At 40.0% G+C, this 113,695-nt stretch overlaps 2 protein-coding genes across 5 annotated transcripts; both read right to left on the bottom strand.

The window, feature by feature from the left end:
* Positions 1 to 12,077: 12,077 nt before the first annotated feature.
* On the bottom strand, positions 12,078 to 53,695 carry ZNF148 (zinc finger protein 148). Of its 3 annotated transcripts, none has more exons than XM_005153790.3 (7): positions 53,500 to 53,695; positions 30,440 to 30,785; positions 29,079 to 29,204; positions 25,951 to 26,074; positions 25,204 to 25,287; positions 19,121 to 19,239; positions 12,078 to 18,778 (listed from the first exon to the last, which is right to left on the bottom strand). In XM_005153790.3, the coding sequence occupies exons 2-7, from the start codon at positions 30,767 to 30,769 to the stop codon at positions 17,186 to 17,188; spliced, it is 2,376 nt and encodes a 791-aa protein (XP_005153847.1). In that variant the 5' UTR covers positions 30,770 to 30,785; positions 53,500 to 53,695; the 3' UTR covers positions 12,078 to 17,185. The 3 variants fall into 3 exon arrangements, with proteins under 3 accessions (XP_005153847.1, XP_030909002.1, XP_030909003.1); XM_031053142.2 differs by lacking the exon at positions 53,500 to 53,695 and adding an exon at positions 52,916 to 52,974; XM_031053143.2 differs by lacking the exon at positions 29,079 to 29,204.
* Positions 53,696 to 77,096: 23,401 nt separating this feature from the next.
* Positions 77,097 to 112,719, bottom strand: SNX4 (sorting nexin 4). 2 transcript variants are annotated; one of them, XM_031053025.2, is made up of 14 exons: positions 112,542 to 112,719; positions 111,405 to 111,520; positions 100,951 to 101,089; positions 100,725 to 100,874; positions 99,585 to 99,632; positions 95,433 to 95,488; positions 90,746 to 90,818; positions 89,163 to 89,224; positions 87,586 to 87,651; positions 83,368 to 83,457; positions 81,854 to 81,953; positions 80,897 to 81,042; positions 79,403 to 79,517; positions 77,097 to 79,004 (listed from the first exon to the last, which is right to left on the bottom strand). In XM_031053025.2, the coding sequence occupies exons 1-14, from the start codon at positions 112,644 to 112,646 to the stop codon at positions 78,957 to 78,959; spliced, it is 1,314 nt and encodes a 437-aa protein (XP_030908885.1). In that variant the 5' UTR covers positions 112,647 to 112,719; the 3' UTR covers positions 77,097 to 78,956. The 2 variants fall into 2 exon arrangements, with proteins under 2 accessions (XP_030908885.1, XP_005153846.1); XM_005153789.4 differs by having other exon boundaries at positions 78,838 to 79,004; positions 112,548 to 112,719.
* Positions 112,720 to 113,695: the final 976 nt, after the last annotated feature.

Below are 113,695 nucleotides of genomic sequence, written 5' to 3'. Positions count from 1 at the left end.
GGGTCCTGAAGACTTCTGCATCAGCTCCCAGATCAGCACTTTCATCATCCCACTTCTATAAATCTACTTTGAAACACTCAATAATAAACAACCAGTGCTGCCACAGTGGTGTTTCAGCTACAGAAGGTCTCCTGCAGCTGGGGTACAATGGACAGCACAGGAGGTCTTTCTTCACCCTGTCCACATGGCTGGCTAGGTAGCATCAAAGCCCTTAGAGTTCATTGATTCCCCACTGCTCCCTCCCCCTTCTCTGAAGCAAATAACCCTTCACAATATCATAAATGGCTGCTGTTACAGGGACTCTGCGGCTTCAAGCAGGGCAGAAACAGCAGGAGTGGATAAACTCTAAAGAAATGAAGCTCATGTTTTAATGCAAATAGCCATAATAATAAAATGAGGGAGAAAATACACACGAAACAAGATTACAGTTGAACAGCCATATTTTCCTACTACTTTCTAATGCAGCCCTTCCTTGCGAGAGATGCCACTCAGTAAAGGATCCACTGTGACCATTTAAACTCCTGTCATGCACACCAGTTCCACCTGGATGTAGAAAGAACACGGAGGCTGGAGCCCTTGTGGCCCTGGCTCTCCTAAACCACACCACCATGGAAGCCCAAGAGATGGCCCTGACCCTTTGCAGCAGCTGAAGCTGCTCGTTCAATGTGCCTGGTGTGCAACCACAGGTAGGTTGAAACTTGGAAGATACAGAAAGAAGGGCTCCAAGCATGGATTTCAGACCTGGCACTCCCCTTGCAGGAAACGTCACCCTCATGGACGTTTAAACCCCCTTATCTCAAAACTTCCTTCCTTTTCCTCAGGGCTAAACCCCTTCTCTTGCCCTTTCCACTCAGCTCTGCTCCGGCTCACCCTGGTGTAAGAGCTTTCTCCTCCACAAATGCACGAAATTGCCTCTCCACTATTGCTCCTCTGTGGTGTTTCCAACAGCCTAAAATCTTACTGCCCAGTTCCGCCACTGTTTACATCCCTCCTTGACGTATGGATCTATTCAGGCCTACAAGGCAACCGCAGCAAACACAGGAGAGGGTGTAAAGCACAGAAGCCGGAGCTGAGCAAACATGCCAGGACAGCTGCTGTACATGCAGCCACATCCCAATCCATGTGACGTGTGTGGATTTTTCCTACTTCAGGTCTGAAAGTGGCGAGTCCTTGGGGCCAGAGCCTTCCTCTTGTCCCATGCCACATGCTACCAGTGCAGTGTGGTTTCAAACTTGCTGCCCAGCATGGAGATGCTTTCAGGCAGTATTACCTATCCAGGTCCCCAACCCAGCGGAAGCTTTTAATGCTCTACACACTCGTCTGCCAAGGAAAACCAAAGAGGCACAATTTTCCTCTAATATAAGTGAGCCTCTAACTCGGAAGTTAATTGGTATCACTTTTCCTAAAGTTCTTGCCAAAGACACTAAGCAGTCTATAAATTAAAGAATGTCTGTTTTAATTTTTCCAGACCATTTAGCGCTCAAGGGAGCAGAAGAGCATTAGCAAATCTCCTCGCAGAAACATTACAAAGGCTTGCCCCCTTTTCCTGCAACACTTCTATATTTAATTACAAAACCAGATTCCTATGGATGAAATATCTATGCCCTCTGCATCCTTCCAAAACAGTAACATTCTATTAATTGTCAGGTTAAAGCCATTCCTGAGCTAAGTGTCACTGGTCCGAGCTGCTCACCAGCTGCCTGATTTTAAAGAGGAAAGGTTAACACCTTCCTGAGCACAACTGTGTGTGGTCCCACGACCTCTGAAGCCTCCGTCCCTGCCAGAGGAGGTAATTCCAAGCCTCTCTCCCTCAGGGGACACAGCAGCCAACAGCACTTTAGTTTTAATAAATCCCCTCAACTCCTCTCCAGCTCAAGTTCTTTAAAAACACCTAATTTAGGGGACTCTGAGGAAGGCAGGAATCAAAGGGGAACAAGGCAGCCCTCAGTGCAACAAAACTAACTCCAGGCATAGGAGCACTTGGTTCTCTCCAGCTACTCCCGGTTACTCATTCACTCCAACAGCCAGGACAATTACCCGGCTCTTCGGGGTTTTACGTACCCCTGCGGCGTAACTAACGCTGTGGAACACGAGAGGCGGGATACACGCCCGGGCTCACCCCGCAGCTTTAACTTCGCGGTGCTCCGGGGCAGCTTCAGTTTTGCAGAGGCCACGGCAGGGCCAGCACCGCTCCCAGGCACCGCTCAGCCCCTCGCCGCACGGGGGCTGTGGCCACCCCGGCCCGGGAAGGGCCGCCGGCACCTGCTCGTGCCTCCTTCCTGCCCTTGCTGCTGCTTTCCTTATCTTTTGGCTTTTTTCCCCTTTTTTACCTTTTGGGTTTTTTGTACTTTTTTGCCTTTTTTAATTTTTAATTTTCCCGATGGCTTTTTCCCGTCTCTTTTTTCTCTGCCTTTTCTTTTCCCCCCTATTTTTTGCCCCCCTCCCCCCCCTTTTTTGCCTTCCTGTGGTTGTTTCCCCCTTTTTCTGTTTGTTTTCCTTTTTTTTTATTTTGCCTTTTTTCTTGCCTTTTTATTTGCCTTCTTTTGTTTTTTATTGCGTTATTACCTTCTTTTTGTCTTTGTTTTTTCTCTTCGTTTCTTTTTTGCCCTCCCTTTTCTTTTTCTCCTTATTTCTTTTGCCCTTTTTTTTCCCTTTTTATATGCCTTTCTTTTTCCATTTGCCTCCCCCTTCCACCTCCCCGTTATTTATCTTTTAGCTCTTATTTCCCCAGTTTCGCCCCCCGCCCCCCACGGAGCTCCTTCAACGCTGCAGCGGCAGCAGCCGCGGGCACAGCCACGCAGAGCCGAGCCGAGGCACCTCCACCTGCGCTGCCCCAGCCGCTGCTGCCCGCCCCGGCGCTGCTCAGCACCGCGGTGGGGTCGCGGCTGCTGCCGCCGCCCCTGCCCCACTCACCTGGCGGCGCCCGGGCCGGCCCGCTCCGCCACCGCCTCCGCCCGCTGCCACGTCTGCCCGGGCAGCGCTGCCCCCTCGGCCCGCCCAGCTGCGCCCCGCCCCGGGGAGCCAATGCCCCCCCCACTCGGGTCCGGCGGACAAGGGGGTGCCAAAGCGACCGGTGCTGAGTGTGGGAAACCGGACAGTGCCGGGTTAGGGGCGGACTGCGTCCGGCACATCCAACCTCCGGGCGCAGGGCTACACACACACACACACACACCTTGTGCAAGTCGCGGCTGCCGGGTTTCAGCGGCAGGGCAGGCTGCCAACCGCGGCGAAACGGCGCTCCGGTTCCGCACAGGAGCGGCTGCAACCTGGTTTCAATACGAACTCAGTTCAGCGTAACTTCCCTGTGCAGGGCTGCCAAGAAACCCCGTGAGCAGGTGTGGACAAAGCTCCAGCTGAGTTGAAGGCACGAATCTTGGATAGTCTCAGTGTAAACAGGATCAAATCTAAAGCTAGACAACCATCCTTAGGGCTGAAAAGCATTCACTGACTTCATGTACTTCCAAAATGAAGTAAGCCAAAATGCTTTCGGGCTGTTTTAATTTTCAGTAAGGTACCCGTACAAGACATCCATGTAACTCAGTGAACCTGCTTTCTAGAGTGTCCTGCCGAGTATAAACAAGCCTTTACTCCTGGACATAAACAGTGAGGATTAATGAGAGGCAAAAAGAAAAAGCAAGAGCTCAGAGAAGACAGGCAGGCAGAAAAAAAGCAAGGGTTCAGAGAAGACAGAGGACTACTCAAAGGGGATGATGTCTGAGGAGATCAGCAGATACCTCCCCATAAGATACCCCATTCCCGGAATATTTCAGAAGTTCTCCTTCAGCTCCCTCCTCTTTACACACTTTACAGCTACCAGGGAGCAGGTTCAGCCAGATTCCCTCATCTTGAGGGCATGTGCAGTCTGTAAGTACTGAAGTAACCATCTTCGATTTGCTGCAGAACTGGTGAAGAGACACTAATTCTTAAAAGACAGAGTCCTGCAGGCACCTCTGCCCCCACAGACACATCTAAGCAACAGCAGTTTCCTGGGACAGTTGTCACAGCCCCCCAAACAGTGCTGAATGAGACCCTGCCTCCCCACAGGAAAGAACCACCCTGTAAAAGGTGTTTTCACAGGGACCACACTGATACATTAAGATCACTGAGCGCTGCTGTTGAAAATGCACTTTGAGGAGTGCTCAGTGTAGGTCCCTGTCTGCTCCGATTTCAGTCATGGCAATTTTCAACATCTTCCTTCTTGGCAAGAGAATCCAGTCAGCAGCGCATCTCCAACAGGGCTGCATGCATTTCTGAGGAGCGCACTGCTTTTCCATACTGCACATGAGCAACACCATGGACTGACATATACGATCACATCTCCAAGAGCAATCAACAAGCAGCAAAGCGGTTTGCTTCCTTTAAAGCACAGGCTTTGAACATGAAGAGGTAACCCAAATGCAAGAGCAGCAGCTCTCACACGTATCAAATCTGGGATGATGCGGAATTTTGTATGTTCCCCCAGGGCACACTGGCTGTGTGGCTCACAGCATGTCTTCACATGACATATCTTCTGCACCAGAGATCTGCACCACCTTCCAGGAAAACCATTGCAAATCATTTGAGTCCTAATTAAAAGTGCTCTCCTCACACTGAGCACCTTAGCTCTACTGTGGAAAAAGCAGAGGGAGGACACAGCTGGAAGCTAAAATTGTTTTACCAAAGTCCAGTCCCTTGGTGGCTACAGGGCTAGGAATGAACGCTGTGAGTTCCACAGACCAGCAGGAATCCTTTCCCTCTGGTTATACAAGTCCTGGCACTAATAGATGGAACATCCAAAACCTGGCAGACCCAAGCATCAAACATCCTGGACTGTGATCTGAGAACACATTTGATAGTCTATGGTATTCAGTGGAAAATGGTCCAGGGGGGCAGATTTAAGAGTGAAGGAGGCGAAAAATGTTACATGGGATAAAACAAGTAAGGGACAATACACAGGTGTCAAATATACAAATATGGAGCCAAGAAATGGAAAATACCAGCTCAGAGGTCAGTCAGCAGAAGTGAACTTGAAACATCCACAGCTCTGAATCATCCTGTGAAATGTGGAGAGGACTGATTCTTAGGAGAACGGATGTTAATTATCACATACCTCATCACCATTGTCTTCAGTTCCCAGAGATAGAATCATAGAATGGTTTGGATGGGAAGGGACTTTAAAGACCATCCAGTTCCAATCCGCTGCCACAGGCAGGGACATCTTTCACTAGACCAGGTTGCTCAAAGCCCCATCTACTTCCAGGAATGGGGCATCTGAAAGTTCCCTGGGCAACCTGTGACTGTCTCACCACCTTCACAATAAAGAACTTCTTCCTAACGTCTAATCTAAATTGCCCCTTAGTTTAAAGCCATTCCCTCTTGTCCTGTCACTACATGCCTTTGTAAAATGTCCCTTCCAGGTTTCTAGTAGCACCCCTTTAGGGAAGGGTGCTGTAAGGTCTCCTCAAAGCTTTCTGTTCTCCAGGCTAAACAAGCCAAATTCTCTCAGCCTATCTCCACAGGAGAGGTGCTCAAGCCCTTTGAGCATCTTCGTGGCCCTCCTCTGAACTCACTCTTGTGTTGGGGGCCCCAGCACTGAACACAGTGCTCCAAGTGGGCTCTCACGAACAGAGCAACGTGCAAACTTATTTCCATGTCCACACGCAGCATGAACTGTGAACAAACTACACCATTTAGCTAATCACATCACTTAATAATCAACAGATGAACCCTAGATCAACAGTAAAATAGGCTATTACACATAAGCAGTATATTCCTAGATGAAGAGCCAGACTTTTTCTATCCATGTTTGCTCATAGTTGTAAACTGTAAAGTGCTCTGCTTTTAAAATGCATTTTTACCTGATTTTGTTCAGTGCATGGGAATATTAGTTACTGATACAGTACCTGAGCATCACCACAAACAACAGCCTTGCTTCAATGCCTTAAAATGGACTTACAGGCAACAAGAACACCCTGTTCAGGAGTCAAAGCTGCCAAAGCACATTCCCATACAAGACATGGGTAAATCTTATACTATAAGGTTTGACACAGGATCTTATACTATCCTTGTGGTGCATTTCCAAGTAGGTGGAACACCCACCACTCTAGCTACATGTTCAGCTACGGGACCAGTCATCCCATTCACTTGGATTTGATGCTTTCCTTTAAGCTAACAAATGCTGTCTTAAAGAAAATCCTCCTTTCTGAGTTCCAGTTTGGAGGAAAAGATCTCTGTGGCACACTGGTATCCTTGCACTTGCCTGTCCATCCTTACAAGCTGCAACTTTCTTCAGCTGTTCTGAGCTGTCTGTAATTAACTTTATAACAAAGATGATTTCAGGAACTGGCAAGATAAACTGAAGTAAACACAAGATGAGAGAAAACAAGTCATCCTTTTAGCTTTTGATTACATCCTCTGCTTTTTTCTTACAGATCACTTCACGGTCAAGATTACCTTGCAACTGCCCTGAGCATACTCCCAGCGTACTCATTGCTTTATCATCTCTTGTGACTTACTTTATCTTGTGACAAGACAGGCTGATTAAGGAAGGGCTGCTCCTCAACAGCGTTCAAAGTATAAAAAATATACATTCTGAAAGGCATTATTCATATTAAAACACAGATTTTTTTTTCATACATTACACTGCTAAAATAATGGTATCCCCTTGGTTTCACTTAGGCCAGGCTAGTGCTTTATGTTTAACAGCAGTTATAAGAGCTCTGTTACTTCTGCCTCTCTGAAATGGCACTAATGATCACATCTGACCACGAGACTGTTGTACGTAAGTAAAAGTGAAAACTAATATGTTCAGTGACAAAGCTTACATTTCCATAGCTAAGCCAGCTCAGCTATATTACCCCTCTAGGCAGCTATGTACAAGCTACTGCCAATGCACTGACCTATGTCAAAAGATACCGGCACAAAGTTTGATTTGAGACTAGGCACCCACATTCCTAGCTGAGAGGCTTGATAGGTGCTGCCACTGGCCAAAGAAAAGCCAAGCCACTTTGCCGCCAGCAGGCAGCAGCATACAGTGATCATGCAGCGGTATGGCTCTCCTGTGTAAGACAGGTAGAGCTGCCCAGGGAGACGGACTCAAAGTTGAAAAACCACGAGTTACTTGTACACCCAACAAACATCCAGAAGAAAGCACAAATAAGGAGGAACTGGATCCCACGCTTCCTGCATGATGTGCATAGCTGCTGACTCTGCAAAAAGTGATATAGTTGACTGGACTGCAAGATGCACACACACACATTTTACCGTGGAACCTCACCAAATCCAGTGACTTGTACATACATGCTTTTGACTTCCTCTGAAATTCAAAAGCTAGAGCAGATGCTGGAACAGGGATGTTACAAACCTGAAGACCAGCCCTGATGTAAAAGAGGAAGAATGCTGCGGTGGAGACAACTTACCTGAATGACCAGGGCAGGGCTGCTGGCTTCTGAGAGGATACATGGACTCCATTTTAACCCCCTGTTCCATTGGTAAGGGTCTCTTCTTTAAACGCCGTATCTTGAAAACTAAAGCAGACAAAAAAGCAAATAATATTCGATAGGAAACTCTCTTACATTGATTTGGCAAGTACTATGCAGAAGAAAAACAACAAATTGGACACTCTTCCAGACTACCTTCCTAAACCAACCCACCTCCAAATCTCTCCCTACTTCCATACATTGCTGCCTGTCCTGGAACTACAAAATAGTTTCTCCTGTGCAGTGTAAGAAAAATACTGATTTCAGAGAGAAAGAGCAGGAAGAGAGAGAGGATTTTTTTTTTTGGCCCTCTAAATAATAAGCCATTTTTACAGGAACTGTTTCCTTCTCCTAGCACAGAAATAAAGCTAAGCTCATGGACTGTTTTTCTCACTCAACACAAAATGTAGCTTCTGGCAATTCTTTTTAACATCAAAATATTGAATTATTTTCAGTATCACTTTACTATTTGACAATCTTAATCATGAAGGTCAATAAGCAGAAACTGTCAGTTTTTATTTCCTATTTCTACTGCATAATTAAAACAAATAAGAATCAGTATAACTAACATAAATGGATGTAATGAAATTAAAGACAGACACGGTGGCCAAATACACAGACACTGCTTACTTAGGCATATCGCAGAATGCTCCCACAATTTAAAACTATTAAACACGAAACCATTAAAAGTAGTTACTACCAGCTCTATGTTAACATACCATCCCACATTCCTGCCACTCTGTATTAAAATTTTTAACAATCCCAAAACATGCACACTGGAGTAATATTGAAACAAAGTCATACCAAGTCATATTACTGTGTTCACACTTCAGAAGTATGTGAAAGCCTTATGAAATGGCAACACCTGTGGCCTCACACAGCTGAGAGGGACTGGGTAAGGACAGCATTCCTAAGGCAAATTTCAGACCGGCTATGCTGATTTAATCAGTTGTGACCATCCCAGCTAATGCTGCTGCCCCTGGGCAAGGCACTAGAGCAAATTTCTTGAATGTCCTTTAACCTGCTACCATGCAACTCTAATCAAGTGGGTTAAACAGCCTCAGGAGGGGTTAGGCTGAGGCCAGATGTAAACCTCCTCTCATGTAGCCACCAAAAACCTTCTCTCATGCATCCACTACTGCCCAGAGGAGGGCTGGCAAAGAATGCATAGCTAGTGACTCTGTGGGCTCCAGGACTGTGGCTGTACCCACCAGGTGGGCAGCCACTGGCATCTAGACCCACACTGCTCTTTCTACAGTGCTCATGTGATTACGGCTCAAGTCTTAACACAGACATCACTAGATTTCTCTTTAAAAGCTATTGTGCAACTTTTAACATTTTCATAGGATCACAGAATGGTTTGGGTTGGAAGGGACCTTAAAGATCATCCAGCTCCAATCCCCCTGCCATGAGCAGGGACACCTTCCTCTAGACCAGGTTGCACAAAGCCCTTTCCCGCCTGGCCTTGAACACTGCCAGGGATGCGGCAGCCACACTTACTCTGGGCAACGTCTTCCAGTGTCTCACCACCCTCACAGTGAACAGCTTCTTCTTTATATCTAAATTTACCCTCTCTCAGTTTAAAGCCATTGCTCTTACACGAAGTAAAATCAACAGAGCCACGCATTTCACAAAAGTCAAGTCTTCCTCAGTAGGGACTCTACCCAAAGATACAAGGAAAATGCCTTTAACACATGAGTGAAGGCGAGAAAACTAAATTATCAGTAATTAATGCACATTTCTGGTTTTGTAAGTGCATACATGCTGTGATCTTCATTATCTTTTAAATATTTGCTGCAGTGACAGAAAAATCTAAGTAACAAATACTCTGTATACAACACACACTACAAAATTATGTAGTACACACATGGCATATTGCTACCCAACAGTCTTGAACTTGAATAATCAAGCTCACCTTTCTCACAACTGTGATTAAAACAAAGTCCTGATTCTCATTTACATGAAGAATTGCTGGCACTGAATAAATTCTCTCTAGTGCAAACAATCACAAGAAGAAAGCTGGTCTAATACTAGGTATTTCTATTAAAGTGATTCCAGCGCAATCTTCTAAAATGATCCAGATTAAAATGAAAGTCTTCCATTAGGAAAGGAGCCAGAAGATCCAAAAGGGCAAGAAAATCCAGTCAGTTTTGTATGTCTCGAATCAAGTATTTAAATATTTCATTTAATCAGTTCTTGCACAATGATACGTATCTTTACATGCCTTCGTCTTTCTCCTTGAGAAAGCAAATTTGAAATGATCTAACATGAAAAATACTGCTAAGTCTATTCATAAAACAGTATTCTATATTTTTATTTTTCGAACAGCAAGTGACCACATTTAAAATGCATCATTTGCAAATATAAATTATCAAACTATTAGTTTAATTAAAAATAAAGCAAAAACATAACTTCCCTTATTATCACAATACAGAGAAAGGTATTATAAACCCCAAAAAACTAAGTTAACCATAAGAAAACAATAATGTCAAAAGTGATGAAACTCATTAAGACACTTAATGAATAAATCAATCCTAAGAATACAATACCATTCACCATGATTATGTTAAAAAAATAAAAAGAAAAGAAAAAAGCAATCTTTCATTGCATTATACAGATAAAACAATCCAATCCTTCATGCCGCATTTTGTAAACCATTATATAAATTACACTCACAGTCAAATGAACAGGAAGAGTAACTCCCAAAATATTTTAAGTTGCTTTTAGGGCAGAAATAAAATCATTTAAAATATATCAAGTTTAACCAAAATTCATTTGGTCAAGCCTGCTATCCAAATAGTTTTGTTTCCTGCAAAACTATTTTTGTCTTTTTTGAATTATGAAATTTAAATGTTTCTTTTACATATTAAATGCAAGTCACATTGAGCTACATTAAATCCTTTTATACTTGGATCATTTTTGCCTTGAGACCCAAAAGTCTTTCATGTATCTACACACACACACACACAAACACTCTCTCTCTCAATATCAGGAAATTCCTCATTTCACAGGAATAAAGAAACACTCACACACTGATTTCTGTCAGGAACATAAGAAATGTACAAATTCATAATTTTCAGGTTCCTACAAAACCATCTCTCACCTATATACAGACTTTTACTGATGGAATTGAGGTTACGGTCTTTGATAATAAAAGGACGGAAAAGATGTTGTAAGATAAAGAAATACTGTATAATCATTGAAATAAACCTATTATCCTAATTTTATCTATATGCATTTTTTTTATTAATTGAAATACAAAGAAGGCATATGGACTTCTGGAAAATAACACTATATAGGAAATGCACTGTAATAGTGTTCCACTATATATATCATCAGGTTTTCATAATACAATTTCTTCTGTACACTAGATTTTGTACTAATTTCTGTCCTCAAATTCATCAATTTCCAGATCCAATTCAGCACTACATAGTATGCCTTCAAAATAAAACGAGGTCACTTGCTTTACTGAATACCGATTTCCTTGCCAGACAGCATTAAAAAAAAGACAAGACTACACAGACAAAGTCCAGTATAATTCATTTCTGACAATGAAAATTTCAACCCCTCATACTGTTGTAAAATTCCTCCTACTGAAATGCTTTACTACAATAATAATAATAATAATAATAATAAAAAGCATACATTACATATAAAAGATACCAGTGTACTAAAAGTGACAGAAGTGGACTAGCAAATCCTTCAAAGCACATAGTATATAAATGACTAGCATTTAAAAACATTTCTTTTTTCTATAAAATGTAGGTCATATACATTTATAAATTGGGGGTAGGGGGTTCTAAAGCAGTGATGACTGCTCAGATAGTTATGCTGCTCTGTACATTCTGTTATCTATTCAATTCAAACTATAAGTTTGACATAAAGGTTATTTATTGGAATATACCCATCTCATAGCTCGTAATTTGAAAAATACGCAACTCAAATGAAGAGGTGACTTGTAAGTTGACTGTTTATCTGCATATCAAATAAGAAGAGAACTACTCCTTTCTACTGGAGGCCAAAGTCTCATCAGTTCAGTATTGGGACTTAAAGCTCCAGATTTAAGCAGAGGAATTATCAGGAATCGGCACAGAAGCAGAATAGTATCTCTGATCCTTTAGAGACACAGCTATTCAACTTTTGCAGTCTTCCTCAACTTGGAGAAGTGCAGACAAGCCATTCATTTCTTACTCAAAGTGTGTACGGATGAAGCCACAGATCTAAAGACTGTCCCCTGTGTGACTGAAATTGTGCTGTGTAAACAATGTTATATACTCCAGCAGGAGGACATCTGAATTTATTTATAAAAAAATTATTAAGAATATTCATTAATTCAAACAAGGCTATTAACTCCCAAAGGTATTTTTGGAACTTATCCTTATGCTACTTCTAAAGTTAGCACTGTTGTGTATTATTGCTTACAACCAGTACATCATCATATGCCTTCTAACAGAGCGGTACTGTGATCAGTTCGTATGTATTTACAGGCTTTTTTGTTTTGTTTTTAAACAAGCTATAAAAACATTACATACTTTACAGACAATACAAATACTCAAGTCAAACAAATGGAATGCATAACAATAAGAAACGTCAAAAAGGAAGACTGACATAAGTCCTTGATTGTCAAGACACATTTATATTTATATATAAACTCTAGCTGTGCAGAATCAAAGATTCAATCATAGGTACATCCTTATTTGATAAATCATATTTACAGCATGATATTGCATAAAAAAATAAAATAATGTTGTTTACACAATATTACCTTTCCATCCATTGGATTAAGGAAGGCAAGAAACAACTCTTAGAAATGTTTTCTTGCCTCAGTTTGTGTTTCCTACCAGAAGATGTAATTTTATAAAGGAAACAAGGTTTTATATGTCAAGTAGAGCAAAAGCGACTATAAATTTATTTCCCTGACACACAGCAAATTAAAACTGGACAAAACCTTAAATTTTAATTTAAAGACATCTTTCCATTAGCAGTAATACTTTCTCAGTACTTGTCCTTTGCAAAGTGAGTTATAGCTAAATGCATTACATGCCTAACATAAACATGCATTACCGTAAGTTGAATGAACTTTCAAAGTTACAAGGCTTCATTTTAGTAAAAAAAAAAATAACACTAGGAAACTGTAACGTTACTTGTTTGCTTCAGTACCGACCATGTAATTTGAAAGTTCACATGTGGACTGGTACCGACTTGCATAAACATATTTCTGCCCGTTAAAACTTTCAAACGGATTCCCAGGAGTATTAGTTTTTTCCCTCTGAGTTGTAATGATATTAAAACAAGCAACCAGAGAATAAAAAAAAAAAATCAAAGCTCTCAAAGCCAAGAAAATTTAGTTAGCAAATATACATACATAAAGTAGTCCAATGCTGCAAAATTCAGAGTGAATTCATCCAAATATTCTGGTCAATTTCAAATAGTTACTACATATGATACAAATACTATAAAAATATTCTGAACAAGCATGGTATATAATGTATCTGTCCAGGTGGAAATTTTTCATAGGAGAACATGTATACTTTAGAATAAACTCCAAAAGTTATAGTAGAACCCCAATAATTTGCAGCAATGGCTTAGAAACCCTTTACAAATGATAATTCTGAAAATAGTGAAGAAGCAGGCAATGAAAGCAAGGATGTCACATCATAAAATGTACTTTGTTCATTTATTTTGACAACTGTAATTTAGTTTTCAATACTTCTTCTACCTCCCAGTATACTTGTATAAATTCTGTAGTATACTTGGGTGAAGTCATACAGTATTTCTAATATCAGACCTCGCTACAGTACTTTTTAGACTATTGCAGAGAGGTGGGGAAGAGACCATAGGGGATGTATAAACCTGTTGGATGCTCTGATTAGTGGTCAGCGAATTAGCAAGATTTTACTGTACTTCTCAATTAACAATGGCAAGCTCCCATCATCCAAAAAATTGACAAGTATAATCTAAAATTAATGCAAGTGTCATTTCACATGAATACTTTCTCGCCCTATTTTCTTCTCGAAACACCATTTTCCTAAAGACAACACTAGGAGACATAAGATCATAAACATAGTTCTTTTATCATCCGATTTAAATTGTTTAGGTTGATATTCGTAAACCAACATACAGTAACACATGATTAATCCTTCTCCCCAAACCTTGTAATTTATGATTAATTCATTCTCAAATCAAATGAAGAAAATGTAAATGCCTATTAGTATACCATTATGATTCCTTCATTGGCTGTTATATTAATGGTAAAACATATCAAAGGGTTCATGCTAAAAAGGGACACTGTCAAGTAATTTAGGACCAAAATATGGTCTATTAATATGTGTGTGTATATATATATATGTACTGCACACATAGTTTGGTAATAAATGTAATCAATTTCCTCCTTTTAAAAATCATCATTGCTCTATCACTAGGAGATATCCCCCAAAAATTCCACCTTACACACAAACACACACACACACACTCTCACTGCTTGCATGACCTTTAAGGAAGAGCAATTCTTGTTAGATCTGTGGAATATAAATGCTCACCCCAGCTTTATGTGGACTGACTGAACAGTATCAGCCTATGAAAAGAACAGAAAAACAAAGTTGCTTTTTCACAGATACACACAGAAAACTAACAAAAATGAGTACAGACCAGATCAAAATGAAGAGTGTGACTCTGTACCAGATTAAAAGCAGCAAAACATCAGCAGTGGAAAATGTTACTAAATAATGTAATTATTAACAAGCAAAAACTTCCTACATAGTTAAACCTCCCAGAACTACATACACACTTATTTCATAAGAGGGCATACACTTGGGAAATCATTGCTGTACAGTTGGTTATCTCCTGCAGTACAGAAAGCTTCAAGTATCAGTGGATTAACTACTCACACCACCACTTTAATTGTACACATGGAAGAATCCTATAAGACAGTCTCTGGGCTAGACAGGGACTTCAACACCTATCCTAAGGCACGGAGTAGAGCTGTAATGGCTCAGCAGCAGGCTAGAGAATAAGCTGCAACATAAAGAATAACAGTTCCCCAGGTGAGTGCCACTTTGTTCTGAGCAAGTTCTTTCACTCTTGGAAGCCAAGAGCACTTGTTCCCTCACACACCCCAGAAGTAATTCCCAAGTGTGAAGATGGCAGGGAGTGAGAACTACTCCTTCCTACTCCTCAGTCACTTCCTCACAGCATACTATCAATGTAGTAACTTGAAAATAAAGCTGAGTCAAGCTCCTCAGGGAGGAGGTTTTGTTCCTCTGACCTTCCTATGGGGCCAGAGAAGTGCAGTAATCATCCAGCTATTTTTATTTTCTTTTTAGCTTTTGCTGCTTGTTGTATTTAACAAATACTATTATTAATGGCCATCTACTTGCAGCAACAGGCCATTAGAACAATGATGCCAACACAGTATTATTCAGGCAGCAACAAGCTAAGATGTCATGTAAATGAAACACTGAAAACGAAACATGCATTACAAGAGGTGGCTTCCAGGGATATTGGGGCCAGATGTGTTGTGTCTGTGCAACACATAATGTAAAGTCAAAAATCCAAACTGACCATAAAGGAAGAAAAACAGAGAGACATGAACCAGTTTTAAAATATCCTTTAAAGAAATTTCTTTACACATATCATTAATAATCCATAAGAAATTTACTTTTCTCCCTTGATGCTCATTCTTCATAACTCAGGGCCAAATACTCAGACAAAATTACTGGCAAGTCATAGCATGCTGAAACACCTTCCTATATTATACACAGGATCAATGAATCAAAACAGAAGCTGTTTTGTTATACAAAAGTATTAAGAAGTTTACATAAATGGTCTTTCTTGTCAGTATAAGAAGCAAGCTATGGATAATAAACATACTTTCTCCCTCAATGGCACCAGGTGAAGGAAGCGCTGAAATAGTGCTACCATTAGGGAAAAGAGACGGATGAGTTTCCTAGTAATGAAGAAAAATATTGCTACTGCTTTGCAAAGAGGTGGGAACTGCTGTGTGATCTTCTAAAGTCCTTTCTTAAAAGAAGGATGTATTTTAGCCCCTTGAGACGCAGTCTTTTCTCCTAGCTGATGGTTTCCTCTGAGAGATACTACCGAGCAATAGTGCTATAAAAGGATGTATGCAAACTGATTTAAAAAAGAAACACAACCACCATATACATACACACCTATATATACATGTGTGTGTGTGTTTTTCCCTGGTTAATCAGCCTAAATTAGGCTTAAACTGCCTTAAACTACCAGACAGTGTCCCTTTAGGGAAGGTGCAAAAAAAATGAACATACAGTTCAAAATCTGTAACTTGTTAACTTAAACTATACAATAGTTATGCTACTCAAATATTACCACCTTAAAAATGCACACATAACTACTTATCGTACCATACTGTATACTTCAAGACAAAGTACTATTCAAAAAAACATATTCATGGTACAGGGATAAACTTGGTAGTTTATTTATACGGTGAAATGCAATGAAAACTTCTGATCACTTCCCTATGCTGGAAAAAGAAATCCTGTTTACTAGCATTATTCAACGGTTCTGGTTGGTAAAATTGTAGTGACTTTCACTAAGCAAACACTAAAAAGGCAGGGAATTTGAATGCCCACTTCTTCAGCTTTCAGGGGTACTTCAATAAATTTAATTATCTGAATTGTCAAAATTCTAGAAAGAGAATTAAAATGTTTTTTATGGAAGCTAAGAGTACCCAATCTCAGGTATACTGAAAAGAATTAATGTATGAGATGAAAATGATGCAACCATATCAGACCTAAAAATGGTTTTATTTTTTTGAGAAATCAAAACTATGAAGTTAACTAAGTGCTCTATGTTAATCATTATGAGTATGTAGGGTAAGGTACAATTAAGCTTTTAAATCCTGGAATACACAATTTGTGTAGGCATTATGCAGTTGGGAATGTCAGCTACAAAGTATTTTAACTAAAACCAGAATCTTGATATCTGTGAATGAGAAGTAATTTAAAAGTTATATCTAGATTCAGCTGTACAAAGAAACACACATTACTTCGGGAACGAAGTAAAGGCTTTAGCAGTTAGGCATTTTGCTTTAAAAAAACTGTTTAAAATATTTTAAATTAATCAGACTTTTAAATAGTAGTCTACCAGAAATCAATTTTTCCTCCAAACACAAGGTAATGCAAAGCATAAATAAAAGGGCACATGGTCTACAATTAGTTTTGAGAGAGATGGGCAAACGATTCTTTCTTTAGAAAATGACATCTTTTAAAGCCGTATTTGCCTGACTTTGAACCTTATTGTTTATTCTGTGTGTTCAGTACATGTTGATTCCCTGCTGAAGAGTAATGACTATGCTGACAAGCTTAGAAATGACAATATGAATAGTGTCAGACAACAAACTGTCCTCCCAAAGAATAGAAGAAAACCAGTGAGGAAACAATCATGGGGGAAAGTCTTACCTGGGGATTTTGTTTATTTAAAATTTTATAGAAGGTAAAATATTTTCTGGATTCAAACAAGTGAATAATAAACTGCTTTTGATAAGGGCACCAACATCAGGCAGTTCAACAACTGCTGACTAACAAAATAAAGAAAAAAAAATGGAAGCAGTTATTGGTCTTGCTAGTATCAGCTTAGTTTTGTTTTAACATAGCGGTCTTAAAAGCTGTACAGAACTCCATCTTATACAGAGCAACCCCCATTTGACAAATGTGTTCTAAAGTGCCAGTATTATTTACAAAGTTTTCTCAGCCAAAAGTCTGGCCTGTTGTGGCATCAGGTGAAGAAGTCATCCCAGCTCTGCTATCATTTACATTCACCAAGGGAAATTCTGGGAAATCAGCACTTGTCCCTGGTCCCCGAAGGTTCACCTGTCCATTGGCAGTGCTAAACTGAGATGATATTCCAGCTCTTGCCCCATGGTACTGAGCTCTAAAGGGCTGCTCAAAGGAGCTAATTTGATATGCTTGATGAACAGGCTGTGCCTCTGCTTTCTTCTGAGAAGTTACTTGATCCAAGAAGTCCTGTGTAGAGGAGGAAGAAGAATGATTTGCCTCATCACCTGAAAAGGGAAAAGGGTGCTGTGAATCACCAACAATTAGTCCAAAATGAGACTTGTCTGGAGTTGTTCTTAATGGAGAGTTCATTCCCGATCGAAAGCTATTGACGGGTATAGACGTGTAGACCTTCTCCATGGAAGGAAATGCTGGCTGGGTTGTAAGAGTCTGGTTATCAGTCACGAAATTAAGGCTTGGGTTGTTCAAATAGGCATCATTTTGGCTAGTTCTGTCCAAAGCTTGTTGTAAAAACTTTGAATATTCTTGTAACATACTAGCTTTATCTGATGAGGAAGCTTGAGAGCTTGTTCCAACAGTCTCAGATTGGGTGACCTCAGATACTTCAGAAGAATTGATTGATATACTGGAAGTCACCTCAGTGTCAGCCACACTGAAAGATATCTCATGCTGTCCATTAGCCTTGTGTGAATAATGATCTAGCAGAGTCTGCAGTACCTCGTCTGGAATGACATTTTTGTCATGGTTACCTTTAATTTCAACATTCAGTGCCTGTGTGTCTAATATTGAGGCTGTAGCCGTTTCATCAATGACGCTGGCTACAGCCGCCTGTGTTACTGAAGGTTGAGATGCTATGGTACTTACATTCAAGGCATATTCTCTACTGTTATTACTAGCTGCTTGTAGATACCTCTTTTTCTTTAAGAACTGCATTGCATCATCATAATTAGTGCTGCTGTGTACAGGCTTACTGGGTCCTTCCTGTAATGTGTCAACTTGATCAATGTCAGCATTACCTTCAGAGTCCAGTAAACTTTGCTTATCCACAAGATCAAAGGCATACTTTGAAACCTTGCTGTCTTCATATGTAGATAAGGGTGAAATGGTTTGACTTTGCTCAAGTGGCTGTTTCAGACTCCTCTTGCTGTTAACCTTTTTGAGAACAAGTTTAGGTGGGTGTATTTCTCCAGAGTTTGCTTCTTCTAAGTGCGTTCCATGGACCGAAGAATGTGGCATCTCAACAGCATATTCCGCGACCATATATTCATCTTTTACTTTAGTACTAGAAGAGTACAACGGCAAATAGTCATTTTTGTCCTTCTTCTGTTCCAATTTATCTGCACTTTCCTTATCCCCAGATTTTGTTTTCTCTGTTTTCTGCCTTTTCTTCTTTGGCAAGGAGCTGTCTTTCATAGGCGTAGAGAAACCAGAATCTTCCTCTGATGGCAAGAAGCCAACTTTGGTGGCACTTCTGGTCGGTTTCTTGTCTCGGTTTTCATGGCACATACGTTTATGTTTCAGCACACGATCAGTCCTGGAGAAATACTGCAAAAGATTATTTTATTATTTATAATTATTATAATTTTTGGAAAATATACTGGTGAAAAGAAACCTTTCATTCTAACTAATTTACTTGATAATTCACCCACTTTCCTGATTTCTAAGAAAGTGTCAAAAAATGGTACATAATCAATAAAACTAAGCAGACAGTTGTGGCTCTGCTCCACCTGTGCATGAAGACCACATACCTCAACAGAAAAAACATTTGTTATACGTTTATTTGCATGCACTTGACTACAAGACCTGGTGAAAATCCTATCTGTACTGCTTGGGAATTGGCTGGTGTTTTGTTTTGCAATTGTGAAAGATTTCACTAAGTCGTCTTACCTGCAAACAATATTCACACTGGTAAGGCTTCTCTCCACTGTGCGTTCTTTTGTGCCTTTCCATGTGATACTTCTGAATAAACCTCATACCACATTCATCACAACGAAATGGCTTTTCACCTAATAATAAACACATAGCAATGTTAATCTAAAAAAAAGAAATAAATCTACCTTCTTCCATACAATTACCAGCTCAAATATTACATTCTCTATCAGAAATAATAGAGGATTTAGCCTGTTGCTATGAAAAACAAAAGGCTTGCTCACATCACTATTTTTCCATCACTCTATAGTCAATGCCTCTAACTTACTTTAAGCTTTTAAACTGAAAAAAAACACCAAGCCAGCCACCACCTTCAGATCTAAATTCTTGTGCCCTCTTTCTAATGTAGGTGCAGATATCTGTCTTAAACCTAACAAATGAAGAACTGCAAGGGCAGCTTTCCTGAACTGCTGCTGCTGCATAATGTTTTTCTTTTTTAGGGCAGCCGATTGTATAAAAATACCTCAATTCTCTCACCAACTCATTACCTCAAACCCACCCATTTTAGAAGAGAACTATGCATTTTCAAGCTCTTAATTTAACATTTCTGTATGGTGCTCTGTACTTTCCATGTTTTTCCTTTACCTGTATGTAATATTGACATAACTGCTCTAATAATAGCTATTTTGGTTGGAAACCAAATTTATTTATTTATTATGAATTAAAATATTTTAAAATTAAGCTGAAAACAAGGTACCTCTGTACCTGAGCAGGCATTTGCATACTTACAGGCTTTTCTGTTTGGTTGGGATGTTTTGATTTTTTTATTTTTATGAAATATTTGTTCAGACATTATTCATTGCCCTGAATTCATCTTCAGTTTCCCCCTTATTTTTCCTCTCAAAGAAGCTCTGCAGTGATCCTTAATGACCCTTTCAGAACCTGGAGTAACTCTTTTTTTAAAAAAACAACCTTTGGTCTTACATCTTCCCTCCAGTATCTTTATTTTCTAAGTTTCTCTAAATTAAAGACCAAGTGCATTGAAAAGCTAGGTTTGCTTTTACAAAAGTTCACTATTATTTAATAGAGCTCATCCTGAAAAACATTAATATTTACTATGAAATAGTTTTGAAGTGGATTGTCTTGGCAGCATCTATCAACATCCTCTTTGTTCTGATACTGTACAGCACTGGGTTTGGGGATATACATAATCTATCTTTTGTCTCCAGAAATATGCTATTTCTATTTTTCTGAGGTAGTTTTATTATTAAAAATATTTTAAGAGATGATTTATTACTTTTTAATAATACAAAATGTTAATAAATTTTATTATTTACAATGTTATTAGAGTGCATCTTTTCAATTTAGAAAAGAGATATTTAGCCACCCTTCTGCAAAAGGAAATATGGTACCTTAAAATAAGGCATTTATAGAAACTAGGATGGAAAATATCTGTATCACTCACACATTTGCTTCTAGTCAGATCATTAATGCCCAGTTTCAAACTTCTTAATTCCAAACTATTTCTATATCTCTGCCTTTTAAGCCTATGCCCTATTTCCAATTATTAATTCTTAGCTCTCCATGTGGCTTCTCAGCAAGTCTCTTTCTTGGATTAAATTATTCCAATTTATTCTCTCCTAAATCAAATTATCTCCTCTCCTAAGATCTCTCAGCTTCTATCAGTTTTTTTCTATAGACTCACAACCTCAGCATCCTAAGTCCTCTTTCACATTTAGTCAGCAACTAATTTTTACCATTTCTTACTTATTAATAATTACTATAAAACTCCAGTTTTTTTCAGCACCCTTCATTAATTATAGGGCCTACCATATAATCCTCTCATGTACTGTCTATAAACACATTTTCCTCTCTGGCCTATTTCTTAACATTCAAACTCCAGTTTCATTCTTCATGTTCTCTTTATTTGCTATGCACCTTTACTGCTTCAGTGCTTTACTTCCACCAGCCCTGTTGAGACTTTCTCAGTTTTTTTTCAAAGTCCAATCCTTGTCTTCATTTTTAAAGAAGATGAGCCAAGCCATTTAGTTCTCACTGTTCTTGTTTAATACACAGGAACCCTTCCATTCTCAAAGATGACTACTTAATCCTTGTTACTTACTGTTTTCTTTCCCTTTGCTCCACTATTCTACTTTGTGTTTCTTTTAAATTGCCCCTGCAAGTCCCTACAAACAACCCTCCTTACACTGCCTGGAAGTCTGTTTTTACGCTAAAATCTTAGATTTTAGGTTGGGGTTTTTTGTGGTTTGTTGTTGTTGTCGGGGGTTTTTTTTGTTTGTTTTCTTTTCTTTTCTTTTTTAGAGAAAGGATCAGTTGTTTGGGATGAAAACTCTCCTGAGCCTTAGGGAAGCCAAGCCACAACAGAGAAGCAAGACAGCTCAGCTTTGTTCTAGCTTTGAACTGCCCCCTAAGGAATTATTCTGTTATCCAAGAAAACGCAGAGCACTTCATTAATGCACTTACCTTCAGCCTTATACATATTTCTGTAAATGAATAGTCACAGAGGTCCTTAACATTTGTCTGCTCAAGCTGGCTATTTGTTGGCAGAAGACTCTCCCACCTATCTATTCCCATTTCAAGGCTTAAATAGAGCCAAGCAGGGGTTCTGAGTTTTTTCCTTGTAGTATATTACCAACAACTATTTTAGAGTCTTTGCGAGTACATGGTGGTACCACTGATGGCCACGCCTTAACAGGAAGAAAAGTCGGGGGACACTGTCCTTGAATTTCAGCCCTCGAATTTCAGCACAACACAGAAAATAGTATTTTTCAGTAGAATTCCAGAAAGCTCTGGAAGTAAGATTAAGAAAACTTTGTGAAACTGATACCATACTTAATTTTTGCTTTAATCTTCACAAGGAAGATAATGTTAGGAAAAGATTAAAAATTAATATGCAGATATGCTGCCTATAATAATGTATCTCTAGCAGAAGCCAGAAGCTTAAGATGCCTTCTGCAACTTTGCTGTACTTTTCAAACAGGATCTACTGCAAATGGAAAAGATCATTAATAACAACCTTTTTCTAATGTAGGGAGAACCTAGGAGATATATTTCTGAAATGTGTTGGTGAGTGAGAAAGAATCAGGTGCAGAAAAAAGGTCAAAATTTAAAAATACAAACAAATAATTATATGCATTATTCTCAAAACCAGCCTATGTTTTGTGTCTTCATTGGAAATCTATTAAAACCGAGCAACAGAACTACTTATAAACTTTAGTACAAATACCGTCTGTATGAAGGCTATAACAATTATAAACCCCCAGGCATTTTATGTATCTAAACAGAGAACATACAAATTATAAAATACCAAAGAAGGCAATGAAAAAGCAGCAGGACTGAATAACAAGGCACTTGAATCGTTAACCCTGGTGTTGCTTTATTCTTTTTTAAATGTAATCTCATTTTTTCTGTTTAAAGTGGGAAGTAGGGTGGGTTACAGAATTAGGACACATGAATGCATGAGTGGGTAAGGTGTATAGACACATCCCCAAGCAAAAACAAAGCAGACATCTTTGAAGAAAAAAAAAAAAACAAAACCAAAAATATTCAGCATCTGTGAGCCTAACAAACTCAAAATATGAAAATATTTGTGTACCAGCAACTCTCCCCTCCCTTACAATGGAGATGGCAATTTTCTGTATCATTAGCGACAAGTTTAGCAGCAGGGTTCTAGCACTGCTGCCCTCCTCAACAGACAATTATTTCTAGTAAGTGAATTTTGTCTTAATGCAATGTCTGCTTTTAGATGCAACTATTTAATTATTTACACAGAATAAGGCTGTTCATTGATTGCTTCCTAAATCCCTCATAACATTTGCTTTGAAGGAGCAGTTCAGAGAACCGAATTCAAATTACACTGGAACTAGCTGGAGCACCTGTAAATTCAGGGCTTGTAACAGGAATAAAATGGGGCTCCTAAGCATTACCACTGTCTTCAGTGGGGTGAAAACACACTGGAAAAATTGATAAATATCTTCAAAAGAGTAAGAATCATCCTGTTCTTTATCAGGGTTTTAAAGACTCTGCAAAAGTTGGTATTAAAAGTGGTTACAAAGAGAGATAAAAATGCTAAAGAAAAAAAAAACAGTACTGAATTTATAAGGAATATTTCTTTAAAAGTACAAATAATACAACGAGAGCTTCATTTTATTTCCATCAAAGCAGACCCACTGCTCACCCTCTAGTGAGAGAAATAAGCTGAAAAATCAGCTGTTCTGGATGGGTTAAATTATGCAGTCCTAAACAACAGAGTAATGCTACAGAAACAGCTAAGGCCCAATAGTGAATATTGTCACACAGAAGTGAAAGCACAGATAGGTATGTAGAATGCAAATGAGCTACACTGTAACTAGGCAAACCCAAAAATTAAGCAGTAGTTAAATACTTGCTAGCTAAATGGACTTCAAAAATGTTTTATCCACTTGTGGAAGCTGGGTCTTACATTTTCTCCTAACCACCTACTAGTTGTCACCTAAGAAAACACCTGTAATTCAACAATTTAAAACACAAGCACAATCTTCAATTTCCTGAGAAACAACCGAATATATCTCAGGATGCTGAGGAAAGGAGGAAAACATAGTTATCTAATAAAGTCAGATAACAATATAGTTCATTTGTTAAATGGCACCTTTTTCCCGGCTAAACAGAGACTAGTATATATGTAAGAGCTGGGAAAAAACCCTGCAATCCCACCACCCCTCCCTCCAAAGCTTACAATCAACACAAAATTCTCATTAGAGCTAGAAGTTGAATGAAAAAAAAAGTAATTAAATCTGTTTATAAAATATTTGCAGTCAAGTGTTAATTAACTGAATCACCCAGACTCTCATTTTCAAAGCCACGTACAGGGAATAATCCTCATTAAAAAAAAAATCATCTGAAAAGCATGGAGACTGTACTTAAATTTTTGCCTTTTTTGGAGGGTAAAGGGGAGAGGCCTGGCCAGATAGATGGAAGAGAGTGAATGGGCATTCTTTTCAAGAATAGTATCTACACAAAGTGGAGGCAGCATGGTTCACCAATTCAGAGCCAGAGGAAAGACTAGGAGCAGAACAAAGACACTGGACAGAAGAATGGAGGACTCTTCTGTGGCTGACTGGCTGAAGGAAACCTACTTAGTCTGGACTCATGGCAACCTAGGATACAAAAATCCCATAAACAACAGGGCATTTGTGCATGTAACTCCCTGTACACTGCTCTGAAAATTCATCTCGCAGAGTTTTTCTCCCTCTCAACTCTTACACATGCACACACTGCACTGCGTGTTAGTAGCTTTCATATCCATTTAAATTAATGCTACAGCCAAGAAACACTGTGCACATTCACCAGCTCTGCTTTTCTGAAAAAGAGGCTGAGAAACCGGCATCTAGTCCAAAGGGACCATATTACAAAATATTTAAAGAGGAATTGAAAGGCCATGCACCAAAATGCCAAAAACCCAATGAAGACAAACCTGTTAAAGAATGTGGTTTTGTGCAGTGCAAGAAGATAAAAAACTAAACATGTATAAACTTTAACTCTTTCTGGCTTAAAACTTTGGGCCTTATTTGACCTATACTGCCTATTTTTAAACTAAGGCTCTTATTTTTAGAACAGTTCTGAATTAAAAACTTTCAAAAAAAAAAAAGAAGGCAAGAAGTAAATCTGATACTAACACCTCTGGGGTTAGGCATTTTGGCCATTTTAGTCCTGGCACTTTTCCATCAAATTCCAAAATACAGAAATAAATCTACTGAAACACAATTTGGAAGTCCCCGTTATCTGAATTAACTTGATACAACAAAGATAGGACTGCTTAACAAACTTTGACTTCTGTGAACATACAAACTTCATGGTTTGTTACTCCGTGATTCTTTATAGAATACTACTTTCATATTTGCTTACTGGAGTTTACAGCCAAAGAAAAGTGGAGCAAGTTGAAAGCACAACACTAATTTATTTTTTTAAGTTTTATAACATCTGTTAAGTTAAAACAAACTACAACAGGGTTTTAGGCTGCATACTTATTACCAGAAACCTTGCCTGAGTGGGGAAACAGTTTTTAAGCACGCCAGTAAAGATACTCAAGGCACTATACTCACCAGTATGAATCTTCTCATGCCTCTGTAGCAGGTACTTCTGTATGAAACGCATGTCGCACTGACTGCACTGAAATGGTTTTTCACCTTGAACAATATAATGCCACATCCATAAGTTAATAACTACACACTGTTGTTTCTGATAACTACTTTTGAGGAATATTAAAAAGTCTGTTAAAAAAACAGCATCTGAGCAAATTCCAAAAATACTCTAGTATCAAAAAACATTAGTTTTACTAAGCATAAGAACTGCAGAATTCCTTCCATGATCCTAAGAGTCACATTAAGACTAGCACGGAAGTGTGATCTGAAATGGCTGTAATTTCCTTATGAACAAGATCAATTAGGATGCTGGCATAAGACTATATTCAGGATACTGGCAAGCTGTTATAATGGTAAGTACCTTTTTCACTTCTCCAAACCAGAGAGATACCTCATCAGGCAAATAAGCAGCCGGAACACATTTTACAAAGGGGTCAATTTTGGCACTTAGGCTACAAGTCAACCCTTTACTTTCTGATAAAGAAAGAAAAGAAACCTTGTAAACAGTTAGGTCTTTGGTTTATTAAACATATGTTGATTTTTTGTTTCTGGTATTCTTTTGACACTTTGGTGCATGGAATCTCTAAGCTTTGATGCCAAGTTAGCTACACTCTTAAAACTGAAAATCGCATAGAGCTGAAAACATTGTTAACATAAGTAAACAACTCTTTACATAGTAGAAAAGACAAATTTGAAGTCAAGCAGTACCTGTATGAATGAAGACATGTCTCTGTAAATGGTAGTTGGTTCTAAAGGCAGCATTGCAATGCTCACAAACATGAGATTTGTGGGTTTTCAGACCAAGTGATCCATCCTCATTTATTGTAAGGATCTATTTTAAAAAGAGTAAAATTTGTTCTCACACTACCCTCTAAAGATGTCTTATTAACTACAAAAAAAAAAAACACATTAATTTTTTCGATGCAGAAAATTAAAGTATTTCAGGTAAAACAATTCTAATTTCTACAAAGCTATGTGTTAGGATTTTAGTATACATTTCCAATTGCAGTCCAATCCAACTTGTACCTCACTTTGTATTAAAGAGATATCTCAACAGGACGGAGACAAAAGCAGCTCATGGAAAATTAGCTTAGAGCTCCCCTATTCACAGCTGGGTTACTTTATATGCTACTGTTTACTTTGTCCGTCTGTTGGAAAGGACATAAAGTAACCAAACCACCTCTGGGCACTGACCCACAGATGGTCATATTTTAAAGGAAAAGTAAAACATTATATTCTTTTTTTCAAATTACAACTGTAAATGTTTGCAATAAGGCATTAAAACTTATCCAGGAGAGTCACCCAAATTATCTACATCTACGTAATACCAGCAGTCCCAGAGGCAAAACTGTATTTTAAAAAGCAAAACCCCAAAGCCAAACAACCGAGACAATAGAATTATTCTTCTCCCCTTTCAGGTTTTTCACTCAATAAGTGAAAAAGTATTGCTCACTCAATATACATATTGAAGCATCTCCTTGACAAATTCAACTTGCCACCCCCCACTGCTCTGCTGTCAGACAGAGCTTCCATTTTTATATATAATTAAAAACTTAAACAAAAAATTTGCACCATATCTACCTTATTCAATAAAGCTCATCATAAAATTTCTCTAATTTGTCAAAAAAATCCAAGCCCCAAACTCTCTACTAACTCTGGCAAGAGAATAAGAAAACCAACAAACAAATTACAGTTCAAAAAGTCTTACTTAACTGGAAACAAAACTATAAAGAGCTTAAGTAATCTTAAATAACACAGTTTAGTCCCTTGTTATTAACAAAAAAAAATAAAGTCTGCAGGGGAAACATTTTCAATTTGATTAGCTATGAGGGTTTAGGTTTTATGATAATGGCAGTGATGAGGAGAGTCAATAACTGAAACAGTATTTCTGCAATAGTATCAAATACTATAGGATCTACTTAAAATTTTAATTCTACTGCATCAAAATGTAGCAAGAGCAAAAGTCTCAAGCTAACAAATTCTTGTGCATTCACTCTGAAGGACAAGCACATTCATACGTTTGTAAGATCGGTATGTTACAGCTCCAATAAGTCACAGATACAGACAATTACAAAAACTCTGTTCTGTAACAATCTACAGCTTAGGAAACACTGACTGGTTATGTAAAATTAATTTAAATACATGTTATGAAATGCTTCTTGTATATTGAAATTTTAAAATAATTGTGCAGAAAATATACTTAATTTCACAGTTATCCTAACCCTGGGCTCTTCTACTGCATCCATTCATTGTACCACCTCTTAAATGAAGGAAGATAACTTTGTCAGTGCAGTTTTCCTAGTAAAAGCAACAAAAAAGCTTTTATGTATGTATGTGGTGTGCATGTGTGTGCGCATGCATGTGTGTATGTGTGTGAGCTTGTGTTTGGGTGCATGGAAAAGTACATAGGATAAAAGCTGATGAGTTTTTGATATGATGACTACATTAATATAAAATTTAAGATGTTTCAGCATGTTAATTGACTTCCATTTGTAAAAGTCCCAGCTGCTCTTTGGACGGAAAACCAAATGCTAGCTTAAACTGCAGTAGGGTCTCACCTACGTCAGCCCTTCAGTTTCCTTCTGCCTTTTTACTCCACTGATTTCAAAAAAAGGGGAAGAGAGCCTGAAAAAGAACCTGTTTAATGATTCGCCTGATTATTTTTCAATCTTTTGTCATCTCAAAAGACTAACACTGACAGATTGGGAGGTAAAAAGGAAGCATGCAAGTACACATCTGTAGAAAGAGAGACACATGCCTCTCCTACCTTGCCATGTTTCCATGGAAGTGATCTGTGGACGTACTCAACCTAGATCTCCTTCTTCTACCAAAGCGATGCACAGGATTTGGAACTTGCTTCCACACCCAATCTGAAACAATGTCTCAACTTTCCAAGAATACTACAGATGCAACCTCATTTGACAATGCTTTGAGGAGGACTGAGGGGTCCCACTCCTAGGCCAACAAAAAGGAGGTTGGGGTGTTTTTCTTGGCGTACAGGTGAGTTTGCCTTCAATGTATACACAGTCTGGATTGATTTCAGAGTAAGTTTCTTTTAATGCTGCTGCATGATAATATATAACTGATTTTTGCCTATCAGAGCAGCCTGTATATGCTCTATCTTAAGCCTGAAGATTAATACTGATTTGGGGAATTACTAGAAGATATAACACTGCTACCTCATGAGGTGAAAAGATTCTGGGTTTATCTGAAGTGCATCTCAATAGAAGAAAATTGTTTTCAGACATACTGGGATACATACTCTTCATGAATGGATCTACAAAAGAAATTTTGAAGTAACAAACCAGCAGCTATGGTAAGAATCTTTTGATATAAAGAAATACATATATGAAGATGATTATGACCACAGGAATAATCCCTACTGGGAAATTATTTTTTTATATATTAGTAAACTTTTTAGAATTGTCAAAACTACCATTTTAGATTTCTTTTTAAAAATCTTTTCAGTACTATGCATGAAGCATGTAAAATTATCAGGCTCACAGAAAAGCACAACTATTATTAAGATAGATATAGAGTAATGATTTACAAACTGTATACAAAGCTACTCATAATTTAAAAAAAAAATTATTTGGAGAGAGAACTGCCTGGAGAGACAGATGTTAAATATGGCAAGGGTTCACGTTGCTAAAAAGAGTTCAAAGAAAAACACTGTTATATCAGGTTTTGGTTTGGGTCTCTGGTGAACTTCAGAGCTGCATCTTTACTGAGCAAACAAACAATTTCCAGCCTAACTACTTCAGTAATGAAATTAGTCATAGTCAACCAAATCTTCAGGTTCTTTTAATCTTGGTTTTGCCAAATCAATGTCTTACTTTTGCTGGTGAACGCTGTTTTCTTTTCTTCTTTTTCTGCAAATCTACTGGCTCTCGTATTTGTTTTTTGTCTCGTTTCTGTTGTTCAGATGCATCAGTAAAGGTAATTTCTTGCTTTACACTGATCTGTTAAGATACCAAGTGCCAGTTTCAGGTAAGGTTCTCACTACAGAAAAGCAATTTTTCAATTTTAGAAGATGACAAACTGCTGAAACAGAAAACCTTTTTCTAAGGGAATTAATCTCGTGGCTTCATTCTTTCAGAAATTTAAGTGAAAGGAATAAGAAGTGCCTTAAATAAAAAAAGGGCATAGTTAATTTCTACAGTGACATTTTGATGTATCCCTTCATTCATCTCCCAAGGTCTTTTTTCCTCTTGACCTGTGGTGATTTTGAGATCAGTTCTCATATTAAAATCACTTCCATCTGTAAAACCATCCAGGTTTTCATACCTATTTTACTTTAGTGAGTGTTGTTGTCAATGCAAGATTTAAAGGAATAGTTTATTATATATTTAAGACAGAAGTTGGTTTCTTTTAAGGAAAAAAAAAAAACAAAAAAAAACCCCAAACAGTACTAATGAAGTTTTTGGGGAAAAAAAAATCTTGACCTAATGTAAACTTTAATAAAGAGCATGATACTCTTACATTTTTTTTTCTAACGCCTTAACCACCTGATCTAAGAGAGTAGTGTTTTAACAATGCTACCTTTCTGAAGATTATTCTTCATGTATATGGCTATCTAATTTTAAAGTCCTGGTAACTCTCCTTTATGTTTGAAGGGTAACAGTGATGATGTGCTGCATTACACCAGACGCTGTTTTCAGAAGGAAGTCATCTACATTCTCTCTGGGAAAGCTGAGGTACACCTTCTATCAGGTATCGAGGAAGGGCATATTTATGGTCATGTATGAAGTGTCACAGTCCAACCTGCAGTGTGAATGCAATTGCTAAGCGTCCACATACTTTGAAAACATGCAAGATGCTTCCTAAAGCAAAAGAAACTAAATAGTACTATGAACAGCATAAACAGTATGCACCTTTTAATAATGCTATTTATTCTGGTTTGTAGTTACCCTTGAACATTAAATATATTTAAAGAAGCACATTTTAATGCATTAATTCTATGGTTAATAGCCTGCTCATAAAATATTTATAAAACAGATACTGAAAGATTATGCTTAATTGGCAAATTTATCCATGGCCAGAAGCAAATGACATTTTCATAAATAGCATTCATTCATAAATACTTTGATAATCAAAATCTGAACAAGCAATTAACAGATTCTTGCCAGAGTAGAATTAGACTACCAGATCAAGCTTCCTAGTAATTTCTCCAATATTTCACAAAGAAATTGCTTACAGGGACATTAACAGCATACTGCAGCCCTTGAGGAAGTCTATCTTGTGCATCGATGTCATCATCATTTTTTACCGTCTCCTCATGGACCATGAGTTCATCATGTGAAATCATCTCTTGCTGCCGAAGTTCACTCTCCTGTAACACTTCATCTGCTGCAAGAATTTCTTGGTGCGCCATAGTCCGATCTTGAAGCACTGCCTCTTGCCGCTCTCCCGACACTCCAGACTGGTCAGATACTGCACCCATCCCTACCATAGCCCTGGATGACTGCATTTGGTCTATGCCACCACATTTAAGAAATAATCCTCCCAGCTTGTCTTCAATGTTCATTCTTAAGTGCAATAACCTACAAAGAAAGTTTTAATAGTAAACATCTACAATTGGTGCTCTTGCTTTAAATTTTTTACTTTAAAACATTTTGTAAGAACGCAGCATTCAACATACACACATGCACTCCTAAAACTGACAGCTGACTAAAAGCAAAAAGTTGGACATCTTGGTTCAACATGAAAAGATTCTCCCTTCACACACATACATGTGTACACAATTGAACACTTTCAAATCAAAAGTTCAAAATCAAAGTGCCTTTTGATTACTGGCAAAATTCTGGTACTTAGGCAACAGATAATTCTTCCTTCTCATTTCTCAAAAATTTGTTGGGTTTTTTTTCCTGTGTGCCCTTTTTACTCTGTTCCCTTTTTCCATTTTGACTGTCTTTTACAAATGCTTCTTTCATATTGGTCATGTTCTTCCTACTTACTTGTCCTTTAAGTGCCCTTTCACTGCTGCTACCCCAGGGCATACTGTAGCTGCTGGAACATCTTTATATCCACTACAAGTGAGGGAAAACTGGGCTGCATCAAAAGAAGCATGGCGAGCAGGTCAAGGCAGAGCACTCTCCCCCTCTACTCCATTCTGGTGAATGCCCACCTGCAGCGCCTAATTCAGCCCTGGGGTGCCCAGCATAGGAAAGACATGGACATGTTGGAGCAAGTGCAGAGGATGGCCATTAAAATGACTGGAGAGTTGAAGCACCTCTTCAACTCAAGACAGGCTGAGAGGGTTGGGGTTGTTCAGCCTGAAGAAGAGAAGGTTCTGGGGAAAACTTAGAGCAGCCTTTCAATATCTGAAGGGGGCTTACAGGAAAGATGGGGACAAACTTTTTAGTCGGGTGAGGGGACAAGGAGTAACGGTTTTAGACTAAAGGAGCTACAGTAGATTCAGACTAGAGATAAGGAAGAAATTCTCAACTGTGAGGTGGTGAGGCACTGAAACATGTTGTCCAGAGAGGTGGTAGATGCCCCATCCACAGAAACAACCAAGGTCAGGATGGAGAGGGCTCTGAGCCACCTGATCCAGTTGAAGAGCCATTCCTGATCTTTTTTTTTTTGGGGGGGGACATGACACAACTCTAGATGACCATGAAAGGTCCCTTCCAAACCAAACTATTCTATGATTCCACAAAAATACAGCTTTCTGGCTTAATGTATATGACAAATAAAGATTACAGAGAGTTCAAGTGTGTTATGCGTGTTTATAAAAAAGGCATTCACTTTCACACCCTCTAAGCAGGAGCATGAGTCAGGAAATATGAATTCCAGTCACGAATAGCAATACCATTGCATTGGCTTCTGCCATACACATATAAGATCATAGTATTTCAACAAACATCATGACATTAATTGTTTTTAAGACACAGTGGCAGGCTTTTGTGAAGCTGGAATTGGCAGCATCTTCTTATTCTACTTATATATACAAGACAGTCTTAGGCTCTCCTCCTTGGCAGGAGGCTGTCCTACTGGCTCCTACTGGCTGTCCAGTCACAGCAGTCAGCCTTCTTCACCCTATTCCCCAGGTCAGTAACTCCTACCCATTCCACAGTGCTCTGGTCTACTCCTTCTGACAGACAGACATTCTCCCTCCATCCCTCTATCTTCCCACAGCTGGAGAGCAAAAACTACACAAAGGCTGCAACAGACACAGGGATGAGAGCAGAGGTACAGTGGAGTTGGACAACACATAGCGGGGCTAGCCAAAGTATTAGATGGGTCTAGTTGAGAGTGTAAAGATTTTGATGCACTGAGAATTATGACAGTGATGTTGGTATGCTGTTATTCGTCAGCTTCAAATTCTGTCCTGCTCAAAAGTGCAGCACAGTGGAAGACTCCATCCATTCAAGTTTTAAGCCAGAGTCTATGCTGCTTTTCCTGCAGCTCTTGATGATGACCAGAGAAATCAAGTCTCTCTGCCTACAACTGGTAGAGCCATCACCATGCAGAACTGCAACACCATAGCTCCCTGCCAGCTGCAAAAAGCAACATGCAAAAAGACTGGATCAAACAAATGGGTAAATTTCAATTTTCAGATTAATCCATTTCATCACTTTCCAAGAAATATTCTTCACCACGAAAATCTTTTGAAACTTCTCAATGATCTTCAACATCTGTGAAGACTTTTATATACATATGTGTGTGTATATATATATATATACAAAACTATACTAAGTTTAGAAAATAAACAGCAGTCTTTTGTCAGGTGAGGTCCTTGAGTACTTGGTAGGAATGCAAGCCACCAGCACAAACGGCTGAAAGGTCTTGAAGTTCTCCTTAATTATACTTTCGTTTCAAATAGTACTATTAGTTCTTAACCTTCTGAAAGTAAAATTCACTCGATTTCTTAAAAACAACAAAGAGAGGAACAAACCAACCCACCACACACCCCAACAAATAATCAAAAAACCCCACCATTAACACCTTCCAGTAGCAACTCCTGTCCTACAACTTGAAAGTGCGAGAACATTTGTCCCTGTTCTCTATTGTGACTGGGTCTAAATTTCTGAATATATCATAGAACAGCTGACAGACAGGGTGTTCTGACCTCTCAGAGTTTCAAATACTTAAGAGGCCCACTGAAGAAAAGCTTTTCAGACAATTTAGTATCTTTTCAGTAAGCCTTCCTCAGCTGGAAGTTAGGAGGTCGGAGTCACCAGGCTAAATCTCTTTATATATGACACTGTCGTAGAAAACTTTAATATTCATTTCTATGTAAAAAGCACATTCTAGGGACCAAAAATGCCTGCGGCATGAGAACAATATGGGGAAAATTCCTGTTCAGAGCATCTATGCTTGCAATTTGTCCTTTTCTGTTCTTCTGCAGTTCTAATGTAAAGAAGTTTGAAATCTTGCTCTTGCTTTTCACAGCATCTGACTTCAAATACAGATAACAATTCCTTAATGCCTTGAATGAACTCAGGTAGTGCTAGGTAACAATCCACTTCATAGTAAGAGAACGAGGCTTCACGTGCGTTCAAGGGAAAATGCATGTCCGGTATGCCACACAGCCACATGCAGACACTATATAATCCATGAAGTATTTTTTGGACGTAACTGGGAAACCATACTGATAGTTTCTCAGCAATATCACAAACAAACAAACAAAAGAAAAACCCTGGCACAGCGCTAAGGCTATATTTTTTCCACCAATGCAGATCTCCCAGGGAGACCTTGCAACAACATCCTAAAAGAAGAAAATGAGGATGAATTTATCGTCTTATCAGTGTGGAATATCCTGTGCCAAGTAAGAAATGTGAGAAGGAACTGAAGCTCTTAATCTGTCTCCCATGGAGCCATTATTTGATGAGAGATGGTGCAAAATATCTAAGGTTGAGAGTGGTTTCTTAGGTAGGGAATTTTAAACATGTAGCTTGAAAGATAAACTCCAAGGGAAACATGCAGATACATTTACTTATATCAGCCTTTATTCCAAATTAGTCCACAGTCAGGACACACCTGAGATTGTCATCACTATGCTTTTGTTCCACACTACAGAAATATGACAGCATAAGCTCACAGCGGATTCTTTAGAGGAATGACGTAGACAAGTACTAGAATACAAGAACTCAAGATGCTGAAACACATTCAAGGGAGAACAAACAGTATCAAGTGTGAGAACATGGTGGCCCTAATCTGTCTGCTCAAACCACAGCACAGAAGGTTGTTCCACATGGAGGACACCAACATATCTCTCTGAAATTAGGTATGGATTGTGGGAATCCTGGACTTCAAGCTAGGCAGGCAAAAGCAAATAGAGAAACCGAGTGTTTAACAGTGCTACTCTCACCAACATAGGCAGGAAGACTCGCAACATGCAAGATACAGCAGCTGCCCAGAAGACAGGCTAGCAACATACTAGTATTTACTGGTCTTGCTAGTGTTCTCAGTTGCAAGGGATATGGAAACTTTTGTACTCATTCTGACTAGTTAGCTTAGCAGAGTCATCCAACCGAAAGCATTCAAGTTGTTTTCCAGTTATGATCTTGAGTCATATCAGAAGCTGGTACAGTAAGTGTACTGCTTATTAAATCAGGCTTTTCGTAGAAAAATAATGAGAATTCACAGCATTAGGCTGCATATTCTAAGTGATGAAACACAATGTAAGCTATGTGACATGCAGGTACTGTTTTAAAATGAAAAAACACCAACAAAAGTAAGCTATTAATCCAACAAGAAGCATCCCAATTGCAATCAATCCACTAAAACACATGTAATTTGTCAAGTGACACCTTCTGGCTCACATAAAAGGATTGCTATCATTTAAACTGAATATGAGGAGAAGTGTTCTTGGAAGAATGACAGTGTGATAAAGAAAATGTAAGTTAAAAGCATTCAAACAAGCTCACTTTACCAAGCCTGCAAAGATTAGACAAATACTTTAAGTGCAAGATGAATCTGTGAAATAAAGATCAACTTATTTTGATATTATCTTGAAGGAAGCTACAATAATGCAAACCATGTACACATAAGCACATTTCTTGGCATAAGACATTGCAATCCTTATTGCAGAGATGTTTTCCATGGAATTTCAGAACTTCTATTAAGCTTCACAAAATAGTATTTCTTTGAATATCTAGTTCCCCTATATACTGACAGAAAAAGAGCTGTCAACAAAACTTTTAAAGTATCCTTTTTGCTTGGCAGAGGTTCTCCAAGCCTTTACTTCTATATAAAACATTTCACATGAGACATCTACAGAGCCTCCTGTGCAGGGGCACAGTTTGGGGGAGAAAAGGAGAAACTGGAGACACTGCATAGAAAAGGTCTCCTGGGATTACCCCAGCACCTTCTCTCTTCACGCAGTGCTCCGCAGCTGCTTGCAAAACATCCACAACCAATGAACCATGCTGCTTCATTTAAAAAAACTGCTGCTAAGCCAAACCCTATGGCAGTACTTCAGAACTATTCATTTCAGTAACCCTGACATCAGTTTTTCCAAAGATTTCTGGTGCAGTAAATTGAGTGCTAAAGACAATATTCCTAATTAAAGAAATAGCCATTTAAACAAGAACATACTAAATGAATAGCATGATGTCCTTCCCAAGTCAGAATTAAAAATTAAAATACAATCAAAAGAAGACATTAATGGATTTTAAAACATCTGCTGGGACGGTGGATACTATGAAGTAAACCCTGAAGGGAGGTGGCAAAAGTTGTTAGCCACTGGAGTACAAAACATGGTCCATCTCTTTTCCTTCACTTCAGCTGATAGTGGGTAACAGCTTTTTGTCTTCTCCTTTCTTTTCTTAAACAAATAGTAAACGGTTATTTGATTTAATGAGCAAGTACCCAGAGATACCAACTGGGCTCAAAATAAAATTCACATATACAGCACTAAGTTTCTGTAGTTTGGATTTAAAAGATTATTTCTGGAGAATTGAAAAAAGAAAATATGCTTAAGGATTAGTAAGAAAGAAACAAAACATGAAAATTATCTGCATTTTAATATCTATTTATAGAACAGAATTCATTTCATGTTTTTTCTTGGTTTTGGTTTAGTTTTTGTTGTTTTTTTTTAAGATGGGCTTTTTCTGCTTGTAAACAATTCCCTGAAAGTGTTCATTAGCTCAATACTTCAGCTTTTAAGTGTTAAAAAGCAGCATTTGCTACTTTCTGTGCCTGTATCCCACTGCTTTTCTTTCCTGTATTAACTTCTCACTGGTTTTCCAAAGCAAAGCAGATTAAAGGAAGGTTGAATGAAATAGGAAATGAAAGTTTTTTAAAATTTGATTCTTTTTCTGGCTTAAATCTGAAGGAGTTAAGAAAACTTCTGAAGAATTCTAACACAGACTTGAGATAGAAATATTGCTTCCATACATAACCATAACTCCCTTTGACTGTATTTTCTAAGATTTAACAATCTGAACACAAGAGCCAGGATGCAGAACAGCAATTCTAACATGCATTTAGCAATTCAATACTGTCCTGAGGAAAACATCTACTTCCAAGATTCCCATCACAAAAGCCAACACAGAGCTCAACTGAAGCTGTTAAATGGCTTCAGGGTAACCTCACATTGGAAGTAACCCAATCAACATTATTTTAGTTCCACATTTTGGGAAGTATGTTTTCATTTAAGGTAAGACAAGACAAACTTCCTCATGAAAAATACCTGAAGGTACAGAATATGTACCTGAGCATGTTCCTACCACATCCTTGCTTCCACAACAGCCTTTAAAAGAACAAGTGCATGCAGAGCCTAAACAACAAACTGTATAAAGGCTACTAGTACAAAATTAAGGTATAATAACTTTTTAAAAAGGCAATCTATGGAAACCTCTAAGCATATTTTGCTTCTTAAGGTTCATCTCTATGGTCATACTGCAACAATTTGTGCTCAACTGTAAACTTAAATGCATATAGCATATATTAATCTACAAGACTCGCCATGTGAACATTCTTATTCTAGTGCAAAATAGATTCTTCCTCCCCTCCTCCCGCCCCCCCCCCCATTTAGTGTAATGCACTCTTGAAAGGTTTATTCAAAATTTTAAAAAGCCAATCACTACACAATCAGATCAGTTTTACAAGCGTGACTACTAAAACCTTTCTAAGTAGACAAACTTCCATAAAATCAACTACAAATAATAGCAACCAAGCCAAGAGAGGTCCACATTCTTCTATCAAAAAGTGAAGATTCAAATAAACGGCCAAAAGGCCTTTGCACTGGGACATTTCTTGTGTTTTCTTATTTAGAAAGAGGCAACCTAACTCTCTACAGTACAGCTGCAACAAACAATCCGACACATGGTCTACCTGCCCAAAGGTGTAATACCCTGCACCGCTCCCGCAGTTAAGCCTTCTTCTTGCCTTCACTGGGTCGAGCAGAGCATTGTGCAACTAAGGGAGTGGGACAAAAACGTACCCACCAGAAAAGCCATTAGTCTTCCTCTGGATGAGTAGGTCTGTGCAAGCAGGGTCTACAGGACATGGACAAGTGAAGAAGCAGGAAGAAGGGAAAAGGATCACTTGCTTTCAGAAGCGGTCAGTTGTTACATTAAAGTATATCAGGAAACCGCTCCACAAACACAGTGTACACACACAAATAAACAAGTTACAGCTGTCACGCAGACACACCTAACAGCTATGCCAAATTTAGATCAGGAGAAAAATGTGTATCGAAATTCTCAAATGCTTTTTTTCCTAAAACAAAGTATAAAAGTCACAAATAATTCTGCAATTCCTAGTGCTAATGAAGAAAGAGGTGGCAACACGGCTTAATAGCATCTTTAAAACTACTTATGTTTCATCATTATCATGAATAAAAGTGCCATCAACGCAATCCTCTCCAGAAGAAACACTAACATCCACTTAAAAACCCTATCAGACCATGAAACATATTGAGTATTTTCACATCAGAAGACATATTTATTTGCACTATTAAAACATGGATATAGTCCAATATCAAAGGAAACACAACTAGCTTTCACAATGTCAAAAGTTCAATTCTTAACATACTGCTAAAGCCTGGGAAGCAAAAAAATAACACCCTACTAGTGGTTCTTAATAAAGAACATCAAATAACATTACCTGTTCTCCCTACTCAGAAAAATAAGACACAGCTAAAAGAAAGATTTTGAAATTAACCCAAAAGTAATTGTAAAAATTATTTAAATGTGTTGACTTGCAAAAAGAAAGCAATCAAACAGAAATCACTGTGAAAAGGTTCACAGATCATACAATTAACACATTCTAAAATGTAACATATGATACAAACACTCTTAAGGCTCGCTGCACAGTTACTGCTATACGCTCCATGTTGCTGAACGCATGCCAGTACAGGACCTGATCCCACAAAGATTTACACTCAGACTGAGCTGCGAATAGTCCTATTACAATCAACAGGATTACTCAACAGAAAATCTACTTATCTTGCATAAAATTACCCATTAGTGAAAAACTTGCCATCTTGTTTATCCTAAAATCAGTCTTCCTAAAAGAAAGTATAAAAGTCACAAATTAGTCTGCAATTCCTAATGCTAATGAAGAAAGATAACAACATGGCTTAAATATGGTATGCAGTAAAATCAGTCCTAGACCATCACCAGCATAACCATAATATAGTATCAAACATGGGTATTGGAAAGCTTTCAATAACAAAACCATAGTTACATGCCAAACTCCACACTGGTGTCACCTGTGCAGCAAAAACACTTTAATATTCTAAAAATCATAGACAATGTTACTTAAACAACACTGATTTTGTGGCACTACATTATAAACTACTAGATAATAGTTAACTTTGAGAATTTATACAGGAATATCTACCACTGTACAGTCAACCTGAGAAGAACAATGCAGATTTTCTGCCCTTACACTATGGAATTGAGGTACTTGGAAGTGCTAACTCTGGAGCACATCATAAACATCGTATGTTTATGATGAAATTTATATGCAGGAAAGCAAGCACTGCACATAACTAAGGCTACCCAGGATTGAAATCTTTGTGAGAATATTTCAGATAATATATCAACTTTTTTAATTCGTTTTTTGTAACAGTGCAGTTATATGACAAAGCTGAGCCAATCTAACACCTAACTGCCATTGAAAAGGACAATCTTGCTCCCTCCTCCTAACTGTGAGAGTCCACCCTACATTTTGTGCCTCCTTTGATGCTTATATAAAGACATACTGGTTTATACACTCCACCAGCCTGGCAATTCCCCCTCACCCACCAGTTATTAATGTTCTGCCAGGTTAACTCACTGACTGGATTTACCATAAAGACAGTGTGTACAAAGCAGCTCAAAACAGGGTACATGGGTGGGCCCTTTGCTGTTCAGCATTCACAGCCCATCTAATATACTTACCCCTTGAAAATAAATGGAAAAGAAAAATATGCTTCTTTTTAAGAACTGTGATTTTTTTTTATTTTTGTTTTAAACAAGCCCTTCAATTCCTTGGGTCTCAGAACTCCTCTACCATCTGCAAGTATCTGAAGCATCTTCTCATCACTAACAGTACACTAGTGTTATTCCACAGATGATGTCAACCTGCTGCTCCTATCAGTTACGCTACTGTCCCAAATGACAAAGGTGTGTATATATGTATATATAACAGAATTTCTGGTGTTCCTTTCCAGACTGCTTTTAAGAAAAATCCTTAAAATAATATATGCTAAAACCCCTGGGAGAACACAAGAAGTTGCTTGCAAACACACTGAAGTTTGCAAGCATACTGAAGGGACTACCACAGCTAAGGTACTTTGGTTCATAATTCACCTTTCTAGCTTGCTGACACTGATATTACCTCATTTTATTTTTATAAAAGGATCATAGATATACATGATCACAGATATATATGAGATCTGTATGTGTATCTTTTTTTACAAAGTGTCTTTTCCTCCAGCACACTCGATGGAATGCTCCATAGAAATAGATGAAACTAGTGAAACAGTTTATGACATTCATGCTCCATTTAATGCACACACTAAAACATGTGTAAATGGGACACAGGGAGCAGGAAAAGAAAGTCAAGACCATTTAAGCAGCTGAATGCTATCTTGCAAAATAGGATCCTATCCTTGGTCCTGTCAGAGATCTTGCACAGGTGTACACAAGCCATTTCTACCAATCTTTTTTATTTATTTATTTATTTATAAATATGTGATCAATAATTATACTTTACTAATTTTCTGAGTGCTTACCCTGACGCATTTGGGTCTTATTTACCATAAATGCTGAGTACTTAAGGCTGCAATTAAATCAATGACAGCAATACTCTGAAAATACAAATATGAATGCAATGCTGTATGTTTGGTTAGTTTGCTGGTTTGGTCTTTTGGTTTTTAATAAGAAAAGCTCTTAAAGACCTCAGACCCACACCAAACATAAACTTTCACCCTACTCCCAGGCATCAATTTTCCAGCCACAAAATAAGAAATATCCATCTCTTTTCCATGAGGCATAGTGAAATACTCGTAATAACAAGGAACATTCAATATAGGTCACAAGGGTGAACTAATCAGTCAACAGTACTCTTGTTTCTGCAGCCAGCACAGCTCCTGAGAGGAGAAGGCAACACACCTAAGATGGAAAAGGAAACCCCAGATCAGATACTTAGGTAACTTGTGTGAGAAGGTGGATGAGAGGGGTCTGGCCTCTCCTGGGACCTACCCACTGATCAGAAAGTGCAATCAAGTAGTAGGTTTCCAGCTAACATAGAGTAGCCACTTCAGCAGAAAATGACTAGAGGAATGGGGGCACACATATAGGACTGTCATCAAGAAAAGGTAAGCAAGACAATAAGACTGAAGAGAAACACTGGTTACCACCACGATTTTTTAACAGAACTGTAAGAGATTTGGCTTGTTTCTCAGCAAATCTGTTATCTTGGCAAGTCATTCCCCACCCTGTATTTCCACTTCCTTGCCTCAAAATCAGGGGCAATAACCCACCCAGGATTTAGGTGCAAAGAGAGCAGTAGGAACTATCTATGAGGGCCTCACAAGCCTACTCATTACTGTTACAGAATTTCACAAAGAAATACATTCATTCTGCCTTTAGAGGAGGATTAAGCAGAGCACAGTAAAGAGAACACGTTATGCAATGAGAAGAAAAATTACAGAGCAGCTGCTTATTCAGTGAGCAGCATGTATCCTGTACATTCAGGTAGCAGCTTCCGGGGATGGAGGAAGGGAGAATACTTTGTTCAAGTATCACAAAAGACTACAATGTAATATTAAGGTGCTTTATATCAGTAATATTGTGAGGATGGTAAAACGAAAGTGGCATAGATAAAGCTCAAGGCTGTAATTTTAATGTTTGTGTGCTTGACTTACACCTAAAGCTGTTCTTTTAAGAACATTCTCTTCTTGCCTGAAATATCTTTATTTCAGCTTTATTGTTTTCTAAAAGGCCATCTACATTCATTAATGAAAAATAGCAGTTACTGAAAATTCAAGCCAATACTTAATACAACTATGCAGACTGACATTGGACAATAAGTTAAAAAGTGTAATCAAGAAGGCTTTGATCAAAAAATCTTGAAGTGAGCAGTGAAAGCAGTCACAGATTCTGGAAGGCATCCCTCATTTAGATATATGACAGAATAATAACTTTCAGGAAAATACCAACACTAATTTAAACAATAGGTGAGGAGGAAATGAATCACTATACAAAACAGATGTTACAAAGCACAGGCAATATTTCTTATTTCAGTATTTGAAAGCATTATTTCAACACAGACCCTTGGGTTGCAAGAGATACACAAGTGGTTTAGAAGACAGAAACCATTCTCCTAAATTGCAACTTTGATTTTAGGACACCACCATGCACTAGGTACAGGCTTTTTCCCTAACTTCATTACAATAAACTTATTCAGGGTAAGATTCCATTCTGCGCAACACCTAGAAAAAAAAAATCTGCAAAATATTGTTAGCTCTCCATAGACTAACTTTTCACATGGTGATACCGGCAAGGAACATTTCCTCATTTAAATCTCCTGAGGAAGCAGTGTCATACCGCAGCATAACTTCATTTTTTATGGATATTTATTTCATTTCACCTGTGTTTCAAATATTGCAAATGTGGAACAATAACCTAAAAAAATCCAATTAGCCTGAAACATGACTGAATGAATACCTCTTTAACAAAAGATGCACTGCAGACACAACAAGGAAATTCTATGTTTTCTATATTGTTTTTGAAACATCACAGTGTTACCTTCAGTGGCCATCTTTCAGATCCACCAGTGATCTGGGCCAGATATGCATGAGCCCTTCCTAAAACTTAAAGACTTAGATCTCCGTTGACTGCTCCACTCCTCATATGCCACAGGTCTACCTTACCCACAAAAAAAATAATGGCCTTTCAGGGACCAATTCCACAAGATTAACATACCTAGCAACTGAAAATTACAAAACTAAACATGAAACATAGAAAATAAACTACTTCACATAAATATCTGCTTCACTTCTGTGAACATAAACACAAGGCAACACACACATGACCATCAATGGAAAAAAATAAACCCATATAATAATCCCCTGAGGCAAGAAAAAGAATCACAGGTGACAGTTATTAATCATAATGCACAAGACATTTCCATAAGGTGTTTGGAACATTTAGAGATGACAGCTGCATAACAATATATAAAAATAAGTGAAGTAACAATGATTTAGGTGTCATTAGAAGCAGCTTCTCGGGCAGTATGTTCTGGTGGTGGCCCTTTCAAGGAGCAGAGGATCTTGTGATTCTCTATCAGGGAGACCACTGACCAGCAATAAAAAAACAAAAACAAACAAACAATCAAAAAAAAAAAAACAGTGTAAAAAATCTATCACTGTTCTTCAAAGTATTCAAGCAGTTATGAACTGGGCCCAATGGAGCAATTTGAATAAGCAGAATCAGGGATTGTTGTGGCCTAAACAGCATTCTGTTACAACAGAAATATTCATGTTGTCAGCCGATACCCTTTCCAAACCAGTCCTGAGTTCTGTGAGCTGCACATGGGGACACAAAGATGATGATGATCTCTGTCCTCTTCTGTAATAATAGAATCACACTAGAAATGAGAGGAAATGCAGGCTTTCTCTAGAACATTGTTTCATTTTTTTAATAAGCTACAGAGCTTTAACACCACACACCAGCAGAGATATATTGGTCCATGGCAAATAATAATGTGACTTCTTTCTCATCATCCCTGGAGGTACTTAAAAGGTATGTAGATGTGGCACTTAGGGACATGGTTTAGTGGTGGAACTGGCAATGTTACATCTACAGTTGGACTCAATCATCTTAAAGGTCTTTTCAATGGTTCTATAGTATTAAACATCTTCATCAAGAATAAGCCAGCACATAATAGACACATGTTAGTATTTAAGGACAGTATGAAATCAGCCAAAGGGGGAAGGGGTAGAAATAAACTCTAAATTCAAAGAAGTGAGCAACAAGGTCACTTTCTCAAAACCCCCTCTTGGAACACAAACATGTTATAGGCCACATAAATTTGCCAAGACAACAAATAAGTTTTTTAAGAGAAATCTGCTGTAAAGTTAGGATTTTTTTTCCCACACTGTTGCAACAAATATCCACCACCTCCCTAATGATAACCAACATTTGTGGTCAGATTAAATCAACAAGAACTTCTCCTATCCCGCTTACATAAATTCCAGACCTGTAAATCAGCCCTTTTTAATCTAGCTAATCCTCACTCCAAAGGAAAAAAAGTCAAATCAAGTAGCTACTAAATCCAGTGTGCTTCTGCAGTGTATCATCTTCAAAAGACTACCTACAACCCCAACAAGAACTTCCGGGTTACTCTTCACCTTGATACACTGAGAACCGCATAAACAAGGAATCCTGGTGACTTCTATTACATACCCCAAGGTGATTATTCCTCATTAAAGTTTTACATTTCTCAAACAATTTTAAACTACTTAAGCCCATTTTCAGATCAAGGCAAGCCAACACATGAGATGTCTAGAAACCATTTTATAAGAGCAATAATAACACAGATATCCTGGTCCATTAACTAACATGGAAAATAATCCAAAAAAAGAAAGCACAAAAAAACCTCAGACTTCTCAGGATTATACCCTTTTGAATAAAACAGTTGTGGCAATTGGATTTTACCTCAATGACTTCTGTACCCGGCAGCTAATCCTCACTAATTAACTGCTAAAATACACTAAAACAGAAATTTTGATAGATCAAAAGATATTATTCATGTTTATAATAACTCTTATAACCATTAGGAACGAAAATCTTTAAGGTTTTTGATGCCATTAACTCATAGGCCAACAATATTTGAAGGGGGCCTACAGGGATGCTGGGGAGGGACTATTCATTAGGGACTATTAGTGATAGGACAAGGGGTAACGGGTTGAAACTTAAACAGCAGAGGTTTAGATTGGATATAAGGAAGAAATTCTTTACTGTGAGGGTGGTGAGGTACTGGAATGGGTTGCCCAGGGAGGTGGTGAATGCTCCATCCCTGGCAGTGTTCAAGACCAGGTTGGATGAAGCCTTGGGTGATATGGTTTAGTGTGAGGTGTCCCTGCCCATGGCAGGGGGGTTGGAACTAGATGATCTTGAGGTCCTTTCCAATCCTAACTATTCTATGATTCTGTGAATTAAGAGCTACCATACCAAACAGATTTGAAATTCCTGAGAACCCACAGTGACATACCTTTATGACAAAGCTTAGTCTTAATGAAATACTTTTAATACAACCTCTATTAGTAAGCAAGCAGGAAACCAATCCATCAAGTAAGAAAATCTTCTTACTTTACGATTCTGGTAGAAGAAAACCCCAGCATGTCCTGTGTTTATGGACTGCTTTCCAGATACTATTTTCTCATCCAGCTGTGTTCAGAGTTTCAAATCCTCAAGCACCCAACCTGCTGATTCAGCTGAATTCACCCAGGTTCCCGCAATGTACGAATGCGTCCCATAGGTAACATGGCAACTACCTCAGGCACCCAGGATACAAGCACCAGAGCTGAGACCACTTTGCTGAGCTTGTATCCAACCAAAGATGGGAAATGAAGAGTTGCCCAATGTTCCAGCAAATTTTAGGTCTGTAACACCTAGCTACAACAAATCCCATGCCTTCTGGGTAGGCAGCCATACTGTCATCACCACAACTGTGGAAAGCCTCACACCTGTCCTGTGACCTATACAGAATGTAAACTAGGAACAACACAAAGACTCATTAGACAGGATACTGCAAGGTCATGCAAAGAATTGAGAGACAAGGACTTCTGTCAGTTTGTCGATTTACCTTGCTGTTCCTTGAAAAGTGACAGTAAACTCATACTTAAAGCCCCCTTATATACAGTGTATATAACACTGGATACAGGTTCCTGATAGGGACCAGAAAAGCCTGAACTTGCCTGGTTTGCATGATCTACTTCTAACAGCAACAAGCCCACTGGTGTTGTCTACAAATTGCCACCTATTCCACATGTTCAAGCAATTTACTCTGACAGCTGGATGATCATCCTCTGTATACTCCCTTTCTGTAAATTCTATTTTATTATTCCCCTTCCCAACCCCTTAATTTCATGTCAGATATAAGTATTTGGCGACCACAAAAACCACATTTTAAATACATAAAAATTCTTTTCTATGAGTCACTTAAAAAGAAAACTTCGTCATTTGTACCAGAAAAAAGCAACATTAAAGCCAAGTAGTTTTTCCTTACTTCCTTATACCCCTTAACAATACAAGCTTTTCCTATCCCCAGAAGACAATCACTTAACTTTCACATCTCTTTCTTTGCTGATTTGGATGAAAATTCATCACAAAGCATAACTGTCAGGTTCACTAGTGATAGAGAAAGCTCCTGAGAACAGCAGCCTAATAAAGCTTTCCTCCTTGAGGTATGACGGCAGTCTTTTTAATGTACGAAACAATTTATTTTTGTTTGATATGTTAAAGCAATATTCATGCAGGGCATCTTCACACTAGATTTTACCCCCAAAACCAGTCAAAAGGTCAAAACTAAGTTGAAAGGCAATATTCCATGGACATGTCTAGAAAATCTGCAAGTGTTCAACACTGTCTCACCCAACATCCTTGTCTCTAAATGCAAGAGACATCCATCAATTTGATAGGTGGACCACTCAGTGAATAAAGAACTGGCTGGATGGCCACACACGGAGTTGTGGTCAATGGCTCAATGTCCGGCTGGAGACCAGTAATGAGTGGTGTCCCTCAGGGATCGGTGTTGGGACCGGTCTTGTTCAACATCTTTGTCGGTGACATGGACAGTGGGATTGAGCGCACCCTCAGCAAGTTTGTTGATGACACCAAGCTGTGTGGTTTGGTTGATACGCTGGAGGGAAGGAATGCCATCCAGAGGGAAGGAATGCCATCCAGAGGGACCTTGACACGCTTCTGAGGTGGGCTGATGCCAACCTTATGAAGTTTAACCATGACAAGTGCAAGGTCCTACACCTGGGTTGGAGCAATCCCAGGCACAGCTACAGGTTGGGCACAGAAGAGATTCAGAGCAGCCCTGTGGAGAAGGACTTGGGGGTGTTGGTCAATGAGAAAATGAACATGAGTCGGCTTCAGTGTGTGCTTGCAGCCCAGAAAGCCAACCGTATCCTGGGCTGCATCAAAAGAAGAGTGACCAGCAGGTCGAAGGAGGTGATCCTGCCCCTCTACTCTGCTCTTGTGTGACCTCACCTGGAGCATTGTGTGCAGTTCTGGTGTCCTCAACATAAAAAGAAACATGGAACTGTTACAACAAGTCCAGAGGAGGGCCACGAGGATGATCAGGGGACTGGAGCACCTCCCGTATGAAGACAGGCTGAGAAAGTTGGGGCTGTTCAGCCTGGAGAAGAGAAGGCTGCATGGAAATCTCATAGCAGCCTTCCAGCATCTGAAGGGGGGCTATAGGGATGCTGGGGAGAGACTCTTCATTAGGGACTGCAGTGATAGGACAAGGGGCAATGGGTTCAAACTTCAACAGGGGAAGTTTAGATTGGATATAAGGAGGAAGTTATTTACTGTAAGGATGGTGAGACACTGGAATAGGTTACCCAAGGAAGCTGTGAACACTCCATATCTGGCAGTGTTCAAGGCCAGGTTGGATAAAGCCTTGGGTGACATGGTTTAGTGTGAGGTGTCCCTGCCCATGGTAGAGGGGTTGGAACTTAAGGTCCTTTCCAAACCTAACTATTCTCTGATTCTGCGATTAGTGACCGTGGTCTAAAATAACTGTATCACATCTTGGTACCTCAAGGACTGACCACCTCTCTCTGCAGTTGATTACTGTGGTCATTACAAAAATTTCCTTCAATGTAAGGTGTGTATGATTACTCTAGCAAAAAGGGAGTTGTCAGTTCATGAATCTTTCATCAAGAACTTACTTGTTTAAAGAAACTTTAAGGACACAAAATGAGAAGAATTCTTACATTTATTTATATAGTTACTGTTCTATCTAGAGATGCTCAGTGCTATAAATGACCCAACTTAAAAGCCTGACAATTTTCATTCATCTCACATGTGAGTCTCTGTCAGACTAAATATATGTAACAGTGACCTATGTTAAGAACCACAGTTTCTGTGGTCACTAACAGAGGAGAATCATACTTCAGGAGGTCAGCAACAGAGATGATAATTTGCTTCAGAGTACTTTTATCTAAGAAACTCTGAAATCATCTACTGCATCTGGAAATACTGACTGTTACACTGTGCACAGACTAAAAAATCATCTATGAATCCCGTGAAATGTACTCATTTCTTGGCTTTAATACCCATTTTGCTCCCTCTCCCCTCCCTTTACAAACCTGAAGAATGCTTGCAATGCAATAGTAGATTCACTTGTCGAAAGCAAGACTAAATGGTTTTCACTACCAAAGGAAGCCTGCAGAAAGCCAGTGAATTTCGAAGTTGCTTACTTGCTTTGCCCCTTCCCAGTAAACTAAAGATCCCAGCTACATTCCAGGCAGCTAACCCAAATAATATGATGCTTATTGTTTGTTAAAATAAACCTTGCTTTATGCAGAACATTTCTCATACTCGGTGACTAGAACTTTAGGCCAGGCATCACCATGAATACATGCTACAAGTGGTTTACATATACACAGATGTATATCCACACATTTTAGGAACATATCACCATTTTCTTATTTCAAATCTAATCCCAACAACAGAAAAGCAATCCAGCAAATTTTCAGGACAATCATATAGCAGTTAAAATTCAGAGAGTGTAAAAAGACATTTGCTTCCCCTTTCTTAACCACTGCTTGTGAACACGTGACTACGTTAAGTTTGCCCAGCATCAATATTTCTCACTTCAACTGTTGCACTAAGGTAACATGACCTGGTCATGATGTTACTGGCATTGTAAACCTTTCTAATGATGTCTTTTAGATCCATGTTGGGGTACATAAGTAGCAAAATTTAACTTTATGGGAAGTTATTACAAAGACATTAAGATATGTCTTTTTACCTTACAGACGTAGCTGGCATTTGAAACCGTTTTAGAGAAGGAGGCTCAGCATCATATCCAAGCTCACTTACACACCTATTCCAGCAGCCTTATGCATTAGTAATATCAGGTGTTATATCAAGAAATTATCTTGGTTTACAGACATTTTATAGGCACCTTGATTTTTAGTTTGTTTTTTTTGGTGGTGGCTTTTTTTTTTTCCAGTGCTAGAAATCTCAACAGTTCATACTTGATAGGCTGTTCATAAATTATACCCTACTGCTGTTTGCAGGTTGGAACTTCTTCCCACACAAATTTCATTTTATCATCAGACTGTTTAATTCTGCACTTATAAAAATGTCATCCTAGTCATAAGTGAAGAATTAGTATTGTTTTAAGGCTTTCTGCGCAAACTGCGACAAGATGCGAATACTGTGATACTAATATGCCAGTAGAGTACATGAATTGAAGGATCAGGCCAACACATATACTCCACAAAGAGCTACGTCTTGCTGTTTTCCAAATGCAATAAAATCATGAAGTGATATAAATTAGTAATACATTAACTATATTACAGTATTCACACTGTTACCTCTTGCTATCATAGCCTTGAATATATTAACATATTGATAATATGAGTATACTAAAATTATTTCTGAGCAAAAGCAGTATTAGTCTCTATATCATCTCCTAGAATAAAATTCTGACAGTATGGAAGAAGTTATCAGGAGATTGTAACCGCTCTGCATGTTGTGCTTTCCACAGTCTTTCTAAAAGATGCTGAATTTCCCCCTAGGACACTCTTATAATCAAGTTCTCTGAGAAGCTCTTACAGATATTCCCAGATATTTTATCCCACATGATGAATGAGACACGAAAAATATCTCTATAAGGAATCAGAGGAAGACAATTTAATCACAGACAACACTGGAATACTCATATTGGTTATTGTATCTTAATTTGTACAATAATTTGCAAGTTAAATAAGCTAAGCCTATGTCACTTGTGTAGTTCACGGCGTTAGTACTGATGTATAAAATATTCCGTTCTATGTAGATGATAAAAAATGTGTATTTAAAATGCATATAGAGTACTAACGAGCTAAACAGATGGAGTTGTGTTTTTAACTTCTCTAGAAAGTACAGAAATACAGTAACTAACAGCGTTTGTGTAAATGAAAATAAATCTCATGAAAATCTGAATGGATTTTCTTTTGTTAGACAGAAGTTTGTCCTTGGCATATAGCCATATATTATAGCCAATGGCTGTGTTTTGCTGACATAGCCTGTCAATAGCTAAGTCTCAGCTGCTAAAAAACAGTAAGTCAAATGTATAAACTCAATACTAGTTCAAGCATTTCTGTATAGATTCCAATAAAAAGGAGTGACAAAAAGAAAAGAAACTGATTGAATATCAGTACTCCAAGAAATACTATTTCCCAAAAAGTATTTCTGTAAAAAAACAAACAAATTAAAGTGCAAGTTAACTGTAGTACTGATCCTTCACATAAGGCCTGCAACCTGATAGAAGCAGACACCCATGGCTGCTTATGTCCACAAAGACTCTGTGGGACTTCATTTGTCTTTAAACACTCAGCTGTGTAGATTAGACTGCAAACTGGAGGCGTGAATCTGTTTCACCATAAATGATGCTGGTCTGAAAGGCACCTCTCATTAAAGTGCCAGGCAAAGGCAAAAAAAAGTACTTATTTTAAATAAAACACATTTGTTTCTGTTAGACCCACTTAAGAGTCTTCAAAATAAAATATATTCCCAATAGCATCTACTTTTTATTCCTTGTCCCATTCATTGAATGTACAACACATTATTAAGTTTGGACAAGAAAGTTTGACACCTTGGTTTCATGTTTAGGGTAACAGCAGTATGTTTATTTATCAAAGACATTACACTAAGATCACTATTTCTTACTTAACTTTTGTTACTTCACAAATCTATCTTAAATTAGAGCCAAAATTAAATAAAACTTAATCCTAAATTATGCTAAACCCTTAAAGAGGTTTGGATAGATTAAGGCCCACTCTATCAAGCTGCTCCATACAGACAGGTCTCCATTTGTACTATTTACAACAGGACACATAGTGGTCCTCACAAGAGAACGACTCTACAAAGATCCTAGTCACAAAAAGCATCACAGATCTCTAGCAGCAGATATGGAAGACAATCCCACTCTGCTTTTCCCCTAAACGCTAGAATACAACAAACCCTTCCTCCCCATGAGTAGATCTGAAAATATTTTACCTCAATCCATACACAAACAACCCATATCCTAAATGTCACTACTTGCAAATTTACATTATCAAGCCTGTGGTGCAAAGAACCCATCTAGAAGTGAGATATATCCTTTCAGATCTACCATCACCATTATTTCACTGTAGTAATATATTCTTAGTATTCTCATAGTTCAACTCTAGCATTACTTCCAACCTCAATGGTTTTACAATGCCAAATGTCTTCAGGACATGCTCCACAGAGCTTTAAGTCCTCATACAAATAAACTTGCATAAACCGAACTGAGACAGAAAACAATCTTTTGAGAATCTACATAATATTACAGAAGTATGTGCTCCTTCAGATGAACAAATTAGCCTGCAATATAACTTTTTGAATTTTGAGTAATTTTTCTTCCATTTTTTTTACCATTGTGGTTCTTCAAGTAGCTACTTAACTACTTATGCTTTGAATTCTTAATCTATTTTATTAGGGGTTCTCCATAAATAGAGTGTTTGCAATACAGTAGAAATTAAACACATTTGAACAAGAAGGACAGTAACAGAAACACAGATTACATATATATCTGTTCTCTCCGGCCTTACCCTGAGGAGTAAAGACAGAAAAAGTACATGTGCATATGACAGCCTAAATGAAAGAGGTCAGCCTCATCCTTTTTAGCTTTATTCGTTACATGAGCCCACTTACTACGTATTTGGGGAAGAGGGATATGCAGATATCCAGAAACAACTACAAAGAAAATACTTTTGGAAACTGAGTAAACACGTACGTTCAGCTGACTATTCATCAAGAAAGGCCATGACAAAAGTTTTCAGGAAACTGTGCAGTTGAAAAATTAATTCTGTGGAGTTTTCCTTAATTACTGCAACAAAATCAGGATTTGATTGCCTCTCCTATGAATCTGTCTGTACCCTGTACCAGGAGCTGCAGATCCCATGAGATCCACAGGAAAGCAGGCCTCATGAGCTCTAGAGTTCCCAGCACAACCAAAGCTTCTACAGATGACAGCTGTCACTGGACACATGCACAAATCCCAAACACTGTAAGTGGAATACTGAAAAGCTGCCTGAAGGTACGCAAACTTTTTACATAGTAGAATGCATTTTAAGTCCTGATCAGACCATTGGTTTATCTAGTCCGATGCTTACACAGTAAGAACCCCATCAAAAATTGATTAGCACTCTTTTTCCACCTCTTTCCTTTAGAAGGCATGTTTCATCAAACTCAAGGGGAATGACTGCAGTCGTACCACTTACAAAGACAAAATCTGATACAGACCCTCCAAAGTGTTTAAATATGACAGGCCCAAGTACGTATTTTTAGCAAGCTCATAAAGCATTACCGATAATCTGTGAATAAGTACAGCAAATAAACAAAGCAACTGAGATCCTATCAAAAGGAAAAACATAGTCCTCATAGTCATTTGTCTTGTACCAATGGCAAAGATGCTGCTCATCAGGAATAAGCCATTTCTCTCATCTGAAACTTCTTGGACCAGAATGCCACATGGATGCAAACAGAGAGATAGGTCATGCTCCAAAAAGCCTTTCAAAGCAAAACTAAAGCTGTGATTACTGGATTCCACATATTTACTTCTTTTATGATTGTGCAGAAGCCCTTACAGCTGTTCTGTACAGTTTATGAAAGCAAAGTAATCAGAGAGATTATTTACATTTGCAACACAAATGTCTTTCTTTTTTATGAGCCAGCTTAATACACACATCGCTACACTCATCCCAACTGAGGCTTGGCAGGACTTAGGAGAGGAAAGATGATGAAGAGTGAAAGTGTTTAAAACCCAACTAATTTCTCCTCAACTCCTACTGGTTCCCCCTGCCCTCCCAGACACTTCCAGCCCGGCACTTGTTCGCATCTCCCGACACTGCAGAGAGCTCCCTTGCAAAAGCTTCCTCAGAAGAGCTGAGAGGAGATTCGGAAAAGGTTATTCAAAAAAACAAAAAATTAAGCTAAATGAACGTTCACAAGTCGACACACTTCACCCAGCTTACACCAGGAACAATGGAGACGCGGGCAGCGGGAGGATACGGCCGCCTGGGAAGACGGGGCCGACAGGACACGGTGCCAACCTGCCTGTCCGTCAGTCTGCAGCTCCCCGGTTCTTTGTCTGTCCGTCTGTCAGACGGCCCCATTGGCAGCGAAGGCCCCATACCGACCTTCCCGGCGAGGCCTGCTTGGCCCCGCCGCGGCCCCGCGGCTCCCTGCCCGCCGCGCTGGGGGCCGGCTCCGCCAGGGAAGCCCCGTCACCGGCCGGGGGGAGAGGAAAGGAGCTCTCGGCGCCCACCCCGCTGCGAGGAGCGGGCCGGGAGTGCTCCCGCTGCCTCTCTTCTCATTCCCCACTCCCCGGCCTCTCCGCCAGCGGGGCCAAGCGCGGCCCATGCGGGCGGGCCGCGGCGGGCCGCTCCGAGCTGAGCCGCGGCTCCCCCTTCTTTTCCTCCCCTCTCTTCTCCTCCTCCCTCCTTCCCTCCCTCTCTCTCTCTCGCTCGCTCTCCGTGCACCTCCCGCCGCCGCAGCGGGCAGGCAGGCAGGCCCAGCCGAACCCGGCCAGCTCCCGCTCCCGCCCGCCGGCACTTACCGGCCGCACAGCTGCGAAGAGAAGGCGGGCCGGGCCGGGGCGCGGCGGCGGCGGCTCAGAGTGCCCGTGCCGCGGCCCCGGGCATGGCGGGGCGGCGGCAGGGCGCGGGGGGGAGGAAGCGGCGGCAGCGGGGGAGGGGAGGCCGAGGGGAAGTTGGCGACTGTGGCTCCTTCCTGCTCCAGCGGGGCGAGCGGCGCCTTCCCTCAGCCTCCTCCTGGCGGTGACAGCGACAGCCTGGCCAGAGCGCCGCCGCGCCGCGGTGCACCATGGGAAACACGCCCGGAGGACCGGCGGGTGCTCGGGCGCAGCGGGCCGGCGGTGCGGCGAGGAGGAGGAGAGGGGAGGGAAGACAAGACAAGAAGGGGAGTCGGGCAGCGCCGCTCCAGGCCGAGCCTCCCGCGGGGCCGGGACCGACGGGCCGGGTTATGCGTGGGTCAGGAGGCTGGCGCGGCCGTGGGAAGCCCCGCCGGGCGCGCCCTAAAGGGAGGTGGGGCGGGAAAGGCCTGCGGGCCGTGCAGAGTGGGTGGGCAGGCCTCGGGGAGGGGATGGAGCTGCCCTAGAGGCTGGGGATGCGCCCCCCAACTCCCGGTATCGTTCCAGCGGCTTCATTTCTGAGAGCAGAGGGAGACAGAACGGTCCGATGGTGCCAGGGAGGAGGCTGAAGTAACCCCTGTGCCCTCGCACCCCGCTGCTTTCGGGTGAGGCCGGGGCGTTCTGGGGAGAGGGGCACGAGCCTGCTGGGGGAGGCACTGGGCCACGGGTGTGCTTATGGAGTGGGTGGCTGTGGATCTCTTGGGGCTTCCAGAGCTATCGGGAAGTCCTGAGATGAGTTTTCTGAGCTGTATTCTCCATAATCGTGATGTTCTCCGTGACCCCACACAGTAAACTCGAGAGAATTGCCAGAGGCTGGTCGTGAAGCCCGTGCATTCCGTGGAGTAGCTGTCCACCTAAACTGTGTGTGTCTTTACAGCTCTTGACTGTGCATTGGTCTCTCTTGCATCTCTCAACTTCATCGCTTCTAAGGGTTACCAACTCTTCCACGTTTCTCTAAATAAAGTCTTTAGGCCAGCAATGCATTTAAACACATTCTTAGCTAAATTGCTTTATGTCACTTGCTTATAATTAAGCATGTGCTTAAGCTCTCTGCTGGATTAAAGCCAAAATCTGCATAAGCTCTATTGGGTAAAATTTACCAGCTTCATCAGGCTTAGCTTTGTGAGTCATTCAGTCAGCAGCAGCCCAAAGCTTTTTGCTACAAGCTTTGTTATTCCCAGGTTGTCCTACAGGATCACCCTGTCTCCATGACAAAGTTTATGCCCTTCACTCAGGTCCTGTTAGAAGTAAGATGCATCTGCCTGGTGATTCAGCTTATGTAGGGTTTCCATACCCATTAATAAGGTGCATTAATAAGATTGTGTATCCTTATGCAAGCCATAGGTTGTGCCATCCAGTTACAGTGTAATAAGCTGCATTAAGAAGAAAATAGTAACGACGTCAGGGCCCAGTTTGAAGGTCTGCCCTGACTTTATGCAGTATGTATATTTCAAAATGATTGCGTCAAGTATTCATTCTGCATAAGCAGAGGAAGGAGTTAATAAAATGTGGCTACATTTCATACAGTCATCTACAGTTTTACATAAATACAAGAAATGCTATCAACCAACCTGCATATCGAATAAAATGGAAAACTATTCAATTTCCAAAAATAGAGTTTTAGAAACTGAGCGAAGATGTACATTTGTGCAGCTTTTTCTTTTTTTTTTTTCTTCAAAGACACTTAATTTGGTGACTCTATTCATTTTTACTTGTCAAAAAAAATCTTTTGCATTTCATTAAGTCTGAGTCAGGAAGCTCAGCACTAAGGCCTTATATTTTAAGGTACACTGAGGAATTAAAGCTTTCTGCAGGGTGAGCACAAGTCTTTCTCCAAGGACACATCAATTGGAACCTGCTTTTCGGAAAAATTTGTTTGGCACTTAACAGTAATATGGAGAAGAAAGAGTGTCTTGTATTTAATGTGGAAAAGTAAGACAGCATATTTGCATCCTCTTATTACTCTCCTACCATTCTTTTATGACCTTCATCAAGACATGCTCCAATTTTCAAATGTCAGTTTGGGTTAGGGTGGAGTTCTCTGTTGTTGTTTCAAGAGGAACTGAGCACCTACAAATTGTGGTGTTGAACGAGAAGCCTACAGTGCTTTGTTCATCTCGAAGTCCCCCCAGCGAGGCAGAGGATAGTGAAGGGACACATCAGACCTTGGACCTTTGCCTCTTTGCCACCCGGAATTTCAAATCATGACAGTTGCTCACCAAGCCACACAGCTGTGGCACTGACATTTGTATTGGTGTTTTGACACACCTTAAGTACTGTGGTGTTTATTAATGGTTTGACATAACAAAATAGAAAAGGAATATATAAAGCTTGAAGAGCTTAAAAGAGCACTTGCATTTTGACCATTTTGTTTTATTTCCTTTGTATTTCCTCTGGGAATAGCAGGCAAACTCCACTTTTCCCTAGGGAAAATTTTAATAAGAGTCTTTAATATTGTCTTCCCTCTTCCTGCTGAATTCTGGAAGTTGCCCATCCACATGAGAAGCCCTCTAAAAGGCAGCATGTGTGCGGCATGGAGAACAATATGGTTCCGTTTACCTTTTTTTTTCCTCCTAGGAGGGCTAAATAACAGAAAGTGAAAGGCATTTCTCCCTCCTCCCCCCCTTTTGTTAATTCCTTTTTCTGTATAAATCAAAACCCCAAGAAAAACAGGAAGCTCAAGTAAGCTATATATTAAAAAGTGTGGCTTTTGGGAAGTGTTGGGGAATATATGTGTGTTTTAAAAGGTCTTAAATAGGAAGTGGCTTCAGAAGTCACTGTAGAATAAGCAGAACCATCTTCATTTGACCTCCTGCATGACAAACTGATGGGTTTAATTCATTCACTTTGTGCATCAAGCCAGTAACTTCTAATGAAGCAGCAGCTGATCTGGAAAGATCCAGTCTGGGAATTTGAGCAAGAAAGCCACTGGTTAGGTAGGTTATTGAGATGGCCACTTAGCCCAGCTCTTAAAATTATGCCTTCGTACTTACCCAAATTCATCTAGCCTGAGCTTCTAGTCATCAGTTTAACCCCAACAGCTAAAAGACTTTGTGTCAGAATTTTTAAATCAATTTTCCAGGTCTTGCTTTATGCTTTTAAACTCCTTTTAAATCCTCTTCCAGCTTTTCAAAAAGTATTTTGTGCTTCCTTGAAAATAGTATTAGTGTGGCCCAGAATGAATCCAAGAGGAAGCATAGGGCTTGGGGTGTGGAAATACACAGTTCATCTTCCCCAACCACCCTAAACCAGCCTTTTCTGTGCTTGTGGAATTACCAAACAAGTGAAGTTAGTAACGTTGGTGGAGGATGAGAGTAACTTGACTTTGAGAGTTAACAGATGTTTTCTCACCCACTTGAATTATGCTTGTAGTGGGAAAGTTGGTTTAAGCTTGAGTGTCAGCATGTCTCACCAGCCTACAAGCTGGGCATGACCTGAAATATGGCCTGGAAACCCTTTGGGAGAAATCGTAACTGCATAAAGGAACAGTAATTGTCATTAAGACTAAATCCAGGATGGAGATCCAGAAGTAAATATAAATGGCTTGTTGCCACAGAAATTGAGTTAAATACTACTTAGTCCTCATCACAGATTTAGGTCTTGTTCCCTGTTTGGCAACACAGCCAAACACACGTCTAACTTCAAAAATGCAAATATCCCATTGAATTAAATGGAGCTACCAGATACTGAATCAGAAGGAAAACTAAATGCCTTCTCCCAGTTTCTCTCCTTCCCTCCATCCTTGGCCCACTAAGGTCACTGTAGCCCTGGTTAATACTAGTACGTGCCAGTGATAAAATGAATGGTTCTTCAGAAATGCCTTGATGAATGCCCGACATTTCAACAGTGGATGCAGTTAGAGAATGATTGCTATTGGAAGCTACAAAAAAATCCTTCAATCTATTTTTTTTTTAAATCAAGTATTTCACCAAGGCTTTAACTAGCACAAATATTCAGTGCAGAAAATTAAATTAGTCCATTGTCTGAGCATCTAATCACTTTGTCTGTAAATTGTTCCTCTTCATTTCAGCATCCCTGATTGAATTTTTATTTTGATTGTATTTTTTATAGCAGACTTTCAATTCATGATCCCACATAAGCCTGACTCAATTGAATCTGTGTTGCCCTATGTTGCTAGCAGATCAGGAATCAATAGTAATGTTGTCAGTCACGTAGTTGTATGCTATGCATGTCCTGACATTAACTAATGCAGAGAAATGTGAAGGTACTGTGTGTTGCAAAATACCTGTACATGTGATGCTTGTAAATAAAAATAATTATGGAGAATATTGGTCAGAAGGAGAGGGGGCATGCACCTGGTTCTTTAACTTGTTCTTGAAATCTTTCTGTTTCCAGATCTGTTTAGAGAAAAAATCTGTTCCACTTCCACCTGAGCCCTGAAGAGGTCTTCACATCAGTTTCTAATGCCACCTGACTTGACTCACTCATTTATTTGACAAAATACAGCAGCTTAAAGTGCATTAAAACTTGAGCTGAAGACATCACAGAAATAACAGAGAAAATGAAAAGTAATGGTTTGATGAGAGATACTCCTGTCTGAAAAAAAAAGAAAGATAGCAAGGCAGCATCAGTCAAGATGGTATTGTGTAGGCACAAGACATTCAGATATCTCTAATATGTTTGACTTGGCCACACATGGCATTCCTGTAAAATTAGCATTATAAATCTCAAGATTAAAAGAAAAGAGGATGTTTAATATTCCATGCTGAGATGCTTAATAGGCACAAAAAGCAACAAAAATGATGATAATGTAGTATTTTGCCTAACATAAATTGTCAAATGTCACAATGAGGTAGAATTTAGAGAACCAATTTCTCTGCTTTAAAACACAGGTTATAAACAGAGCAGAAAACTGTCTACTCTTAACTTATATTAGCTGTCTACATAAGACATTTAAGTCAAATTAACTGTAGATGGGAAAGTAAGAGGGCCTTTAACTCCAGTATGAGCATTTTAAGATTAAACCTTTCAGAATTAACTGTAAAGGAAACTGGGGGTATTTTATCTGTAAAAGAGGAAGCATCCACACAGAGATTTGGTGGACTTTAACACAATTTAATGTCACACCTTTACTTAATTTATCTTAATCCTTCCTAAATGTCCCACTGCAGCCAAGTTCTTTAGTTTGAAGTATTATGGTGGATCTAATTTGGAAGACAGCATTAGCTGAAGTATTAGCTAGAAGCTTGCCCATATAGGAAGGTTAGTCAGTGCAGAGGAACCAGCTACTTGATATCTGCTTTGTGTCAATAGCCTTTAGTTTACATTAAAGTGCTGTAGGCTGCATCACACCACCTGACATGAAATGAGACTTTATGCAGAGCAACTTACTCTATCTTAAATTCAGGTTCACACCTCTTCAGGAGCCTAAGATTTACACAATTAAAGCAAGACTCAAGATTCAGAGAGCACATAGGAGACCAGATTGTGATAATGATGGGAGATTGATGATTATTAACCAAAAGTTCAAAGTTGAAACAGGAGAACAAAACAAATAAATAAATAAGCCAAGCTTGTTGGAGATAACATGAAAACTCCTGAAAACAATGAAACCCAAGAGGTTCTACCTTCCCAGGGTGACAAGGATGAAGCCATTATTCTAAAAGGCGTGTTTCCATGCACTATTTGAGCCAGTAGGAAAGTCAACAGAGTATAGAAATCTGAATCTATGAAAACCAGTAAAAAGGAAAATCTCAAATTTCAGTTGGCAGTGATGAACGGGAAAATGAGAAGGGCACAAACGGACCTTAAATATGAAAATGGGAATGATTCTCTAAGTGAAGAAATAAAGAAGCCATAAAAGGTTAGAATTAGAACTTAACAATTTGCTTAACACAGCAAAAAATGAAGGGTATAGGGTTTTGCAATCTCATAATAAAAAAACACCATATATTTGCCCTCCCTTTACTGGTCTCCTCTGGTAGTACTCTCAAAAATAGCATCAGAACAATAAGAAAACGCTGGAACAAGGAAGCTATTAACCATTCTCCAAATCACATAGAGCATCAACATGACTGTCAGAAGCTGGAACAATAGGGCTGCCAGCAAAGCTATGGAGCCACACATCTTGACCTGAAAATCAGTCAGAATGGTCTTTCAATGCATTTGAAAGATTGTGTTACAGCAAGGTTTTGTAAATGAGAATCAGATCTCGCTAATCTCTTAGAATTATTGATTGTATCAGTGAGGTAAAAATATAGAAGAAAAAAAAAGCAGCTTATTTTGTCTTCCAGAATATATTTGACAATTTACAGTGTCAGAATTTGTCAAGGAGACAGAAGGCAGAGAGGAGAGTTAGGTAGTCACTTTTCATCAGGGCATCGGGTTAACAACAAAGGCCTCAGCCTTCCCTCATAAGCCCATTTGTTGTTACAGTACAGATTGGGAAAAGACAAATGCTGATCTGGGATATGATAGATATAAAACATAGGTATGAATTTATGAAATTAACCAGGCCCCAGAAGGGACAAAAGGAAACTTCAGAGACCTTTAAAACTAGATGAATGGACAATGTAATTGCCAAGGAAGTTCATTATATCTGCATTAAATTATGCATTTAGGAGAAAAGGCAAACTGCTAAGATACCCTACAAGTGAAAAATGGCTAAGGAACAGCTTCAGGTGGGAAGTTCTTGTCAGGGAAAAGCAAAAAGGTAGAGCTGCTGATAAGTAATTTTCTCAGGTGCCTTTCTCATAAAATGAGAAATGGACTAGAAGAAATTTCACTAAGGCCAATGCCAGCTAATTATTAAAACCTTGGAAATAGTTATGACTGACTTTTCTTTCAGAATGTAAGGACACACTGAATGGAATTGCTTAGGACTTGCACCAGGCTATTCAATGGTTCAGCTGGAGAATGAAGACTGCTAAAGTTTCAGATTGCACTAATCTGGAGATGGCTGCAAGAACGGCCAGGGTCCAGGTTTAGGTTCAGCCTCCTGATAGTTTAGGAGTAAGCTGAAGAAGTTGGAGGTCAGCTCCGTAAGGACGGAGAAAAGGACCTGCACTGAATCTAGAGTGGAGCTACAGGACAGCGGTATTTCAGAAGATGGTTTAGTAGGGGAGTATGGCTGTTCATGAGCTATACATGAACTTATCTGTACACCATCCTGTTTACATATGAGCTGGCTTATACCTCTTAAGACACAAAGGGATCATTTCCATTCAGTCTATACGGTGTTGTTTCCAGCTAGAAGTCTTATGTCTGGTTTGGGGCATGAAACTCAGGAAAGCCATGGCCCAGTCAGAAAGGACAGTAAGAATGATAAGAGATCTAGAACACATGACCAAAACACGTAGGTGAACTGCAGTTGTTCCGAAGGAGAATGCTAAAGGGGAAACATGATAAGAGTCTTCAAATATGTAACAGGCCATTGCACAGACAAGTGGAAAAAGCTTCCCCTGTCCATGTGAGGTACACATAAATTGTAAATTGCAGCAAGGAAGCTTCAGGTTAGGTATTTTTCTGTCTTTCTAAGTGCAAAGGTCACAAAACACTGGAAAGGCCTATAGGGGTGTGGAGTCACCAGAGATCTTTAGGAACAGATTGGACAAATATATAGGGAATGCTTTAGGAAGTAACCAAGATCATTGCCTTTGCCCCCAGGTGCTACCCAGCCTTGTTTGCTGTTGTGCAACAGAAAGCTTAACAACTCCATCCTTTCAGTGTGCAGATGACATAGAATGAAGAAAACAAAAAGGCAGACTATCTTGACACAGATCTGTGGTACAACCTCAAGCAGACTGCTGTGGTACAGCCGTCTACAGCCATCTCAAAGAGACTGGGAACTTCAGAGGATTCAAAGAAAAGCAACAAGTAGGATCAAGAGCATGGCAATTCACAAAAGATTGAAAAGATCTGGATTATTATCTTCAGAGAAAAACAGTGGAGAGAGAATAAAAGTACATGAAGTAATGTCTGGTACAGACTGATCAGGAGGTTCTCTCTTTCCTGTCTCATACTGTAGAATAAAGGGACCTTCTGTGAACTATTAAACTAAAGGTAGGATATTTAAAACTGAAAAATAAAAATTAAAAATAATAAATTAAAAAGCCAAACCAACCAAACAACAAAAAAAACCCACTGAAGGAAGTACACAACAAGAGACTGAAGTGGAAAACTTCTCTGCTATGGTACATTCAAAGCATTGATACTAAACCCAGAAGGATTCAGAAAGAAAATGTCTTACCAACATAAGTATATGAAACACCATGAACTCTGAAAAAAGTCTGGGTCAACTTTTGTGACATCAGCCCTTTGCACCACCCTGTGCTGACCCCCATGGGCCCTTCTTGGTTTCTTCATGGTCCCTCTATAGCTGTTCCAGAGAGAAGCAACATGAGTCCCTGAAGGAGGATACTCAGCCTTCTGTCACCACTTGCAGGCTCCTGCCAGTGTGAAGACCAAGGCAAGAGCCATAAAACCCATTCCAGCCAGGAGCCTTCTAAACTACAGAGAAGTCCCTCCGGAAACCCAGGTTAGCTGCTTGCTGTCGCAGAACAGGCATGCAATAGGGGGAAGCAGCCAAAAAGCCAAAGCTTCAGATATTGCTGTTTTAAAAGAAAGCAAAGGAGACAAAAAGAAGGACTGCTTGTTTTTAAGAGGCCACTGTGCATCCAAGAAGGCTGGGGACTGGCTAGCTGTACTTGCACATCACTGAAAGAACAGAGGATAGGTCTGATCCAGGTCCTTTCTGTCTTGGATATCTGACAGGATCCTGAGCCAAAAACACTGCTTTGCCCCAGACAGGCTTCATAAAATCATGGCCTTGTTGTCATCCTACAAAAACTGATCTGCTGTATCAGGGAGGCACATCAAGCTGTTTCTGTATGTCTGGTTTATCCAGTAACAAACAGTGACAAACGTACCTATAAGTAGAACAGCAAAGGTCTTCATTGCAAAGTCTTACCCAAAGTTAACTTAACAAATATATTTAGTACTGAATAACTCCAACCATTAAATTTTCAATTATTTATGCATTTCAGCTAGGGCATCTTGAAGGGTAATCAGTTTAAGGATGCATGTCAGACACATGCCACAGATTTGGCCAGAAATGTCTTTAAAACACAAAGCAAACATCAAGAGACCATTTTCTGGGAAGGAATGTGGTGCTGTGTGCAGGGATTAAGAAAAATATGACCTTTGTAATGCTGATACTTCACAGTATTTGGCATGAGGAGAAGCATCCTTCCTCAGCTTCTCTCCATGGGTCCGGTTTGGTAAGGAAGAGATGCTTCACGTGGTATGATCTCTCCATAGATGACCTGATTATCAGCAGCAGCTGTTTTCTTAACATGAGAGCTAGTCATGTAACAACACCAGGCTACTTTCAGCTAACAGCACTGATGTGATTTTCAAACTGTACATGACTTCCAAGTAGCTTGATGGAAGAGCACCATCTCTCCTGGTCTAGAGCTTACAGGCTGTAGATCATCACAGCTGGCATGGCATTTATGAAGTCCTTTTCACACTGACATAACCCTCCAGAAGGCTTCATTGAGGAATAAGGAGAACTATCCGTGTCATGCAGGTGAGACTCTGAAGGAGAACAGCAGGCCCTCACATTTTGTGCCCTGGCAGATTCAGGAATCCTGGGAGGTCAGTCAGGAAGCAGACCCATACAGTGCCAGCTCAGAAGGCCTTCAGAACAGCAATTACTGCCTGCTTGGGAAATCCAGGGAGCTTGGCTGAGCTGTAAGGACAACCTAAAATGAAAGTGGTCAGAAGAACATCAAAACAGTTGACTGTGGGCTGGGGATATCCCAGGCAATAAAGGCTGTTTGGCAGTTGCTGCTTTCCATCTGCAAAGCAGATGAGACTTCAATGCTAAGGATAATTTAAAAGTCAAATAAATGATTTAAAATGGCTTGTAATAAATAAAACCATATTTCTTTTAAAGTAAACTGCCCTTGTTTGCTGGCTAGATGCTTACACATCAAGCCAGACAAGCAGATGAAGAAAAACTGGTCCCTGGGAGCAAGGGGAGGCTCTTTCTTACCCAGCCTGAGAGGAGCTGCAGTAAATGATGGAAGAAACATCCCATCAGTGCTTCAAAGGACAAGTGGGAAAGGAGCTGGTAAGGGAATGAAAGCACTTAACTGGAGAGGACTGGATCTCTCTCTGGGTCAAAGCAGTGGGGGAAAGCCTTGTCCAAGACCAGAAGCAGCTTTCATTTCCTGCAGCCCCTCCAATGAGCTGATGAGCATTGCAGAGCTGCAGGTGGTTGTGCAGTTGTGCTGGACAAAATTAACTCTCAGTTTTCAGAAGCCAGAGGCACAGAGGAAGTCAACCCATATAAAATACCTAGCAGATAACCTTGTCAAAAATAAATAAATAGGGGCAGGAGATTCTGGGTCACTCATTGACTACAAAAGGGAAAACCCAACAAGATGACCCAAAATCCATACATCTTCAGGGGAAAAAAAAATAGCTTTTTTTTTTTAGGAAAGAATAAAATCAACATATTATCAAAGACTCCTTACCAACACCAGTAGATGCAAGCTGACAGGGTGAAATCAATACCAGCTATTGGAATATTTAGGCATAAAAAAAAGCTATGGCTTCCTTTTAAAAATGTGTATTTGGATGTTGATCAAGGATACTTTCATTTTGTCAGCTTGGCCATGTTTGATCACCTCACTTAGCATATTGAAGTAAAGATATGACAGTCAATCTCATTCCTAATTGCATGTGAAGTGGCAATATTTTGCAGATTGGTTCCTGCTTGGGAAATGTGTCTGTTTGTAGTACAGCCCACTTACGTGCTAAAATGGCTGCTTTTTCCTCACAGTTTACAGAGACGTTTACAAAGCTGGAGCTGTCAAAAAAGAAAACATCTTGTGCTATAGCTGTGCATACTGATGAGTAGTCTTAATGGTGGTGAATTTTTCATGTAAAAATCAGTGATTCAGTGTCCTTAAGAAGGAAGAAAACCAGGTCGTATTTAGTGCCAAAGTAGAGAATTTAAACCATTTGGGAGAGATGGTGAGAAGAAAACCCAAAACAGATTAAAAACAACCCCAACAAACCACAAAGCAAGTTCAAATGATCATTTTTCTCTTCAGTAGAATGTGTTATTGATGTAAGTTATGTTGGTAATACAAGTTATCTGAATCACAAGTAAAGAACTAGAAGAGTAGGGTGTAGCACTGAGTGAGATAGCATGAAAATATTAAATGTTAAAATAGCAAATGGGATGGGTCAAACCAGAAAGAGGATGTCACTGTGTCATCACCCCAGAAACGTTGATCATAGACATATAAAATGGTCAATATTGCAGCTTCAAATTTTAGTCCAGAGAAAGATGATTTTCATAACAACTTGAAGCTATGTGTCCTTTGAAGCTAAAATAGAAGGCAGAAAAGGTACAATAATTGCACTTGACCCTGCAGGAGCTGTATCCTGAAGCCAGTGATGAACACCAGCCACCCACAGTTACATCAGCTCAAAATTCCTGCAAGGTAGCAGCTCAGGACGATACAGCCCTTTAAAACACAGCAGAGAGCAAAAAAACCCAACATAGAGTTGTCTGTCCATCCTCAAGGCTTGTTAGATGTAACAACACAACCACCAACAGGAATATGATGTTCCTGATCTCCTGATGCTGAATTTGCACATCCTCTTACCATTCCTTGTAAGTTGTCTGGTATTTTGGATACAGCTAAATTGACAAATAAAGGAATGCTAACCTGAAATCATCCACTGCAGCCAGGGAACCTGGGGGTGAGAGAGGGAGAGCAGGGAGCTGCTGTGATCCTTCCCTGTGGTGTGCCTGACCCCGACCAGGAGCTGCTAGTAAAAGCACCACTTTGCACGGTCAGGCTGTCCCTTTGTGTTTGCATAGTCTCCAGTGAGGATTGTGGTTTCAGTGTCCAGAAAAAGAAACAAACTTCTTTGCACGGTGCAAGTTTTTTCACAGGTAGAATAAAGCCTGTAGAAGCAAAACATCTGCAACACAGAGCACACACCTAAATGAATTAGCAAGTTTTTGTGATTTGTCGTAAATGAATTGTTCCTTTTCCTCTTAGCAGGTCTTAAGTTTAAAGAAATTTGCATTAGAGTATGAAAAAGAAATCTGTCACCTGCTAGATAATGAGATGCTGGTCATTAGACGTTACACTTAATTTAATTGTCATCATGTTGGGGTAAGAGCAGTGATGCTGGCACAAATTGCAGTTGAATTGTTCACAGAATACCCAAACTACACAAAATGTCCCCATCTGATCCCAGAGCCGCTGATGCAGCAGCCAAGCCTTGAAACCTGCTCACAAGCCTTGTTTGAGGAGCAGCAATCCTGGTGCCAAGTTCAGAACACCACAGCGGCTGCTGGCTGCTGTGTGCTGCTGACTGTGCTGTGCCCTGCAACCCTCTGTGTCATATGCTGTCTCCCCACCTCCGCGGGTCTCCAGCAGTCCCACCAAGGTCCACTACAAGGCATCACTTCCTATAGCCTCTCCTGCGCTCCCTTGTGCTGATAAGCTGCGAGTCCTGGCTGCCCCCAGCCTCTACCCAATACCCTAAGGCCCTTAAATCACTCTTTAAACTGCTTCCTCCCACTGGCCACCTCACAGCCCAGCAGAAGCTACCAGCAACCCAGGTTTATTCCCCAGGGACCTTTTCTGACTTGGGAAAGGTGGGATAAAACACTGCCCACGTCACATCACTAAGCACACTAAATTGTATCTGGGTTTTATTCTAGGTCCTGTATAATATTCCCTATGTTTGCAATTAACAAAAAATACAAATAGCCAGGATACAGCAAACCTGGCACCAGGAAAACAGGATCATGCTGGCTGCAGCACCCCCTTTATGGTATGAAAGAAAGGGTTACTGAGTGTGAGGATGAAGCTGCAGCCAGGAGCTGGAGGAGTAAAGTACACATCTTCTGGCAAGTAATAAGAAGAGGCAGTAAGAAAAGCAGAGGAAGTGAGGGAGAGCAAAGTGGGAGCCAGCTCACAGGCACCTTTTGGAGATGTTGCACCTCCATCAAGCAGCTGCCCTCCAGCCCCTGGTGGGCACAGTGTTCTCCCAGCCAGGGACAGTGGCGGTCCCTGTTCCCCAGTAGCTCCAGAGGGAAGGAGAAGCCGCTGGGGCCGTGGGCTGTCCTGGACCGTGCTCACAGAGAGTAGGCTCCCGTGGCAGCTGGCATGTTTTCTGAACCAGTTGTACACCCCGGGAGTTACCATATATGTGGTTGGAGAGCACTGGTTAAACTGCCAGAGGAAGGGATTATGAGTAGCTGCCATCTGCAGCAAGGCAGTCACAGAGTAGGGCAATCCAGACAAGGAATAAAACACGGGTGATTTCAGCCCAGAAGAGCCTTACCTGCCATCTCATTAATTACAGGATACTCACGTGCTTCATTGCACAACCTAAAGTAGCATCTCACAGCAGGTTTTCTCCTCCAGATGCACGGCACCAGGCACTAAGCTGGTACGAAATGCAAGGTTAGAGAACCATGGTATGAAGAGAGAACTTGCCTTCAGTTTATTTCCTAAAGTGGTGAGGCTGTGGCAGCCACAGCACTGGGCAGTTTGTCCCTCCATTTCCCCTTCCTCCCCTCATAACTTCTGCAGCTGCCAGGCAAAGGCAGGTTTGCACCTCCCTGGCCCTGGGGGATGCTCCAGTGCATTCCATTCCACATGGAAAGATGCTTAAGGAGCGGGCACCACAACCTCTGGGGACAGTCCTTAACCTGTGGAGAAGGACTCTCCTCAAGGGGTGGAAAAAGTCAATTCTGTTTGCAGCACAGTGAGATACAAGTCTGAGTCCCTCCTATTTAAGGATGCCAGCCAGTCCCTGTGCATCTCATAATGGCACAAACCTGCAAGCAGAAATAACTCAGACATGACAAAAAGACTGTGGACATTGCCAGTGTCCCACCCAGGCAGTGAGAAGAGGAGACACAGTCCTGGGTGCACACAGGGAAAACATGCAGCATATGGAGTTCCACAGGCAGCACAGCCCAGATCGGTACTGTTCGCCTCCATCTCCTCCTCGGTGAGCACAGAGTCATCCAGGAACCAAGGACAGCCTCTGCTGCAGCCCCACCAGTGTTGCACTAAATGAACTACTAGCAACTGAATCCATTCCTCTCCTTTTCCTGCTTTATGCTGTAGACACCCAAAGTGGAGGATGGAGGTGGCTAACTAGCACATCCTTGTCCTTCTGCAGTTATTTCTGATTCACCTGCCCTTAACCTGCAATTTAGCAGCCCAGCCAAAAGACACATTACAGATTATTTGCATTGAGCAGACCCATGAGTACGTGGCGGTCACTGGATGAGCTCCTGCTGAATCTCAGGATTTATGGTCATTTCCACAACACCAGTGCCATGATCAGGATGGCATGGACTAACCTGCGGCTTAGCTCCTTCAGGTGATCTGAAAAATGGCAGAAATAGCAAGGATGAGGCGAAGAGCATGTCACAGACAGATATATTATCAAACAATCGGAGGGGAAAAAAATGCAAACCCAAAGAAAAATGAGGGCTTGACTGTGCCTGGGATTATGCAAGAGGAGAAGAGGCATCTCCTGCTCGGCTGGCAGAAGTCAGCACAGCAGAGGGCTGCAGGAGAGGTGAGTACCTTGGCTGCACACTCTCTGCCCTGGGGCATTTTGTTTTTTTCTAAGCAGAAGGTACAAGTCCAGGCTCTGCTCCCGAAGTTCCTGTTGGAGATGGTCCCCAGCCAAGCAGGAGATCCAAAAAGCCTCTCAGAGCAGCTGGAACAAAGCTTTGCGTCTGGAGCCACGTTTGACTGAAAAGCTCAAATCTGTCCACTCCAAACGCTGAGGAAGTTTGGATGAGAGTGGAAATGCAATGGCCAACATCTGCCTCTCCTCTGACAGGTTAGTCATAAGCAGAGAAGTTATTTTACTCATTTTAACTCTCTAGGCCCACAAATGGAAACAGTTTCTCTCACAGACACTGTCCAGTAGGAAAAACTTGAGCTGAAGGATTTCTTGGTGGCTGTAGCAAAAACAATACATCAGCCTGCAAGGCAAGGCCAATAGTGAGTGTGTGTTAGATGGCTTTTCTTGGGGTTTAGATGACTTTTGTTTTAGATGACTTTTGGGTATGCTGTTGTTGGTTTACATTTTTTTCACAAATGAACTTGCCTTGCAAGCATCACTTCCCTGTGAGTGCTAGCAAGTGGCAGAGGTGGCTTCTCCTCCCCTGTGGTACCCAGCACACCAAATGCAACGAAACAACTGCCATTTACAAATGCTTATCCCATAACAGCAACTGCTGCAGAAAAGGGTTCCAGATTTATTTCAATTCCTCAAATTCATGGCAAGCAGTCTTATTTTCAGAGAAAAGCTAAAGCCTAGCTAAAAAAGCCAAAGGAGAAGAAACCCAGAAACAACCTTGTGAAAAGCACACCTTAAATCCTTCTCTTTTTCTGTTTAGCTTTGTTTAGTCTAGTTTTGGGTTTCTCTGCTGAGGCCTGCTGGATCAAAAGGCACTTGCTCAAACAGGTTTTGCTTCACGGTCTGGCATGCATGGTCACCGAAGCCATTCCAGGGGCTCAGCCACCATGGGAGCAGCATGGATGTGTGACAGTGATATCCATCAGCACTTGTGCTGAAATGCTGGCATTTGAGACAATTCATAAGTATGATTGCAATCACCTGGGAAACAACAAACAGCATGTGTGTAAGGAGAGCTGGAGAGCCATGATGAGCAAACAGCACTGTGGATGGGATGGGGCAGGTAAGCACAGGGGCAGAGAGCAATCACACTGCAAACCCACATATGGGATGTCGCTGTGTCCTGCTGCCTTCGCATGCACATACTGACTCCCCCACTGCTCTCCACTTGCACAAGATCCTCCGACCCAATGATGTTGACTTGGAGCCAGGCGAGAAGTGTGGCTGGTGGTACCAGAGCCCACGAGCCGGCCCCGGGCCAGGCTGACAGGCAGTGCTGCAATTTGGCTCCAGCAAGAGCAAACAAGCACAGGTACAGACAAGATTTATTCTTCCTGTTGGAACACATTCATCTGCAGATTAGCGGTTGCTCTGCGCACGCAGAGCCTAGATACCACCAGTTAACTCTTCTCTGCCAGCCTGCAGCCACCCTGCTATACAGCAACAGCACCTGGCACCTGGCTCCTCTGGGATTAGTGTCCAGAGCATCAACCACATAAACTCAGATGCCAGAGGCACGCGGACCTGCATTTATCTATTTATTTCAAATTTTGAGGAAAAGAGAAAGAAAATTCTATAAGACAGGGGTGCCCTTTCCTAGAGAACAGCAAAGCTGCTATTTCTGGACCAAATCCAAGGAGGCTCTGTAAAATTCAGAATTTCTAGTTTTTACAGACAAAAAGAGGCTAAAATCTTCAAAAGCAAAAGCACAGCAATCCACTAAACTTCTGTTCCTTATTTAGGGTAGACTACATCTGAAATCTAATTATCTCTCTGCAACTCCCTGTGCAGTTGAGGAGACAGAGAGGGATCTCCAGGGAGCAATTCCTTCAATCTCCTTTAAACACCTACCTTGGGATGCAACTGACTCCCTCTCACACCCAGTGCCCAAGGATGCTACACAGAAATAACTCCAGAGCCTGTCTTCTGGGATATGCAAGTCAAAATGCACTTTTACCCTTGGCAGAGCAGCTTGTCCTTCCAAATAGTAGCCTCTTCAAACACTTGGAGGTGAAGGAAAATATCTGGTGTGTGTTGACCCAAGGGACTAGCAGCAATAGTAAGATCAGTCAGCAAGAGGATGCAATTTTACAGTTTCTGCTTTGTTTCCCTTTCTTTCCTCAGATTACGGCAATCTAATAACTGGATTCAGAGTTTCCATACAGCCGTGCAACAGTCTGCTATTCCATTCCCTGGATCCAGAAATGTCTCCAGTTCAGGGGCAGCTGCTGAGACATGAACAGAATATGACACACTCTCATGGCCAGTTGGGGAAGCATGCTTCTTGCCTGCTGCAGCGTGCCACATCTCTGACCTGCAGCAGGAGACATTCCAGAGGAGTGAGCACTGGTCACTGTGCTACAAGAACATCAGTGGTTTGGAAGACAAGTTTTGACACAGCAGTTGAAGAACTCTTGGATAACTGACCCGGACAAGGCTTGCCCCCTGCTCTGTAAGGAAAATGAGTCAAAAAGAAGTGTCTCCTAGGGACATGGTTCATATCAAAGCTAAGCAGGAATCTCTGCAGTTTTTAAACATGACACAAAAGGACAAAGTACTGTTGGCAGGACACAGAGAAGGAAAGGGCAAAAAGACAAAAGGCAAGAGGAGAAGCACTGCTGAATATGATTGCCCAGGCAAACCTGAAAGGCACTCAATGCTGCATTGAGAGCTCTTCAATCACTGCAAAGCCTCTTCTCACTAGGTAACAGAACATCATTCTTCAAGGGACTCAGTTCCTACTTTAGAACCCACACATAAAATGTAATTCAGCCACCTCGGCTCCTGAGCAGGGCCATCTCCTAACCACTGCAGTTTCATGTGAAAGGCAGTCCTGAAGCCAAATAAACAAACTGTTCCACCAGCTGAGTCTGTGTTTGGCAAATCCAAACCTCCAACTGGGTTTGCAGAGCTCTGTGGTTTCTTTCTCTATGCTTATCTCCAAACCAGCTCCTATTAGCAGCTAATTTCCCTCTATATCCTTACCTGCCTACTGAAAGTGGGATTTTGCAATGCAGAGGTTATCAGCTGCCAAAGGCAGGCCCCCAGGGCAGCTTACTACTCTCCATTCAGGTGAGACCAGACAAATCCTGCCAAAACCCCCAAATCAGGAGCCTGCTGCCCTGTGACCCTCCGAAGGCACCTTGGTTAGACCCAGCTCCCTGATTCCTGCATGTTTGCAGGTGATCTCCAGTACTGCAGTGTAAAAGACATCCCACTCCAGGAATGGGTTGTAGGGAGGAAGAAGAAACTTCATCTGAATGAAGTCGAGAATTCTTCAGGACCAGCTGCTGAGGACTCTGTCCTGCTGCTCACATGCTGCCTGGCATTACAGCACCACTCCTTTGGCTTACCATCTCGTTCATTGAACTCCAGCCCAGGAAGCTCCACAGTGGACATCAACATGAGAGAGAAAAAGGAAATATTTTCCAATTTAAAAGTCACACGAAACTGAGCAACCCCTAAATTGCCTTGTAATCACAATCATTATATCTGTTGGAAGGAAGCAGAAAAAGACCCAGCTAAGCACTATGTATTTAGCATTTTAAAGCTAAAAATAGCAGTAACTGCACCGGCAGGAAGGAGTCTGAACAGAAAGTGAATGATCACCAGCAATTATTTCTGAATATTTTAAGTAAGTGCCCCAAAATTGGAGAAGGCAACACATGTTCAAATCCCTGTCCTGGCTTGGAGGAGAAATAGAAACAGGTGAAGTATTATGGAGAGCGGAGGAATGGTAAAGTCAACCATAAAGACAAGTTAGAGGTTAGGAAAGGTCAATTATCTATATGGGCTAGATGTACTTGGTAAGATTTAACACTGAGAAGGCTTTTAGATTTTGAAGGGAGGATTTATCTTGTCCTCTTACAGTTTGGCTTTACAGACCAAGTAGTGAGTTCTTGTCCACAAATGAACCCCCTCCACCACTGCATATTGCTGACACTTCACATGCTTCAAAGGTTAATTCATCACTTCAGTTGAGATTCAGAGTCTGGTTACAATGTAATAACACGTTAAACACTTCTCACTTCATTTAGGAGGATGCTAAAACCAAGTTATGATTTCTCCCAAGTCCCAGCCAAGGTGCAGTGCTAGACATTCGCTTCTTAAATTAACACTTTTATCTGCAGATCCATAGATGTTCTTCTCAAGCTTACAGAAGTCCCAGCACAAGGGATCTCTGAACCATGGGTGCTGATTTTCAGCAAGACTTGAATTCCAAGAGAAATTCCACAAGGCGGGAAAAAGGACAATATTTTGTATGTAAAAATGTACAGTTATACAGACCAGATTATTATAGGCCTGTCAGTCTGAAAGTAATCACAAAGAAAGCAATACTTGATATCAGATTAAAAGAGATTAATGCCAATCAACACGTTCATGGACAACAGATCTTATAAAATTGACTCTCATTTTAATATATTACAGTTTCCTTGACAGAGCAATAGTATTAATGCAGCAATCCACCATACCACAGCTTTCCTCACTCAGGTTGGGCCAGTCCTGCTCTGAATAAAAAAGTAAAGCCAGTCTGGCATTACTTAAATTAATATCTGGCTAAAGACTTAGGATGTAACTGGAAACAGGAACCCTCTGGGGTAGCAGAGTCCTGCTGGGATCTGGCAGTGACTCTGTGCTGGTTTACCACCTTACTAATAGCCTGGGAAGCAAAAGCATTACTGAGATCATGGGGGATGGAGATGAAAAGATTAAGGAGACACTAGAAGAAGAGGAAGCTGAGCTGCTGAGAAATGGTGACAAGCATCACCTGATAGAAGCAAAGAAGCAGCAGCTTGGTGCCAGACCTGGCACAGACCCATGCAACCCCAGCACGCTCAGGCTGTGTGGAGAGCTGCTCTGAAAGTGGGAGCAGCAGACATGGCTTGAGTAGTGATGGCCTCAGGGGCTGACACGCTCCATAGAGGAGAGCAGGGAACATCACACAGGAGTGCAAATGCTTCTGTGACTGTTGCAATGCCCGCTCCAGTCTGACAAATGCAGGATGAGAGGGATGTTTGGCTCTGCCGCATTGCCCAGGAGGGATCTTCCTGCAGCACAAGGAGCCCTCAGCTGTTCCCTCCTGTGCCCTGAGTATCCAGTGCCAGTAGGGCCGTTAGAGGCAAGCTGACAGGATCCTACCAACACTTCCTTTAGAAGATAAAGCAAACGAGACTGTATTTCCAAGTCTATGCTCTCAGCCCCTGAAACAGCCACCATGAGATTTGGCCCCTCTCTTTCCGGAGAAGTTAAAAGCTGCAATCAGACAGCACATGCTTCAGAAAAACCTAACTCAAAGCAGCAATGGGCAAGAGTGACTTTGCCATCTCTTGTATGGAACCAAAGTCTCAGGCCATTCTTTCCGACTATGGGCACCACTTCCAAACAGTTATTAAATATATATATATATATATATATGTATATAAATCCTGCTATCTCATGAGCCTTTGCTTTAAGCCCAACTCATGGCAGAGTTTACCCACTGCAAAAGGCACCTAAGGAACCTATACACAGGCTACAAATCACAGCATAATACATGGTATTATCAATAGCAATTTACAGCAAGACATGAATTCATTACTAAATCCTGCATGGAAATCTCTGCCAGTATAACCATCCCTTTGTATTCAGGCAACCATTATGCTATGGCTGTTGTGATGGCCCTCTTACCTCAGAGCAACAGGAGGGAAGTAGGTAGCATTTGCCTCCCTCCAGATGGAGTTTTATTCCAGCTCGTGCTGGAGACCCACAAGAGGGCGGTCGGGGTTGTGTTTTCCCTTTGACTACATCATTTTCCACCTCAGTATCCTGGGGAGGCTCCGCACAGAGTCACTTTTCACCTTCTGTGGTCACTTACAGCTACTTTCTGAAGAGAATGTAATTGGTGTTATCATATGCCATGATAAGTACAGGTAACAGAAAATGCTTACTGCAGATGAAGAAGCTATTTATTCATTACAGTCCCTGTGATGTTTGTGGTATGTGTTTCGGCCTGTTTTAGAGCTGCATGAGCCAGCAGGCACCCAGATTACATAATTGATCATGACGGTGTTTGTAGGATCAGGGTGTCCACAAGGTTTATGCTGAGTTTTCAAAGAGGGAAGCTTCTTCTCCTGTTTCTTCAGAAAATTCAAAGCAGTCATACTAAAAATAGATACAAAATATTAGACAAAATTAAATCCCTCCTTCTGAGTTCAAGAGAAATGTTACATCATTACCAGTATTGAACTCAGCTTTAAAACTATGGTCGGCACCACAAATTTCACTCAGATGTAGACGGTATTGTTATACTGTCATTAGTATTATATAGGTGTGCCTTTGACAGCTCCTGATATTTCCTTACCCCTGGATTCCACCTCCCTTACTTTATTTTACTCCTCCAAAACAAGGGCTACACAGTGCTGCTTTCCCCTCCTGCCCAGCCCAGCACACAGGTATAGCAGCTTGCCATCTGCTCTCCTCTCCAGTGCTTCCACCCATCCCACCTCAGCTCTTCATCCTGTCTCTTCACTTTGTCTCCTCCTTACCTTTTGTGCATCTCTCCTCAAAACCATATCTGCCCTCAGACACAGCTTAACCCCCTCCTTGCCTCACCCAGCATGGTGCCCTCTCCCCTTACCTCCAAATACTTTGCACTTCTGGAATGGTTTTCCTCCAAATCCACCCAAGATCCTTTCCAGTTCAGCTTTGATTTGTGTTTTAGATACCTTCTGTAACCAGTCAAAGCAAAAACATATTAAAAAATAAAATAAAAAATTCAGCACTGGGAAGGCCAGTCAATGTAAGCCATTCAAAAGCAACTGAAAGGCAGAAAGACAGACGTTTCTCCTCTGCATTTGACCCTACAGAAGTCACAATTGCAAAATCCTTTTGATAACACTGCATTGTACCAAGAAGCTTCAGAAAATAGCAGCCAGAGAGTCACAATCCTTTGCTTATGCAGGAACTTAAGGCTCTCCAGACTGCCCAAGGCAGAAGGAGATGCTCGCTGCAATTGCGCTGCAGAGGACGTAGGAAAAGCTTCTCTGGTTCAGCTTGCATGACAATGTAGCCTCTGCCATTTAAAGAGACATTTCTGTGCCCACCGTCTCTGTCCTCCCCGGTGGCCACCCACTAGAGGGAAGCAGCTCACCCAAGTTACTCTCTCACAGTGCCAAGAAGCCGGATCAAAAGGTCGCATCCTTGGTGAGATGCCGCTGCCTCTAGGAATCCGAGCTCCGCTGTGGCAGCAGAAGGGAACCCGCCAGGCAGGAGTGCCCAAACCACAAGGCTTAGAGCAGACCTTGACTTAGCGGCAGCAGCAAAGTGACTGCTTACACAGGCGACCACTTTCATTGGTGATATGCAGGTTTTCTGTACCACCAAACAGGCACCAAAGCCTGTGCTCAGATTTCACTAGCTCTCATTTCATCTCTTTGCATTATTTCTGCTGCAGCCCTGTATGAGGGTTTTCATTACCCAGATTGTGCTCCCCCAGAGAGCTCTAGGAGCAAAGACAAGACATAGGCACCACAGATATGCAGAGCAGGGGGGCATAAGGAAACATGCCCTGCCATGCCATTTTGTGACAAGCGTGGGGAATTAAGACGAATTCCCTCCCTGTAACCCTTTAGGGGATATTAGAAAACTTTTCCAATTTCTTCAACTAAAATGCACATGAGAATTTCAGTGGTAGGGAGAATCATGCACAAAAATAGAGGGTCTCATCCCAGGATAGTGCTTACAGCACAACCAGGTGTTCCAGGACTTCAGCCTTGCTCCACTGCTCTGCCATGCTTTTGGCTGCAGCTGCCACTTCCCTCTGGCTCACCTGCATGAGGCAAGCTCCTCAGGGCAGCACTCCAGCTCCGAGATTTGAGCTGTGCTTGCCAAGGCATTCCCTGCACACCACTGCTGGGTTATCTCTGCTTTGGCTGAGATGCCAGATACTGAAATAATGTAACATTTAAAAAAGAGTTCATAAAAATACTTTATCATTCCATTTCAGCTGGCTCCCCTACTCTAGCTACATTTTAGGAGCAAACAGTAGCAACTAAAATACACTGATACGTCAAGATCCTGTGAGTAATGGGAAGGTCAGGGAATACCATGAGCAGTGATACACAACAAAGCTTCCTGGGACAGAAGCAACAGCTCCACCTGCAAATCACATCATCCATGTAGGTGAACTCTTACATATAATCACAGAGACTAAAGTTAAAATGTCTACCTACCTGCTATTATTCTCAAGGCCTTCCACCAGTTTTTGATGTTTACTGGAGAACTGAAGGAAGCTTGTTGAGGCAAAATGTACTGAGTTACAGAAGTTAAATTCACACTGTAGCTGGGAAAATGCACACTTCACAAGTGTGCATGTGTCATGTGGACTCTATTAACCACATGGAAATAGCCATTAATTAGATTATTTCCCCTTAAGAAGTTAGAAAGCTAAAAGAGGGAGAGAAACCGTAATTGTTTGCCAACATTCACAAGTACACAGACCACACACAATGCTTTTCTGGAAACAGCAGAAATGAAAGAAGTTATTGGACATTATCCTTAAACCACCTTTTACCCAATTTCTGTCAAACAATGCAAACCCTGTTCAAATATATCTTCTCCTACCTAGATGAAGACACATGAAATTCAGAAAGGTAGCTCTGTCTGGGAAAAACAGAGGGATCAAACCTGGCTTGTAAAAAGCATCTAATTTTGGCCTTAGCACTATGTTCTTCACCTAAAAGGCAAATCGGCCAGCTGAATGCCAAGATGGACAGGAATTTACTCTGAGAAACTGGAGAGCAATTGTGAGACTGGGAAGACAACATGTTGTAAAAAAAAAACCAACATAACAAAAATATCAAAGAGCAATTTTATTTAGCTTATTTGGCACAAAACTTACAAGAACCGTTTTGTTCCCTTTTTAGATTTAGTACAACTAGCGAGGAAAAAAAGGCATACTAATACATTGAATAAGCTGTACAGCAAGTGAAATGTGGAAAGAGGCACCAGAAAGTTCTACCAAAAATCAAAGTGCATGAAAAATACCTACTCTGAGCGCCTCATGGTATTGTATTAAGGCACCACTCCTTTTGAAGGTTTACTGAACACATCAAGTGTGCAACTTCTTGGTTTGGAATGTAAGAGTCCTTCAGCCTGTATCAGAACTGGATATGCAACCTTTGAATGAAACAATGCTTCTCCTTGTAAGTGTTAAACAGCAAGACTTCTTTCTGCCCAACATCATCTCCCAGCCAGAAGTGTCACTGTCACATGCTTTGAAAAAGCCAACAGAGGTTACCAGGGTGACCAGCATTTTACTTCAGAGTTTTAAGCTGTAGTGTACACACACCAGGCCTATTAGTTCTTTACAATGATTTTATAGGAAAGAAATGCTGCAGAGTAACATGGGACATACCAGTAACTACATAACCACATTTAGATAACTTATTAAAAGAACATTTAAGGACTTCCTGGAGTATCTCTTTAAAAAAAAAAAGTGTCATAATCCAGAATTACATAGACTTTTCAACAGAATTTTACAAAGCTTCCTTCAGTACTAGCAATCAAGTCAGACAAATTCCACAAGACCTCAGAAACTTTCAGTAAGTACACAGAAAAAGACCAATATCAGACAGTGATAGGTGTTTTTCATAATTGGAAACATTTAACAGAAGTACCTATAACTGCAAAGCATATTATACTGGTGTATATATATATACACACATACACACTGAAACATCATTATAAGCGCCAGACACCTTATCTCACTCTGGATTCTGCACATCACTGCTCCCAAGTACTACAGAAGTTGTACCAGGATTTTTATTTCAGCATCTTTATTATAACTATTTCTTTAAGAACCGAACCACTTCAGTTACAAGAAGAGGTACTGCAGGCCAGATTCACATTTAGTGTAAACAGGTCCCAAACAACCAAACAGAAGTTGCATCCACTACTTACCAGCTTTGACTTTGGTTTTGCTGCTCAGCTGGAATATCAGTCTCCTTTACTTGCAGGAAGAAGTTTGATAAGAAATCAATGCCCATATCAAAACTTAAGTGGGAATGAAAAAATGCAGAATATTGTATCAAACCGTTGTACAACACCTCTACTGTAGAGAGTTTCAAACATCTCAGGAGTTTGAGACTGCTTAAACTGAACTCTGGAAAAGCACATTTCTCTATGGACATGCAAAGGCATTTGAATATGCACCCTAGGCATTATAGAATTCCACTTTTTGTCCTCTTTATGGTGTAGACCTGAAGAACACAACTGTGTGTCCCATTATAAAACCAAAGCACCCTTGAGCATTAAAAATTCTAAACAGCAAGGGCTACAAAAAGGTCATCTGGAAGTGATCTACACATTAGAGAGCATGGTGTTTCACAAGTCTCAGAACAGTTCAGTTCATACTTTCTGGGATAACTTTCCCTATACCTCTGCCTCGGTACAGAGCTGTAGTTTTCAGTAACTCTCTAGCCCCTGAATTATTTGCTACCGCACATAAAACATGCCACAGAAGTGGCAGTCAGGGCTAAACATTTAATGACATGTCCTTTTTGTCCTTGAGTAGCAATTACAATCAGCAGAAAGAAAAACTATTCACTCAACTCATTTATTTCATGATTTGTAAGTCACGTAGCAACTTAACATTGGTGTTATACATTTGTGCTTCTGTTCTCTGGCACTTGGAGGAAGAATTCATTTCCAGATAATTACATCTTGCTGAAGCATTCCTTTGCATTTGTCCAAACTTGAATTCCCTTAAAAAGAAAATAAAAAAAAATAAAAATCTATAGGTGGAAATACACTTTGTTTGCAAAAATCATCAACAGACTTCCTTCTACAGAAGACTCTACAAAAAAGTTGCAAAAAATTTCATGCAAGAATAAGGCAGAGACCACACTGGAACTGGACCACACTGCTAACAGATACATATGTATGTCTCTTCGTGTGTGTATACATATCTACATCTATATATGTGTGTATATACACATATATCAACATTAACATGTTACTGAATTAGAGTAAGATGGGAGGTTTTATGCTAGTGACTTCCAACCTTCTGTGACTGCAATGTTCCTAGTTACTGAAAGTTTTCATCTGATCCCCTGCTCATATGACAAATACACCAGCCTGGCCTTTCACAAACTAAACATACCTTTTTGCACATGCTGATCTGCATAACAGCATAGCTTATAAGCGCCTCCTTCAAATCATGATTCTTTTGCTCTTTAAACCGTTCAATGTCTGCCCAGGCACTTTTCACAAAGTCTCTGAAATTAAAAGCAATTATTTCTGTTAGCAAGTGTTTTACATGTTCCATCCTCTGCTCATCTCCATTCCTCTGGACCCTCAGCAGACAAGCCATATATGATAACCCATCTTTCAGTCAGTAAACCAAGTCCTGTAGTTACTATGCATTCCACAAAAAGGACATGCCTCATTTTATCATTTGCTCTACTACCTAATTCTTAATCTTCTTAAGGTTTTGAAAACAGAGAATCAGTTGCACAGGATGAGTTCAGACTGCTTGGTTGGTTTGTTGAGGTTTTTTTTCCCCAGTAAGAATCACTGACACAGAACCAGCATAATCCAGAATACACCTTTCCCCTCAGATTCTGTTGGGGTAACCAAATATCTATGCTCACATTCAGCATATACAACATTGCATGTTTCTTTTTCAACTGTCAAGTCAAAGTCTTAGTCTTTCCAACATGAAAACTTGCTTGTCATCAGGATGAGAGACATTTAAGTACAACAAACACAACGCAAATTTGACTTAAACAATTCATTTCAGGAATTTTGTTGGTTTGGGGACTACATCTTTAGAGCTCCTTAACTAAAATGGAAGTAGATTTCTTCCAGAGCTACAAAAGCACATCTCCAGTACTTCTGTCAAAATGATTAAGAAACTGTATTTACCGGAAGTCTTGTTGTTTTGAACTATTCATAAACTAGTCTTATCTTTCCAGCTCTAATCCTAACATATTAGGAGATCCAACATTTACCCCTTCTGTCACACAATGAACGTGTGCTGACACAATCATGTTAGCTCCTATTTTTCATGTAAGGTCCTTACCAAGCCTAACTATTCTATGATTCTATGTTTGCATACCTGAAGAATATTTCATTAGAGTACCAATTTCATTAGAGTACTAAAGAATATTTCATTAGAAGCTACTCAAACACAACTTGCGAGAACTTCCAATCTCTTTGAAACAGAAGTTTGTCGCACTCCATATAAGAAGTTGCAGAATCTGAGCTCAGGACCCATATACATAAACCCAATTAAATACTATATTTGCAGCAAATCAGCTTTTGAGTCTTAGACTATTCAGCTGCAGACCCACAAGTCCACCTGCTAAACATATTACTAGCTGAACATAAAAGCATGCAAGTCAGTCATTAGAGTAGGCTCGGTAACTGGGAAAGTCATCAGGTTTTACATAAGCCATACACTCAGACCAGAAGCTAACTACATGTACAGTACTTTATTTCACAACTTGCAGCTGACAGCTTTTATAGACAGCTCATAAACACCAAGAATATATTAAAAACACTTATAAAATGCAAACACCTTCAAATGCATCCAGTCAAGGACTTTTGCTAAGACAAGCCTTGTGTTTTCTTTGAAAAAGGAAAGCCCGTTTACCTGCCCTCCAAATTTTTAGACTTCAGTTGTTCTTCTCCTTCCTGTATCTGCTCTTCTAGAATCTTTAACTTGGCTTCCCTCTGTTCAGGGGTTTCCTGCCCGAAGAGCTTGCTGGTCATCCCTTTCAGGGAGAATGTTCTCACAGTCTACAAAAAGCAGAGACACTCTAGGTTTGGGATTCCTGAGCACAGCTACAAGACATTATGTGATTTTTAACAGCATTTGGGCTTATTATTCAGCCAACTTTTTTGCTTTTACTTCCAATTCATGAATGAAATTTTCATTAATAGGTAACTTATGGGAGGTATGGTGGCTCACATTAGCTCGAGCAAAGTGGGAAGGCAGTAATTTGATGTTCAAACTCTTCAAGGCTGATCTGTGAATGGGACCATAAATGAGTCATTCCACTGATACAGGCAGCCTTTCAGAGCAGTTTTCCTATAGAAGTAGGAAGGAAACTAAGTCTTGCATTCTGTATGAGAAAGAGAAGTAGTTCTGTATAGAACATCAATAGATTCAACAGCAATATTAAGAATTCTAAACACTTTTTTAAAATTACCACTTTCAGATGATGTTTTAAGTATTATCTTCCATATAAAAGGGACTAACACCATATATGAGTAACATCCACCTTTCAAAAGGCAGAGGAATCCTTTCATAATTCCCAATTTTGATCTTTAAGATAGAGTTGTTTGTGTTATTCTGCTCAGGTCATATTTCCTGTAATCCTTTACTTGCTCAGAATTCAACAAAAGAAGTTTGGTAAAAACAGCTTATGTCACCAAGAACTAAGTTACTTTAAAACCTCAGATGCTTACAGCTCATATGATACCACTTCTTCTAAGCAGCAGCCAGCACGTTAGTGCCATTTAAATGTCATTCTAAGTAACTTGGCTCAAAGAAAAAATAAATTTAAAAAACAAGGCATCTTGGAGAAGAAAGTGGAAAAAGACTCACTCCTGTTGCCAGCTCCTCACACTGCTGCTTCTTTGATGTTAGGTCCTGTGCAGCCATTTCCAAGTCATATTGCATCAGTTCGTGTTTCCTGCAAACTGCCCTGAAAAGTAAGTAATGAAAGCTCCATCACATAATACTTTGCTTTCCTACGTTTCTCTCAATTTAAACTTCACAAATGGCATCATGCTTTTTTTTTTTTGCTTTTTTTTTGGCAGGCAGCACATTCTGTTATTTTTCTAGCTCAAATTCAGCATCCTTATCACAGAATTCATAACTCTGCAAATGCTGTAGTTAAGAAAGGTTGGGTCCAAGTGTAAAGAAAGTCCTTAGTACAGCAGCATTCTGTTCCTCTTTTCAGATTCATTCCAAGCCACACTCAGCAATGCAAGCCCTACCACCTACTTGAGGACACCACTGCAAAATAATTTTACTCAAAATACATTACAGAAAAATCACAACTATGACAAAAGGTACCTGCAGACGGTACCAGTCACAGCAGCAATGGATCATTCAATCATAAATTCTTCACAGTTTAAACAACGAAACAAGAAATTGTGCTCCTAGATTCATATAGTGCCTTTCATCTGGAAAAAGAGGAGAGTTTTCTCTGGCCACCTGCAGTAAGTCCCAGTCCTGTGTGGGCTGACAACACTACATCCGTACTCCACAGCCGGATGCACATTCGTCTCCCAGGAGAGGCTACTAGTGTACTCAGTTCCCACACAGCAGCCATCACACTCACCAACCCAGTTCTCTACAGCATCACAGGACCTTTCCAAGAGGTGTTCTCCATGGGCTGCCTCTGAACAATAACTTTAGGCTTACAGCATAAAGCAATTTGCTTTTGTCTCCACACTTGTAAAGGACAGCTGCTTTCTAAAGGCTAACTTAAAAAATTAAGCAGATAAACCGCTTTTAGATCCATAATATTGTACAGCAGATTAAAGTTATACAGGACACTTCAAAACTTGCTGGAGTTTATAATGGCTGTAGCAGCTTTGTTTAATCTATCTTGTTTGAAAACCGAAGCTTTCAGTGCATTGTGACACTATTATATGAGAAGCCAAGGGAATCATAGAATGGTTAGGGTTGGAAAGAACCTTAAGATCATCTAGTTCCAACCTCCCTGCTAGGAGCAAGAATGGCTCACACTAAATCATGCCGCCCAAGGCTCTGTCCAATGTGGCCTTGAATATCACCATGGATGGAGCCTTTACCACTTCTTCAGGCAATCTGCTCTAGTGCCTCACCAGATGAATAAACAGCATTACCTTCCACAGTGTACTAATTGTAACCTTTCTGTTATTTCACTAGTTATCAGCTCAGTTCTAATTTACATTGCCATCTGCCTGGCAATCAAATGAGTATGCAAGCTAAAAGGTGAGGAAATGGAGATTCCACAACACTGAATTTTACACTTCTTAGAAAACAGTGTATCAAACTAAATTCATACCAACACAATGTTAGAGAAAAGGACTACAGCTTCCATTTGAGCTATACACTGATGTACATACCGTAGTGCCTCTGCATAGAAGAGATATTCTTTCAGCTGATCCGCATAATGTTCCTCTTCTTCCAGTATGTCATCAATAGAAGCTGCATACCTGGTGAAAAACAGGCACGGTTAAATATAAAGTCCCTTAATTTAACCTTTAAGGACTACACATACAGTAACAGAAGACACCTGTCTGACAGAAACCCTAGTCACAAAGTGAAACAGTGATAGGCACTTCCAAAAAGGGTTGCTTTCTTTTAATTAAGGTCTGAATCAGCTAATGTAAACATTCCTCCAGGACTGCTTCTTTGGTTGTTACTACAATTAATCTTCTGACAAGTACAAAATCAATTGTAAGTTTCCTGATGAAGATGAGGCAGTTTTTGTTAAAGAAAAACAATTTATTCCTTTTCTTCAGTGGACTGCCAATAGGCAGCACCAAGGCAAAAAAAGACATGGTGCAGAAGAAATCCTGCAAGGTTTAAAGCATTATGGTGTAGGAACTTGAACATTGTGCTTTCTGAAAAGCAAAGAGGCTGCTTTCATTGTTCATTATTCAGCCTGAGTATGACAGAACTCACAGCAGTGCTATGAACACCGCAACTTTACATCCTCCATCTCCTAGAAAGTCTGTTGCTCTGTCTGCTGTGTAAGTCAGGCATATTGATTCCAAGCAACAAGAAATTTAAACATTCCTTTTAGGGAGAAATCTACAAGGGCTTGGGCCAACTTCACAGCTCTTGCATTCAGTAAGAGTTTTGTCCTTTAGGTTGATGTCTCCTAAAAATGGCAAAACCCACTTTCTTTTTCTAGTTTATATTGCTTATTGGACAGTACTTAACTAGTTCACACTCACCAAGATGACTCTGCCTGGACACAATTGCAGGAACAGGCCTACAGCTAAGGAGTAACTGCACATCTCACTTGGCACACAGCTGCAGGCTCCCTGGAGCGAGCATGTGCCCATACTTGCTTAGTGGCCAGCACAATAGGACCCAAATGTGAATTACACCACCTCTTGTTTGTAAAGTTTTTGCAAAATCTTTTGAGGTTTTTCCCTTTCTTCCTGTGCCTCTCCAGTAACTGGCGCTATGGAAAAAGTGGCAGTTTCAAGCTGAATAGTAACAGGTAATGTGATGTGGGAGAGAACAAGAAATTCTGCAAGCTCTAAAAGTAACAAAAAGGTTACCTAAACCCCTGGGAATCTAAGGGAGGTATCTGAGGGAAGACCATCCTGCTGGAAGTTGTCATTCTCAGGCATGCTCAATAGAGCATGGGCAGTAAGATTCTTCAAAAAGCTACATGCAAAATAGCTGGAAAAATGGGAAGACTGAGAAAGAGCTGTAGACTCTTGTCTACATGCCCACCTGTTCATTAATTTTGTAAGTTTGCAAGGAAGATGAGTTGGTTTGATGCTCTGCAAAATCAAAGAGATTGCACACCCAGCAAAAGCCCTACCAAGGCTATTAGTGATAAATAAGTATTAACATGAAATGACCAGCAACAGCAGATCAGTTTTAATAGAAGAGAAAAAGAACAGGCAGAACAAGAATTTACATTATGAATCAAAGTAAGGAAGATGCCCAACTGCTGAAAAATATAGTTCTGAAAAAATCCTACAGCTACACAGGTCATAAGTGGCTTACCCTCTCTATTTTTAAGTTCTGAAGTGCAATAGTTTAAGTACAGTGGTTAGATTTTTCGAGGCAGAAGATGGACCACATTTAATTCACAAGTAAGTTAAGTTTAAAGCAGTGCTTGAGTTCATGTGTGGCAGAGCCCATCTGTGGAAGAGCTCCTCTGCAAAAATCAAACAAAAAACCCCAGCAAAGCAAAACCCACCCTACATGGACATGGTTTTCACAGTGACATGGAAGTTTGAGTTGAAAACAAAACAAGAAAACCAACAAAAAAAAACCAAAATAAATAAATAACAACCAAAAAAACCCCAAAACCCAAACACCAAAACAAACAAAAAAAAAGAAAGAAACAAAAAAGAAACCACAAAAAAACCAACAAACAACTCAAAAGTAATAAGACAAGCTATATTTCTGACAGCCTATGCTGAAGCTGAAATATTGGTTTGTCCTAAGTATGTAGGCAAACCAGAGAAAATCTCACAAAGAGACTGCAGTAAGTTGTAAAGGTACCTAACATGTTCCCACTCTCCATGGGAATCATCAGCTAAACCCTGGGTTGAATTTAGACTGGTTCAGCGTGCAATGACAGTATAGTTGATACAGAGATAAAGAATCTCTCATTAATAGGCTAAAGGACAGAAGCCAAAGGTCTGGCATTTTTTTCTTTCATCTTTTAAATGCCAGAATTATAGCCATCCATTCAAGCTTTCTCAGCATACTCTGTTGTTTTCTATCACTTCAGCAAACTTCATCCTGTTATATATAGCACACACCCAGAGAAGCTTTGGGATGTCTTCTCCAAATATTAAGCAGTTTTAGATCATACTAAACAATAACAACTTGAAAGTTTAAACAAACATCTAGTAAAGACTACAACATATGGGCTAGATAGAGGATAATTAAATTAGTCTTGAAGTTTAATATCTATATTAGGCAAACTTCTTGAAGCAGCTTTCTGTTGCAGTAAAATCCTGTCTAATGTTATGGGAATGGTAACTGGACTGGTAAGTTATACATTCAAGAGATCATAGATATGAACTTCACTGGTAGGAGACCACAGGGTCACTGAATTGAGTTCTTCAATCTCACAGCTGATACTTCTTGCTTGTCACCAAGAGATTACTGTTGTATGAGTGTGCAAGAGCAGAAAAGATGACAGACAATGAAAGCCACCTCAGACTTCATGCACTGATTAAAGTTAGCCAGAAACTCGCTGCCATTACCTTGGATCTTTAACCCTAACTGTGTTACAGTCAGAAACAGTAAACATCTTAGATGTGTGGAGGGGGTTCAGCCTCTTGACTGAGAAGTGGGACCCACTTCTTTTAGCTGGCTACGTATTTCTAACCAACACACACTAAGATTACGCATCTTAGTGTGGTGTATCCAAACCACTGAAAACCTGTTTTGTGCCTCCTTAACTCCTCTATATTATACTGTGTTTTCATTCTCTCTTCAATTTCTGCATATTGCAGAAGGTGCTTAACATTGATTCCATCTCTACTTGGATTATTTGCCTCTGAAAGCAAAATGCATTCTCCATTTCTTCTCACCAGAGCCCTCCAACTAAAAAAACACTATAGCTTTTTTGGCTTGCAAACCACAATGTTAGCCAAAATACAGAAGTGTGAATAAATTATTCAGAGGGTTTAAAATTCTTAAAGATCTGATAAAAACATTTTCTGAAGAACCTGAGGACAGTTTGGGACAGCACTTCAAATCCTTTCACCTAACAAGGCAGAACACCAACAACAACCAGGCAGTAGTACATATATAAATCTGCACTGCAAACTAAAACTGGTAACTTGAGTTCCACACAAATTCTACTTTATCAGTAAAAAATATTGTATGCAGTGTCAAGCAGCTTCCATCTCTTGCTGGATTTGTTACTTATCTGTACTGCGCAAGTATAGAAGAGGAATCAGAGTGATGAGAAATTATACTGTTTCACTTACTATATATGACTACCTGGAAAGCATAGAGCAGTAGCCTAGAATACCACTTCTGCGAGCACTCTGAAGTGCTAGACTCTTATTTTGAAGGTTGTGCTTCGCATACTCTGCCAACTGACTCTAAAGATGCAAAGAGGGAGGATTCTCTACTTTATTACTTCCAGTCAGTATTTGTTTCAAGAATCCACTAGAGTTTTGATGCTGATTCATTAAATTTCTTAACTCTCTGTAATTAAGTTCAAATCTGTGTACCATCTACTGCATGGTACAAAATGCTGCCATCAAAACCAAATGGATCTCGTCAGGGCTGCAGTACATTAAAGTTGTATTCCACCAGTTTCTGGCATAGTAGCTGAAAAGAAAAACTGGAAGGATTCCAAACACTTCTACAATTTCAAAATAATAATAAAAAAAGAAAACTCTCTGGTTCTCCTGAGACCTTTTGAGCTACTTAATACCATACGTGGATGCTAAAATTGTGCCTGCATCCAAATCACAGAAACACTGTATACCTAAAAACAAGGCACTCCCCACTTTCTCTGTACTCTACTTGTATGTACTTTGGGGTTGAGGGAAAAGAGAGGAAAGAGGGAGAGTTCCACATCTGGCTTACATCAAACTATCAGATATTCAGTCAGTACTTACACATCCATGTGGTGGCCAGCACTCTGCAACCCATCCCCCATCTCCTTTTCTATTGCACTCCACTCACTGTAGGAAAAACAAATGAGAAACAACATCACACATGAAGGGTAAGGGAAGTTAATAAGCTGCATCCTGTATATAGTTTCTTTCCAGGTGACACCTGAATGGAAACTGCCTCAAAGCTAAACCTGGCCAAACTATTTTCTTCCTCTAAGGAGGAACATGGACTATGTGGCAAGTCTATTTACGACACTCTGTTAAACAACTGTCCCTGACACCTAAACTCATCCTTACAAGCATACTTAAGTTTGGGATTATTTTTGAGTAGAATGCCTCAGTTAAACACCTAAAGCTCAATTAAAAACAAACAAAAAACCCCACAAGCACACACCCAGATCATGCCCCCCAAACACCACTACCTTGCACTTAAAAAGGGGAGGGACAGAACTTTCTAAACCAGAATTTGGTCTAACATGTTCATGGAGAAGAAACTAAGCCTTCCAGACTCATTACACATCAGATGGAAGCCTCTCATTCCAGAAAAGAGAAGGTGGGATTTGACATTTGCAAGCATTTTACTGCTCCTGAAACCATTTGCTCTATGTTGTTTTCTGTTTTCTCAGCAGACTCCTGTTTAGTTCTATTAATTAAAAAAAAATAACTTACAAACCACTTCATTACTGCGACTACCTATTCACATTAGGAAGAACATTTAGATCTAGAAGGAAACAGAGCTACAATAAAGATAGCAAGAGGCTGGTTCCAGACATCTAAGCATGTACACTGCAATTTTAATTATGTTTTCAGCTTTGTGAAGCCTTATGAAATTTCTTAAGTTACAAGAATTACACCCACAACTCTTTACAACAAAAAAAGGAGGGGGTCCCCTTATATTTCATGCAATTTATGTCTAATGCATCTATTCTGCCCTTCAGTTTTTCATAAACATTCCACTCAGCTGATGTTGACATTTGTTTGTCTTTGTGTTATTATAGAACTACACCTAATTTCATTTTAAAACCCCCAATAAGAAAGACATCTGCAATCCATTAACCCAGAGAATTAAATTTAGCTTGAACAGTGTGTAGAAGCAGGAGGTTTCCCTTAACCAGAAGTTTAGATTCTTTAATTCTCCAGTGAGATGGAAAACTTGAGTATGCAATTCACTTATATAAATCAAAAAAACGACTGGTAAATTTGCTTTAAAAAAGTACTAAAACTCCATAGGTACAGTTGTTGATTTTTAACTGCTAAAAGGACCTAAAAGCTTTTCAGAGACAACTGCATGAAAATAGGTAGTAAGTTACTTTGTGAAGAAACAGAATGCCAACACAACAGCAGAAGCCCCAAAGGCCTGGAATACAAAACAAAAGCTGAAGTCTCCCACTAGAGACTAAGCTCAGGCAATCCAGGGAGCACTATATCCAACACAGAAATCCCACTAGGACTGTTGTATGAAGTTTTCTAAGGTAGACACTGAAATATTTTGGATATACTTTTCAAAAGCATAGTAACATAACAAATTCCCTTCTCTCTATCTCTCCATGCATGTATTTAAAATCTGGATGAACTCTTACCTGAATACTCTTCCATAGTTGCCATGGACTTTATAGACACCATATAACCGGTCTGCTACCCTCTGAAACATTTTAGAGTTAGGTTTTGGTCATCAAGTGCAGTTACTTTGTGAAAACCCATATATAAACTTCAAGCTACAGCCTTAATGTTTTACACAGGTAAACAAGATTAAGCCTAAATCTAATCTAATCCACTACTGAAGGAAAAATCAACAGCACTAAGTCTTTGAAGACTGAAGTCACAATCAAGGCTATATGGAAAAGTAGTGTTTCATGTATTGCTTTGGAAGCACTCATTTATAGGATATGCCTATGGAAACCACAAATAAATTACCTTCAGTTTTTGACAACCAGATGTAAGGCATCATTTAACAAAAAAAAAAACCCAGATTTATATACACAATTGCCTATTTAACATAAAGATGGCAAGACAAAAGTCTGTCCTGACATCAAGATCGTAGGGAAATCTTCTGTAAAATTCTAAGCGACTTGATTTTTCCACCCAGCTCAGTGAAACGAAGGAAAAGAAATGAGCTATCCATTCCAGAACTTACTGCTTTAGCTAGATATGTCATTTCAGCTGTTGGGAGAGTCAGTACCTGTTGCAGCCAGCATTAAAGTGCTGGCAAAAACCTCAGAAGGAAAGACCACATGTACACCTTCAATTGTGAACTGTAGTCTAGATAATGCCCTTGTAATTGTGATGTACCAACGAATGAGATGGAAGTTCTGTAAGAGTTACTGAATTGCTCTGTCACAGCAGAAGAAAACATACGCAAATTGCCCATCAGATCTCACACACACAGCCCTGAGGAAAAAAAGACACTATCTGTAGAACACCAGTGATTAATCTTCTCAAGGACCTCAGCTCAACAGGGCAATCCATTACTATCCTTTCTGCCACACAGTTTCCATTAAAAGTTAAATCTCGGTTGAAGATACTAAAAAGCAGTATCATGCATTATTGGAATTGCAATTTCTTATTTCCTTTTTGTGACTTGAGGAGGAAAAAGAAAAAAGCTTCCATTCTCAATCCACAGAGTACCTTGATGCATGACAGAATTGTTCTCATCATTAGAAAGAACACTACTCATTACAGATTGAAGAACAAGCCAAAAAAAGAAAGTGTTCTGTGAAGCATACAGGATTCATACTACAAGCTCTGGAAAACAAAGTATTATATGTCTGACCAGAAAACCATGTTTTGGGGCCCTTCCGAGCCCAAACATCCAGCAAAAGCAACTTGTCTTCTGAACAGAGAGAAGCAGACATCTCAATTTTTTTTAAAACCATATATCCATCTGATACATGGCCATCACAGGAAGGGCAGATTAGCAACATGGATGTGTTTACTCTTCCAATGACTATCAAACTCAACCATCATATTTGGAACGCCTTTCCCTCAAATCTGTACAAAACCAGCACCCCTTTGCCACCTCTTGCCCCACACTCCAGAGCTGGACTCCCTCAGGCAAAACAGCCCTTATTCTAGAACACATATTCCAGTTCTCTTGACTAAACAAGAAATACTGCCTTATAAATAAATTATACTATTTGTCACGACACACATGGGAAATACTTACAGCTCTGACTCGCAGAAGGTGTGATATGACAGACTGCAGTTCATCGCTATAGTGTTTTAGCTCAGTAAATCTCCTGGGAGCAGGAAACAGATAGTACATCATTAGCCATCATGAAAGCAAGCTTTCACAGAATGCAAGATAGAGCCACAACACTACAGCCAGCAAGACAGAGCCTGGATTATGTTGAAGTGAAATTAGCTGAAGACTCCTAAAAGTAACTGCAGAGTTTAATTTCCCTAAAGCGAACCATTCAACACTGGCATGACTGCTATTTTCTTTATATGCAATCAGTGAAGGTTCAGAGCAATTCAGGAGATAAAATTTTATGAAATAAAAAATAGTTAACTGAAATTACTACATCTGTATTATTGGGGTGGGGTTTTTTTCTTCTATTTAAACAGGATTTATAAAAGCAAGCATTAGTGAATAGGAAAGTTTCAAATAAGTACGAAGCCAAAATCTGCTGAAGCATACTTCTTAATAATAACTTGTTCACATTCCCGACCTGACAAGAAAACCTTACTTTCAAGCTGCCATCTAGCCAGTTATAAGTATAGCTTTTCAGGAGCTCAAGGAAACATTCACAATTATCACAATTCCTCTAAGGCTAGTCCATACAGTAACTCTAAGCAGTTATAGATGAAACCCTATTGAGACTTGTACCTGCACAGGAGTCACACACAGCTAAAAGCCATCAAATCACTACAATTTCAATAGAGTACCAGTCAGACAACTCACTGCAAGTGATCTTATACACACTGCTGGGCTGCCACTACTGAAGGAAAGAGCCACCTCAGTTAGGTCCTGGGGGTAGTTTAAGTTGATACATTTAGCTTATGTTAATGACAAAGATAAATCAGTTGCCACAGCTTTTCTTGTGACTGGTAACCAATTAATCCACAGCAACAGCCACCTCTGTATATGTAAACCCTCCCTACTATGCACAAGTCTAACTCATGACCTACTTCGGTACCCAAAAATGTGTTTCACCCAAATGGGAAGCCAAGAACAGCTTTACCTAATAAATTACTAAGCAATGATCTGAAAATAAACACAGAAGAAAACAACCAGAATCAAGGAATGAGAGATGAAGATTAGCTTTCCAGATTGATATTTAAGCCCCAAATCTACATCCCTCTTCCCACTGTAGGCACACAGCCAGGCTTTGTATTTCAGAATAGCTTGTACTCATGAGGTCTTACTGAAATAAGTCAGGTCACTTGTTTTGGGTGACAAAGTATGAAATTCAGGAGTTTTTCATTTAACACTTCTTCTTCCCCTGTAAGGAAGTCTTCCCCTACGATATTCTCACCCTTAAATTCAGGAAGCAAAAGCTTTATTGCCATTTCTAGTATTTTTGCTCTCAAAGAAGCATCATTATAAGATCATGACACACACAGGGTTAAAGTACATGAAAAGATTTAAAAGGCAGCAGAGAAACTGTATGGGAAAAATAAATGTAGTCATTGATCTGCACAGTGGGGTTTAGAGAGCAATCTCTTCAGTTTACACTTTATAAAATATGCACCAGGGCTGTGTGTCAGACAGCTGCAGACACGTACAGTGAAGATACTTGAAATAATTGAACTGAAAACAAAAGATTAAAAAACATGCCTTCAGCTCCGGAAGACTCCCTTTTCCACTCCAGAAATTTATAATGAAAAGTTTTATTTATCCTGTTTTGTGGCAAGAAAGCTTTAAGGAATGCTGTACTCCCTGAAGGCTGGAGCCCGGAACCTAAGACGACTTTCAGTATCCTGGACTTTGGCAGCAATACAGCTTCTCCCGTGCCAGTTCCCCCTCCATTAAAAGATAAAATGATAATAATTAAAAAATTACTACTGCAGAATCAAGCTGCCTTCTTTTTACTCTCAGAAAAGCATAAACCAAAGCAATGTTACTTTTGTCAAATCTTCTGTGAAGGCTGAAAATTCTACAAACATAATTTTTCACGAAAAACTGTTTTGAAGAGGCTGGTGGTGTGGCAGATCAAAGGTTTAATTCTCAAGTAAGTGTTCAAGTCCTACTTGCTGACATTTTTTGTAAAAACAAAAAAATAAAAACAAAAACAAAAAAAACCCCAAAACAAACCAAAACATCATAGAGTAACTTCCAAACTGAGTTTGATGCGGCACACAAAGGGACATTTACCTTCCAGTGCATAACAGCAGAAGTGTGAAAAAAGACACAGTTTTGACACTCAGTAACTGAGGCTTTTTTAACTAGCACTTTTCATTTGGTTTTACTGGTTCTGCAACATTACCAACAGTCAAGATATTTAACTGAGCTATTAAGTAGAGCTTCAGACAAAAATGAAAAACAGATCAGGTCACATTTTTGTAAGAACACCACCAGGTTTGTTCTCAAAAATATCTTTCTTGGTAATGGCAAAGAATTTCATTTACAGCAGACAGCATTTGAATGTAAGTTACTTCATGCATTTTGCTCAGCAGTACTAGTACTCCTCCTTACATCGGGGGGGCAATGTCATTTTCCTGTTTTGTGAAGGAAGGCATTATAAGAAGAGAACTGTTCACTAAAGACCAAGTCACTTGTCTGAGTAACCAGACAGAAAAAGAGAAGAGTTACTTAAAAAAAAAAATAAAAAAAGTCTCCCTTAGGAAAGGATTTAGTGCTCTCTAAAGAAATCTTTCACCAAGAAAAAACCTATTATTTTGATTAAAGCACATAAATAGAACAAGGCGATGGGTGCCATGAAGCCAAATCATAGAGTTCGGCAGTAAATACAAATTTATCTCTGAATATGAAAATACCATATTTTTATCACCAATAAAATGTCACAATTGAAGATATTAATTTCTCCCCACAGGAAGAAGTTTAGTTTTCAGTCTCCATTTGACCTCATAGAGCAGCATTGTTTCAGCTGTTTAAGCTCCTCAAGCTGCCCTAGGCTGAACAGTGTGGCTCCATAGCACTGAGAGGCAACCCAGACTGGGAGCTGCAGCTATTCTTCACCTGAGCCCTTCTTGGTCCAGGATCCTGAAAGCCTACACTGCACACAGCAGTCAGATCTCGTTTCAGCAAGGTGAGCTTGATAAACCCATTTTAGCACCCAGTCACAAAAGCACCAATGGTAACACAGGAGTGCAAGGTGACAGATTCCAGGCAGCTCAAGCATCAGCGTACTAGGCAGAGCAAGGCACTATTCCTCCAGTTAGAGCTGCACACTGTATACTAAAAGGCTCTCCCTGAATTAAACCAAACCAAAACAAAACACCCCCACAAGTTATGCTCTGAGTTATTTATTAAACAACTTGTATCCAAAAGTTCAATTTGGAAGCTATGCAGCTGGCACAATAAAATAGAAAGCATGTGCCATATCTCTTCAGTGCTGTAAGAGGTCTCTGCTGAGAGATAGACACTCTGGGACTGTTTCTGTTACAAGCCCCTTCTCATGTTTTCCTTGTATTAACTCTTTTCCTGCTTTTTACCAAGTCACTTCTTAACAATAGCTTTCCTTTCCTGAAACATTAAGTTACCTCAAAATGTAACAGTATATTCCTCATCTCAGCCTTACCCAGTCTTGTCCCCTTATGCCTACATTCAGGCTACTGGCAAAGTTTCCCTGCCATGAAAACAGGGAAAGCTAACTCCTACTATCCACGGATGAAAATAACTGAGGATGAAGCATTCAAACAAGGGTCCAATTTTACCTGCAGATAATGAGAGAATCACTGCCACCTGATCTCATATGTAAACCTTTTATATTAAATGCTAACTAAAAGCTTCCTTGCTGCCACAGAAGGCTGTATAAACAAGCACAAAATGGAAGGACTGGACCAAGTCACAGATAAGTCTATAGCGAGGTTCAGAAAGCCATGTACCTTCTAATATCCTTCATGCAATACCCATAGATGCTAGGGAAGTACCAAGTGAACAGACAACAGAAAGCAGTCAGGCACATGCATCTTCTATTGCCACTGCTGGATAGCAGATGAACCCAGCAAAGCAGTTTGTATAGGTCTCCACTGCTTACAGATGCAAAGATGATGCAAAGAGCAACATCTCTGGACCTTACCACTGCGCTCTTTCTAACTATTGCAGAACTAGAAACTGTTGCTTTACCCTTCCCACGTCACCTAGGGTGTGATCAACCTCCCACTACACATCCTGACATTTCCAACCAGTATTTTCATCCAGCAGATTGCTCTAGTGCCTGTTTCAGAGCTTCCTAAAGTGCAACAGAGCTGAACTGACCTCAGGACTTCCAAAAGCATCTGTGAAAATTGGCAGCTTGAAGAAAACTATGAACTGTAACACCAGGCTGCGTGCATCCAGTACTGTACACTAGCAGATTTTTGGAAAGACCTACTATCAATCTGTATTCTGTTCACACTTGGAAAGATCTCTTTACAAACAAATATTAAGAGGTTCTTTTTCGGGGCCTGGGTTGTTCGGGTTTTTTGTCCCTTTCTTTTAATCTAACTAAAATGAAAGACTCATTTTGCATGAAGTGATGGCTTTTTTTCCTGAGTATTTCCTGCTCCTAGAAACAGGATTTATCAAACCTTTTCACACTACCTCCTTACTGGGCTTCTGTTAAGATTTGAAGTGCTGAAAGATAAGTTTTCTTTTCTGAATGTATTCTAAGGAGGTATTCTGTCATCTGAAGTTACAGTTGTAACTGGAAAAGGGAAAGTGAGGGAAGAAGGATGTGGAATCTTACTTGTCTGGGTTTTTCACTCTGAATGTTGCATTAAGAGCTTTTAATCTGGAATCTGCCTGAAAAAAGGGGGAAAAAAAAGCTTTGTTAATTTAATGCAATTAAATTCCACTGACAAAAAAAATCTCAGCCTTCTGGCAGCACCAATAGAAAAAATATCCTGCTTTCTTTACATATTTAAATCTTCAAACATTGAACAAGTTAACACTAACTACCCTGCATGTCAAATCCTTTATTAAAAAGTAAAAAAAAAAATAAGCTATTTTTGTAAACTAGGATGTAAACTGGTATTCACTAAAATTAAGCTGGTAAAATCCAAATGCCACAAAAAGAGTCCCTTCTTAAAATGTTACACAAATCACGGAGTTAAGATACACAACCCTACATTCTTTTTAGATGAAGCAATTAGGTAACATAAGACCATATGGACACACTATTTTATATTTTTCAAACCAAATAAAACCAGTGGTAGTGACCTCTATATGCTCTTTATTACTAGGAACAGTTCCCCAGTGAAATCAACATCTTATATATGGTGTTCTCTTGTTTTATGATTTGCTTTACAGAAAATATGTAATTTGTATATCAGAATAGAGCTATTTTAATGCAATGTTCTCTTCTATAAGACAACATGTATAAATCTCTATAGAAATACCTAATTAAAAAGGTAATTAGCTACCTTACTTTCTGAAATGTTGGTTTACCAATGACTGCAACAGCAGTATGGAACCTCTCTAAGCAGGTCGGTTTAACTGAACTTTAAATTGTGCAGTGGTTATTTATTCTTAATAAGACACCAACACAGGTGAGACATCCCAGCCTCATCTGCAGAGATCCCACATCACCACTTTTCATTTCCATGTGGCATTTCACAGAGAGCTCACTCAGGGTTCATCTGTACTGCATGAAATCTCCAACTCCAGGAAATAGTTTTTGATCGAAACAAAAATAAAGAAACACATCTTGCGAGGTGTATAGATTTCCAGTAGCGTACTCTTTTAGCTAACAGACTGTGCCACAACTACTAGCAGTAACTTACTTCAGGAGTATGTGTTAGCACTGGTATATGACACAGGAATATTTTGTGCAATGTTAGAGCCAACTTGGAGCTTGAAGAGCTATTTTGAATTTGACAGTGAAGGGAACACAGTGTTTTCCCAAAGAAGAAAGTCCTTTCTTTAGGGCTTATGATACATATTTTAGAGCTTCCTTACAGTAACTTCTACAGATGAGACAGGTATGGTTTGAGACTGTTTCACCTCCCACTGCATTGGGGCTGACCAGAAGATACCCATATTTGAATATTACTGCAAGTTGTTTTCATCTGGAATCACCTCCATACCCTGGGGGACATTGAGGAGAGCATCCAAGCTGATGGAAAAGTAGCTTCTTCCTTGCAACTAGGAGAGGTACTGATGGAAATCTTGCTAACTGTAGCTGTCCTCTTTCCAATTATGAAACCATCAATACAAAACGATCTACAAACTGAAAGGTAACCTGCAAGACTAAGACTGACTGATACTAGAAGAAACAGGTTCACAGTCACCACTATGTGCAGTTTTCCTCTAAGAATATCTTGCAAAAGGAAGATAAAGGCATCATGGCAAAGCATGCCCAAGATAGCACAAGGAACACAAAACACTGCAGTAACTCCAAGTCCTAGCCTTTATGTTTATTCAGAGTGCTCCACGGGATTGTATGGGCTTGGATCCCCACTGCTATATCCCAATGAGTTATTACACAAGCCAGATTTCAGATCATTCAGATAAATCTCTGTGCACTCTCACACATTCTCTCCGAGTACAACCACCACCTAAGTACACTGATGTTAAACAAGTCCTTCTCTCTAATTAACTATTTCTCGAAATACCATATTTATGTTCAAATAGCAGGCACCAAAGCCATTTCAGTTTGTCAGAACAGCACGCACATTCAACAAGTTTACACTTGATCACTTTCAACATTACAGTTACAAGGTAGGTTTTTGCCTTTCTCTTATCCCAGTCACAACCCATGGGCCACCTTCAGTCCCTGCTCTCCTGCCCTTCAGCTCACTCAGGACAAACCCTGACCTTCTCAAGAACCTTATGGTAGTGACAAATAAAATGCAGGCTGCCAGGGCAGCAATGGCAGAGAGTAGAGACCAGGACCTGATTTTCCCCCAGTAAACTGGGAACCCTTCTATTCACTGTAGTTTTGGAAAGTGTTAAAAGCAAGGGCAAAAGCCAACCCTACATCTAGGGACACAGACACATGTAGTTAGAGACATATGTAGTGCTCTGAATAAGAATTCAGTAAGTATACAAGCACTGTCAGGCAGAAATAAAGGTCCTGCCAACGCTCAACCCCATAAGTAGGGTTATTTCCTTCTTCCTGTTAATAGCACAGTAACTCCCACACACCACTTTTGAGAATTTGACCTGCACAGAGTTATGCTTTTAGAAAAATGTCTGTCCAGTCTTAATTTAAGACTAAAGCACACAAGCATTTGAGAGATGAACTCCCCATCAAATGAGGTACTGTCAAGGAGTTTTCACACAGTTAATTCCTACTATGATCCCATAATCATATAAGAAAAATAAAGAGAGGGGAACTTTTTCCTTCCTAAAGGAAGGGTTGAAATCCCAAGTGACAAATCCCTTAAAGAATAAAATTAATTCCTGGGGGTGGGAGGGAGGAAAGGCATGATTTACTGACACAGTTGGCAGCATAAACAAAGTCTCCAACATCAATATTCAACTATAACATGCCACATTGCATTAATGCCTAATTTAAAGCTTAGTAGCCTGGTTCAAACCCTTTGGGACAAAAGACACATCCTGCTTTAATGCACCAGCAGCAGAGACAGCAGCTGCATGTAAACCAGTGATCTGATTCTAGTCTATGACATGGAGTAAAAACAGGTTTGTCCTTCAGTACAGTGCTAAATAACATCTAATCTCGAGGGTTTTATATTTATACTTCAGATGTTGAATCAAGGAATAATAATACTTTTTCCCAGGTTTTTGCAAAAAGGTATCTTCCCTTTCTAACGAAACAGGAACTGCAAAGTGAAAACTATACACACAGTCAAATCTAGAAAGAAAACAGCACTTGCTCATCTCTCAATCTGCAACACACTTTCATGTACGGAAATATTCTCAGCATTCTGCTATGAGTTTTCTTTCATATACACACCAGTGTTTTCACTCCTGAACATGCTGCCAGTAAAAACTTTCTGAACTCCTATGAGCATAAGCTGAAATAAAGATGTGTTGACTAGGAAAACACAACTTGAGAGCTTGAATTTTTTTCCATTATCAATATTACCAATATGCAAGCCTTGCCATGATGGAAGAGCATTCCTGTCAACTTTAGTTATTAAGTGTCAGTATCAAAGCCCCTTGGACACTGAAGATAAGAGCACCAGTGATTTTTCTTTAGCTCTCACTATTCAGAATAATTCTTCATAATCCACCTACTGTTCAGTTATGATTTCATGAGAGTTGATCACATTACAATGAAACAAAAGCTCAGTATTTGTCCCCATACGGTAACTTTTCCAGACACAGCCGAGCAATCTATCAGTTTCTCACAGGTTCTTATCCTGCACAGACACACAACCTTTGATCATTCATTCCTGCAGGCTTTCCACCCACCACTTTACCTAGCCATGAACTCGCTGATGTCAATGGGGATAGTACTACTTCAAGACACATTCTGTTAAACAGTTAAGGGGCACCAAATCCATCTGTCCTAGTCCCTTTCAGCAACTTATCATTGTAGAAAAGTCCTAAAATTCAGACCCGTTTGCTTACCCTATTTTTTTTTACACCTTGCAACTCTGACCAGGTTAAATCTGACACCCACGCTAAACTGAACTGATATCATACAAAAAGACTGCTATGGGCTCAAGTTCATTAGTTTTAAAGCTTTTGAGGATCATAATTCTACACTACTAGCAGAATTACAAGGTTGAGCATCACAGGCACATGTTAACAAGCTTTCAAGAGAAGGCTAAGAACATGCTAACAACACCACTGTTTTCTGTTGTTACAAGTATACATAAAACAATGCATTTAATTCATTGTAACAGCAAAGAGCCTTTCATAAATAACATAAAACAGGTTTGCTGGAGTATTCCTGTATCATAGCAGTCATGAGAGAATTAATTACCTTTAACTGAAATCCAGTCTCATTCACCATTTCTTTCCATCCACCTTCCTAAAAAAATACATGAGAAGAATGTTAAGTTAGTGAGATTAAAAAGTGCCACAGCTTTTGAAAGTCCCTATATCAGAAGATCTTCTCCAGTAAGCTGTTTCAGCTACCCTCCCCATGTCTTTTCAAGAATCTGGGTTAAGAATAACATATCATTCTGCTATACTTACATACTAACCTCCCCCAAGAAACTCTCTCCACTACTCAATTACCTCATTCTACCAACCAGAAGCAGGAATCTCCCAGCTTTGACTAAAGAAGTAGCTCAGCTCTTTAGAAAGAAAGGCAGCTATCATCTATTGAATGTTAGATTATGAGCAGCTTCAATGACCTTTGCAGCTTGAAGCAGAGAGTATAAAAAGAACGCAGAGGTGACAACTGTTTACACTGCACATTCAGTCACCTTGCTCAAGTGTAGTGGTTGGTTGTCCATTGCTTTCAGTTCCCATGCACTGGTTCATCTGTATACTATACTGTGCTGTGGAAAATGTATCTGCTCAGTCTGCTGTTTGGGAATCTCTCACCAAAGAACAGAAAAAAAGAGAAATATCTAACTCCTCCTAAAGTTGCAAACTACAAAATGCAATGCTTTAGCTGACAATTGGATCACAACTTTTGTGATAACATATTGTACTGATTTTGGACCACAACACATATGAACAGATCACAGCTCAAACCTCAAAGCTGAAGAAACCATGGATATCCAAAAAGAGAACTGGGAACCAATACTCTCTCTGCAGCCAGCAACATAGAATGCTATTTCAGCTTTAGTCCTAGGGAAGCTTTTTCAGTCAACAGACATTAAGTTCCCAATATGCCACTCCAAATAAGTGGAAATTCCATCTTAGGAGCCTTAGAACTAGACTGGAAAAAAGTCATAAGGTACATAAGAAGTCTGACTGTACAACTGCAGTGGGTTGTTAAGAAGCCTTTTAGATAGGTAAGTCTTTCCTACCTCAACTCTGTTCACACTGTCTATCTTTGTAAACAAAGAACAAGCTATAGGTAAATAGGAGGGAAGAAGAGCAAAAGGACATTATCTTAAATAAATAATCACTAAAGAGTGTAATTAGAAAGCACATCACTTTACTATACCTGTGTTAAAAATGAATAAAAGATTTTCTCCTGACAAAGAACAGGATGTGAAGCCACACGTAACAGGAAGTTTTCCAAACCGATTCTTCTTCTTTCCACAAAATCTGGATCCATATTATCTGCTGATAGCTTATGCCAAACGAAGTCAGCCTATTTAAACAGAAGAGTGTTAACAGTAAGTAAATAACAAACAACACAAAACAAGTTGCAGTCACAGCCTCCTTACCCTTTTTTCTGGCAAAGGTGGAACAACAATATGTGGATAGGTAACTGACAAATAGTTCCTCAACAACTCAAATTCACTGTAACGTCGCCACAGGGAGTCCACTGGAGCACACTGTCCCTCGCTCTGGGACTCAACAGCTCTGAAAGATAAAATAGCAAATTTGAGTGTTTGCAAGCTATTGCCTTTTCCCTCTTACCATCAGTACAGTTATAGCAAAGGCCCTAAAAAAAGTTACCCAGTAAAGATTACTGTACAGCTTGCCCATAATCTCAGTAGCCTTAATGAATTTCATGTCTGCAAACTTCATTTAAAAATATTTATAACTTCTGCCTGATAGCACTCATATTTTTTAAAAACACATTTTCATCACACCCAAACAAACAGGTATGCCACAGTCAAGTAAACAGTCACACAAGTGACTTCATTCACATCACTATAGAATTAAACATATTTCTCTTGAAACAGTGCTATGCTCCAAGCCAGCACAATTTCATTAGCAGCTTAATGATATAGAGTATTAAAAGAAGGAATTTATTACTTAATAAGCAAGTCTTTACTTCAGAGGAGAAAAACTGTCCTGCCTGCAGTAGTTAGAATAGTTTAAAATGTAACTTAAAAAATATGAAGAAATTTTAAAGGTTATTTTTAGAAAAACATAGCAAATTTCAAAGCACTTCCAAACATTTTTTTTTGTTCAAAGTGCTACTGTTTTATATTTAAGGACTAAGTAGCAGTCTAACAAAAGAGCTGAAGAGAGAGTAAGCAGGTATAAAATTGACGCATCTGAAAAACCTGTTGAAAACTTAAAGCAAACATCACCTAGCAAGGTATTCAAGAATCTTATGGTATTATAAAAGGAGAAAACATGGAATATTATAGGATTGAAAAGTAATAAAAATGCTGGGGAAAAAATCATCATTCATATAAGGTATTTAAAGCAACAGAAATACTTTGTATTATCATAAAATAAGGATCAGGTCAGTAACACTTCTTGGCAGTTAGCATATGTCAGAATAAACCCAAATACAATTCAAACAAGGATTTAACAGCAACCAGTGATGTCTATGTCTACCTTAGTTCTTATATTAAGCAACTAATTCATGTACAAAGCACTGGCATAAAACTATATGAAACAGTATTAATTATGTTACGAAATTAACACAGGTTACTTGAGGTTGGAAGGGACCTCCAGAGACACATCCAGTTGGGTTTTTAGTGTCTCCAAGGACACACACTCTACCATCACACTGGACAACCCACTCCTATGTTTGGCCACCCTTGCAGTAAAAAAGTTTTCTTACATTTAAGTGGAATTTCCTAAATTTAAATTTATGGCCGTCGCCTCTTGTCTCTGTACATCACAGAAAGAGCCTGATTCCACCTCTACCTACACCACCAGGTACTGATTGCTAATATCCTGTAAGCTATATTTTCCAGAGGTTGGACAACCCCATCTCTCTAAGCCTCTCACTGTATGTCCGATGCTCCAAGCCCATAATCATCTTCATGGCCCTTTGCTGGACTTTCTTCAGTATGTCTACATATTGTACTTGTGGAGCCCAGAATTGGGAACAGTAAGTTATAAACTACAAGTATTTAGTCCAATGGGTACTCAGCAGAATAGGGTACTACATTATTTCTTCCAGCAGAATTCAGGCTATACAGTTCCTGAATTCATGAGCACTTTCTGGACTAAAGTTTTAAAATCATCTAAATAGCAAAAAAAGTACTATTTTTTTAAGCTATTCTTAACCTACAAGCTTAGATTTTTAATGATCTTACTGAAAAACAAACAATCCCACTCCCACTCCAGCATGGCCCCAATTATTTGATATGCTTAAAATACAAGAAGCCTTTGTCATCCATTTCTGAACTCTCATTAGAGAGGAACAGCCTTGTTTTACCCTTTTTTAAGCATAGTTACCTCTTGAGGTTGATGTAATACAGAATTATGCAAAAGGAATTTTTTTAAATAAGACAGAACATTTTCTGTACATTCATCCTTGCCTTGCAGAGTGGACATTTATTCCAGATGTTTGAATTTGTAGAAAAAAGAAATCACAAAGAAGAAGAAAAAGTATGCATTCATAAGCACTCAACACAAATTGATGCAGTTTAAAACTGCTTGAGACTGACTTAAGAATAAAAAAGAAAAAAAGGTGAGCATACTGCTGATGGGCATTAATTCACACTGTCATCATCCCACAGAATTCTTCCCTATTAGAGTATTTCAGTTCAACACAGTTGCAACTGCGATCACAGAGTTTTGAAGCGGGTAAGCTCACCTTAGTGCTGGGATGACAGGCTGTGCAGCATTCCTCCCTACACAAATACTGCACAATTTAAACATTTCAAGAACGCTTCAGCTAAAAGCGGGTATCTAGTGACTATACTATTGCTGAGCTGGAGATAAACCTAATACATAGAGAACTAAGCTACTCTGCCCTAGAAGATCAGTTGTTTGGTTGAAAGCTGAAGGGTTTGGCAAACAAACTGCCCTTTCAAGCCCTTCCTTTTATATATTTGAAATACATAAAAGTATTTCAAAATTAGGGAACATTTTAATCTTCAGCTTCAGCAGCTGTCAACCAGTTGCACTAACTTACACCATGGATTTCAAGAGAACTACTTCTGCATGGGTTATCATCAACCCTTAAGCAACATAGCCACCATCAATATATCATAAGATTACGCGAACCCTGTCTGAAAACATACTGCACAAGCAAACATGAAGACAGAGACAAAAAAAACCAACAACCACAGGCCAGGACTGCCTGGAGACCCATCCATACTGCAGGTAGAGATGGTGCTGCACCAGCAGCAAGACATCAGAGACTCACCTAGAGCTAGGCAGATACACTGCATAGAGTGAAGCAGACAGCAGCCACCCTTACTCTTAAAAACAGGAAGATTACAGATCCAGATCCCAAGATCTGGAACAAGGAGTTCTCCGTAATATAATGGATGTTCTGTCAGACAAGAAAGAGAGTAAGAAAGTAAAACAAAAACAAACAAACAAAAAACCTGCAGGATGCATTTGGTCTATTGCTATTAAATGTCTCTGTCACTCCAAAACATAACCATTTCCTGGCCATGGCAAATGCCATCCTGGGACTGGCACAGGAGTTGTGTTTAACTAGCTCTTAATTCCAATTTTTATTTTTCTGTAATAGGAGAGTTTCATTATTCATCTTTTTTTAAAATTCAACTGAAGTTTTAAGACTGACTGTATCACCTCGTAACTAGAGGCGGGCTTGGCCTGCACATACTATTGACACTTTATGTCAGTCTAACACATTTCAGACATACAGTAGAGTTACAGAGGCTTATGAAGTTACCACCAAAGGCAAACTGCAAGAAGAATAGGTCAGTTTATTTTTTAAATATTACTCTTATTTTTCTTGTCAGTATGAGCCCCTAAGGAAAAGTACCACTGGCTGCAATTATTTTTCATCTCCACTTAACTTGTTCTATGGGCTTACATTGCCATGAACAACTTCAAATATAAAAGTTTTCCACCTCCTGAATACAGAGGACTTAGAAAAGTTTGGCTGTTTCACTACAACACAGTGCATACTGAAGTGTTGTCTTCTGCCTCTAACCCAATCAATTCCCAATGCAGTGGAAGTCCAATCTTACGATTATCACTTTCTGAATAACCTACAACATCAGTGAGCTCAGCCCAGAGAAGAATGAAGTTTCTCTTTCAAGGAAGTTTCTGGTCCAGACATTCCTACTCCATATTCAAGTGCACTTCTACAGACATATAACTTCACAAGATAACAGAAAAGAACTATCCCAATTTTTGATAGTATGGGTTTGTAAGTGGCCTCTCTATAACACTCAAATACAGTTATGGTAATAAACATTAGCGGTATAGTTAGGCAGCTTATCTTCCATAGTTGATCTGCCATAACTCACCCTGCTCTAGCATGCCATTCCTCTACACACCCATTTTTGTCAAGTCAGCTTTATCATGTAAAAGTTAATGTGTATTTTTCTTAGAACTCTCAATTCCTGCAGTCAAGAGAGTCCCATTATCATTTAAATTTCAACAGTTTTAATACCACAAGTGTGAAAAAAGAATTAAGTGCTCTGATACAAACTAACAGGAGAAAAAGAAATTAAAACAAAAAGAATGTCTTTAGGATTTAAAAGCGACTTCACAGATTCAGGTCTGTTTGAGGGACTACATACACTCTACTTCCATAGTACCGGTTATAGGTTAGAAGAGAAAGCACTTTTATTTCACATTCCAATTCTTCAACTACTGAAGGAAGGCAAATACACCAATAGGATCCTCACATATTTTAATAGTGTAGCAGTCCATTTATCATTTGTAAAAGTTCCGGTCAACACACCATCAGTAAGCTGTCATTGTACGAGATCACAAGAGAACCTTCCAGTGTAAATTACTCTCTTAATGCTCCATGACTGTTTTGAAGAGTTAATTATAAATTAGAAGCAGTGAAGACCATATGGAGCCTTAACTGTGCAAAAACATTTCTCAACATGCCTGCTGTATCGGCTTTGTATTTCTCAGAATTAACAACACATTAGTTATCAACAAACAGAAAAAACTCAAACCCACATAACAAACAAAAAAATGAAAACACAATAATCAGAATAGTAACATCTCAGCCCACACATGCACACAAATATCAAGCAGGAAATTAAATAGTAACCAAAATTTTGTAAAGGTCATCTAGAAGTGTAGCACTTTAGCAGGGAAGGACCACAGCTTTATAGAGAAGCTTCATCCTATGTGAGAACAAATCACTACTACTGTTACACAACAGAGATGCAGGTACCCTGTCACTTGAAGTTTCACATCCACAAGGAGCCTCAAGAACTCAAGGACGAAGGAAGCAGATGCCAGAAGCAAATTGTGCCACTCAACACACTTCCCCTGCCCACACTGAAGAAACTATGCAAGTTTACTAGATCTAAAGCCTACTGTCATTTCTTTCTGACAAAGTTGATCTGTGGACAACAGGCTAGGCTTACCTAAGTCTAAGTTAATCAAGCTTTTACATTAAAAGCCCTACATTATACCCTGAAGAAAAAGGCTACATTACTACTAGAGAACCTTGAAGGTCAAACCTGCCTGTATAGTTTGCTCTTTTTTAAACAGATAGCATCTGATACAACCTCCTAAACACAGTCTGTCTGAAGCAGCCTGACATTATTTCTTTTCCCAGATCATACTTACTTCCTTTATTCTAATATGTATTTATTCTCACTGTCTTAGAAGTGTGAATGCTGCCTTTTCTGGTTGTAGCTGCTGCTTTTCTCTTTATTTAACAGTTCTTGTTTCTTAACTGCTTTTCACTCAAGACAACAGGTAAAAGAAGCAAATGCGACAGCAAAACAAGCAGACAGACACTTGTCCAAAGAAACGTCAGGATGTTCTTTGCCACTGCAAAAAGTTGCAACCCTAGCCGTCGCACCTCAGCAAGAGCCTTGCCACCACACTCTACAGGGTAGACATTCCTGCTACCTCTGCCTCCAGCAGCACCTGTTCCAGTATTTTTTTCCAGGGGCTGTGAAACTTCAGTTTAGTGACTTTCAGTAACTGAAGAGGCAAGACAACATTTCAGGAGGGCAGCTGTGTAGCCCCCAACAAAGCAGCTACGTTTTATAAATTAACCCACTTGAATAAAAGTAGCCCACATTTGAAATTAATACTAGTTAAGATTCCCCCTTACACCCAGGCTTGATACAGTAAAAGCAGTCATATTCTGTTCTCGCAGCACTGCACTGTGTTGGGTAAAGGAAGGGAGCAGCAAAGATCTTTGCAAAGCTGTGGTGGGAAAAGTACTGTACAGCCCTCAATTATGAGCTTGAGTTCACACCAGTGACTTTTAAATGAGGTAGTGAGAGTCTGGAACTGCATGCATGGATTTGGGACAGGCAAGCAAGATGATAGAAATAATTTTTTTTAATCACACCAAAAATGTCTCCACCTGGTTACATATGAGACCATAAAATATCACCAATTACAACAGTATTTCTCCCCAGGAACCCTGTTCCAGAAAGGAAGTAGAAATCCACAAAGGTACTCATTACATTTAATACCTTCATTACCATCTAATTTTTTAGACCACATTATGAACTCCACCATTAAATGCAAGTACTGCAGAGCAGTTTCAATTAAGAGTATAATCACTTGTTGACATTCAGTCAAACTTCTCAATTCGTTTTGGTTTTAAAAATACAATATAATACTTGTACAGTCTTCAGGCAGGAAAACCATATGTTTTCCTTCTAAGTACAGTTATAACAATGCAAGTTATTCATTGACTGAATTACCAGCCTGAAAAAAAGACAAAATTGAAACCTGCAGCTTTTACATTCACAACTGATGTTATCATAAGTGATTAGATTATATTAGTCCAAAAGTCATGTTCATTGACCTTAATTCAAAGTGCCAATGTGAAAACTTCAGTCGATCTAATTAACTCTTCCCATTTCCCATTTAAAACTAATTATCTGAAATGAGCCATTAAACAATTCTGAATGCAATAAAAAGAGGAATGGCTGCGAAGTATTAAATCAGACAAGAAGGAAATACATCTGTTTACTTCCTCGTAAAAGCAATCACCTCTTCAACTGCAGAAGCAGTAACTTTGCTTTCAGCCTTTGACCTTCCAGTGTACAAGAAGAGACACTTCCACTCCCTGACAGTGGGCAAGGTTCACCTTCTTTGTAGAGGAATACTATCTTAGAGGGCTGGGCAACTTTTTCCAATAGCTCTTAGAAATGGTCTTTGTATTTAGGCTTCTCAACAGACAGAAGAGCAACCATTACAGATCACTTAGGTGCTTTGTAAGACACCAGAAGTCACCTAGCAAGCCATATGATGAAGTTCTGTTGCCAGAGGATGCATCACAGCCAGCTGATACTTCGCCCACCCCCCCACCATCACCCAGTTTGCTGTATTTAATTAAAATACACATCTACTGGGGGTGTTAATGAGTCACAAGATCAATTAAGTAAAAATCAGCAGTCAATTTTTCAACTCTTCCATCTTCTTTCACTTCCTGACTCTTCCCTGTTTAAAGCTCATACTGAATTCAGACTTTCTTCCTCTTTTCCTAACACCTCCTTTGGACAGAGTAGACACACCTTCTTGACTCTAAATGACCAAAATCTGCATTGTTGTTTTATTAGAAGACAACACTTCTCTAAGGGCATTTGTTCTGTAACTCTCCCCTGGAAATGCATGCCTGGGCTCTTTACCCAGACCAGTATGGAACAGGAGACTTTGGGTAAGGAACTCAAACAGATCCTGACAAAGGAAAAACTCTTCAAGTCCTATGGTGCAGCACTGCTGCTACTGAACTGTGACCTGGCTGGCTACTGATTTCCACATTAATTTCTCTTTTTCTTTAAAATTCCTTATACTTTGGATGGGCAATCCAAGGTCTTACAAGAGAAGCAGGTATCATTTATGTCACAATTGGAAAACTTTCCAAACACCAAAAGCAGAACTAAGATGAGTAACTTCCAAGGCCGTGCTGGTGGTGTAACAAGAAACTACAGTGACCCACCCCTCCAAATCACTTCAAAAGGAAGTAAAGACTAGTAGGGCTAGAAACCAGGGATCTGGCTATTAAGCAGTCAGTTACCAGGCTGCTGAAGTTGGGCTACTTTTTCCTAAAGCCATATTAAAAACCAAACCAAAACAAAAAACACCACAAACCAACAAAATGCACTGCAGTCATCATATTGTGACCAGGAGGACCAGATGGGGGATCTGAAAGTCAGCAGGGGTGGATGCAAAGTTATCTAAATGGAAGTGTCCTATTACCACAGAAGAAATTGTTTACTTTAAAGAAGGAAAAAAGGCACTAAAGGTACTAAAGTCCATGAGCACAGACCTGATTAACTTTTAGCTCTGCAATGACAAAAAAAGGGCACAAAACCTTGAGTCAAATTATGGGTTTCATGCTACCTCAGTTCATGTAGTTTAATGAAGATTCTGATACAAGACACAGCCGTCTAAATCTCCAACAAGCAACCTAGTCTGAGTTTAAGTGAGATCCTGTATAGTTGCAATTTCTCTTACAGAAAGCAAGTGATGTGCTGAGCACCTGCATCTCAAGAAGGAATACTTAGCTGTACATCTTCATTATAAGAATTTGTACTTGCCTTTATGCCATTTCCACAAAGAGGCAGAAGTGGCCTCTGTTCTCACAGGGATAATATAAAACCTAAGCTGTTTTTAAATAACTGTATAGTTTAACAGAAGCTGTGAAGCAAACTGACTTGAAGACTAATTGAACGGAAACAGCTCACCACAAAAATCTAGTTAGCTAATGCAGAAAGGTGTAAAGGAAGAATAAAGGGGATGCTTTCAGGAAGCATGACCTTTGGAATTTGCTGAGACTCTGCAGTCTCCAGCAGTAGACTCAACAAAACAGAACTACACTGAGGTATAATAGCACTTAAAAAAAACAAAAGTCAACAAAAGTCACATGAAAACCTGAGAACAGTAATAAATCTTTTCATATCGAAAAGTAAAAGGAAACCACACCATCTCTTGCATTTTGAAAAGAGGTTCATCAGCACTAGCAAAATTAATGCTCTGCTCCTGTTCTGTAACAAATATACAGTGGTTGTAACTGCACCCATCTTGTGTTTCTTACTCACCCAGATGCAACTCCTCAGTTCAAACTGAAATTAAATCCTAGATAGCAGTAATGGCAGAACTCTAGTTCACACAAACGTAAAGCAACTAGTATTAAGCAGTCTTCTTTTTAGATTACTATAAACTGAGTTTTATTCTTCAGCTACAAAATATCCTATTACCCATAGACAAATTGCTGTGAAGCCCAGCTACAGATACATGCTCAGCAGGAAGCACATTTAATAGTGCAGACTATATTTATTCAAGAAATTTTGCCTTCTCAGCAAAAGGAAGAAGGAACCTACTTTATTACAGATGTGACAAACCCATATTTTCAATAATTCCGTGACAAACACGTAATTGGTCTTGGTATCTGTTGACTACAGAATAAAATAAATCTTAATGAATTAAAGAAATCTGGGCAGCAAATTACAGTTTTGCCACTACAGAAGAGCCACTGGGAAAGACCAGCAGGAGTGGGTAAGTGAGTCTAAAGCAATGGAAGAGAGACTGGGAAAGGAGATGCAGTCAGCATATTCTGGAGCTGCATAAAGACAGCTCCAGAGCATACTTCCCATCACAGTCAGACACCAAGGATACCAATTTTCTTCTCTCTTCCTTCAGAAGTATCATTAAAAGAAAAATAACATTACTTATGTGAGAAGATGCGATCTTTGATATCAACACACTGTAGAAGTTTTTTTTTAACATCTGAGCAACTGACAAAGAGACACAATATTTGAAAAATATAATGTCCGTCTATTTTGGATTTTATCCTTAAATGTTATAAAAAATATAGTAAACGTATCCCACTATGCCTGCAGTCAGTGTGACTGGTATGCTCCTTCCTCAATTAAACAAGCAAAGTAACTTTTACCAGTAACTAGAGACTTATGTGATAGTATTACAGTTTGAACTCTTCAGAGCCTTTTCAAAATGCAACTGTTTTGTTTCAGAAGGTTTTATCTGTACAGCAGATCATTCCTGAGTCAAGGCCCAAATGTTGAAACTATTATAAAAAAGAGGGAGAAAAAAACTCCTACTAAAGTCTAATTTTGAAATTCTTCCTTCAGCTGAGTAATAGGATCCTGTGTAACAGGAGTTACCTGTAACTGTTTGGAAAGTAATAACTTGCAAGATATTTTAAAGCTTCTTTTCACTACTCAAAACTTAAAGTTGCAAGTTGTCTTTGTAGTACTAAGCATGTTTACCATAGCTGTATTATTAATCTTGTTAACACAAGAATAGAAATAGCAAGCAGTAAGTTCTCCAGTGAAAGCTCAAGCTAGTATGAAGGAAGGAAATAGTTAATTAACCTCAACCTTTTGAGGATCTACAAGAAGTATGTATTGATCAGATCAAGCAAAACACTTCAAATATTAGTGGGGGAGTAAATTTTGACCACATGACGTAAGTCATGAAACTTCTTTATTTTCTTGTGATCTCAACCAAGCCCAACCATCACTTTAGACCTCAATGCACAACCTTTCTCACATACAATCTCATACGTACATATATGTTTATCCAACCCATGTCTAAGAAACAACCAAACAGCTGTTGACACCATATTAAAGCAGCATCTTTCAAGCACTCATTACTCTGCATACACAGCTACACAACATCAGCATTAGTACTGCTGCAGATCTGATGCCAAGTTTTCACAGGAAAAGACCCCCTAGAGTAGGTTGATAATTGCATGACAAGTCATAAACCAGCCAGATCCTTTCATCAGCTGTACCTGATTATTTTCAGGGCTGGATGGAGGGAGAGTATGTTTAGAATGGCACATCCACACACTGGAGAGCGAGCTCTCATCACCCACCTTGTCTCAATGAGGTAAGCAGTATATGTTTCTTGCATGTTCATGGCATTCCTCCCAGTCCGTTTTTCAGCTTCTGAAACAGTGATTTCCATTTTTTTTGCCAAACAGTCTTCCATCTTTTTAGAAGAGGAAAATAAAGATTCATGTAACATCAGCCACACAAGGCAAAGGCCACTAACCCTGCCTCCCCTTCTTCCACACCACATTCATTTAAATAAGACAGGTCTCTATAGGATAACGCCTTTGGCGGGCCTTTGTTTTATATCTGTGCTCTGTATCACATTTGCAAATGAAAACAAAAACCTGCTTCTGGGAAAAAAGAAAACCAACAAAAACTACAAACAGGCAAAAACCATCAGGAGCCAGGAGGGCAGGAAGGAAAAATATTTCTTCTCACAGGTAACAAAGTAACCTTTTCTGAAAAAAAAAAAAAACAACAACTAACCACCCAAAAAACACCAAGTCAACTCCAGTGCTTTCTACCCAGACACCTCCAAACTCCCGGTGAATTCCTCCTCAGGGCACCTGGGACACACCTCTCCCCTTTCACAGGAAACAGAATACATCCGGACTGGGATGTTTTCTATTTAATCCCTCAGAGGAGGATCGTTATCTTTTACACATTGGTGAGCAGGTCAGGACCACACACCCACCCTAGAAAGGCAATGCTGAATTGAAAGGGAGGTGGTAAGGGGGAGGAAGATAAATTGAGAAGATACTTAATAGCAATAAATAGTAACAGGGATCTGGCACCAGAGATGAGGACTGATCGCGCACAAAGCTCTCTGACCCCGTCCCAACAGGGCTGGGAGGAGAAGCCCCCAGCTCAGAGGATCGGGCTGCACAGCTCTGCCCCTAGCTCCCCCAGGCAAGGACTCGGCTCTAGGCAGGCAGCTGGAGGGCCCATCCCCACCTGTAGCCCCTTCCCGCCGCTCCGGGCAGCGCTGGACTGCCGTCCGGCCCCGGCCTCCCCTTGCCGGCCGAACCCCGCATCCCCCCCTGCCCGCCCAGGGCCAGCGGCGCGGCGGCTGGACAGCACACTCAGGAAAGCCCGGTGCTCAGTCCCGGCGGAGTAGGCCGTGCCGAGGCCGGCAGCCCGCGGGAGGTACACCGCCCCTCCACCGTCATCCTCCTCACCCTCACCGTGGCTCCGGACTGCTCCGGAGGCAGGAGGTCGCTGCAGGGTGCGGCGCCGTCCTCCTCCGAGCGACTATCGCTCGGCTCGGCCTCTGCGCTCTCCATGGGGATACAGGGCTCGGCCGCCTCCCTCCGCGCAGGCGCTGAGGCCGACTTCGACGGGCAAACTCATCGCAGGTCCTAGAGAGAGCGGCGGGGCGGGGGGTGGGTCTGCTCGGAGGCTGGGGTGCTGGGTGAGGCGGTACGGCCCGGCCCGGCCCGCCTCGGCTGGTGCTTATCGATGGACTCGATCCAAGCCCATTGCAGGCTGTTGGCGTCCTGCACGCCTTTCTGCCCAGAACTGCCCCGTTAGGTACTCGGCGGTGGGCACCGCCTCATGAACACGGGGTAAAAGCCACCCCTCGTTGTCATACTGCTCCGCTCGCCCAAAGCCAGGCAGCGTGAGCCTCCAGCCCAGGAGAGGGACAGACCTTCTGCCGTGCCCTGGGCGCCTATCCTCGTCCGTAGAGTTGTGAATGCTTATTTGTAACGTTTATTTTTGTTGTTGTTCTTCTCTTAATTCTTGGGTCACTGAAGAGTTCCTGATGCGCCCATGCTGTGTCTTATCTTTCGTTCGTAGCAGGACGACTTGTCATTTTGCTTTATAGAGCCTCTTTCAGCAGCTGCTAACTTTCCCACAGGATGTTGGTTAACATTAGGCAGCTCAAGTTATTTTTTTAAAGCCCATCAGACCTTTACTTCCCTGCTCTCACTCCTTTACAAGCACCAAAGGACTCAGTATGCTGTGTTTGCTTTCACTCACCCTCCCGTCTGCCCTGCTTTCTCCATCGGCTCCCTCCCAGCAGCGGTGCAACATCCAGAAGGGTATTCTCTGCCCACCATACCTGCCAGCTAACACTAAAGAGTGTCCCATCCTGCCACACTTCATTGGGAAGTACCTGAGTAGTTAAAATCACTGGAGTTCAGCCCTGTCATTTATGTAATAAAAGCCTCAACTGTCTTCTGTCTTATCATTGAGCAGGAACAATACTTACTGTGCATTTCTGCCCAACAGCTGCTACTGAACAGCAGTTAATATATCAATACATGTATATATAAATATATATATATGCAAGGTCCTACCCCTGGGTCAGAGCAATCCCAGGCACAGCTAC

This window comes from Melopsittacus undulatus, chromosome 4 (assembly GCF_012275295.1).
Source record: "Melopsittacus undulatus isolate bMelUnd1 chromosome 4, bMelUnd1.mat.Z, whole genome shotgun sequence".
Lineage (NCBI taxonomy): Eukaryota > Metazoa > Chordata > Aves > Psittaciformes > Psittaculidae > Melopsittacus > Melopsittacus undulatus.
This window is presented reverse-complemented; position numbering and strand designations above follow the sequence as displayed.

Bases quoted from the DNA above. Each gene is read 5' to 3' on its own strand.
- ZNF148 (XM_005153790.3), bottom strand. From the start codon at position 30,769: ATGAACATTGAAGACAAGCTGGGAGGATTATTTCTTAAATGTGGTGGC. The intron at 29,205-30,439 runs GTAAGCAATTTC...GTATCTTAACAG, and splicing joins AGTATGCTGTTAATGTCCCT to ATCAGTGTAAAGCAAGAAAT. The intron at 25,288-25,950 runs GTACTGCTTGAC...ATATTGTTCAAG, and splicing joins ACATGTCTTCATTCATACAG to GTGAAAAACCATTTCAGTGC.
- SNX4 (XM_031053025.2), bottom strand. From the start codon at position 112,646: ATGGAGAGCGCAGAGGCCGAGCCGAGCGATAGTCGCTCGGAGGAGGAC. The intron at 89,225-90,745 runs GTAAGTATTTCC...AAAATGTTTCAG, and splicing joins ACCTTCTGCGAGTCAGAGCT to AGGGTAGCAGACCGGTTATA. The intron at 81,954-83,367 runs GTATGTACATCA...CTTACTTTTCAG, and splicing joins TTCTATGCAGAGGCACTACG to GGCAGTTTGCAGGAAACACG.